Raw genomic sequence first — 118,859 nt, 5'->3', positions numbered from 1 at the left:
TGTGTGTGTGTGTGTGTGTGTGTGTGTGTGTGTGTGTATGTGTGTATGTGTGTGTGTGTACTGTAGAGGGCTGGCTGCAGCCGGGTCGCTCAGGCAACAGTAGCTCCGAAGTGTAGTTCCTCTTCTCCCTCATCAGGAGATTCCATCTCCTCGTATTCAGGAATGCTCAATCGCTTGGCATCCCCCTCCAGCAGCTCCTGTTGTTCCTTCAGCCTCTGAGCCAGCAGCTGCTCTGGGTGCTGCAGCAGCTGCTGCTGCAACTCCTGCTGTTGCAACTCCTGCTGCTTCTGCTGAGAACTCGCCTCCAGCCCGCTGCTGCCAAAAGAAAATCCGTCCTTCACGAGCTCTGCATGGCTAAAGGGATTGGCTGCCATCGAATAAGGATTCGAAAAGTTCTGCTGCCCCTGCTGTTGCGTTCGCTGCGCCTCAAGCATGGACAGAGGAGACATACTCCCTGCTGGAGAGGATGGATTGTCATGTTGCAGATCGGAGGGCATGCATGCAACGCCGACCTGCTGCGGCTTTGATGCATCCGGTTCCAACTGCTGCAGAGATGGCTGCTGTAGTTGTTGCTGCTTCCACCCCTCAGGAGACTGACACGTAGCTGCATCTTCTGCGCTGCTCAAAGGGGAGGGGCCCCCAACAGCTGCTGCAACATACACCAGAAAACCCTGGAGGAAAGCCCGGTGTATACACTCTGGAGTTGCAGTACTTGCAACGCCATCGGCAGCAGCAGCAGCAGAAGCAGCAACGACAGTAGCAGCAGCAGAAGCAGCAACGTCAGCAGCAGAAGCAGAAGCAGCAACGTCAGTAGCAGCAGAAGCAGAAGCAGCAACGTCAGTAGCAGCAGAAGCAGAAGCAGCAACGTCAGTAGCAGCAGAAGCAGAAGCAGCAACGTCAGTAGCAGCAGAAGCAACGTCAGTAGCAGAAGCAGCAACGTCAGCAGCAGCAGCAGAAGCAGCAACGTCAGTAGCAGAAGCAGCAGAAGCAGCAACGTCAGTAGCAGAAGCAGAAGCAGAAACGTCAGTAGCAGCAACAGAAGCAGCAACGTCAGCTGCAGCAGCAGAAGCAGCAACGTCAGTAGCAGAAGCAGAAGCAGCAACGTCATTAGCAGAAGCAGAAGCAGGCATGAACTGCACCTGTTACAGGAGTGACTTGCGAAGACAAGGAGTCCGCTGTATCTCCGTTTGTTTGTGCTGAACGCAGAACAACCAGCCGACATATGTAGACAAAGAGCCAGCTGCAGCAGCGCCAGCTGCACGAAACAAAGCAACTCTGCAGCGCAAGCAGCAGCATGATGTGGGGAAGAAGGAACTCACGGGTTTGGTTATGTGGCGGCTCAGTGGAGGCGAAAGAAATAGAATCTTCCAACAGCATGGTTCTTAGCTGAAAACACAGGGTTCAAATGCAGCAGCAGCAGCAAGTCTGACAGGAGCCTCCTCTAAGTCAATGAGGCAAAGGCTGATAATCCGCATCCGTTGCCTCCCAAAAGAGCAGTCAAAAACAACAGTAAACAAAGCCATTACTTACAGCCTCTGAGCCTCCTTCTTCGATAGTCTGCAGGATATCTGCCTCGAGGAGATCCTGTACCTTCAAGTAGGAGGATCCAGGCACTTGACGGCAGTAGAACTCGGATAGCACAGATTCAGCCTGCATCCGCCAGTGCAGAAAAGCAAGCAGCTAGCTGCCTCGCTTGCAAGATGAACGTTACCTCAGCCAACGTACTATGCCCATAAGTAAAGGCAGTTCGAGAGCAAGCGAGCCACGTATTTATTACGTTCAAACAACATACTATGCCCATAAATAAAGGCAGTTCGAGAGCAAGCGAGCCGCGTATTTATTACGTTCAAACAACATACTGTGCCCATAAAATATAGACAGTTCGAGAGCAAGCGAGCCGCGTATTTATTACGTTCAAACAACATACTATGCCCATAAAATATAGACAGTTCGAGAGCAAGCGAGCCGCGTATTTATTACGTTCAAACAGCATACTATGCCCATAAACATAGGCAGTTCGAGAGCAAGAGAGCCGCGTATTTACTATGTTCAAACAACATACTATGCCCATAAATATAGACAGTTCGAGAGCAAGCGAGCCACGTATTTATTACGTTCAAACAACACACTATGCCCATAAATAAAGGCAGTTCGAGAGCAAGCGAGCCACGTATTTATTACGTTCAAACAACATACTATGCCCATAAATATAGACAGTTCGAGAGCAAGCGAGCCGCCTGTCTGTCGAATGCAAGATCCAAGAGCCTAGAAAACTCTGCCCTTTTATAGTGCCGCATCAAGACCACACCTACAATTCCATGTGTAGCTACAAGTACTGCTACAGCTCATGCTGTATAGTCGGAGAGGTGTGGAAACAGCCGTTATGCCTTGCGCCATTAGCGATAATAGAATTTTCCCCCTTACACCAAGCGCTATGGCTGACTAGCTAGCTAGCTAACCAACTCTGTGGCGTGTGACGCCCCTTACTTGCTTAGCTAATTCCAACTTTGGGAATGCTTCAGGCCGTTCGAAAGGAAAAGCTGGCAGCTGCACTGCCGTCTGCATGCACAATGACACGTCGCAAAATCGCAAGCCTCATGGTTCCGGACGGGAGAGGAGAGGAGGAGGGAGAGGGGCTGGAGGAGACACGGAGGAAAGCCTCTTTCGCCAAAGCAAGCGCAGGATAAGCACAAGATCTTTTCCCCGCAAACAAAGCACAGCACGCTCAGCAAACTGTGCTACTTTCCCAAAGGCAAGAATTACTCGTTTCTGCTCGACGCCTTCTTTGTTTGTCTTGGAGGAAGTCTTTGTGTCGGTATGCGTTGCAGCAGCAGCAGCAGCAGCAGTCGCCTCTGCCGCGTCAGTTCGTGCCTCTCTCCAAGCCTTCACGACGTCTTCGATAGCGGAGGGGCAGTACGTGCGAGCAAAGAGAGCAGCCTCGGGAGCTCTACCCGCCGTCAGTAGCAGCTTCACACAATCACCTAGCTGATGCGTGAGCAGGAAGCACACGAAGGCGATTTGCTGCTGTCGCGCTGCAGCTGCTGCTTCACCGAGCTGGCGAAGATGCTCCACATCGCCGCTGCTGCTGTACATCAACAGCAGGCTAGGATAGTCCTTGCACTCCTGAAGGCAAGGCACAGACAACGATGTATACACTCCTCTCTCGCGGCTGCTGCTGCTGCAGCATGAACTTTGTCATCACACAGTTCTGCAGGGGGAGAAGGAGAGGGGAGAAAGGAAGGGGGAAAGGAAGGGGTAGAAAGGAGGGGGGGAGAAAGGAAGGGAGAAAGGAGGAGGTGGACAGGAGAAAGAAGGAGAAATAAGGAGACAGGAGGGGAGAAAGGAGAAGGAGAGGAGAAAGAAGGAGAAAGGAGGGAGAAAAAAAGGAGGAGAAAGAAGGAGAAGGAGAGGAAGAAAAGGAGGAGAAAGAAGGAGAAAGGAGAGGAAAGAAAAGGAGGAGAAAGAAGGAGAAAGGAGAGGGAAAAACAAGGAGAAAGGAGAGGAAAGAAAAGGAGGAGAAAGAAGGAGAAGAAGAGGAAAAAAAGGAGGAGAAAGAAGGATAAAGGAGAGGAAAAAACGGAGGAGAAAGAAGGAGACAGGAGGAAAGAAACGAGAAGAAGGAGAGGGAAAAAGGAGAAGGAAGGAGAAGGAGAGGAGAAAGAAGGAGACAGGAGGGGAGAAAGGAGGAGAGGGGAAAGAAGAAGAAAGGAGAGGGAAAAAATGGAGGAGAATGAAGGAGAAAGGAGGGAGAAAAAGGAGGAGAAGGGGAAGAAAAAAAGCAGGAGAAAGAAGGAGAAGGAGGGGAGAAAGGAGAAGGAGAAGAAAAAAACGGAGGAGAAAGAAGGAGAAGCAGAGGAAAAAGAGGAGGAAAAAAGGATAGGAAAAAAAGGAGAGGAAAAAAAGGAGAAGGAATGGAGAAGGGGCTTCGACGAAGGTGATGCCGCGCAAGGAAGGACGGTTTTCTTTTATGCTGACGAGTGCAAATACTCTCGGAAGAACTCAAAGGGAAGTGAGATGTGTTTGGTATGGACGTCTGCCTACCCAGAAGGCTGCTGCAGCGAGAGAAAAATATCCTTTCTGCAAGGCTGCATCGCCAACGGCAGCCCATCGCTGTCTCTGCACTGCGGGAGCGCTGGTGCTGCTCCGAATCAACTCAGCACACTGCGAGAGCAGCAGCAGTTTCCACAGGATCGCAAGGGAGAGTTGCATGTGTGGAAAGTTAAAGACCGCATGCAAGTGCACAGCCAGCTGCAGGGTAAAGGCGAGCCTTCCTTCACTTGCAGCACGCGTCAACCGCAAAAAACAGGAGACAGCAGATGGAAGGAGTCACTCACCAGAGAGAGGGCTCCAATAGCAAGCGCTAGCTCGAAGCGGAGTTGTTCATCCCGAGCAACTTCCAAAGCCTCTTCGGCGTAGCTGCAGCAGCAGCAGCAGCAGCAGCAACAAAAACATTTGAAAAACCGAAGCTCGATGCATGCCACCGCGTTGCAGCAGTCAAGCAACAAAAAACACGCACAAGACGACCTTCTAAGGAACGAGTAGCAAAACACACATCCACACACATGCATACATACACACACATACACATATATACATACAGTACACATATACAGTACAAATACATACACACATAGCACACACATACATACATACATACACACATAGCACACACATACATACATACACATGGCAGCAGGGCGTTAGAAGCGGAGGATAGCAATTGATACATACGAGACGATGCGTGCTGCATGGGAAAGCATGAAAGCCTTGTGCGAACTGAGCTGGGGATGAAGAAATTCGTTTCTGTCGATTTCTTTCGTCCACTCCACCACGCGAGAAAGAGAGATCCAACGTAAACGCACGGGGGAGCTGGCAGGGGAGAAAAAGGGGTAGCTACACTTTGCCAGCTACATGGAAAATAGAACAAGACTCTTCTCCCTACCCGTGAGCTTGCAGCGCTCTAGCCGCTTCGTCATATGCTTCAACGGGAAGCTGAGGAAATATTGCCTTGGCACTCTCCAAGTCGCCTCTGGCTACTGCCACCTGATCATGCATGCAAGCCATATCCCTTCTTCCCCACACTTAATCCTAAATTGTAGAGCGCTGTCTACATGCGTATCACGTGGAAATGCAAGTGTGAGACTGTCCTTAGAAACTCGTGCAACGGCGGCAGCAGCAGCTTCTCTGCTGAGGAGACCTCTTCGCTCCATCTTTTTCTCTAGGCACGAAAGAGGCTTCCCTCCTCCCTCCTTTCTCGCCCCCTCCTTGAGAATGCAATTGGAGTTTGCGTTGCTGCGTCTCTTGCGGATGATGCGTTGACTTGCCTGATACTGAATGGAGGCTTGGTTCAGAGAGTAGACGTAGAGGGCGTGGCTTGGGCTGATAAGGAAAATCCTATTTTGCTCGGGAATGACGGCAAGAATTCGCAACTCGCGAGCTTCCAGCGTGTGCAAAGTTTGGATGCGGCACCCGCAGTAACAGCGCAGACGGCAGTTGCGCGTGATATACAAAAAGCAGTCTGAGAGCCAAAGGCCGCTGCTGACGCTTTCGTTCGCCTGAAAAATAAAAAAGGAAGAGCAACGCATGCAAAAGCTTCATTAATTCAGCCCTCATAGCTTGAGAACCGGGAAGAGACGCGTTAAAGGCTAGATTTCCAAGTAGGTAAGCTGTCGCTTACCTACTTGGACATAGATGTATATGTGTAGGTATGTACATACATGTATGTATATATATATATGCATGTATATATATATATATATGTATATATATACATGCCCACACACATATTCGAATCGATATCTACTTCCCTCATGGCCCCTCTCCCCGGTGATGACTTGATCTCCCGCTGCACAGTTCTCGATTTGAACACGCGGATAAGGTGTTACCTGATGAACAAGCTCGAAAGCAATTGGAATGCCGCCTTCCTCCTCAAGGGCTTGTGCGGTGTTTGCTGCCATCACTGCAAACTTGTCATGGCGCAGAATATACAGACGGTCCAACCCTGCAGCAGTCACAAACGCAACCCGACACGGACGGCAGCAATTGCGGCAGTCCAGAGGCAGCGACACAGCGTGAGTAGAAGATGCACATGCACATGCACATGCAGCTGTATCTGCTGCATGTGCATGTGCATGCGCATGTGCCCCGAAGCTGCAACAAAGCACGAAAAGCCTGAATTCTTTGGACTTCTCCCCCCGCGCATAAAAGCAGACCGACAGAAAGATACGACTGACAAGGCGCGTGACACGCGTGTCTGCATCAAAGGGCTCCAAGTGTCAAGACGAAAGTATTCTAAAAAAGACTCATGGAGGAGCTTGAGGTCTTGTTGCAAGGGGCCGTAGAGAGAGCGCATGAGATAGGGAAGCGGAAGAAGCGATTTGATGGCAAGAAGACGGAGGGTGGCTGGAGAGTAGCAGCGCGAAGAAGGAGGACATGCCCCTCTTCTGGTGCACTGTCTTCTGTACCATGTGTCAAGAATTATTCTTTTGCTTGAATTTACAGCTGACCTGCAGAGCTGGCCGTTGCGCTTCCCGCAAGAGAGTCGCGCGCAACTATGGCTACGTGCATCCCGTTAGGTGCCCAATACACGGCAGTAGGAAACACCTCGATCTTCCGTATAAGCCTGAGAAGATAGCAAGCGCATTCTCCCGAGTTCGAATGCATAGGACGGCAATTCAAGTGCTGCAAGCATACCTGACGATCTTCAGTCCGCATGGGGTAGTAAGCGCAGATTGCACACAGACGAGCGCTTAGGCCTCCCTTCCCTCGGAGATACATGTGCCCCACACATACGCCTTTGGCTTCATTCGACATGCAAAAGAGTTCAACAACGCACTGTCAATTTACCTGTAGCTAGTCCAGTCGTAGAAGGAAATTGAGTCGTCACTGCGCAGCCCTAACAGGAAGCCCCCAAACAGCTCCTCAACTGCAAACGGCGGTGTGAAGTTGTATGCCTGAAGCACAAATCTGAAAACGGAGCAAGCGCTCTATATGCCCTGTTGCACTCAGAAGCTGGCATTTCTAATCAGCATTTGCATGCATGGAGGCCAGCGCCTCCCCGCTAAAAAAAAAATATTTTTGCGGATAAACGCCGGTCCCTTCGAGCGACTCGCCTTCCACCCGTGTCTGGCGGGGTGCTTGCGATCATCACAACTGACCTCTTCAAAGTTGCAATAGATCTTGACCCTGTTCCCCTTTTCGAGGACGGCATAATGATTCTCCAACGACCAACAGAAAGCCTCACAAGGCCCAAACGCTTTGCTTCGCAACGCCTGGACACATGCATGCACAGAACAAAACATGAAATGTACACCTCTGGATGATGCAGAAAAATACACGCAAAAAGATGCATGCAGAAAAAGACATGCAGAAAAATACATGCAGAAGCATACATGCAGAAAAATACATGCAGAAAAATACGGAGGAAAAAATACATGCAGAAAAATACATGCAGAAAAATACATGCAGAAACATACATGCAGAAAAATACATGCAGAAACATACATGCAGAAACATACATGCAGAAACATACATGCATGGCCGGCAAGTTTTGAAAACAGATGCATCATACATGTACATACATATAGATGCAGACACCCATAAGGACAAACATGCAGGAAGTTGCACCCGTTGCATACGGATCTAACGACAAGCATCGTGCAGTCGTGCAAATGCATCCTGTCGGAGCATCATGCATGCGAAAAAATGCTTGCAGCAGGCAGCTAAGCTCAGTAATTGGCGACTCTCTGAGGGCTTGAGAAGGGCATATCGAAGAGGCCCCCAAATGCACCGCGGAAAGCCTCTTAATGCAGCAGCAGAAACAACAACACCAAAGCAGCAGCAAGCCTGTATCGAAGCAGCATCAATACACCAAAGTAGCAGCAAGCCTGTATCGAAGCAGCATCGATACAGCAAAGCAGCAGCACGCCTGTATCGAAGCAGCATCGATACAGCAAAGCAGCATCAAGCCTGTATCGAAGCAGCATCAATACACCAAAGCAGCAGCAATACAACAGAGCAGCAGCAAGCCTGTATCAAAGCAGCATCGATACAGCAAAGCAGCATCAAGCCTGTATCGAAGCAGCATCAATACACCAGAGCAGCATCAAGCCTGTATCGAAGCAGCATCAATACACCAAAGCAGCAGCAATACACCAAAGCAGCATCAAGCCTGTATCGAAGCAACATCAATACAGCAAAGCAGCATCAAGCCTGTATCGAAGCAGCATCAATACACCAGAGCAGCATCAAGCCTGTATCGAAGCAGCATCGATACACCAGAGCAGCCTCGAGCCAGTACCTGCGCCGTGTAAATGACGTATTCCCCGTCGCCTATGACTGCGAGAAATCTGCCGTTTGGGTGATGCGAGAGACTTTGTGGAAAGATGTCTGCAGAAAGATTGCACATGGCGCCTCCGGTATGCATGAATCCTTGGGGCAAGGAAGGCATTGATATCGAAAGAGTCGCTTATAGAAAGAAACGATGTTCCCGAAGAGGGAGTGAGCGAGCGAGCGAGCGCTCGCAATTTTGTGTGGGGCTGTGTTGTGTCTCTCTTTGGAAGGAAGCCTTGAGTCTCGGAGTCAGTATGTTGATCGAAATTCGAGGGAAACGCCGTAAAGGGAGAATCCTAACCTGAGTTTCCAATCTCTTTTGCCGGGCACTGCACCTTCTCTCCGTCAGCAAAAGGTTCATCTAAAAGCTTTAAATTGAGCTGCAGCAGCTCAAATCCTCGCGCCACGACTGCCTTGCCCCCGTGCGAGGAGACCACGGCTCCGTCCTTGCCCATCTGCAGCGCATGTGCATGTGCATGTGCATGTGCATGTGCATGTGCATGTGCATATGCACCCCCTGAATATGGATGTTTAGGGCTGCCGTCGCCCGTGCTGTGTGTATATACAGCGAAAGGGGGCTGCTCTGCATGCATACGCGTAGTTCGCGCGGCTACCCGCAACGGCGGCAGCACGGCAAAGTGTATGCGCGCATTTCGCAGTTTAACAGCTCCAAAAGAAGGAGGAGCATCGGAGGAATCGTGGAGAAAAGAACGTTAAAAAGCGCCTTCACGAGGGGCTGGATGAGCGGGCGCGCATGCACGGGGGAGACGTTTTTATTCGAGACAAACAAGGGCAGAAATACAGTGCCCCGACTCTCACTAGGTGTATGTGTACGTGTATGTGTACGTGTATGTGTATGTGTACGTGTACGTGTACGTGTACGTGTATGTGTATGTGTACGTGTATGTGTGTGTGTGTCTCTGTCTGGCATGCATTCGCTGAGTCGCACATACCTTGAGCACCAAGGTGCCTGCATCGCTGCCAACAGCAACAACAAGACCTCCTAGACCACCCTCTGCTGCTCCTCCAGGAGGTCTTGCAGAGAGAGTCCAAATGCGATCAAGAGCAAGATCCATGCCTGCTTCTTCCTTGTACGTCAAGGAATGCCAGACACAGAGCTTCCCGTCTTCTCCACCAGAAAACATCACAGGCAACGCATGCGGCCCCCCGCAAGGGTACAGCACTGCACACACATTTTTGCTGTGTCCCCGCAACACCTACCGCCACAGAACGCATGCACATGCAGCTCCAAAATATCGAAACTGTGCTCCCCAGTGGGGAGACAGAGAGAGATACAGAGGGCAAGGAGAGAGAGGGATACAGAGAGCAAAGAGAGAGAGAGATACAGAGAGTAAAGAGATATACGTATATACATATATATATATATATAAAGAGAGAGAGGGAAGGGGAGAGAGATAAAGAGTAAAGAGAGATACAGAGACAGAGAGTAGAGAAAGAGAGAGATACAGAGAGTAGAGAAACAGAGAGATACACAGAGCAAAGAGAGAGAGAGATACAGAGAGTAAAGAGATATACATATATATAGAGAGAGAGAGAGAGTAAAGAGAGAGAGGGAGGGGGAGAGAGATAAGGAGTAAAGAGAGATACAGAGACAGAGAGTAGAGAAACAGAGAGAAACAGAGGGATACAGAGAGTAAAGAGACAGAGTACTAGTGAGAGAGTGGAGAGAGCGAGAGATGAAGAGTAAAGCAAGAGAAATAAACGACCCCTTGCAGACGAGGAGGTGGGGGTTCCTGGAAACACCCCGCCACGTGCTCTGTCACAGAGAATGCGGGAAGAAGACTCCTAACGAAGGGAAACAAAGAGAGGGCGCCGAGACGCTCAGAGAAAGCAAAACGAATTGCAAAGCACCTGAATACACTGCTTCGTCTGATAGTCCCACACGCGAACTGTTGCATCATCAGCTCCCGAAACTAAGTATGGCCTTTCTCCCCTATCACGCAAAGAAACGCAATAACCGGAAAATCCTTATTTGGCATATTTTCTAGCACGCCTGCCAGCATCTTGGGAGAATTTGAGGCCCTTCCTTCCGTTTCCTCCTTCTCTCCCTCTGCCTGCTCGAGGAGTTGCATTAAAGACACAGCGTGCGAGAGCGCTATCCAGGGTAGAGAGAGACGCAGACGCTGACGCGCGGCTACGGGGTTTGCTGTAGGTACTACAGCACTGAGGCTAGGTGCTCTGGAAAGAAATCGCGCTCACGAGGTTGAGTATGCAATCGCATTCACACCCCGCTCATGGCCTAAGAGGGAGAAATGAGCATTCGTGACCACTGCAGTGCTGCTGCCGCCCCCCCCCGAGGAAGCCTTTCCAGCTCCCACCACTGATCCAATCCCCCACACGCGAATGGATCTATAAACAACACCGCCACACACACACATACACACATACACATTCACAGCCTGCTCCTGCTCCTGTCCTCCTCATCATAATCCTACGCTAGAAGAAAAAACAACACCTGCCTCGCCATCAAACTGTACGCTGCACTCTGCTGCTGCGTGCGAAGTGTGCGCTGACTCCGCTGGTGGCGGAACCCCTCTCTGTCTAACACGGGAGAAGGGGATTTCCATGTCATTTGGGGGATGCAAAGAAGCAGCTCTCAGCTAACCGGTCTAGAGAGCACGAGGCAAAGAGTGTGAGATCTCTTGGACTCCATGCCGTTTGCATGACATAATGCGCATGCCCTTCGAAGGAGCAGAGGCGACTCCAGTTCTCGTCTACATCCCACAGCTTTATCTGAGGAGTCATACATGGTGAGCCTGGAAGCATTCAAGGGTACGACGAAGCAGCATTCCGCCTCCAATCCCTTCCCCCTTCCCTGTCCATCCCTGTCTCATCAGCCCCTTCGCAAGCACAGAGCCTCATTCGCTCTCCACAAGAGAAGACGCTGGTGCATCTTATCCCCCCTTCCTTCCCCCCTGGTGTCGTATCCCCCCCTTCCACGCAGAAGCCTCACTGTCATGTCATCGCTGCTAGACAAAGCAAGACCTTTCGACGGATGGACAGCGAGGTGGCGAATGTAATCCTTGTGCGCATTCGGTAATTCGTGCAGCTTCTCTTGGGTGTTCAGTGAGAAACAGCGGATCGTGCAGTCGTCTCCTGCGCAAGCTACCCAGTCTCGCCGAGGAATAAATGCCGCCGTCCGCAGCGGCAACGGCGAGGCATCCAACTCTGCAAGAAGCTGCAAGGAGGAATAATTGTACACCTTCAAGTGGCCGTCGTAAAGTGCACACACCAGCAAAGGCTCTGAGGGATGCAGATCAACGCCCTTCACACGCTCGGAACGAGCAAAAAAATGACGTGTCAAACGCGATCCCAGTGCCATTCTCCTCGCTGGATACAGAGAGCAGCCTCACACACGGGTGGAGAGCACACAGCCAAATGCTGCTGTTGATGTTGGTCTTGCTGTTGCCGCTGATCTAGATCGTGCTGTTGCCGCAACTCCTAGTCGGGACTGAATGTATACTGCCGGTCCTACGGTGTACTGTGAGACGGCGGAGTGGTGCCGCATCCACTCTTCGGCACCACCAACTCGCTGAGGGGGCGGATGGACGCGTTTATTGGAGTTTGTTCCGCCCACCCCAAAGAGAGAGAGAGAGAGAGAGAGCCTGTTGCGTTGACACACAGGTGGCGTTGCAGCTTTCCGTGTGGCCGCTGAATTACCGCTGCGCTAACTCCTGCGCCAGCCGCAAAGGCATCTCTCAGCTCGTGCTATTTCTGTGGCAGCAACGCGCTGCGGGCTCATTGAGGTGTATAGACAGCCACAGAAATCCGGCAGGTGTGTCTGCTGCAGCGACCGTGTCCTCACTCGCGGGTTGCAGCAGCAATCATAGCAGCAAGAGCAGGAGCAGCGACAACTGCAGTTGCGGCTTTTCACGTGTTATGGGAAAGGAGAACATGAAAAGAAATCAGGTGTCTGTCATCGAATGACTGTTGCTGCGAAGGGACTTGCAGCAGCAGCTGCTGCTGCTGCCGCTCGTCCAAGGACCCTTGTGCCGTGGCGGTTGCTGCTACGCTTATTCAGCGCAGACTGAGATATTCCGCGAAGTTGAGATACACCACAAATCAAAGTACTCGCCAAGACATCCCCTGATGCGGCTGTGGCGACTACTGGGGGAGGCGCGTATGGCAGCAGCAGCAGCTGCTGCTGCTGCTACTGCTGTCCATGGCGTGCCGCTGCAGCAGTAGCAGCAACTCTCTTGCAGCAAGCAGCACCCCTGTCTGTCTGCAGAAGCTCTTTCTTTTGTTAAGGGCTGGAGGATTCGAGCTTGCTTTTAAACACTTCGCCGTTTAGGCCCTTCTGTTATTCTTTCTACCCGCGGAAGCCCGCTGTATAGACAGAGTATCTGGCTGCCGGCAGCCGAGTCGGCAGCAGCAGCAGCGTGAACAGCAGCAAAAACTGAGTTAAAATACCACTTTGAACTGCAGCGTCCGCCTCTTCCTTGTGTCTATGCCTCAACAGTCGTGCTGCAGTAACACACTGTTCGGACCTTGCACTATCGCCTCTAGCAACACCGTAGCACCGTCAGTTTTGCAGCAGCTGCTGCAAAAACCGTCTCTGATTCGAGCCTTCCGGCCCCATAAAACCACTCGCACACGCAGCAACACCCTTCAGCGGCAGCGTCGGATTTCTTTGCAGGATGGCAACACCAGCAGCAGGGACGGGAGCACTCGAAGACTCCCACGTGGAGGGAAGCGGCTCAGCGTTCGGGAGTTTGTTCGACGCATGCCTTAAAGCCTTCCTGCAGGAGCACTCTTCGTTAGGCTGGGGCGGTGACTGTTTTACCGGCAGCGATGAACCCTTTCAGCCACCCCAGGAGCTTCTCTCGCAGCTGCAAGAGGAGACAGGATTCTCCCTTAGCAGCGTCGCAGACATCAGCACCAGCAGCAGCACCCCCACCTCCGGAGAATCACAAGCGGCGGGGGGAAGATGGAGCTTGGACCTGTACCGTTGCTTCCTCCTACTATACAAGGTGTATGGCCACTTGCGCCTCATATCGTTGAACGAATCGGCAGCCGAGATTTCCACGCCCCTCCTAAGGCAAGTGTTTCGTCGCACTCTTCTACTGCATGCTGCGCGCTGTCACTCTCGAGCTTTCCCCGCCAGTCTGATGTCTCAGCGGCTCTACAAGGAGGCCAGTGCTGCCGTCGGCTGCTCGCTTCCACAGAGAACCGTCTTAGCTCTCACTCACGCGTACCCCCGAACAGAGCTTCACTCGCATCATCGAGACAGCGAGACGCCGCAATTCCATGCAGTCAGAGAAGCACCCGGCTCAGATGCCTGATCTGACAGCTCGATGCATGCATTGACGTAAATGAACTTCTTGGCGCGCAGGTTCCTCCTGCTGCCTCACTGCATGGGTATCATGGCGCTAGAACGGCCTGAACAGATACCAGACCGCCTGCCTCGTCTGCGCGAGTCTCAAGTAAGCTCCCTCGTTACTCTTCGGAGCAGAAAAAATTCAAAGACAAAAACTCCAGGATCTCTGACTACCACGCTCTCACAGAGGCTGCTCCTCACGTGGGGTGCGCTTTCGAGTGTAGCACAAGCAGGCTCTGCGATACACTGACAGCTCGCACGTGCCTCTCGTTTTGCCGATCTGTTCGTGCTTCTAAAGTCATAGCGGAAATTCACACGCAGCAGGCCCTGCTCTCTCCGCAATTCGTCCACATATATATGCATATATCTCTGTGCAGTTCGTCTACATATATATATACGTGTTTGTATATATCTCTGCGCAGTTCGTCTACATATATATATATACGTGTTTGTATATATATATATCTCTGCGCGGTTCGTCTATATATATATATATACGTGTTTGTATATATCTCTGCGCAGTTCGTCTACATATATATATATATACGTGTTTGTATATATATATGTATATATCTCTGCGCAGTTCGTCTACATATATAATATATGTACATCTATATGCATAGACAAGTTTTTTTGTGGTGTGTCTTTGGTCGCTGCTACAGATGTACCTGTTGGAATATTTGCAGTCTTTGGAGTCCGCTGAGCTGCTTGGGAAAGATGAGTGTAATCGTCTCGAATGTCTTCTGGATGCAGTTGCCGACCCTAGCAAGCCGCCAGCCTCATCGACTAAGAACTTGGATCCTGCCACGTGCAGGCAGGTATCTGGTGTCTGTGTTGCTGCTGCTGCTCTGCGTGTGAAACCAGGCAAACGAGCGTGTAAAGCTTGCATTCTATGGGCCGTTTCTTGTCTTCGGATGTGCCACTCCTCAGAACAAAGCTGATCGAGGCAGCCCGGGAGGAAAAACAGCTGACCACAGCCATCAAAGTGCGTGCAGAAGAGCAATGACAGAAGCGGTCGACACAGAGCAGAGGCAGCAGCCACTGAGGGAGCGATGGGAGTCTGCGAAAGACTGAAGTGCTCTTGTCGCTTGGGAAAATTGCAGACGGGAGAAGTGCCGAGCCGCCTCTCCCTTTCCAGTAGCACTGCTGCAAACTCTAGCGCTCTGGAGTTTCCGTTTTTGCTGCTCCCCACAGGCGATGCTCTCTCAGAAGGCATCGAGAGAAGCGTCGTGGGATTCTGAAGAGGAGCGACGTCTGTCGCTTTCTCTTTTGCAGTTGTAAGGCGCTGAGGGGTCTGGTGCTGTCTGCTTGCTTCCCTGCCTTGCTGTTCTTTTCGCCTCCCTGCACTGCTGCAGGGGTGGGCTCTTGCAGCTGCAGCACACACGTCGGCGCTGCCTGTGCTGCGCGCGAACACTGTCGCTGCAGGTGTGCCAAGGAGAGCTTCAAGCAGCTGGATTTCATCAAACAGGTGCGATGATGGCTATCTTACAGTTCGACAACTCGGGATAAACAGGATGTGGTGGACTCGCGCTCGAGCGCAAACAGACTTTGCGGCTTTTACCTGGCCAGAGTTTGCAGCCACACGCAGCACCGCCTCAAAAGTCTTGACGCGTCGCATGCTGCTGCTTCAGGAGACGCCTTTGCTGATGATGCGGCTTTCACACGACAGGACGGCTGCTGCCTCGCGCTGCTGTGAGCTCCTTGCAGTGTCGCTCCCAGCTTCAAGCTCCACGACTTGAGGTTGGCACCCCGTGATTTAGGGTGCAAGCCTTCAAGGCTTTTCGGCGCATTCACAGAAGAAACTGTATTTGTTTGCGGTGTCTTTCAGCGGCAGCAGCACCAGCACCTAAAGAAGCAGAGGCCACCCAGACGAGAACAAAACCCTGGATTCAAACTTTTGTAAGCTCTATTTCCCCTCATCGCTGAGCCTACACTTCTCGGCGGCTCAATTTAAGACGCTGCCCCTTAAAGTCTTTTTCTTCCGTACAGGGTATCCCGTCTCGGGGATCCTTTCGCTCCCTACTTTGCTGCTAAACCCCAGGAGCCGTCCACGAGCACTGAAAAGCGAGGCAGGTGCTGCTGTCTCAGCTTTTCAGCCGCTACACCTTTCCCAATACCCCCAGTAGTCTCCCCTTATGCTCTTAGACGCATACTTCTGCGAATGATTCTGCCTCAGCGCAGCCGAGAGGACGTCCGCAACTTCTTGCGCTCCCGTGCATTCCAGCCTGCACACAGTCAGGAGAAACCACCACCTCTCCGCCTCTTTCCCCATTGGCTCCTTTTTTCTGCTTTATCTTGCTTCCTGCTGCATCGCCCCCGCGGCTGTTGCCGCTACGTCTGTCGCTGCTGCTAGAACTCAAGCCGCTTGCCTACTGCTTCTGTACTGGGCGTGTCACCGTGGCCGCATGCATGCAGCTAGCTGCGCGTTTTCAGCCAGAAAACGTAGCAAAACTGTTCGAAGAAGCCGTCGGCTCCCCACAGGATGCGTAGGACTGCGTGTGCCGCTGTTGATTGCGTTGTGCTCCGATGTCTCCTTAGACCTTCCGACAATGAGTCTTGCAGAATGTGCCGATATTGAGATGGAAACGGAAACGTGAGTCTGCCGACTGGATTCTACGCACATTCTGCCATCTGGCCTGGCTGGGTGGCAGAAAGGGGGTGTTTTCCATTCGGATTTCTGTGTAGCGCGTTGGCTCCAGACATACATATATATATATATATATATAGGCGCTAGACAAGGCCTCAGCAAGGCAGCTAACAGGGCAGTTGTGAGGCTTTTTGCTCTTCAGGAAAAAAATAGGGGCTGCCAAACCGAAGGTAGTCGTGGAGTTTCCGACGGGGGAGGCTTGGCAAGCGGTGAGGCTGCCTATATCACGTGACTTACTATAAACAGCTCGCAGATCCTTGTGCATGCGGATGCAAGCGGTAGCTGAGTTGTACTGCGTGTGCGGCCCCTGTGTAAATGACTTCATCGGTGCCCACTACCCTTTTGCTGAAAAGGCTGCTTTTGTTGGCTGTCGCGCAGGCGAAGGAAGAGAAGGAAATGGAGGCTAGGAAATGGGATGACTGGAAGGTCAGCCCCCAGTATCCGGCTACCACTGTGCTGCTCGGACATACTGCTGCTGCTACTGCTGCTGCTGCTAATGCCCTGTTTTTGTGCTGTTGGTACACCCCAGCTGCTGCTGCCTTTGTTACTTCAGGACGAGCATCCTAAGGGATCTGGCAACAAGATGTGCAATAGGGGATAAAGCACAGAAATATTTCTGTGCATTATAGAGCTCTTGTCAGGTCACAAGCACTGTAAGCAGCGTGGTTATATCCAGTGTTGCTGTGTGTACTACCACAGTGCGAATTACCCTCTCCTCAAGAGATTAGACACTACCACAACTCGGTAAACCTTTAGCAACAACTGCTAGTGTCTGGTATCAAGGAGTGAGTTGCTGCGCCCAGACACGCAAGGCATTTCAAATGTTTCACCACTCCGTATTTTTACCCTATAATAAATGGAAAAGCATATGACGTATAGGGCTGCTTGTGCCCCTCAAAAGCACTGGTAAAACTTAGGCTCTTTGCGGATTCTTTCCAGGCCATGGTTAAAGGGCCTACGCAAATGTTAACAGAATCGCTATCAGCTTCTGCAGCGCGTCTGGTGGCTGCAAGTTGAAAGTTTGTAGACTGTGGCACCACAGGCCTCCCACGAGGGGCAGAAATTTGTCTTGTTGATCATAGCCACCTTGGCAAGGCGGAAGTTACGCTGTAGTTACTGCTATACGTACGTAGCAACAGACGCAGCACCACAAGCACTGGGACCAAACATCCTGGGCTGCGCTGCCCATACACGTCGGCATTGGAAAAGCCATCCAGCCTTCTCCGTATTCAGCCAACAAATCATCACCAAGCGCTCTTCTGATGCTGCTACTTGAGCTAGTTTTCACATCTGTAGAGGCCACTGCTGTGCACAAGCGGCAGCAGCCCATGTATGGGAGTGTCACGATGCCGATGAAAGGATTCAAAGTGGGCGTGAGAAAGCTACAGGACGCCCTCACCGCATGCATGAACGTTTATTTCAGCAAATATTCGAACGTCAAGCCGCGGTAGTGAGAAATGCGAAGTTTCAAGAAATACACGCAAGTGAGTAGTATATTCGATGCGGCAATAGACTCTAAGTACCTGAAGATCTCCAGTCGTGGATACAGCGGTGAATGAACAGGACCGAAAATACTTAGAGGCACACAAGGAAAACAGACTACCATGACGCATCATGACATCGCTGCCCGAAAGGGTATTCGCGGGTAGAGGATAAAAAAGGGAGTCACTGGATTCTCTGCGTGGCTCCTCTGGGCAAGGATGGAATCCCCGAATAAAAGCACACAGAACCACAGACAGACTCTTGCTCGTTCACCCTGCTGTTGCATCCAAGTCATCCCTCCACGAATGATAGAGGCACCTGGCAATGTACATCCGAGTAGTGCACACCAGCGATGCTGCTGCAGGTGCTGCCACAGTTGTTCAAGCAGCACCACATATCTGACCCCATTTGCACAGCTCAAAGAGGGGTACCTGCAAATCCGTTCTGCAGCTTTCGAGTAGAATTTGGCCCTCTTGAGCCGGGAGAACGGGACAGATTTCGTAGCAGCCTGCCCTGTACCATCTTGTCGGCGGCTTGCTTTTCCTCCTGCGGGCCTATTAGGTTCCTGAGGAGAGAATTGCTACTCCCCTCGGTGAAGAGAGACTCTTCCAGCTCCCGTGACTGCTGGGATCGTGACCTTCTATTGCTGCTACTGCTGTCACTTTCTAAGGCCAAAGGCTGCAGGCGCCGCTTGCTGCCCCGAGGAGCCTCAATGTCAGCTTCGCGGTCCTCGTTTTGGTTGGCACCAGCACCGCTCTTACTGCTGCTGGAGCTCGAGCTATTGCTGCTAGTGGGGCTTTGACAGAAGCTTTCTCCATGGAGCACGGGAATAGCTGGACTAAGGCTACTAGGCGCCCCCTTTGGAATGCGGAGGGAACCCGCCTTGTAGGCCATAGCCACCTTCAGAGCGAACTCCCAGAGGCCTAATTCGTGAGCGAGGCGAAACAGGTCAGTAAGAGTTAAAAACTTGAGCTGGCCGCATGCTCCAGCCTGAGGCAAAAGCACAGAATACAGAAAACCCCCTTCTCCCGTCAACACCATTGACACGCATTCGAGAACGCAATCGCATACAGGCTAATGCACTTCTGGGAAAGATGAGGCTTCAGATGACTGTAAAACGGATGTGTGCACCTGCGGTGAATGAGGAGAAGACGACCGCGGCTGTATGGTGTATGTACATATATATATATATATATGTGCATAAAATCTTTTTACGTACAACAGTATGGGTGCAGCTAGATTATCGCACTCATAGACGCCAGCATACGTAAAAGAAAGTCGACTTTCGTAGTATCAGCACACTGGGTTACAAATATGAGAGAGCGTCTCAAATTCCTGTCCAAAATTGTGGAGGAATTTCAGATTCAGGGCGAAGGACTAAAATACACCCGAAAACTCACGCCCCTGCTCATATATGTGTGATAAGCCGTATATATCCCTAGAACATTAGCGCACCTCGAGTTTTTCTCGAACGACAATTAGAAGGAGTTTCCTGCCAAGGTCCCCCACAGCAAATCGTTTGCCTTGATGATAACTCCTGTCGAAGTCGCCAGGGTCTATGTCGTCTATATGAGTTTGATCCAGCTGCAAGGCGAGGGCTTCGAGATCATATGTCTGGCCATACAGCTGCTGCACTGTTGCACGGGGGGCACCCCTGACGCATTTAGCCCCTCGAGTCAACTCCGGCACTTGCCTCAGCACTGGGCCTGACGAAGCACGCGCTGCACACTTCTGGCTCTTATCGTTGCCACTTCCTGAGCCGATGGACGCTTGCTGCTCCTGCTTCGAAGACAAATGAGGCAGAGCCTTCCCTGCGGGTGGCATGGCAGGGGAAGAGGGGGCCGAGTAAGTCGCGGATGGCTTCCCACCGGACGGTAACAATACGGGCTCCCCCTCCAATCCCTTGCTCTCTGTGCAGGCCTCCACGAAGCCGCTTGCCTGAGGGGCAGGTGACTCGTTCAATCTGCTTTGACGCTCTGGCCAGCATGGAGCACCAGGCAGCCACTCGTCTTCTCCCCTGCGTTCTGTCGCTGCCCCGTCTGAGCAGTCCCACACCAACGCAAGCACCAGCAATGGCAACGGCGGCAGATCAATAGAAGAGCCTCAGTACTCTCCACAAGCAGCGACTGCTAAAACGATCCAGAGCACATCGACGGATACCATCTAACTGCAGGCGCACGCGCCGCCACCCTAATCGCCCCTTTTAGCTGCAGGTACAGCAGACTGCTCTTCATCGAACTAGTTCCACTACCACCAACCTGCAGTGGAAATCTCCTTCGGGCCCGGCGCACTCCTGAAGCCACCAGCTCTGAGGCTTCGACCCCTATGTTTAGCGGCGTCTTTGCAAGGCCGAGGTAACTTTAGGGCCGGTGCCGGGGAGGACTGCCTCTGCTGTTGTTGATGATACTGATCTGGCGGCTGTATCACCTGCGAAGGCGACGAGAAGGAGTCATCTGTGCCCTGCTGACGGGGATGCTGCTGCGGCATCTGTTGCGAATCATCGCACCCCATCGGGCCCAGCAGATGCTCTCGCATCGTCTGGTAAGGCGGCAGTGTAGGAGACAGCAGCTGCTGCTCCTGCAGATGCAACTGTAGTATACCAAAACGAGAGAGCTCCTCATTCGTTGGCACAGCAGACCACAGTTGCTGCTGTTGCTGCAGCAGCAGCAGTTGCTGCTGCTGCAGCAACAACAGATGCTGCTGCTGCTGCGGTGTTCCATGCGCCATTGCAGCCTGCGCACCCTCAAATGTGCCCGTTCTCTCGGGCATCTGCGGCCTCTCCAAGTGGTTTTGTGGAAGAAGGTGCTGCTGTAGAGGGTGCAGCTGTTCTGGCTCATGTTGCTGCTGCAGCTGATGGTGATGCTGATTTTCCTGCAAGTTTTGCTGGCGGTATTGCTGCAGGCCATGCTCTTCCTGCTCCAACACTTGCTGCTGCACACTTGTATGCAGTCCAGGTGTGCGAGGATGCTGCAATGGATCATTCGTCAGCTTACGTGCGTCTTCATCCACGTGCTGCAGTTCGTTTAATGGAGGCGAATGGTATAATCTCAGCGGCCTCTGCTGCACCAGCGCGGAGTTTTGAAACAGCCAATCTTGGGGCTGCTGCTGCTGCGCCTGCTGCTGCTGCTGCGCCTGGGGGTGTAAGGCCGTGTACCACTGGTCATATGCAAGTCCCGTTGTCGCCCAAGACAGGAGCTGCTGCTGTTGCCCTGCATGCTGCTGCTCCCCCTGCCGTTGCATCAGACGGGGCCCCGGCATGACAGCTGGCAGCAGGGATATATCCTGTTGATTATTGATGCTTTGGTGAACTAGGTTAGATCGAATCCGCTGCTGCATCTCGGTGTTTCGTTCTGACAATTGCGGCCTGCCAGGCTGTTGTAGCTGATTGTGCTCCTGTTGGTGCTGCTCCTGTAACACTGACCGACGAGACAGCAGGGTCGATCCCTCTTCAGAGGAGATGATGCCACTGGCGTTGAAGCCGCAAGTGGTGCCGAGGATGGGGTGCTGCTGGGCGCAAGAGCTCAGTGCATCTGAATCTGTCCCGCCGCTTTCAAGGGAGCCACGGCATCTCAGCAATATCTCGTCGTTGTACCTACCCTGCAGCACACAGACACAGCACCCATGAACCACATTTTCTAAGCAACAAGAATCACGCCCGCTTAAAGGTGATCCGCAAAGGCAAAGGGCGCCAATCCGTGAAGCTTCATAAGGACTTAGGCATGCACGGCAGTCTGAGCGAGGTGGACCTTTGTCTTGCAAGAAAGCACGCGTAGATTTCACATGCGCATGATACAGCCTTTAAAGACATGCCAGCAGAAGCAACACTTACACTTGTCTTCAGGACTGGGTCTACCAACCCTCTCATGCCGAATGGTCCTGGTGCTGCTGTTGCTCCTGGTACCATTTCTGCATCATTCCTAACTCCGCAAATTGTGGTGTCCTGGCCACAAGCGGCCACATACGCCGCAGTATCATTTGAGTCACTGCTGCTAGGTCGACGACGAAGCTGTCCATAAAAGAAATTTTGCACTTGCTGCTGGTTTCCTGGCTGCTGCTGTTGTTGCTGGTGCTGCTGTTGTTGCTGGTGCTGCTGTAGCTGCTGCTGTAGTTTGTGCAGCAACTGCGAGCTGCTGGAGCATCTCCTGATGGGCTGATCCTCCTGCTGCAGTAAGGCGGTAAACGCGTCCTGCTGCTGCTGGGTCTGTCGTTGCGCAAAGTTCCCTGAGTCTTCCCTTCCCGAAGATACCTGAGATTGCAGTTGTGAGAAAGATCCGTCTGAATCTTCTGTTTGCAGCCCCCCGGCCAAAGTGTACGCCAGAACGGGATCGAAAGACCCTCTGATGTCTCCCCTGTCCCCGAGAGGCACCAGCTTGAGGTCTGAGGAAGAACGCCTTCTGAACATTCTCCTGAATCTCACTTGGGCGTTACACGACAACAAATACGTAACGACCCACTTCTGCACTGCGGTGATAGTGCAAAGCACAATAACCGCTGGAAGAAGCACTTGAGCGGAAGCGAATCCTCTTCTTGCTATGGATTCACCAAGGGCCGAAAGTGGTCCTGGGGATGGGTACCCCCGTTGTCTGTAGTGCGCCCTCTGAAGTGTAGAAAGCAGTCAGAATCTTTTCAACAGCCTCAGGCCAGACACTCAGGCAGGCCAAGAGCGGCGCAGCGTCAGCCTTTTACTGTCTGTGGCGCGCCAAGTCTTTCTTCGCCACCACTAGAGAAAAGAGACAGGTTATGTCTTTATTCCCCCTCTGAGGTCACCTGTACAATCAACGCACAGCATCCTGCATTCTTGTCGCGTCAGCATCTAGCCTCTTGGCATATCTGAAAAGGAAGTAGGGAAAAGGAATGTTGTGTTTCCAATGCATGGGTGGCCGGAAACTGCAGGGGAATCGTGTGCGGTCTGGCAGGAGAGTACCTCAGTAGATGCCTCCTGCACTTTGCATGCAAGCCTTCCTGTGTCTCGAAGCCTCCACAGTAAGCGCAGTACCGCGGAGCAAAGTGCGTGTAGAAAGGAATTTCCGGTATACGCCAAATAAACCCAATTACCGTTCGGCCTCCCCCGCACGAAGTGCTGTGAGGCTGGATGTAGAGGCAAGGAGGCAGACTGCATCGGAATGCTGTGCATGAAGGAAGACAGCAATTTAAAGTGGTTTGCATAATGTTTCAAAGGAGAATGGAAAGTAACTTTGAAACCCGTTTAGAAACCCCTCTAGATGCTGCCGATGCTTTCGTTGCCTCAACTTGTCGCTGCACCACTGGTCAGGCCACTTGCTCATTTGCCCTTGCTCCCCGCGGCGGCTTGCTGCGGGTCCACAACCCCTCGTACCCAAGTTTCTAGCTAAAGTGTCAGACAACAGTCCAACAAGGCAAATATCGTGGCATATCAACGGAGCCAACGGCTGAAGATTGCCTCTACGAGTGGCCGGGAGTAGGGCTGGGATACAGGGGGCTTGGGGGGAAAGACCTATGACGGCCAGACATCACAGGCATGGAGCCGTCATCCCAAACATCAAATTCTTGCATCCATGGTCGCATATAGACGAGATATATCATATGGGAAAAGGAAATTGAAGGGGGCCCTTAGGAGGGCCCCCAGCGCTTTGTTTGAGACGCTGCTTTTCACAGTCTATAGCTGACGGAGGGGACTTCAACAGGGGGGCCCTGAAGTCGTAGATGCGGGATATCGCCTATGATACCTGCACCCTTAAAACTGTGTAATCCGTTCCAGGTGGTTTAATTACCTCTTGCTAGTGTTTGACAGCATTTGAGTCAACTAAGGCAGAAGCGAGTGTGAGTCGCAGTGGGTCGAGTGGGTGCCTTTCTTCAGGAGGGCTCCCTGGCTAAAATACCTATCTCTCACGCGAGATGACGAGTGAAACCATCGTCGTTCTTTATTTAGACTTGAATTCTATTGCGATATTTGTAAAAAACGCAAGGCCCATTGCCGAGTACTGCAGGCCCACCTAAGGGTACCTGCACATGAGGAGCACAACCCTCAATAAAAGACATGGGAATTGCTCGCGAGCGGTTTTCCTCTTGCGACCCCCAGAATAGCTAAGGCCTACCTGGCAGTCTTTTGGCGCTGTAATTTGTTTCCGCTTCTGCGGCTGTTGATGCTGCTGCTGCCGGGCTTGCGATGACAAGTCAGCAAACCTCAGGATATGGAGAAGCACGCCAAGCTAGACTCTACTGCAGGGAACTATAGCGCTAAGCGAATCGCTGCCTAAGGCGGTCACAAGGTATAATACTACTAGCGACTCAGTACGATATCAGTATGTCATGAAGCCAAATTGTATCATCCGGACTTATTGCGAGGGCAGGGGTACCTCGTCAAGAAGAAGGTAAATTTGGCAAGCTCAACAGACCGTAGTGTCTGGAATACTGTGTGATTCCTTTGGATGGCGTAGAGCCCCTTTCTACGGTCTCCGTATGAAAGCCTTTAGCCCCAAATCCATATCAAATGTTTATGGCGAAGGGTTTGTTAACTTCAAAGAGCCCTCCTTCTTGTACTCAACACCCCATTAAGTTCCTGCTTGAAAGAAAAAAGTCAGTTAGCCAGCATGTTGCCACTCTCCGAGCACTCTGAGGGTTGGCACCCGGTCGAGCATTCCAACCTAGGGTGTGGGCGCACAGCTTTCCCCCATCCTAGTATTGAGTTGATCCTTCATTGCAACGCATGATAAGAACTGCCAAATCAGCGAGTCAGTTATTTACCGATTTTTCGGTGAAAACGTACTAGTTCTGTAGAAAGTGCATATATGTTGCTCGACCAGATACAAGTAGACTGCGGACGGGTTCGTGGGCGCAAGAAAGATAAATGACCAACCTATCTCTGGCAGCGGCATTCATGGACGTAAAATGACGCTACGTGTCTGGATCTTTGCTCAAAGGTGTACTAGCAGATGTAGGTAGTGAGAGTAACGACTCGTAACACTCTACCTACAGGCCCCGAAGGGGGTGACTTGGCTCCGATTTCAGTACAAGCATAGTGGAAAGTTATTGAATGCCCTTCCATAAAAGCTGCGACCTTTTCCTGGCGGCGCTTTCCAGGGTTCACAGATGAGGGGAAAGGGATAGATAGGGATCTCGCTGATGTACCGTCTTAGCACACCGAGCCTTCACGGCTAGTGGCACACATCATCTAGCGCACAGAACATTGATTCGTTTGGTATTGAACACGCGCTAGTCTGCAATAAAAAAGATGAACGAGCAGCAATCCAAATAATTACTTCATGACCACTTCTTGGTTGAGTCCAGGGGGTAAAAAGTGCAAGGCGCAGCTCTGCCGCCCATGCGGCAATTCCACGCGCTCTGGTGTCAAATGTTGCTGCTGCATTTGTTGTACTAGCAGTCATCTAGGGTTATGCGCATGAAGGTTAGCGCCGAAACAGTGTAGACCAAATTGACGTCTCTCTAGCAAAGGGGAAAGAGGCAGAGTCAGAAGCAAAAGCCGATGGGAACAGAGCAAACGTGTCAAGGAAGTGTAGTTGATTGTGCTACAGTAAAGCGCTTTTAGCAACCTTAACTGAATAATTCTAAGAAGTAGAAAAGAACTAATTGCTTGGTATGTTTTTCGGTACATGTTACTTGCTGCAGCGTGATCCTGATGCTCAAGACCTAATGTTGTGTGCATGAGCTCTAGATACTATATGCACTGGGCTGGGGCATGCGGGTAGTGTCTGGAGCATACATCAACGCGCAGCCCAGCTGACCTTCTCCCCTCGTGTCAAGAGCCCGAGGCGCAGGCAGGGGAAGAAGGGAGCTTATTTGGGACACACAACATGACTTTCTATCGTTCCTATCGATTCTGGCACTAGTGTCTCCTTACGGAGACAGTAGCTGAAGCGCTAAGGCTTGTAGCAGTGCGCGATGCAGCACAGCTACCCCTCACACAACCACTGATTGTGCATGCACTGGGCTGTCAGCTTTCCCAAAAACAGCTTTCTCGGTTCGAGTCATTTAATTACTCAACAAATTGATTTTCCTTGCCAACATTTGGGAGAAAGATCCTTTGCAGATGGAAGTTAGTGGCGCAGTGCCCGCTGGGGGGGCAGAGTCCGGCTTGCAAACTAAGGTAAAGGCAGCGGCTCCACAGCGCGTAAAAAATGGATCGATTAGCCTGTTTGGACATCTAGTTATCTGTGTGCTCTTAGCTAAAGAAACGCGAGTGCTACTTACTGCATATCTGCTAAAGGAAGACCTCCATAGTAGTTTTACGGCTCTCGAACATTTTTGGCTGCCTGGATATTCTGCTTCGGTTCAAGTCTTCATACAACTCCTGACTTATTGGCCTTTGCCAAGATCAGCTCAGGAGCAAGCTTTGAGGGAAATGAAAAAGCCAGAGCCCGCGGATCTATAAAACTTTGGTTGCAAGCCCCAATGTAGACGAACTGCTCCCTTATCAGAGGTTTAAATCAAGCCCAAAAGTTTAAATTGCTCGCAGAGTAAAATAACCAAAAGGCGATTAAGCAGACGACCAGTGAGGCTTTCATAAATGCTGGACTACTCGAAACTTTGGGAGGAATTCAACACGAATTATGCGTCTTCGGCTAAAAAGGAAAAATGCAGTCAGGATTCAGAACCGATCGACGTTGGGGCTATGAAAGCCGGCCTTGCCGTACGTCCCAAGGTGGACGAAACAAAAGCTACACAGAATCCGTGCTCCTAAGCACCCCTGGAGAGCTCCCCAGCAGTGCAGCGAGTTCTACTGCGGGAAATCATGTCATATGATTTGGAGCTGCGAAGGCATGCAAACGACCAATTAACTTGAACAAGTGGACAAGGATCAGCGGAAGTGTGCTACTAGATGAGCAAAGAAGGCGCACTAGGGAAAGAGCAGGCTTCCAACGCAAGTTGCAGCACAGTGAAGAAGTCGCCCCTGTCAATTTTGTGCTCATAGCCGCTCATGTTATAGGCCAAGGATCGTTGGCGCCAGTTGCCACTGGTTGTGAAGTGGACCTTTTATCGGAAGAGAATGCTTAGAAATCCTTTTCTCTCTTTGCAATGAAACTATCAGAGAATCTGTGATCTGCGGGACTTCCAGACATGTGTTTCAATTCTGAGACTTTCTGGCAGTAAGACATATGGGGTAAGAGATGAAATGGGTATATTTGTTAACATGTCGACAACGAAATAGATGCGATCTTACCCCTTCACCTCCAAAAGGTCAGCACTATAGTTCGTAGTCAGACAAGTTCAAATCCTTTCACGAACCAAGAGAATTTGCAAATTGTCTGGTTGACAACTGTTGGGCGGCTGTGGTTTCTGATAAGCTGGGCGTGGAAGTGCGCCCCGCAGCCAGGGGGACGCAACCCAGGCCACCAAAAATCTGTAGGACATTCTCCAACATGATGTGATTCCCACCTTGGTCATAAGGAACAATATATCTGCGCTTTGAGCAAAGCGACATTTAGAAAAGCAGCCTCATTGTACAAGTGGCAGAGCTTACGCTTTTATACCGTAGCATGCCATCCTCAGCATGGTAGTGCGCCATGTTGCCACCATTTCTGTTTCGCCCAGATAGCGGATGCATGGATTTCGAAGGCATAGGATCCAAGCGATTTGAATAAAACTTTAAATTATCACGAGCAGCAGCGGCTGTGCTGCACAGCAGTAAATCATTAGGATGTTGCGAGCGCGCGTCTATGGCTACGCTGATGATGCCCTTCATGTACTGTACTGTAATGTTATGAAGGAGGATGCACCCACTCCAGCAAACACATCTAGGATTATCAATAGTCTGTACACTTTTCCTAAGGTGACTTAAAGCTTATGGCACTTCCGGACGCTTAAAAAATGCCCATATAAATAGTGCTGGCATTTTTTACGCCCCTCCCATCACAGCGTTCACTTTCCTGCACTGGATTCCGCTGCTCGGCGTCGGCAGAGCGATAGAATAACAAGCAATAAGTAAGTGCCATGGAGAGCCTGTAGCCTGTGGAGAGACAGTTGCACCCACTGATGTCACCGGCATTGGCTGTCGATACGAAATGGGGCTCATAATCTGGCAACGCTAATAACGAGTAGTTGGAAGGCGGATGACAACTGTCCTCGGCGCGGCACCTGCCTCATAGGTCCAGATCACAGACTGCGTTTTAGAATGTAAAGCAGGCAAAAAAGCAGCGTTCCGTGTAAACCCAGGAATGGATGCCAGGTAATTGGATGCCAGCCCATAGAAGTTCTCAAAGTCTTTGGAAGTGCGTAAAGATAGAGACCAGGCCCTGATTGCTTTAATCGTTGCCGGATATGCTTTATCTCTGGCAACCCAAACATAGAATTCTAGAAACACAAGCGTCTTGAAGGGTAACGAATCCTTTTATGCCTTTACATACCGCTGATTGCCCCGCACTGGCTGAAGCACAAGCAGAACGTGCTTTTAGTGTGCCTGGAAGGTTTGGCTGAATACGGAGTCGCTGACAATATAAACAGTCATCCAGTCTTCTTGAATGACTCACAACAACCCCAATATACTTAATGCTACAGTTCAGCTGGGGTATTAACAAGCCCAAACGCCACATAGGTATGCTTTTGTTTGCGAGTGCGATTGTGAAGCTCTCTTGTGCGTCTGCCATCCGGGTGAACGGATGGTTGTAAGGAGGCGTTGGTGTACTTCGAATGTGGAGTATATTGTAGATTCCGACGGTTTGTCAAGTAATATGCCTATATGAGGCATCGTAAACTTCTGTTTCGTTGCAATTTTTTCAGAGCTTGAATATTAACGAAGCTGTGCCATCTGTCGCCAACACTGGGTTCTGCTCACAGGCGCTGGTCAACCTGAACTGTGCCCGTTTTCAACAGACCTTCCGCTTGCAGCTAAGTAGCCTTGTTATGTTGTGGCAGCTCATAATACAGTGGAGCATAATTTGGTGCTGATATGGGGGTCTGCTTCTCACGGTGCGCTGGACGATCACCAGGAGGCCAGCCTGTTGGCAAGTCACATTTTAGCACATCTGCGAAGTGTTGCTTGGTAGCTGCTCATTCCTGCGTTTCGTAGGCTGGATAGGCAATTGAGTTTGCTAGTACTAGATCTTTAGTAGAACCAGCTGGGAGGAATAACTGCTGAAAACCGTCTTCTCGTACTGCTCTGTTGATCTGCTCACACGACGGCCTGGCCTCACCTTGCTGAGCCATCGACTCTACACCCTACGGCATACATAAAATAGGCGTTGCTGAACAGACCAAGAAGCGCTTTTCGCAAACGTCTCTAGGCACAAGAAATGCCCCAGCACGCACCCGTGGTCCCATGGGAGCTTCCTTCTGGATCACCCCTGGCACATCTAGTACTGCGTCATGGTGCACGGGCCCTACACACAGGTTTTGATCCGTGCTAATACCATAAAACTTCGATGAAAAGCGCCATTTTAGTTACCATAGCCTTTTCAATCTCCTTGTTGTGTCACCTGACAACAAGCCTGAATCTTCGGCACTGCTCCACCGCGTGAATAGCGGCCTGCATTTCTGGATCATACCATTAGAAAGAATATCCACTTCACATCCAGTGGCAAGTAGCGCAACCGATGTGTGAGCATGTGAGCTTGTACCAGCACAAAGGTGATTCGTTGATGGTGTTCAACTAAGGCTCTGTCCTCTGTGGCCCCCTTTACTGTGCCGCGGCCTGCGTTAGAGGCCTGCTCTTTCCCTAATGCACCTTTGCTCATCAAGTAGCGTACGTCCGTGTCCAATTGTTCAACTTAATTGGTCTTTTGCATGCCTCTTTCAGCTCCAAATCATATGACTTGCCTTTACACATTAGAATTGGCTGCATTGTTGGGGAGCTCTATGATGCTGCTTAGGAGCACGGGTTCCCTAAGGCTGGCCGGCTCTCAGAGCGCCAACATCGATCAGTTCTAAATCCTCATTGCCTTCTTTCTCCTCAGCCAGAGAAGCATAATTTGTGCTGAATTGTTCCTGAAACCTCGAGTAGTCCAGCATTTGTGGAAGCCTCACTGGTCCGCTGTTAATCGTTGGATGGCTGCCAAGCCTGCGACCAACTGATATGAAATTTGGGCTACACCCGACGAAAATATTCGATATAGCAGCGGTTTATGTACATCGTAGCTTTTGCAAACCGAAGTGTTTTACTTCTCAGCATCATGTACTGGTATTTTCCCGTGCTTATGCTTTCTCAAATTTCCCGAAACTTGTTGTTGAGCAGATCTCGGCAAAGACCGATGAGTCAGGACTTGTATGAAGACTCAAATGGTATTAAACAATGCAGGCAAAAGAATGCCTCATATCAATAAAGCCAATACTGAAGGGCGTCCTTTTGCGGAAATGTCGCAAAGAGCACTTGTTTCTCTTTACCTGTGGCTGCAAAGAGAGGTATCTCGCCGCCGGCGCATAAAATCTTTGAGTAGCCGACCACCCTTTCAACCAGCACACCTTTTTGACTGCCATAAACTCATAGACACATTCACACACATTTAAGCGGCTAAATAATGATGCTTTTCTATGAGCTGTGGAGCTGCTACGCTCATGTTAGAATGCAACCCGGGCTCTGCCACCCGATTAGGCGCTGCGCCATCAACTTCCATCTGAAGAGAACATTCCCTCCAGACTGTTGCACAAATAAGTCAGATAATTTAGTTATCAAATGATTTGATGGAAACTAGGGAACTGTTGGAGGGAAAGCTAACATCTCACTGCATCCGCGGTCGGCGGGGAACAGCTGCATCAAACCATGCAGTGCTACGAGGTGCAACATTGTATCTCAGGTATCCATTGGGAGATACTTAGCTTCAGAATTGATACAATTTTAGTAGATAGACATGCAGTGTGTCGCAGATGTATTCCCTCCTTCCCCTGCACGTGCCCTTGAGGCTTCTGACATGAGGGAATGAGGACAGCTAAGGTCCATGTTGCTGCACCCTCTAAGCACTACAAGCAGCCCAACTAATTGTATACAGCACCTAGTGCGCATGCACTCATCATTGCGGCATGTTGTATTGAGCTGACGCTAATCTTCAAGAAAAAACCAAACCAACAGACAAGCCAACGATTCAATGTATTTGCTGATTCCGCATCCAAAAATATTTCTAGTATATTAAAAAGTGTTGAAGCATAGCTTTACCCGCTAGAGTGGGAGTGCACACAAAGGGAGCCATGCGGAGAGAAGTATGGAGGCAAAGGTCGGTGGAGACAAAGTACAAAAACGCCAAGAGCAGCACCGCATGACCAGCATGCGAGCCTTATTTACTCATTGTTTCCTACTGATTTCCCCCTTCCAGTTCAGTTTTACTCTGCATTCTCAAGGGCGCGCAGAGAAGAACAGCCATGCTGCTGGAAAGGACCCCCGCTTCCCTCATCGATTAACTTCAAATAGCGGCCTGATGAAGTAGCGATTTCAGGTGCAGCAATGCCTTCCTCCTCAATATACAATTGGAGTTCAAAGCGCCGACACCCTAACTGTTTGGTCCCTTCCACCACGGCCAGCTCTTCGAGTGACGATGGCCATTATGTTACGCCCCTATGGGTTAATGACGCAAGCCATGTGAACGAATTAACATGCCACAAGAGTAACACGCAGGCAAATTAATTCCCTTGCACCGTATGGATAGGTCACCCCAGACCTACGCCTCCCAGTTGTGGGCTTTTGGGGTCCGTGAAATAGCCCCGCTGCAATCATTGCCAGTGTGGCTTAACTAACGTTCAAGAGAACACCCTTTCCAATATTTTTTGTCACTTAGTTGCTGTGGAAGACGTAGAGACTGCAACTCGCCGCTTTGCTGGTTCGTCCTGGGGTAATGGGCCCTCGCGGTGACTGTACCCCGAGCAAACCACTCGAGGTTGCCTCATCCATCGGGCAAACCCAATGGAAATGAGAAAATAAAGTGGACGCTCACCATGTGGCGTCCTTTTCAGCACCCGGGGGCCCTCTTGGCCCCAGGGGAGACCAAGATTCTCGGTGTCCCCTTCAGTTTTATAGAGCGCGTAACGCCGATTCCAGCAGCGGCAACAGCAGTAGCGATGCTCGTCGCGACGCGGCAAAAGGCAGCAGCACCCACAGCGCTTGTTGGTCATACTGGGGGTACTCAGTTGTGGGCTCCACGTGGTGGCGTTAGGCGTGGATTTACTGTGGCTGCAGGGCCTTTACGGCTGCACGAACACCCACCGGATCCATCCTCCTTCCTCTCCCTGTCGATGGGCAAAGGTCCTCAAAGGCCTCATTTCGCAATGCCTGCCGGCTCCTCACTGTTCGTCGCGCATCATCATGGAAAGCCAGGCAGGGCGCATCTATCTCAAGGGGGCCCCCAGGGGCCCTCTCCAAGATCGCATGCAGGTGCCCTTCGATTCGAAGCCAGAAGCGTCTACCCCAGGGCACTTGTTAAGAGGCCTCCTTGGGAGACCCCAAAGCAGATCTGGCTTCCCGGCAGCAGCGGCTGTAGGAATTTGGCTGTAGCGCCTCACTGGCAGACCTCTCTGAGGCCGCCCTTTCCTTCTGCCTCGCAGCACAGGCAGCGTCTCGTGCAGCAACGGAAGCAGCAAGAGCAGACTGCTTCATCTGCAGAAGGCAGAGGCGGCGGAGGTGCCGGTTGGTCCTTAAGAGCATTTCTGTGTGCAGCTAGCGGCACGGCTGCCGTCTTGTGGCTTGTAGAACGCCAGCGCAGGGTAGAAGCAGAAGCGGCAGCAGCTGCTGCTGCGGCAGCTGCTGCTGCTGCGGAGAGAGGCGGCTTTGCCTGGCTTTGGCCAGAGTGGGCGTCTCTCGGTAGCAGAAGCAGCATCAAAGAAAGTGGTCATGTGAACGGCAGCATCGCGCTGGGATTCCCCAGAGACGATCCTTGGTGGGTGTGGGGCCCACTGGGGACCCCGTTGGTGGAATTTTCTCCCTTGAAGCCTCAACCGGAACCTATGAGTGTGCGGCAGCAGTGGCATCAGCGCCATCAGCTGCAAGACAGTGGGTGCGTACGGCCGAGTGTGGGGAGCAGTTCTGCCGAAGCGTCTAAGCTGCTGTTGTACTCCTGCGGGGGGATCTTTCTTTTGTGGCGTGTTGCTGCGGCAGCCTCAAACAGCAGCAGCCTGTGGGGCAGCCACCTGATGCGGCTGTTGATGAATCATTTTGCGGCCTCCCGTGAGGCCCTGCTGGCTGGCAGACTCCACACGATCTTCACTGCCAGTAAGCAGCGTAAACAGCATTAGCAGCAAACAGCCTGAACACATCTCAGATGAATGGACTTTTTTTTCTTGCTTCTTATCAAGCATGGCAACCCCACAACCTGGTTCCTTGGCCTGTATATATTCCCCTTCCTTTCCCCCCCAATGGTTCCTGCGTACAGCCTTATTAAGGTGTGGTGGTTCGATGCTTGGGCTACTGATATTGTTGCAGAGGCTGCTGCGGCGCAGGTCTGAGTCACGCGGGCTTGGCTCACTTGCTGATGAACTGCCTTCTACTGCAGCTGCTATTGCAGCAGCTAGAGTCTGTATTGAGCGGGCGCGATGTGTGGGGGCTGCTGCTTTTATCATCCTTGCTTGGGGTGTCTACGCACGTCATCTCCAGCCCCCTCCCCGTTCTAGGAGCCTCCAGCCTTGCTTGCTGTCTCCTCTGGGTAGAAGGCGTTTGCCGCAGCAGAGACACCTTCATGACCATCCTTCCATTGCCAGGTCTGCTGCTGTTGCTAGTGCTGCCGTGAGTGGTTTTACTGCTGTCTCTTTTGCGTCAACTGAAGGCGTGTTGTCTCATCCAGACGCAAGGGACGCGGTGATAACGCGACCTTATTGCTTCCTCTCTTCTGAATCTATTCATCTCCCCACTTCCTCCGTGCCTGCCTTCCCTGTTTCTGGGTACGTTTCTCAATATGCCCGCGGTTGCGCATCTGGTGCAGTTTTGTGACAGGTGGTGTCGTTATTATCAGGGCTAATGCTGACGGCGCTGCAGCTATCCCAGCTGAACCTTCTGGTGAATGCCGTCTGCTACTTGATTTCGCGCGTGGGGAGAGGGCGAATATCAATGTTGCTGCGAGGCGTTTCGTGGCCGGGCCACTTGGGAGGTATCGCCGCGGGCTGGCTCTACACGGAATATAAGAGACGAATCGAAGGAGACCCCCGCTGGGGATCCTTTCTCAACCTTTCCTACACCTTCTCCGCGTCCGATTGGTGAGCTGCAACTACGATTGCCTCTCATGTCTGCCCGCGCCTATGGCTAGGACTCTCCTTGATGATTGAGGCTGCCTGAAGGTGCTTTGCTGTGCTGTCGGTCGTTCAGGCAAAACACACGAGCAGGTGCGCAGCAGCCACCTGGTATTCAGATCCCACTCCCTAGCTCCCTTCGATGATCGATTTACCGCGTAGGCATGAGGGTTTGAAAGCTGTGGGCCTAATTGTTGGAAATATGGCCGTGCAGATATCTCGGATTCACTCAAGATCCTGGGACTCCAGACGCGATTGCTGGTGAGGCTGGCAGCAGCACATTAACACAAGAAGGAGGAAAAAGTTTGGCAACAATGGCTGCCCACACGCCGTAGCCCATCAGCCCGTAAACCATATCACATATGCCTCTTGTATAGTGTAACGCTTGGTAGTTTCTGTTTAATTGACGCTGCGGCTGTACTGCAGTTTTGTGAAGAGGACGAGAGGCGTCTTACCCGCATACGGTTGGAGCAGTTGAAGCGGCAGAGACAACAGCGGCGGGCCTTTGGGAGCATGTAGAGGCGTGATGCACTGTGCCACCACAGGGGTACCATAGACTTGTTGTTAGAGGCAAAATAGCTTTACTGCCAGCCGTAGCAACAGGCTAATTTTTATGCTGTTCCTTGAGGGTGCTAATTCGCACTGCCGGTTAAAACCGCGTGCTTTGACCGCCTGCAATTGCAACTTTTTCAGTGCCGGTATCCTCAGCAGGATTGTCATGCTGATCCCTTTCATGGCTTGCCGATTACAATTGCAGCACGCTCAAATAGGCTTTAATGGTGTCGTCTTTTGCCGATATATAGTTTAGAGTTAGAACATTACTTGTGTGTATGGTTTTGTCTCGGGGGCACAAGAAGGCCGCACTGGCCACAAATCTTTAGGCCGAAAAGCGCGACGAAGGCGAGCACCCTGAATGTAGAGCTGCTGCCTTTTAAACCCATCCCCTGATACTTAACTCCTGCCGAATCCTGTAGATCGAACAGCTGAGCTTGTGCAGAAGTGGCGAGTACACTGCCATCATGAGGTCTGAAGAAGAAACGCTCCACCCTCTAGCAGCCTTGAGTCTGCCGAGGCCACGTTTTCTCTTCGAGCTCAGACATATCACTCTACAAATGTGAAACAGTATGCACGTGTCTGGGGTCCACGACATAAGAGAGAAAGAGATTAAATAAAGCCATCACGCTCGGCCATTTAGCCCCAAACGCATGGACCCACAAAGCTGCACAAGGACTTTCGCTGTCTGGTATCTCATGCAGCGAACAGCACCAATGCTCTAGTATTTTGTGAGTGGATAGGCCGAAAAAGGCTACACTGGAATACGGATACGGCAAGACGCAAGCGGTTGTGTGCATAGCCTTTATTGTGGTTATTTCACAACTTAACGGCCTAGATTGTATTGCATGAACTAGCCTTCCCCACTCTTCCTTTTCTGACTCAATGGTTTAGGGGAAAAGGATATTTAGAAGTCGGCCTTGAGCTTCACAGCTCGTAGAAAAGCAGGATTAGTTTGCCGATGAAATGTTTTTGAATGCGCCAAGGAGCTTGTGGCTTCAGAGTGCGTCGCAGGGGTCAGATTATGCTCAATGTGTAGGCAGGTCACTATGGCACCAGGAAGCAGAAGCGAACTTCATTTCCCCATCCGTGATAACACTGCTGTGGCACCAGTGGGAGGGGATGCTCCTGAGCCATGAGAGAAGCGGGGAGTGAGGCCACCAACTTTCTTCTGCACAGGGTTATTTTCTTCAGGCTCCTGCCGACAAAAACCAAACAAGTGAATTCCCACATGATTTGGTTGAAAAATAGGACACTGTTTTAGGAAAACTTGACATTCTACTGCATCCGCGGCCAGTGAGATAGCGGAAACCGTCTGAATCAAGCCATTTCTGATCTGAAACCTTTTCTTTAACGCCTCCTTAGGGAGACACTGAACCTTAGACTGAAAGCAAACTTGGTAGAGGGTGATAGAGTGGTTTTACTCGAGGGCTTCCTCTTCCCCCTGCCCGCGCCTCCCAGAGTTCCGGTATGAGAGCAGACACACATGCCAGGATGCGTGGTAGCACACCTTCTTTGCACTTTAAGCACTCTCAGCTAGCTGCTCACAAAAGTATCTAACGCTGCGGCAGAAACCCTGCTGTCTAAATATGTATCAAGCGAGTGCGAGTCGGCACTAAGGAGAATTCAAGAAAAGACAGGCCATTTTTAGTATTCTCGACTAATTTCAGTCGGGTAGAATTGGTGAGATACAAAGAACGGAAGTGTAGCTGCGCCCTCTGCAGGTACCGTGCTGTGAATGTTCGCATCGCTCCTATAGGACGCCGTGGAGCACTACGGTTTTTTGTGGCCCCAAGCACTATTGCTGCATCAAGAAACAATATAAAGCCACACCTAGCGATTAAATACGCCAATTGTACGTATCGAATTTCTCTGCAACCAGGAGGACCCTCGGAGCATCCAGCACACAGCCCGTCCCATCAGGCCCCACCCGACCAATTCTTGCTGGAGCGTCCCCCGTGGCTCAGCCCCTGCGGAGCTCTCGCCTTCCTTTCGGAGCGACTGAGCACGAAGTCTGTTCGAACTTAACTCACGACCACGTAGAGGGTGGCGGTTTTGTCGGGAGTCTGGCTCTTTTCATTTTCGTGAGCCGGGACAGGCTATCAGTTCGCGGGGCAGGCGGCCTGCTAGAGCAGCACTGGATCTCTTTCTGGGTCGACTCGCACGTACTTTTGTATCGCTTCCCATCTGGACAGTGTGATTCGTTGGTGTTTCTCGCCACTATGCTTTTCGCATAGCGGTTAATGGCCCTTGGGTCACTCTTCTCTACTGCAGAACACTGCCCCGTGGCTGCTGGCAGATCAATTCGGGGATCTGGGAAGCCGTGCTTCCCATCCTGTTAATCGATTTTCGCTCTATATATCGAGCTATTTAGCCTGTTTTTTGGCAGAAAAGGCCTTCGGTGCCTAAAGCCGTAACGGAGGGCACGAGATCCGAGACCCACACGAAGCCACAAAGAGACACGCAAATATAGAGGAAGGAGCGACAAATATAGAGGAAGGAGCGACAAATATAGAGGAAGGAGCGACAATATGTCATCCGAAAAAGCCGCTCTTGTGAGTCCCCCAAAAGGGGGCCCCAAAAGGGGAATCGCTCCGACGTCATTCGCCGATGCCTTGAAGCGGGGCAGCGTCTTCCTGCCGTTTAAGGAGGCCAGCAATTTTGAGCTGTTCCTTCTATGCATTAGTTTCCTGTTTGCGGCCGCCGCAGGCAGCATGTTGCCTTACTTCATGCGGTCGTTTGGGTCCACAATAAACAACCTACATACCACCATGGATGTGAGCGGCACGGTGAAGGAGATGGCTATCGCTGGGGGCGTAACTTTGGTGCTCCAGGCAATTGCATGTATGTGCATGGAGATATGTGCAGATCGTGTAACGGCGCGCATGCGTTGCCGGTACGTGGATTCTGTGCTGTCTCAGTCTATGAGTTGGTACGACACGAACGATGCTGCCTCCTTGTCTGCGCGCCTGGATGTTTGTTTGGCATCCGTGCGGGATGGTATTGGCATGAAGCTCGTGGCAATTCCCTCGAACGTAGTGCTTATTATTGGGTCCATAGTTATCGCCTTCATGAGCTGCTGGTCCATCACTCTGTGCTCGCTAGTCGGTCTCTTGCCAGCGGCCTTCTCTGGAGCAGTTCTTGGATGGGCAATGCGCACAACCTCGACCAAGGTGAACAAAGCGCTGGAGGAGGCGGGATCTGTAGCCACGGAGACCTTCAGCAGTATGAGGACTGTTGTTGCTTTTGGAGGGGAGAATGTAGCTATCGAGAGATACACGCACCACAACAGAGAGGCAGAGAAGGCCGGCATTTGGGGGGGCTTCCTCTCCGGTCTGGGCATAGGAGGCCTCATCTCATCCGTCTTTGCAATGTTTGCGCTTGTTTTCTATCTGAGCGGGGGCAAAGTAGCAAGAGGCATGGAAGACATAATCGCGAGTCTCCCACCAGGTGGCGAAGCCATCTTCCAGCAGCCCCCCTCGATGTGGCCGAGGCCAGAGTTCGAGGGTGGGTCGGCATTTGTGATTTCCGTCTGTCTCCTCATGGCTTCCTTCACACTAGGCAACATAGCAGAGAACATATCGCTGCTCATGAAGGCCGTGAAATCTGCGGAGACGATATACGAAGTCATTGAGGAGCCCTCAGCGATCGACCCAACAGACCCCACAGGAGACAAGGACGTGGCTCTGGACGGCGATATCGTGTTCGATTCCGTCACTTTCTCCTATCCGTCGAGACCAGGGGCCGTCATTTTGAAAAACTTTTCGCTAAGAATCCCAGCAGGGAAGTCCGTCGCGTTTGTTGGCCCCTCCGGCTGTGGCAAATCAACTATCCTGCAACTCACTCAGCGTATCTATGACCCCGTCGAAGGGAAAATTTCAATTGCTGGACGGTGAGGGAACGCACAGCTGCTGCATGCACACATACAGACGAGCAGCCCACCCCCCAACCCCCCAACCTGAGTGGCAACGAAGTAACCCTCGCTTCTCAACAGCTGCATGAGAGGGCTCCTTCCTCTTGAGCTTTTGCTTCCTGCTTCCCTCTAGGGGAAGGCAGCCCACCTTTCCTTCCTTTTTAGATTGAAGACAGAGGGTCCACATTGGTCTGTCCTGTGGAGCTGCAGGGATCTGACGAGCCTGAATACGCGATGGTATCGGTCGCGCCTCGGGGTGGTCATGCAAGAGCCTCGACTCTTCTCTACAACTGTGAGCTATGTCTGAGTAGGGCTGTCAATTCGTTCGCAATTTCTGTTCCCTTCTTTGGTTGCCTTGCTCCCCAATGTTAGAGAAGAGGGCTTTTGTGCGCGCATGCTTTCTTCCTCTATCATTTTCGATGCCGATGGCCTCGTCAGTCAGGGTGTACGAGGTGGCCGTTGTGGCTGCGAGGCTCTCGGAGCCTTCCTCTTGTAGGTCTGATCGATCGCAGCACACCTCGCAGGACGGATTTGTTGTAGGCCGTGTAATGAAGGCGTCAGGTCGTACATGTGTGCATGTGTGGTTTGTGGGGTCCACTCTTAGATTGAAGAGAACATCCGCCTGGGTTGCCCTGAAGCCAAAACCCTAGCAGATCTCGAAGTCGTGGCTCAACAAGCTCATGTCTCCGCGTTCGTAGATCAGCTGCCCTTGCGGTATCAAACAATGTGCGGAACTGGCGGTGCTCAGTTATCGGGAGGGCAGAAACAGCGCGTGGCCTTGGCTCGGGCCTTGTTGCGGCAGCCCGCGGTCCTTATCTTAGACGAGGCTACTTCTGCTCTGGATAACAAGTCCGAAAAGGCAGTTCAAAAGGCGCTGGATGGTGTTATAAGCACGTCCAGCGCCACCACTCTAATCGTCGCCCACAGGCTGACCACAATTCAGAAGGTGGACGAGATCATTGTTTTGGATAACCGAGGCGATGGTGCAGAAGTTGTGCAGAGGGGGACTCACGACGAGCTTCTCAAGGATACGCAGGGACTATACTATAATCTCTTCCAATCGCAAGACGGAAGTAAGGGCCTTCAGGAGCAGGCACCTGTAAAGCACCCTTCTATGAGTCATTCAGCTGAGGGCGCAACCACCGCGGTAGGATTCCCTTCCTGTGAACATCAAGAAACGGAAGATGATGACTTGCTGTTACCCGCGACGCCCGTGGATGGCGGTGTCTCTGCTCTCGAGCTCATGGAGTCAAGTGTGGGGCTCAATGCCACCAGTTTTTTGGCACGACTGACGGATAAGGGCTTGACTCCACCCCCCAAAGGCAGAGCGCGTCTTCGCCGCGCCGTGCGTATGCTGGCTCCCGAATGGTTCATGTTTACGGTGATGATTATCTCCTCTGCGCTCTCTGGAGCCAGCTTCCCTTTGATGGGTCTTCTCCTGGGCAACTTTCTCACGGTGCTGTTCAAGCCAGATCCCGCGGAATTGAGGGACGAGACGGACTTCTGGGCGCTTATCATACTCATTTATTTTATCGTGCGGTTCCCCATCGAGGCTCTGAAACAGTATTGCAAAGAGTACCTTGGAGCCCGTCTCTCTTACCGACTACGAGAGCGGGCCTTCACCAACATTGTGCACCAAGACATCGCCTTCTTTGACGACACAAAAAACAATACGGGGATACTGTGCTCCATTCTTTCGGCTGATGTGGCTTCTGTGACCACCGCCGCAACTGGAAACTTTGTGAGTGCTTTCCACGGATTCTTCTCCTTTGCCGTTGGTATTGCGATCGGGTTCTGGTACTCCTGGCGCCTTGCTCTAGTCCTCCTCGCGACCTTCATTTTATCTGCTGGTGCTGTGGCCGTTGACTACGCGCTCAACAGGCCAGCGCTCAATGCAGCGGGAGGCAGCTCAAAGAAGAAGAAAGAGGACTCTGCCTCGGCTATCTTTGCTGAGGCCGTTTCTGGCATCCGCGTGGTGATGTCATTCGGGCTTGAGGGGCACTTCTCCCATTTGTACGAGCAAGCAGCAACAAGCGAGCTGGGCAAGAAGGCCTGCACCGCATTCGGCTTTGGCATATCCTGGGGGATTTCCCAGAGTATGCAGTTTTTCGTTTTTTCTTTGGCTCTATGGTACGGAACCAAGCTCGCCAATGAAGGGGAAATCAGCACATCTGCCGTCCTGAACACTGTTTTCCCCATCGTTTTTGCCGCCACTGGGCTGGGCGTCGCCTCCACGTATAGTGCAGATGCCAAAAACGCACAGAAGGCTCTGGTGGATGTCTTCCGTGTCATCGACAGACCGTCACGGATCGACGTGCGGGATGCCCTAGACGGCTCCGGGGATATGCTGGAGAACTTCACCGGATCTGTGGAGTACAAGGATGTCTCCTTCTGCTACCCCAATAGGCCGGAGCAGCCCGTATACAAAAATCTTACATTCTCGATTCAGCCGGGAGAAAGCGTTGCTCTTGTTGGAGCTTCTGGATGCGGCAAATCAACGGCTGTGCAGCTGCTACTGCGTTACTACGATTTGGACGACAGCACTAGAGTGCAGGCAGACAGAGCGAAAACTAAGGAGGCACACCGTGTGGGGCGTATCCTAGTCGACTCCACGAACTTGAAAGACGCCAACCTTATTCGCCTGCGGTCTCTCATTGGCCTTGTCAGCCAAGAGCCAGTTCTCTTCAACCTCAGCATTGGAGATTGCATTCGTTACTCAAAACCCAACGCCACGCAGGTGGGCTATTGCTTCCACTGTGTTTCCGTTTTCGGCTTGTCTGTAGGAATGAAGGTTGGGGTGTGCGGTGGGAGTGACTTCGTGTATTGCAGCTTGTCATGGACTTACGAGCTCTGAATTGTGAGGTTCCAAGCGGTTCTAAATATTTGTGCAGTATGTTTTTGCATCTCCCGTGCTCGGCAATTGAGTGACAGTTTCCAGTTTTTCACATGAAGTTTTGGGGGTGGTGACCCCCTGGAGGTTCTCCCGGTTCTGTTCCTTCTGTTTTCAAGTTAGAGATCATGAGAAGGGATGAAGCGGCGGGTCGATTTTACTCATGGATGCGCGCTTGAAAGTGCCTCTTGATGATCTCAGTTCGTCGTTTCTTTACTTTATAGCGGCCTTCTGGTGCTTGTGTATGCATGCACATACATGCGTGTGCTTGTTCCACTGGTTCTATTTACAGGAAGAGGTGGAGGAGGCAGCTCGTATGGCGAATACCCATGGATTCATCTCCGCACTGCCTCAAGGCTACAACACAAATGTTGGAACTGCGGGAGCGCAGCTCTCTGGAGGCCAGAGACAGCGTATCGCCATTGCTAGGGCTCTCCTCAGGAATCCTAAAATCTTGATTCTGGATGAGGCGACATCGGCCTTGGATGCAGAGAGCGAGAAGCAGGTACAGGCCACATTGGATAAACTTGTTGCTGAGGATGCAAAGAGAAGCACCATCATAATAGCTCACAGGCTTTCAACTGTCCGGACAGCGGACAAGATTATGGTCCTTCAAAACGAAAACGCGGAGGGGAGCCAAGTTGTAGAGATGGGCAACCATGAGCAGCTCATGAATATTCCCAATGGTATCTACCGGGGCCTCGTGCTGAGCGCAACGGAAGAGGGATGAGCCTAGCAGGTACACTCCGTAACCAGCGTGATCACTTCATGTCTTAATTTTTAATTATGTCTGGTTCCGCGCATAAGTCGCATGCTATATGGACCCAGAAATGGCGCTACTGCAAAAATGGACGGGGGCCTTGAGTGCATCGTTCCCATGGCCGTGCTACAGCGACACCGCCAGCCACCAACATCAACTTCGTCGACGGACACCACTCCACGACGAGCGGTCCACTGTATGAACATCTACTCAGCGGTCGAGGGCGTGTTAGACGCCGCAGCATCAATTTTCAGTTTCTCTTTAGGGCCAGGATTATCTGTAAAATGGCTCTCTTGGGGCCACCGCCTTGAGGTCTGGGAGATATGTAAACGATCAGGCGGCGATCAGACATGTTTCGGGGTTATGGCATCAGCTACCTGGTTGAAGGGAGGCTTGGCGGTCTTCTACTATGTGCTGCCTTCGCGAGTCCCTTCTGATGTAAGCTTCCCAGCATAGCGGCGGTAAATCTGAGAAACCACGCGGGATCTTGATGCTAGTACAGCTTAGGTTGGGGCAGACTGTTTGTCCTATGCGGATGAATTCTTCGCATCCCAGTATATCTCCTGGTTCAACGTTAGCAGACTTCACGACTGCTGCCCTCCTGTTCTCGCATACGCTTTTAAGCTGAAATTTCTCTTTTGAGAGCCACTTGCCCAACATAGACCCATTCGCTTTACGAGTTTCCCGTCTCAAGCTGCGGTTGCAGAAGCAACGGGTGGAATTTCCATTGCGTACTCTCCGGGAGTAGCCCGAGTCGCTTAGCGCACATTAGTGGACACATTGGGGTACTTTCTTGGTTGGCAGGAAAGACAGGAATTTGCGAGTGCACGGATGAGCAAAAACAGAATCCTTCCATAGACGCAACACCAGACGCATACTTTAGGCTGCTACAGAGTGCGCGTCGTTGAGAATGCTGGACCAGAACAGCACCACCCCTCCTCCCTTGGTGTATCTGCGGGGTTTCAGGGCATCTCGCTTGACCACATCACGCATACTATTGTCCCTAGCGTTCCTTGCAGCTTTCCTCTGGTTCTATGGAACTAGCCTCTGCGGCAAAACGGTTCACGATTCCACAACTAGCGTCGAGTGCCCGCTACTACCCTCCGCCCCCAACCAGCAGCCGTGACTAAGCCTTTTTCCCCCTCGACCCCTTCTCCCGTGTGCCTCGCCCCTCCCCTCCCGCTCCCCCCCACCACGGACCGTGGCGAGTACGCATGCAGTAAGCGCATGACGGAAGTGGTTTGGGGCTGTTAACACTGTCGGTTGGCCCTGCACTACCCCGTAAAAGGTCTACTATTCTTTCTAGAAGGAAAAGTGTCTGCTGCGCACTTGCGTGTGCAAAAAGTGTTAGTGATAAAGGCCCCAGGGTGAGGCCCTTCCTCTGAGCTGTCACCACGCGGCTACGGCCTGTCTCCTTCTACTGAGCACTATTTGAGGGAGTGGCCAAGACGCGTGCGAAATGAGGGAGCTTCGTTGAAGCGGCATAGGGGCTACCCTAGGGATTCTGGAAGGCCAACTTATGTTCTAAATATATAACTCGAGGCTCCAATCAGCCCGAGCGCAAAATACGAAAAGGAGGTGGTAGCACCTTGCATGCATGCAGCTCTTATCAAGTGCTGCTGCAGTGAACGTTCAGCTGCGGTGTGTGTGGCGGTCTCAGGAGGAAATTTGTCAGGGGCGCCGGAGAGAGAGGCACACATTGGTCTTCATACTTCTGAAGGGCATAAAGGGACGTTGAGGTCTGTGTCTACAAACACACGCCTCTACACTCACGTTGCACAACCGGCTTTGTTTCTGCTGCACTTCAAAAGGTTCCTGGGACAGGTAAATCATATACGAGCACCACACCGCTCGAGAACGGCGAGCAGGGCCCTTCGAACAATAAGAGGCTTGCCTCAAAGGAACAGTTTGTGTGCCTCGTCAAGAGTCAGTGCCCCTCCACGCCATGCTGGGAGGCTCCTCCTGCGCTGAAGAGACACCACTGGCTCCAGCAGGCAGCTGCTGCTGAGTTCTGCGCGACCCCAAACTCGCATTGCCTTGTGCCTCACTGTTGCTGTTACACAAGGCTGCTGCTGCTGTGTCAGTTTTGCGCTGAGACTGCGCTGGCCACGGGGATGAGGAGGCCCCAGACAAGAGACTCTTGAGAGTCTCAGCAGCAGCATATTGCTGCTGCCGTAAATCTTGCAGATGGCGATGTTTGTGGTACTGGTGGTGGTTGTGGTGATGTTGCTGCTGCTGCTTGGTAGTTTCTCGAGTTACACGCTGTTGCGGGTCCTCGGAGCTGCCGCGTTCGCTAAGGGCCGCATCCCGTTCCTCTGCCACTGCGGCTGCAATTGCAGTCGGTAAGGCCGTCTCTTCGCTGATGCCCATAAGCTGTGCATCGCCCTCAGACGCGTGTGCCTGCATCTGCTCTTGTTGTTCTCTCTGAAGCTGCTGCAGCTGCTCGAAGAGCTGCTGCTGAAGTTGAGCCGTGTCGCCGAATCCATGGGCCTGGCGGATAGCTGCGGTTGCCGCTGCTAGGTCGGCGAGCCTCTGCTGTTGTTGTTGCCGTGCTGCTTCAGCTGCTGTGCGGCTATGATTACTGCCGGCATCTCTACCGCAAGGCCCCTCCTCTCCTGAAGCTCGCGTTAAAGGGATTCTTTTGCAGCCGTTGCCATCTCGAGAGGCCCCTTCCTCTGTCCACCGAAGAGGAGCGTGAGGAAGGGGCTTCCGTGAGCCGCAGGGGGCTTTCGGGGGAGGGGGGCCCCTTGCCGCCTTTTCTAGAAGACTTTCTGGTTCCTCCCCCTCATCATAGCCTCGATTCTGCCACAGAACCACGCCACCCTCTGGATCTTCTGATGCAGCAGCAGCAGCAGCTGCTGCTGCTGGTGCTGCTGTCTCTGTTTTTGCTGCGACAGCACCAGCGCGGCTCTGCACCCAGGATCCTCCCGAGACTTCCTCTGGACTTGGCTCCGCCCGCTCCCCTTCATCCCGTCTCTCGTACTGCCTCACCGTGCCAGCACCAGCCGCAGCCACTGCGTTGCGTGTTGGCGTTGCAGCTGTGGAGGAGGGCGAGTTGACGGGGCTGACACGACCCGCTGCAGCCGATGGAGATCCCGTCGTGGTGCTACTTCCACGCCATCGTCTGAGAGCCTGCTGCTTCTGCTTGGAGACAATGGTCGTGGCAGCTGCTGCCTTGACGCCTCCCGCAGGGGGCGAGTCCAGGTGGGGGTTCGGCGGCTGCTTGGTGTGCTGCAATTCGGCAGCTGCCGAGTGAAAGAAGGCAAGCGAAGTGTTGGACACGTCGAGGGCCTGCGCAAAGAGCGAAGTGGGATCTCTGGACTCCCGGATAGCCGCCCTGAAAGCCTCATCCAAGTCTTCCTCTGCGGCAGCTTCCGAGGTGTCTGCAGACTCGGATTCCGCCGCTGCTGCTGCTGCTGCTCCTGCTGAGGCAGCAACGCGTCTGTCGAGCTGCTTCTGCGTCGCAGCAGCGGCAGCGGGCTTGCGCGCCAGCAGGACGTCTTCTTGAGGGCCCAGGCTACATCGGAGTGCAGCTACGGCTACAGCGAAGTCTGCCGCAGTGACAGCTGAACAGGGAGTCGCTCCGGCAGTCGTTCCTGCATCTCCGTTCTTTGCGTCGTCTACCGCGCTGCTGCTGCTGCTGCTTCGGTGTTTCTGGCGCAGCAGCAGCCCTTGCTTCTCGTGCCTCATGAGGGCTGTGGAGCTCTCGGCTTTGACGGCAGAAGCAGCAACAGCTGTGCCTGCATCAGCAGTCCATCTCTGCTGATGCGCAAGGGGCCCCCCGGCAGTTACGAGGCTGCCCCCCCCTCTATGGAGCTCAAACTGGGTCCGCGGGATCGCAGGGACGGTTGAAGCTGCAGTGCTGGCTGCGGCGGTAGCTATTCGCTGCTGCTGCTGCTTCTTGTCCTCGTAGGCCTTGGGCTGTCTCCTGAGGATCTGCTGCAGCAGCTCGCTGCGTGGGAGGTGCGCAGTCGATCCACTCTCGGCACTGTGAAGAAGAAGGCGCAGCTGCGCTTCCTTGTTCGAGTCGATTCCTGCTTCCCCAGCTGCCAAGGCAGCCTCGGTGGCTCCCGCTAGGAGCCTCTCCGCATGGGCTGCTGGGTGTGCCTCCTTGCTGTCATCGCCACGCATCCTGGCTTTCCGCTCGAACCCTAGCCGCACATTAATCGCCAGAGCCTTGGCCGTGTGATACCCGTAAGTCGCAACTTTGAAGCGCTTCTTGATCTGACGTCTCTCCTCGTAGAAAGATCCGATCCAACTCTTCTGCGTCCTGTCAAAATACACCCCCTTCATCGGCCTCATCTCCTCGCTCAGCTCCTCCGGAAGAGACTCCAGACGGGAAGGGCCTCCCCCTCCAGGACCAGGCAGAGACGTAACCACTCTTGAAGTAGACATCGACGTAGGGGCCCCTACGAAGCTCCCATGCCCGGTTGCCATGCAGCCACCTGGACCCGTTGGAGACGTCCCTCCCGACGGGGGCCCCTGAGGGCCCCCTCCCCCCCCCTCTAGACAGCCTGGGCCGTCATAGCCAGAGCCACCACGGCATCCCTCTTCCAGAGCAGAGCACTGCTGCTGCTGCTGTAAGCGTCTGCTGGATGCCAGGAGCTCTTCGAGACCACCAGAAGTTCCCGCGCACAAACGGAGGCTTTCCGCAGAGCCCAACCCCCCATCTGAGTCGCTGACAGACGGCGCTCCTCCTCCCGGTGCAAGATGATGCGATGAAAGGGTCCTCTCCCCCATCGCGTCAGCATTCGCAGTCACCAGAGTCTCCGCCACAGAAGATGCACCTGCAGCGAGGGAAGCCACGGCAGACGCCGCTGAAGCCGCCCCCACGGAGCACTTCCTGGGGAGGCCCTCATGCTCCTCTGGAAAGAAAGACACCCGCGAGCGATGGGGTCCAGGGAGACGCCGTGATCTTCCTGTCCTCTCCGTCTGCGAGCACCTCAGGAGAGTTGCGGGGGCGTTGCTGCAGGCGCCAGAGCCGCCGATGGCAGCAGCAGCAGCTGCTGCCGCTGGAGCTACGAGAGCCGCTGCGTTGTTGTGGACGGCCGCGTGGAGCTGCTGCTGCTGTTGCTGCGGTTGCTGCTGGTGCTGCTGGTGCTCTCGCCGCTGCTTGGCGCCGAGACAGGCCAGTCCGCCGAGAGCTGCATGCGATCCTCCCCCTCCCCCCCCTTCCGTCCGCTTCTTCGCCGCACAGTAAGCAGCAGCAGCAGCGGCAGCAGCGGCAGCAGCGGCCCCCGCTGCTGCTGAAGAGGCCCCCCCAGCATAGTACCCCTTGGCCCTTTGCTGCTGTTGGCGGGCCCCTCTGCTGCGGCATGCAGCAGCCGAATCTGTGCTGCCCTCCGACCCTAATGCATCGTCTTCAGCAGCAGCGGCAGCGGCAGCAACAGCAGCAGCCGCTGCCGCTTCTTCAGCCGCTGCTGCTCGAAGGGCCCTGCTCTGCTGCAACGCGCGCGCCCTTCGACTGCACCGCCGCAAGCCCCAATGCGAACCCCACTCAGCAGAACCGTCCGGGGCCGCATGCAGGGGGCCCTCCTGCGAAGCGCATGCGGGGGGCCCCGGGGCAGCACGGGGAGCTGCTGCTGCTCCCAGACACGCTGCCGCCATCGCACTGTCGCATGCAAGGGCCCCCTTATGGCAGTAGCGGGGAGACACGTCTGAGTCCTCTAAGAGGGCACCAGCGGGGTCCACACAAAAGTCTGTTGGGGCAGCAAGAATTCCGTGTGCAGTTCCCCCGCGCATTCCACTCGGCTGTTTTCCTTGGGGGGGGGCCCTTTGGCTCCAGCTCTCATGCCGCAAAAGACTCGGAAGAAGACCACTCTGACCGGAGGGAGCTCCGTGGTCGGCTGTCTCCGCTGACTCGGCGCCTTCTTCCTCTTCCACAGCCAAGGCGGCTCCCCGAGGCTGTGCACTGGCGGCGCCGGTACTGAGGGCCCCCAAAATCGGCCCTCTGCCTTCCACGCCATCTGCTGCAAGAAACTTCGCCTCCTGCTGCGGGTGCTCCAGAGACGTCGCCCCCCCGCTGGGATCGAAAGCGGCTCGAGGGGGCGCTGCAGGATCTGCGGCTGTTGCCGCCGCTTCTGGCGCGTCTGCGTGACCATCCTCCTGCGTCAGCAGCGAGAACACGTGGCTGCACTTCGACTTGGCCTCCTGAAGATCCTTGCTATCGCCGCCGCTCAGGCCCCCCCTAAAACTCGTCGTGCCCCTAAGAGCCTCGTACTTCGCGAGCCGCTCTCTCAACTGCTGCACCTCCTGCTGCTGCTGCTCCAGCGCCAGAAACTCGTTGTGAGCCTGCTGCAGCTCCAGCAGCAGCCGCGCTTCCTGCTCCTTGCTTTCCTCCTGCTGCTGGTGCCGCAGCAGCGTCAACTTCTCCGTTGTCGCGACGGCGATCGCGGCCGCCTGTGCAGCCTCGGCCGAACCGCTCAGCAACAGCGAGGAAAAGATACAAATGTAAGGCGAAAGTGCAGGAGGCAGCTGATCCAGCTCTGGACAGCGGAATTTCGCCGCAGCATACTGCCAGGCACTCACCTGCTCCCGATTGCTGCTGGCGTTGCAAGGGGGGACAGTAGAGACTGAAGGCGCAACCGATGCTGAAACTTCAGTGTCAGGTCTTAGTGTTGGTCGCTCTTCTCGAGATGCATCTTCTTTCGAAGCGTTGGCTGGTGGAGTGTCTTCAGCACAAGCAGTGTGCTGCTGCTCTTGTTGCTGCTGCTCTTGTTGCTGCTGCTCTTGTTGCTGCTGCTCTTGTTGCTGCTGCTGCTCTTGTTGCTGCTGCTCTTGCTGCTGCTGCTCTTGCTGCTGCTGCTGATCTGCTAGGTCTGTGACTGCAGCTGCAAGTAAATCCGTCCTGCAGTCCCTGAGCCTCTTCGTTGGCTGCTGCTGCTGGAGAAGAGACTCATCTGGAGTGGTGCAGACACAGGAACCCACTTGCTCCACCGCAGCCTCGCTAGAACGCTTGCGTTCACATGTGCCTTCTGGAGAGCCTTGCTGCTTTTTTGCTGCTGCTGCTGCTGCTGCTCCTGCTCCTGGTGCTGTTGCTATAGCAGCCGCATCGTCGGAGGCGTCTAGCTGCATTCGCAAGGATCCTGAACCCTCTCCTGCTTCTATTGAGTCAAGGGCAGGCAGTACATGCTGCTGTTGGTGCTGACGTTGCTTGGAGCTGCTTTTCTTCTGCCGTTGCAGCGCATTGCAAGAGCTCCCTAAGATGACCTGTAGGTGATGAGAGTAATTTGTGTCTGCCGCTCGTGCAACTTTCTCTGCTTCTGCGGCATCTTGTGGCACTGCTTCCGCTGCTGCTGCGGCTGCTGAGTCTCGCAGATAACGCAGCAAATCGATGAAGTACGACTGCAGTTGCAGGAGCAGCACGGCAACCGGTAGGGTGCTGCTTTCGCATTGCCGTTGCAGCGAGTATCTGGTATTGCTGCAGCTGGTGCTCCCAGAAGAGGTTGAAGGGGCAGTGCTGCAGCAGCAGCTGCTGCAGCAGCTGTTGCTCGGCGAGACAGGGGACTGCGTAGTGGCACCCGAGTCGACCTCGTCTAAAGCAACAGCACAGGAAGGCGCAGCTCCTAGCCCTGCAGCAAGTGCTGCTGCAGCTGCAGCGTGCAAGCCAGCGACAGCCCAAGAGCAGCAAGGCCGAGTCGCTGCTGCTGGCGCGCCTCCTTCTTGCCGCAACAATTGACTTGTGGGGAGACAGGGATTCGCCACAGCGGCAACGGCAGCGACACCAGGAGGCGGGGGAGGGACGTGCAGCTCAGCTGCTGCTGCAGAGCTGCTTGGCTGAGCTTCCGAAGACAAGACGATTGCAGCCTGCTCGTCTGCAGCACCGGCCTCATTATCGGCAGCACCCGCCGCTGCAGGGGTTGTTTGGAGAGGCCTCGAAGAGTCTGCCGGAGGCACAAACCAGTCGCATTGAGCCCGCTTGTTCCCAGGGGGGTTGACGACGTGTTGAAGTTTTCGCTTTCTCGAGTCTTGCTGCACAGCAGACTGCTGTGGGTGCAGCTGCTGTGGGAGGGATCCGCGCTGCTGGCTTCCGAGCGCCAGGTGGCCTCCTCCGTCGGGAGAGGCAGGCCCTTTGAGCTGCTGCAGAGCAGGATGTGCATTGCCTGGAGTTGTGCTCGTCGAGCCTTCCAGTGGCGGGCAGTTGCAGCAGCAGCAGCTCCTGGTGCTGCTGCTGCACCTCTGGCAAGGTACACCTGCTTGTTGGTCTGTTGAGCCTTGTTTCGCGTCAGAATCGACAAAAACTGGGAATGCTGCTGTCGCTACAGACGACTCTCGAGGGCTCTCCGCCGGAGAACCCTTGCGGGAGGCAGTTTCCCCATCAACATTGAGTCCTGACAACTCGGCATGACTCGGCATCACTGCGGCGGCAGCAGCAGCAATCTCTTCTTCAGCGGCTGTTTCTGGCCAGTCCACCAGCGCACTGCGGCGGCTGTTGCTGCTGCTACTGCTGTGAGTGCTCGAGTTTCTGGGGGGGTCCTCGCGTTCGCAGAGCAGCATGTCGTTTTCCAGTTGCTGGCATCACTTGCTTTTGGCCCCGTAACACGGCGCAGGTGCTAACACCACTGCCACCACACCAGCAGCAGCAGTTACAATGCCAACAGCGTCAGTAGCGGCTCCGATGAGCAGTGCTTGCTGCTCGTGGTGCACAAAATGCTCTCGGAGGTCTGGCGAACGCAGCCAGATGCCGCGTGAGGGGTGTTGCTCGGCTTCGCCGCCTTGCAAAGACCCCGAAGCTTCGCTCCTGCCGTGCGTGCTGGCGTCTTGCTGGTACCACAATCGGCCTCTATCTACGACTTAGAAACGTGAATAAAGCTTGTAACCTGTTGAAGCCTATGCAGTCTTCTTCTGACGAAGGCTGTGCCGCACTGGTGCTGCGGAGGGCACGAGCCCTACCGGTAGCGACGGCCTCAACAGCAAGGGTCGGCAGTTGTCTGGTGCTCTTCGTCTTCCACTTCCACAGCAACAACCCCCTGCTGCCTCAAGATGAAGGCTCTTGCTCCACGAAGGGAAAGGAGAGAGAAGTCCTCCTCCATCACGTGGAGTGTTGAAGCAGCTGCAGCGCTGCCATCACTTTCTGCGATGCCTGCGCGGCAGCAGCAAGTGAAGAAGCCCTACAGTTTGCCCGCCCAGAGCCGCAGCAGCAACCCTAGAGGTTTAGTTGCTAAAGGCAGGACGTTGCTACACGAGAACCAATCGGAGGGAGCGGCCACAGCTTATCTTCAAGGTGCACATCCACCTTAGGCGGCAGCGGCGCTGGTCGGGGGCAGCACGGCTGTCTCGGGCTTTACGTAGGCACGCGTGCTTTTACAACCCTTGTTTTGGGAAACTAACAGCTGCTGCTTTTGCGTCAGTTGTAGAAAAAGAGACAGATCAGGGAATGTGCATTCACCTTGGCAAGGAGCGGCAACTGCTGCCGCTGATGCCGCAGCACGGCTGTCTCGGGCTGGCGCAGGGGGGGGTCTAGTCGGGAGGCCGGAGTGCAGGCAGCGGCTGCAACAACAGCTGTTGCTGCAGCTGTAATCTGCAGCATCAATATTAGCAGGCTCTGCATTGTGGCCTCTTTAGTGCCAGGAATCGGCTGGTTTCTCGTTTCTGATGCAGTTGTGACACTTGCCTTAGCAGCACGAGCCTGAGGCCTTCTGCTGCTGCTACTGCTGTTGCTGCTGTGCCCCTTTCATTTTGTTAGTTTCCGGTGTAGCAGTGCACGCAGTAGGAAAGGAACTAAAGTTGGATGCATGGCTACTTAGCTGCACGGACACCTGAAGCCCGCAACAGGACACTGCGTTGCCTATGCACTGCAGAACTGATGCAGCAGGCAGGAGTGCCGTGCACTTCCTTCTACAGTTCCAAGCTCTGCCGTAGGGTATTAATAGACAGAACCTGCTCATTAAGCTTAACACGAGAACAAAGGGCCTAGGATGTTGTTTTGTGGATTCTCAATGCGAGTTACAGCAACGAGGCACCCACGACTTTCCCCTGTACCTGTGAAACCTCCAAGGCGCTCAACGCACTGGTCGGAAATTAGCCCTAAACAGCTGATCTTTGTTTATTTTTGTGGTTTACTTCGCCCTATTTTCCTTGATTATAAGTGTGAAAAACACTGTAATAGTTTCAAACCCTCAGCACCACTTGCTTATGCCACGGTTGGTGCTGCCGTCGTTGCTTCCGTCGCTGCATTGAGACCCGTTACAAATCGCATCCACGCATAACTCCCCTCCTTCTCGAGCAACGCGAAGGCAACCTCGCTTTATTGAACCGTATCCCAGTTCTATCTACACGACGAAGTGCCACCACCTGGTTGTTAAGGCGGTGCCTTTCGTCATGAGGCTCGTAGCACACTTCAAAGAAGCCATACCACTGGCTCTGACAAACTCACTCCCAACAAAACAAATTGCCCAGCTAGGCCCCCATTCCTTGCCCTTATGCGGAGGTTCGGCCGAATACAACGGGAAGCGTACATACCGAGGGGCCAAGAAATAGGGGCCCTGCGACCTTCACTGTATTTCCACACACTCGCTCCTATTCGGAGAGAGTCATAACCACTCATATGTGAAGAAGAGGCGCAGCTCTGCTCAGACTCATCCTACTTGTTCGCGTGATAGGGTGTCCGTACACTTCAGTGCCCGCGACGAGAGGGCTCGTTGACCAGTCGGTGTAATGAGTGAATCAAAGCATTTTTGCCAACCAAACACTTGCTCGAAGAAGGCTGAAGCCACAAAGAGGCGCATGAAGGTGTAAATACTCCACATCTAAAGGCGGAAAAGCTAAAGGAGCCCAACACATGGGCATCACCACGGGCATAGCAATCCTCTGGCAAGCTGCCAACAGGCAATACCTGAACAGCATCCGAGGGTCCTACGCAGAATAAAAGCAAGAATAAGACACCCACTACCCTACACACTCCACCTGCAACCCAGCGAGTTGTAATACTGAAGGATCCACGCAGCAGCAGCCGAAGAGTGTCCATCAGCACACTGAGCTATAAAAGCACACCCATAAGGGTTCTTGCAGCCACTGCTGCCACAGGATCTCGAAATGTCAGGAAGACTGCCACTTTCTCTCATTCTCTTCCTTGTTATCGCGCCCGGAGCCCCCCTTCTCTTGCTTACACTTAGGTACAGCCATTCAAGCTAAAAGTTTACCGTAGGAACAAAAGCATTCAGTTACAGCACAAACAGCGCCAACGATAACAGTAATGAGACCCCTACAGTGGTGGGTTGTATAGGTGATGCAGCAGCAGACGTTTGCGCCGCACCCTGTGGATGGCAAGCTACACTTAGCCAGTTTCGACTTCACTGGCTACATTTAACCAAGAATTAGTGAAGATTTAACTAGCCAGTTCAAATGTTCGCATATCTTGCTTACTGCAAGATGCTTTTAGCTTAATACAAGGAAACGAATGTGTGTGTACGCTGCATGTTACGTAGAAAAGTAGCTATGATGCACGTTGTGCTTACAGGGTGTAGCAGCCCGCGCTCCCAGCTGTCCCTTTCCCCTCATCTTACAGGTTTCAGGGCACGAGCAAGGGGAGGACCAAGCGCTTTTTTATGGCAATTAGTAACTTCCTACTAAGTTTGCATCGCTTCAGGAATTAAGCGCCTCGCAACGGAGACATTCAGTGGGGCGTTGCACATCCCCCTCCAGTAGCTACAAGCTAGTTGCAGCCACACTGACCCTTGATGCACTTGTAGCAGCAGACCATGAGATGTCCACATCATTTCCTTTGAAACGTTGCCACTAGCCTTATGGTCCGTAAATCGCTGTTCATCTCCACATGTGGACAGTGTCTCTCCTTGGGAATTTGCATAAGCTTTCATTTCCGATGGCGTTAAGATGAGCAGTGTACGCAGGCAGCCGATAGGGCCCTTCCTTTTTTGAATTCACACATCGACAGACCCCAGAACATTACAAGCAGCCGGAAAGAACACAGAGAATAGCAGCCAAAAGCTGCTACACAGACTCACAATTACGCATCGTTGTGAAGCATCTATCCGCTTTAGCCGACAAAACAGCTTCATTCACTCCCATACATATACATCAACGTGCCAGAGCATAGATGTGTGCATGCATGCTTGCATTTTAGTTCCGTTCTCCTGTAGTGATACATGTGGAAAAAGGGATTTTTCTCAGATGGGTGACCTTCATGCGTGCAAGACAAGAGGGAAGCGAAGCACCACGTGTGTGCAATCTCGTGATAATAGAAAACCATGTTAGGAATAGCGCAGTGCTCCTCCAACCCCCCGCGTAAAAGGGCTCTATGAGGAGTTTCTGCAGGCATGCTACCTGAAGGGGGCGATATGAACCCCATCGCAAAAGGATAGAAGCTCCCCCTAACCAGCAAAAATTCGGAGGCAAGCAACAGCAATGAGAAAGCGCATCCAAATCCATCACACAAGGATGAATAACTCACTTCAGGGCAGAGCGGAGTGTCGCTAATTCTTGACTTTGATGAGAGAGGATATCCAAGCAATAAGATGATGCTCATGAACTGAGAGTGGGACAACTTGCACGGGACCAAATGCGAGGATTGAGTTCAGTGTGGAGAGCTCTTTAAAGGAATGTAGGGAGCCAGAAAGCAGCATATCAAGTAAAGGCGCCTTAATCGGACCGAAACTGTTCCTGCAAGGCGTCACTTTAAGACATAGGGGAAAGAAGCCGCTTAACGGTTTCCTGTGGTGCCGCAGGGACTTCCAAACCTGTGGAGGGGCAAAGGGCTGCGAAAGCTATGTACGGGCAGCTTTGCACAGGCGTGTAAAGGCATCAGTAAGCCCGCTAGCGCGCAATTTCTGCACAATGAGTCTCCACGGCCTACAGGCACGACGTTGGAAGCCCGAGCCTCCCCAGCGAAGGGGGAGAGAGGGGAGGGGAAAGCGTTTTCCCACTCGCCTTACAGAAGGCCTCTTGTTATGCTACTGAAGCAAGAGGGTCAAGCACCTCAGCTGTCTCTACACGCGAACGGTGAAGCCTTAAGACTGTGTGCCGCAGGAGCAGTCTGGGCACCTCGCTGCCTCGGTGCGCATGGTCCCTCTTTGTTGGTAGGTCGAGGGAACGAGGGCAATTAAGGGATCGTCTTAAATCGGCGAGCTCTGTGGAAAAAAAGGCCGTTCATAACATGAAATGAGTCTTGTAGGCACGAGCCGCGGATACCCGCCTGCACGGGACTCTGGGGAGGGGGGCCCTGGTGTTGGGAAAATTCGGCAGGCGTTCGTCTTTTTTGGAGATTGACTATCAGCTTCTGCAATAAACCTAATGTATAAATATGGGGGAGCGGTGTTGCAGCAGAGAAGGACCTCAGAATGGCCAAAGACACTGTCTGGGAGGACTCGCTTCTGGGCAAGAGAGAAGACAAGGCCGTGGAGGGGCACCCAACAAGCGTTGCCGTCGACAACCCATATGCCTTCATTGACGAGGAAATCCGGCGGAATAGGGGACGGCCAGAGGCCCCTGTGGATGCCACCGAAAATCTTGAGCTTCAGCTGGAGGCCCTGCAGGAAGTACTCAGACAGAAGATAGACGTAAGGGGGGCCACACACACAGCACAACGAGCTAAGGCATCTGTGCTTGCAGCTGGTGCAGCACACTCTAGGGAACTCCCCCTTTTGCCCCATATTTCCCTCCGTCAGCCTATTCGTTGCTCTCTGACCCGTCTATGTTGTTGCTCTAGATGTGCCGAGTATCGCTTTCTCCTGCTGTCGTCGCTTGCAGCCCCGCTGTACGACTGTGCGTTGTTGCTGCCAGGGTGCTTATGCATTCAGTATGTGCGCCTCGTGTGTCGCTTTTGCGCTTAGCATTCCCTGGAAGCCGCGGAGGCAAGCGCGTCCCTGCTTAGCAAAGCCGTTCCTGAGGCCCTCACCTCAATTGAAGATTTGGCTACAGACACGCGAGCTTGTCAGGAGGCGGCAGAGCAGCTCCTCTCTAGCTTAGAGGCTCGAGGAGCATCGCAGCAGGTAAGCAACTGATACCCTGCCTTCTGCCCTCCTCTCCGTCCCTGCATAGCTGTAGCTTACTTCGGGATGTCACACTCTCGCTCTGGCGCTCCGTCACTACAAAACGATGGGACAGGGGAGATGCCACTGTTGCTGCTGTCTCTTAAGGTGCGGCCGATGCTCTCAGGAAAGCCTTAGCGCTGTATACGTCCTCCACGCCATCAAGAAACATTTTGAAGACTGCAGCAGGATCGTCGCAGAGCTGCACCGGTGGCATTTCAGGTCAGATACCCTTCTCGACTGCCTCTCTCTCCAGGCTCCCTTGCCCTCCCAATACACCAGCTAGCGAAGCTCACGTAGTCCAATCTTAGCTGAGCAAGTGCCAGCTAGCTAGCAAGCTGTGCTGGCTAGATGGTCCTATTCCTCAGGTAAGGTGTCCAGCGCGCTCCCTATGCAGCATGCTGTGAGAGATCTCGCAAACAGTGTGTCTTCTCAAGCGGGAGCCTGCATGCTAGCTGACTTGCAAGCTGCCTGGCCTCGCTGCAAGACCACGCAGACAGCTCACCGGATTCGCTGACAGGCTCGGACTTTATTAGTCGGACAGCTTGTTTGGGAACCTGTGACTTTTTCCAAATCGGATGAATATGACTTTGTTCGAAATTGCGTCTTGTCTCTCTCCCGGACTGCCGCTGTCTTCCTCACATTCTCTCTCTCTTGTTGCGTCTCTTGTGCTGCTTTAGAGTGCAGGAGGCAGAGCTGTTGTTGCAATCTTTGCGTCCAAACGGCCTGAGGGAGGCCTCGCAGCAGCGGGCCGTGCTGGAGGCTGCCGCAGTGTCTGCGTCGTTGCGCCGCGCGGCTTCTCTTCTCGCCTCTCTTCCCGAGTTTGAAGCTCGACTACAGGCTGCGCACAAGCTCGAGCAGCGTGTGCTGACGCTATCAACGCTGCTGTGAGCTCGCCAGACGTCAGACTTCTGTCATCCCTCCCTAGCTGCAACTCGCGCGCGAGCGAAGCGGCAGCAGGAAGTCATTCCTTTGCAGATCTGCCGAAGTCCGGGGGTCCCTGTAACGCATCTTTCATCTTCTCCCGCTTCTTCACATAGCAGATTCCTGCATACTCAAAAGCATCCACACTAGATCGTAGTATGCGGGGTATGTGGGTGACAGAGTTCCTGGAGGGCGCATCTGTTTGCGGCTTGTTGTGAAAAGCCCTCCGCCTTTGGTGCTGCTGCCCTCGATGTTTGTCTGTCTTACATCAGCTTGAAGGACTCCGTGGAGGAGAAAAGCACTGAGGGTTTTGCTTGCGCTGTCGCCGCCTTTGAGCGGCTAGGGGCCCAGGAGATCCTCTTGAAGGAGCTTCCCGCCTCCCTGAAGGCCCTCTTAGAGAAGGAATGGCGCTCTTTGTGGGGGCAGACACCTGCAGGACTGGCTGAGGATACCGAGGCACAAGATGGAACCACCCTACCGCACGAACAGGCAGGCCTTCTTAAGGGTGTGGAGGCCTTTGACGGACCGGGGGCCTCTAGGGGGGCCCCCAGGAATGAACCTCTCCAGCCCAGTGCACGCTTCGTCGCCGAACCCGAGGCTCTGATGGCTTATGCAGAGCGCTGGTCTTCGGCTGTGGAACAGGTCAGCCTCTGTAAACTCCTAGGGGTAGCGGGGTTGGGAGGGGCGGCTGTGACGGAGGTAGGACACAAAGAGGTACTAATAGGAGCAGCGCTAGCCAGGAAGGAGCCGCCGATGTGTCATAAGGGTCTAGGGCCCAGCTTCTAGCTACTCTTGTCGAGGCACTACATAATCAAGTGCGCGCGCTCTCTATCTACAGTAAGCGTGCTGGGGTCAGCCTGCGGGCGCATGCATGTGTGTGTGAGTGTGTGTGTGTGACTTCGACGTTTCCTTTACATGAGCTATCCCTGTGCGATTCCGCTGTGTGGGTATCTGGCACTGCACCTTTCTTGCTACTAAGGATTCAGCCGCATCAGCTATTGCTGCTGCATTTTCCGCGCAGACTGCGGGGTTCATTAGGGCGGCTGCCGCCTCTGTGGGAACAGCAAGGAGGCAGCAGGCCTCGTGGAAGGGGGAGAGCGACGCCGCGCTCAGTGCGAAGCCAGCGGCCCCAGGCGCCCACAAGAGTGCCTCTGCCTTCAACAGTCGCATCCTTCGGGAGCCTCTGTCGTCTTATGGGGATCTCAGCCATATCCACACAGGTACGCTGCCCAAATAACCCCGGGTAAGAACCAAGGGTCAGAGAGACGTCACGAGGAAAGGAGAGTTTCCGTTCAGAGGGAGAGAATAGTGGGATTCCAGTCAGTTTCGGCGCGACTGGGCGGTGTAGGGGCCCTTGCTCTTTCCTAGGGGTGCACGCGGCGCCAAGGATCCAAGTTTTGGAGTACGACTGCACGGCTGATGGTTTGCTGGAGAGGGGCCCTCCCTTGGTGGGCTGCCGGGTGGTCTTTTGGGGCTCTACGTACGGTGGCTTTTACCAGATACTTCTTTTGTACGCATTCTTCCTGCTAGGCTTTCGATTCTGCTTTTGCCGCAGAAGGGGACGGGCCCTGGAATCCCAAGCACCGAGGCCTATGGTTGTCTCTTCTTCTCGCCTCAATGGGCGCTGGCGCTGATGTGCCCCTGGAGGCACTCGAGCGCCTTCTGCTGCGGCATGAACAACCGCAGCAGCGTCTGCAGCAGCATCTGCTGCCTGAAACAGCAGGGCAGGATGGCTTGGAGGTGCGTTCTCGTGTTCCCGAGTGGTGTGCAGCTCCTACCTTACCTTCAATCCCCCACCGCTGCGTTCAGCCTCGCTCTGCTGTTTGCTACCGGGCCCTCTCTCCACTGCAGGCACTCCCGCCTCACCTAACACCCCCGCCATTGCATGCGCTGCTGTGGCAACTAGCCAAGGCCGTGTTTTTTGTCGTGTACGTTATTGGCGCAGCTGGCTGAGCAGCTTATGGAAGCCTACGAAGTGACAGCGACACTTATCAGTGCAACCCCGGCCTTCGCAGAGACAGAAGCAACGGAGCCTCATCTTTGGGAGAGCGTGAGCTGTTTACTGCCTTGCAGCACTGCTTTAATTCGATCAACTCTTTACCTTCCCTACTTGTCTTATTGTGGTTCCCTAGAAGGCGTTTCTCCTTTATTTGTCAGCTTCCTTGCGGTGAACTTCTCCACTATTTCCTTCATGTTCTCTTTTTCCCCCCTCTCTGCCCTTCCGACCCTGCCCTCTCGTCTTGCTTTGATCGAAGTATGTCTCCTTTCTCTTCCGCGCCTGCCCCTCTTGTGGTGGCTTGGCCACTGCTGGTTCTCCGCATGCTAGCGAACAGTGCAACTGCAGCAGCAGCGGAGACGGCAACGCTCTCTCCTGCTAAAGCTGTCTGTCGGTTTCAGCGTGCTCGTGCCTGCTTCTGTCTTCCGTATTTCCTTTTCTGTGCAATTTGTTCGAACGTCTTGTTGCCTGTGGTGGCATGTTCGCAGTTTTGCAGCTCGGTTGAATTCCTTCCCCCTTCCCTCCTCTCGATCTATGGGGCTGGTATCTCGCGCCGTCTGTCACCTGCCGCAGAATCCCACCCCCATGCAACAGCAAAGCGTCTAGCCCCCGCTCAGGCACGTATCCCACACATCCCTCTGTCTTCGCACTGAGAGTCAATCCAGCTGTCCCCGCTGCTGCAAGGGCCGGCGCTGCCTGTATCTCGACCGTAGCCAAAAACCCAGCGCCGTAGTCCATCTCTCTGCACAGATGCACTGCTACCCCGCGCTGCCTTGAGTGAGGGTATCTTTTTAGCAAACCAGTGCGTTTGCTGCTACCAACGCTCCTGCTTCCCTTCAGGCAGTAGTGCAGATGGAAGAGGAGATTCAAGCAGCTGTGAGCCGCCTCTTGGAGTCCCTCGTCCCTGTATGCGGGGGAGGCGGCAGAGCAGCCGGAGCGCCCTTTATTGTTGCAGCAGCAGATGCTGCACTTGTAGAGACACTCAATGCCCTTAGCCCCCGCATCAACACTTTCCACCACACCGTTGCGCTCAAGGTGAGCCACACTCGCACCAAAATCTCACGGGCACTCCCAAACGCGGCTCCTAAGTGTTAAGGAGGGACATTGGGGTACCTTAGTGGTGTTTTAAAAAGTAAAGGCGCTTAAATAGTCCCCTAAGAGCTCCGGGCTTTCGGCGTGTCACTACGAGGCCATACGGTGAATCTTCCGGTCAAAGAAGGACCCATATCACACATCCAAATGTGCACGTACTCTCTTTCTTTCTCTTGCTCTTTTACGCTCTCTCTCTCTAGAGGAAAAGGAGACGAGTGTCTTTGAAGTGAGGAGGTAATGGCTTGCATATAGGAAGCGAAGGAAGTCTTTGTGCCTTTTTTTCAGTCTGAACAGCAGCTGCAACAGCAGCAGCGGGGTCGACTTCTAGGCTCCCCTTTGGATTCCATTCCTTGGGATTCGGCCCTCTTTTCAGCCTGCCTCCAGCTGCACTGCCTCATGACCTCATTTGTCGATAAACTTCATGAGGTGTGTGGGCCTCCCCAATCCTTCTGCTACTGCATCGCCTGCACCCCTGTTTCTGCTGTTACCGAAGTGTTGGCGCCGCTGCTTATGACCTGGTGCTGCTTCAGGTTGGCACATTTTTGAAAGACCATCTGTCGCCTATGTCTAGAAGACCTACCAGACTGAGTCTCTGCATAAAGGCTCTAATGGAACGGTGCGTGACAGGCTCCCCCTCTCTGCCTGAGAGTCCATTTTCTTCCCCGATTATATGTGGAGCTTAATGAAGAGGCAGTGAGGCTGCACCTGAGATGCCCGCCTTCCAGCGTCGTTGGTGGCGAACCCTCTGGCGGGTACAGTTGGAGATGGACAGCGTACACTGGTTTGCGCCCTGCTTGCCCTCTGTGTCCACAGGCCTGGCTTCTTCCTGGAGGCTCCTTCTGCCGCCGCTGTGCTTGCAGCACAGGGAAACCTTTCTGGCTCGCGGGGAGAACCCAGTCCCGAGGAGTTGCTGCCGACGTCTTATGGTACCCACGCAGCCCTCACTGCAGCATCGCAAGAGCTGGTTGTGAGCTGTTGCTGCACACCCATTGAGTTGTTCCTGCAGACTTGCTACAGTGACGCCCTTGCTGCAGGAGCGGCATCAGCTCCAGCAGGAGGTGGTGCTGCTAGCGGCGGGAGCAGCGACGCTGTGGGCAGCAGTGATGCCAGTGCCTGCTTCCAAGGCGACGAGAAGACGACGGGGGTAGGGGCAGCGAGCCCCTCCACAGCCGTCACTGCTGTTGGGGAGTACATGCTGACACTCCTGCCACTGCTTGAAGACTCATCGCCTCCCTCTGATGTAAGAATAGCACAGAGAAAGGAAGAGGAGCACGGGGTACTGAGGGGTGTACAGGGACAGAGAGACAATTCAAAGGACTAGGACTGGGATCGAATGAAGATAGTTGGAAGAGACAAACCGAGAGGCAACGCCTCATTATCCCTGTGTCTTCTCACGCAACTTCTTGCGCCTGTTGAGGCGATATGGTCTCCTCTGGTTTTTGTCCATGTGTGCGCATGCTCTTCTTTTGTTGTGCGTGTAAAAACCGAGGTCTAGCAAAGTAGCTGCGTGCCAAGGAGAGAAGCAGCTTGCTGCTGTAGGCGCGGCTTTCGTCCTTTGTAAGGTTTGTTGTGTTGCTGCAGCAAGGTTCCTCCTGGGTGACTTTACTGCTGCAGTCCTTTGCCGGTTGTTACGGACGGCTATTGCTGAGCTGTCTCCAACAGGCTTCGGAGTCTCCTGCAGAGCAGAAGCCTGACGATGAAGCTTCAGGGGCTCCTGGTCCGAGGGGCAAACCAGTGGGTGGGGCCCATGTGGGTGCGTTGACTGGCGCGTGGCTGCAGATAGTCATAAATGACTTGGGGTGCCTGCAGCGCCTAGCAGAGACACTCGGGGTGCAAGAGGACGCGGTAGATCAGGGAACTACTCCGGGTACCCTGGGCTTTGCCTACATGCGCAGGAAGCTCGAAGCGGTGCTGCAGCAGCTGCAAGGGTCATGGGAAACGTCAGGGTCCAACCAGACTTACGGGGCAGACACTGAGGGGGGCAGGTCCGTCACTGGAGCAGCTGGTGTAGCTATAGAAGTCGTAAACACAGCGCAGCAGGTCTTTCTAGGAGGGCGGACAGCATCGGAACAAAATTCAGGCACTGCGCGCAGCCCTGTGGCGTGCTAACTACAGCTTGATTTCATTTGAGAGGCAATATTTCCCAAGTCGTTATTCAATTATTCAGGGGACTGGAGGCGGTGAAGATAGATCTAGTTGCGAGCTAGCGCTAGGATATGTAAGCGCACCATACGTGACAGACAGCCCTCTGACGCGCACATCTGGTTTTGTGCTCATTTGAAACAAGAGTACTCCCCAAAATCCAGTTATACACTTGTGGAAGGTATAGATATTATCGGGTAGACTTTGCTTCTGATCGCCCAGTAGACTATGGATTGTGCTTCGCTTGGTACTCTATAGCATCTGCCTGCAATCTCTTCTTATATGTAGAGTGGCAAGATGGGCTCGTGGTAGCTTCACCGCGCACCAAGTCTACTCAAAGGCTACTGAAGAAGGAACAGTGGAAGAGCAGGAGGGGTTGCCTTGGATTGAGCGCCCGTCCGCGGCTCGCTGAGGAATCCTTGGCAAGTAGCGGGAAAAGTAGAGCCTTTTTGCATCAGCTAAAAGGATAATGCCGTATCAGTCCCCTTCGATTGCGCCGTATAAATGTGCAGTGCCTAGAGGGCGGGAGTACCAACTAGGCACCTCGCCTCTTGCGTTGCATGACTACACCTAGGTAGCCATCGACTAAGGTTATAGCCCTAAAATAAACCTGTGCTTTTATTCTCTGTTAGAAGGACACAGCACAAATGGGCGCTACCCTTAAGGGCGTCTAGCAATCATTCTGGCATCAATCCATCCGACACTCACTCGCTTTCCCTGTGCGTGAAGACCCTGTACCTCGCCCACCCCGCCTAGGCACTTTCTGTATCTAGTATGATGACACGACGAGGATAAAAGGAGGGCAAGTGGAATAAAGGGACTCTTTAAGCTGAAGCGACGAGTCCCTACCCCTCGGCCTTCTCTGAAGGGATAGGGGAGGCCCATTTGAATACATGCTTCTTCTTCCTTGTAAATAATGCTTATAATAGTCTTTTAAAGGATACAGCAGGAAAATCGGCCAAATCCGAGGCTAGACTGCGGGAAGAAGTTCGTAGGTGTCTCCATTTTTCTAGGGGGCGAGTGACCCTATGAACTTGTGGCCATGATTTGTTGCTCCTTATTGTTGCAAATCTCACTCAAGCAAAGGAATTACGCGGGCTCAGTGCTTTGGTCACTTTAGTCTTGCCTTCCCCTGCTTTCTCGTTCGGTCGTCGAACCAGTGGACCGTACAGCGGCGCCCGCCCTTGGCACACAAGGCAGCCGTGCTGCTGCATCACAAAACCGATTTTCTGAGAAGGAAAGAATCGATATTAGACATTTCCTGCTTTATTTCCGGATGTTTTCTTGCACTTTACGCTTTGCTCCTTCGGCGGTCGCTCCTTTATGCGCACAGCTACACAACGAGCCGCTCTTAATCCTACCTTCCCGCTTACAGGTCTCTCTCTCGATTTATCTCTTTCCTTTCTTCTCTGGCTGAAGAACGAGCACTGCATCTTTGACCCAATCAAATTCTGGATGGAACTTCAGCTATAGCTTGCGCAGAGCTGCCTAGGAGAAACGATGGCAGGACCTAATGTTGTATGGAGAGGACTCAAAAGCCTCCTCGGCCTTTGCATCGCCTCCTGCTGGATCCAGAGGCTCATGGCTTTAGGAGAAGACCCTATAATAGATGGTAGGGAAAGCGTCTGCTCCTGCCTGTCCCACTGGTCGTAGCTCCTCTGCTAGAGCACAACACCAGGGCATTTGAGGGCCCCTGAGGAGAATTCAAGAGCCTTGGAGCGTGAATAGGTCCTCTCGTGGTTTAGAGGCTATGGCAAACAATGGAATGTATGATGAGGGGTGGCGTAGAGAGGTGCTATGAAGCAATGATGGTCCCGCACGAAAGTTTTAGGTTTCGGGCATTACGGAAGTATCAACTTATTCAGCCTTTCGTAGCCTTCAGTGTTCTCTGCCGCCGAGCTATACACATGCAACTAAGTCTTAAGTGGATTATGTTGATGCCATGTGTGTCTTCCGGCTGGTTGGATTTTGCCTCAGGACCCGAAAACGACTTTGGCTTCACAGAAGCCTCGATGCAAGACGTTGCCATGGGTTCACAAGGGATTCAGCTGGAGTTCAGCAACCCTGTTATCCTACCCGGAGGCTCTTCCTTGAAGATATCCGGCATGGACGCACCAGCGGCCTTTATTGTCAGGGTGGGGGATTGCATGACCTTTAAATTGGACGTGTCTCAGCTCCTGCTTCGCTTGCACAAACAGGACGACCCGTACCCCGAAACACAGTTTGTCTACGTCTTAAAACGCCAGGTAGCATCCCATACCAACACTGTTAATCCCATTTTACGCTCTCCCCCACCATTTTGGTGAAAGCAATTTGGTTGAACCGGCTGTGGCAGAGGAAGAAACCGGGATGCCCATGGAAAATCTCCGAGTTTGCTGTATTGACTAGCTTCCCTATTCGTGTTACCCCAAGCAGCCTAGGATATATCGCAGGAACATTAAGAGTAGTGTCAACAGTAACACCCGCAATATGCTTACCAGCAGCAAGCACGTAAGCGGCGGCTTCACCATCGATTAAGGCTATAGCTATGTAGCCCTCTGTGCTTTTGGTGTTTCAGGAAAATGAGAAGCTGGATGGAACAGAGTTTATTGAAAAAGGCCTTGGTGCTGAAGCCTACGAGTCGCATATTTGGTTTCGCCTCAGTAGTGATCCCACTTCCGATTGGCGCTACTTCAAGTCTGTCTACCAGCCCCCCGTCTACTACGACAGGATGGACAGCACCAGTCTGGACCCGAATAATCTAGACCAAGCAAGCAGGGACGTCTACAGGTGCATGTACAGCACCATCACACTAGAGCGACATCCTATTTACTACACGCTCTTCTCCAATGTGGTATTCGATGCTACCTCAATCAAAAAACGGACTTTTCAAGACATCAAAGTCTGGTCCACGGGATTACCCGAATTTCGTACGCGTTAGGCATCACAGTAACATCGTAGTGTTTGTCGCGTTTAGTTCATGAGTTCTTTCAAAACCTTAGTCGCTGAACTGTGCAGATCTGGTAGATGGTGTACACACTATTTCCTATTGCAGCCCGTCCTGTACAAGTTTTGAGAGAATAAATATGGCCTAGAGAAGCCATTTCCTACATGAAACCGGTTGGTGCATTTGGCTGCCTTTATTTGTGGGTCTGCGACTACTGTGGGGTATATCAGGCATAACCGACTTGAAGACAGAGTAGAAATGGAGTGTGCAGTGACCCTTGAAGGCACTGTATCTCCGCTTCTCAAGACGGCGGTGGAAGACTGGTCAGTGCCAGTCTTTTGATATTGCATTTTCTTCAAGCATTGACCTATCGGCAGACACAGGATTTGTGGCCAAGGCAGCGGACACAAGAGACATGAAACGATTGGAATCCGTAGTGATGCCTGCTTTCATGACACTTCCGAGCCATATAATGCCGCAGTCCTAACTCCGCCGTTTTTTACATACACATAGCATGGCAAATTAGCAGCGAAGAAAAGCCCTCATGCTGGCTCCGCTGGCTGCAGCTTTGCTTGGATTAGGGTATCCTCTGGGATAGGCAGACTGTGACTGTGGGCCCAAATTAGTCCGATTCGAAGCACTCTTCCAGTCTTGAGGCTTGTTAGAATGGTGCCTCTCGCCAGACAGACCAAGCCCTCTGCGTAGGAGGCTCGGCCTGTACGATCGTGAAGGCCCTCACTCAGCGCTCGTGTGTTCCCTTTCGTGGGATACCGCTGCAGAGGCTGCTGTGGCAGTGCAGTACCCGCGGAAACTTAAGAGATAGGACTGAGACACTTCAGCCCAGAGTTGGATTAGCTGAGGTGGCCTCTATTTTACATTCACGGCTGCCAGACTCCTCTTCTGAAGAAACAGCTCTCTTGTTTTTGTACTACGTACTAAACATATGAAAATATCCCAAATAGCATATTTGTACTTCAAGGCTTTTTCGGTACGTGCGCTTTTTAAGTCCTGTCTGCCGATACTAGATTCAACGTACTTTCGCTGGGTCGGGTGTCAATCGTACAGCACCGGACTTGCATGCTACCGTTTCGCCTACGTGTAATTATTGTTTCCTTGTAACGAAAAAGAGCAGCGGTTTTGCATAGGGACCCTGATACATATCCGGTGAGGATTGAGCTAAGCTACCTTTTTGCAGATGCAAGAAAGGTGTCACTTGCAGCGGTGTCGGCTGACCCTCCAAGTTCATCGGTTGAGAGTTGCGACACGGCTGGGCACTGTGCAACATGACACATAGTCTGCATTCTGTGAGTGACACTAGTAATGAGCACTTGCAGGAACTCATTCCACTCTGCCGCGCATGAACGCTGGATGGCCATGGAAACCGATTCTACAGACTGGAAGAGGGCCTCCAAATACCTCCGGCCACCAGACACCTGTAAAGTCAGGCAGCACAAACTCCGGCAGAGAACTTTAAAAACTGCACGCGGTTCTACAGAGGAGAAATACGGCCACGAATCCGAAAACCACAAACCCTCTGCAAGGACTTCATGCTCATGATTGTTCATGGAACTAGAAGTTGTGCACTGTTATAGTTTGTGCCAGTTCCGAGTCCTTATGGAGAAAATTCATACTCTCTCAAGCAGCTAAACAGGTTATTCAGCGTTTCGACCCACCTTGGAGTTCATTTGAGAGTGCATGAGGGGCTCGAAGGCACCCGAGTCGGAGAGACGCGCTACTACGCAGAGCCAGGGCTCTGCTCTGCCTTCCATCCCGGCTGTCTGCACCCACTGCTGGATTTTTTGCCATGCTCGCACCATAGGTCGCAACGAACGGGGGACTTTGCTGCGTACCAATCTGCAGCAACGGTAGCTCCCCATGGCCTCAACACCACAGAAGGGAGGGGGTACTGTACTGCACCAGTCGGAGTCCGAATGACAAGGGAATACGCGCAAGCGTCGAGACACACATCTTTCTGTCCCGGCAAGACTGGGACATGACAGCCTCTGTGAGGAAGGCCCCGAACGGGAGGCGGGCGCTGAGGGGACCCCTAAGGAATTGGTCTGGAGATTTCCTTCAGCACTGGTGGCAGATCCAGTGTCCAAGAGGCCTCCCGACAAGAAAAGAGGCAGCAAAGAATTGGAGTGCGTGCCGGAAAGAGGCGCCAGCTCCCCTTGAGTAGTGCTGCTGGTCGTAGGTGCCGAGGGGAACGTAGCTCTCTGTACTTCCCCCCTGTCTTGAGCGTTCTGCTGTCTCTTATTTGCCCAAGTTTCCTCAGAAGCCTCTGCGTGCTGCGGAAAGGCGGCCCCCTCTGGTTGTGTCTGCTCAGTGGCGGGGGAAGACACAGGACCGTCCGACGCTCCATCCCCTACCTTACTACCTACAACTTGAGGGGAGGCCAATGCCACTGGACTACGTACCCGAGTCTCTAGTCTGCAGACAAACTGTGCTCCCGATAAAACAGATGCGGCAGCTGTGCATCTGTCGCCTTCCTGAACTGCTCGAGGAAGTGATGCTGGAGTTGTCGGGGTAGATGAACAATCGTTGTCCCCTACATCCCCCACATTTACACCGTCTGCGCAATCTTCACGAAACAGGCTTGGCAAGAAAGGTCTAAACAAGTGTACGCGGTGAATGGGATCCAGCAGATAGTAGAGGCAGACGAAGCGGGGTATCTGAGCAAGCCACAGAAAACCGCAAATTGGTTACCGCACGAAGAGCTGCAAGGCTTCCCCTCCTAAGCCCCTCCACCCCTACCCCACACAGGATAAGCAATGGCTCCTCAGTACCAGCTTTGAGAAGCAATGCAGAGAAAGGCCTTCCAATCGCACTTTTAAGTTCTACAGAATTCTAAGTGCTTCCATATGCTGCGTATCCTTCCTGCGACTGCCCCCCATTGCATCCTGTCAGGCCGGCTGGCAGCGCCTCGCCAGTAGTTGCTTACCGCTAGGAAGGCCCCCACATCGCAATTGACGACACGGTGTTCCAGAGTATCTGCAAAGTCTCCTTCAGTGGAATTGCTCGTAGCGAAGCGGCTGTCGTGATGTTGAATGCTCTTACTGCTGGGGTGGGAGGAGGAAAGGCTGCTGCTCTCGGATGACTCCTTGCCACTTTGTTGTTGGTGCCCCGTGCGGCAGCTGTTAAGCGTCCTTTGATAGCTCTCCGGGCATCCAGATGTAGGCAAATCTCCATGCGAAGCTGTTCTGAGATGTATGGTCTTTTCTGTGGCCACAATGGCCGTTATAAACTCAATAAGACTGAGCAGGTCCCGTAGCCGCTGGGGATCCCTCAAATATTTGTGCGCCAGTTGCCAGGTTTCCTCCAGCCGGCAGAGGTGGGAAACCAGCACGTGATTATTCCCTAGGTGCGGGTCCACGCGTTCTGGAGACTGTCTTAGCTCGTTTATATGCCTGAACTCGCCGCAGGAAACAAAAAACTGCTAGCTGCATCTTCTTTGCTCTCGCCGCTGCGCTGCTCCGTTCTTTTGCACTCTGCCATCTTCGCGCTGAAGGCCGAACAGCGCTTCAGTAATGCAGATCATAATGGTACTCCTAGAAACTAGTGAGGGAAAGGAACAAGAAAAATGTCAAGGAGAAAATTACCCTCTAAAGTCGTTAAAGCTTGTAACGCATTCTGCAGCCATGTGCTCCACGGCGGAATATACATGGCCGGGATCTGACTCTGCAAGTTGGGCATGCCACGCACGCAAAATCGTTGGTTTTATCAGGCTTGGCCATTGTCAATTTTAACTCAACTTCTATCTAACAAGGAAGAGACAAACGATGAATCTCCTTCATGGGGGCTAAGGCGGGATGCTAAGTAGACAGATGTCTGGAACGTGGGCCCACCGCTTGTTTTGATGATGTTCTCCGATGCCTCAAGCACACTTAGATCAAGTCCAGTGTGACCCTTTCTCCTGTAGTTAGCGACTGAGTTGAGTCTGAAGACCTTTTTGACGTACTGCCTCCTGCAACTCTGCCACTGCTGCCACACGTGTAGATGGGCCGTTTGGTTGGCATTGCCCTGGGAGACAAGGGAGGCCACAGCTCCATCCAAGTACAGCAGCTGATTTTCTAAATAGATAACATCCATCACGTAGCGTCGGGCTTTTCGCTCTATCTGGATCAGTTCAAGGATATACTCCTCCTCGAATGAGGCCCATTTACTATCCAGTTCGACCAGTACGGGCACCAGTTCAGAGCGCCAAAAAGGACTTTCGAACAAATCCACGTGCTGCATTGTGTTAAGCTGCACCAGATATAACGTTCAACAAAATGAAAGCACTGGCGTGTGCGCTCTAGACCCCAAATGCGACGAACAAAGGCTTATTCTTCTAGCACCTGTTTGGAAACCCAGGGGCCTTACACTCCTGTCAACTGGGTATCTAAACAAAAGAGGCACAGGTATACTTGATACTGTTAATTACGCTTTAAACGGCACTTTAAATCGTTCGAGAGCCTCATTGGCTTCTCACCACATCTAAAGTCCTTCCCCATGCCTCTCTAAAGCTGGCGCCCCTTTCCAAAACCGTGGCATGGAAGTCATAGCGCTCGCCGTTAACGTAGATAGTAGAGTACCTGAGCCACACGTACACCTTATCATGTGACTCCTTGTGAGGGGGTGACCTTGCATGCTTAGCGTCTTTCGTCCCTAACTGACTTACAGAAGACCTGTGGTCTAGGACTTGAGTGGATTATTGATGCCTGTGCGGGACGTTCTGCAGAGAGCTCTTGAGGAAATGCTAACATGCATCGCAGAGATAAGAGAGCAGCTTACCCTTCCTGGGAAGCCTCTAGTACATCCACGCGGTAGTGCCGTCTATAATCAGGAAACAAGGCCTTGTAGTTCTTTGTAAACTGGTTCCTATACGCGCGGCTCTGTGGTCGGATCCCCAGAAGGTCAGAGGCCCGTGCCTTCAAAGCCACACGGATACCACAAAGACAAAGGAATGAGGTATACAAGTGTACAGAGATATCTGTCTCCGTTTCGTCCAGTGAGGGCACAGCTGCGGAGCGGCCTTTTCGAGAAGCAATATCCATACGAAGTACGATGCTGGGTTACACAGGGGATTCTTCTCAAAGAAGAATTCATGCCTTTGGCTAAGCGTCTTAACTTACTAGCGCTTGAAGGAAGGCTTTGCAAGCGGCGAAGCCCTCAGTAACCTTTACAATAGGCTTCCAGCCACTTTCCGTCGGATGCACTTGCAGCTTTTTAAACGTGTCAAAAAGTTGACGCATGGCCTCTAACGTTCTTGCAGTGATCTCAGTAGCCTCTAGCACTGGGGCGATAAAGGCACCAAGTGATAGTGGGCCTGTGTTTGCCCACTCATGAGGCACACCGTCCTCCTCCAGCAAGCCCTCCCTATCCTCCCCGTCACACTCCATGACGCCAGCCTCAGGGACTCTGCAGCTTTGTACAGAGTCTCCTTGGATGACGAGAGTTTATTTTCTTGTGGATCGGCTTCGCAGGGAAAAGGAAACAGCAATAACCCACACCAGACAGCTGTGCCCCTAGCGATCCAAGGGTGATTAGAGCTCGAGGAGACCCCCTAGATGAGACCATAAGAGCCCTGATTTAGATTTTCTCCGCGGCTCTACAACAGCGGCAGCCCTTTAGCTGTGTTGCGTCAACCCGGTCTGTTTAGCGGTCTCTTTGATGGGAGTCAAGGCAACTGGGCCTTGCTATTGATGCTGCAGCTCTTCCTGCTGCGATTTCAGGTCTAATTTCCCAATCAAAGTTTGAAATAAAAGAGAATCATCGTTTGAATAATCACAAACATTTCAGGTAACGGGCAGCAGAATGCTTTAGGTCTGGTCCACAATCCGCTCGCGGCCCCGCGGCCGACTGCCCGCCGCGCCTGAGGGCGTCCCCGTTTTGGATGTTCAAGAAGAAAGAAAGATACCAAGTGAGTTTTACTTACACAATAATCCGCATAAGCTCAGGGCAAATACGGATTTTGAGAACTTGGATGGAGACCACACTAGTCGGAGCCTCGCAGTACGTAAATACATCCGAGTCTCGTAGCGATCGGCCCAGCGGGGAGGTAACGGTAGTGCCCTATTTTCCTAGTGGCTAGAGGGGGCTGGCTCTGGGTAATTACTGCATACTGTTTTGCAGTTGGCTAACCCAACAGGCCTCTGGCAGCTAGCCCAGACCTCGAAACTGCCCAACACTCACAGCCACTGTAGCCCCTAAAAATGAAGTGCTCTCGCCTCCATGCTGCCCAGTTGAAGGCTCTCACCTAGACACAGCGTCGACTCCTGATGCCTGAATCTGTGACATTTGAGGCTAAATACAGCTTCATCGCTCCTCAGGGATTCTAGCATGGCTGGCAAAGGGAGAAAAAACAGGGGAGAATGTATGTTTAGCCCCTTCACGGCGAAGCATTGCCTGAATGCACATCCGAAGTCCGTATAAGACGAAAAACAACCGATTGCACAGGATCGTAGAATAAGCTTCCATTACTTGCCCTTTATTTCTCTTGAAAATGGCGTGGTTCAGGGTCTTTCCAGCCATGGGCGGTTGTTCAGCTGTGTAGTGCTCCATTAAGGGTCTGCATAGCGCCGTACGATTAGCCCTGCTCCAGATGTAGGTGGACGAAAGCTAGTCACTAGCCCTCAAGGGCTTTCTCTAATATTGCCATCACCCCATAAGGTTTTGGCAGAAGACGGCGAAAATCAGCTAGGGTGCGCTTTGTTGCAACGCTTTTGCACTCCCAGCTCTCACCCCAGTTACACAGAGCAACTTGGTAGACACACGCCCAGTCCATCTGGCTGTATTAGGGAGATTCTACTAAGCAGCAATAAGCAGTTAGGAACAGCCAAATCAAATAGTCAAATTTACACTAGATCTCTATTACAAATGACTAGTGTAAAAGAAAATGCATGCGCATAGCCAGGCCCGCTACATCCTAGCCACTTTGCTCCCTGCTAAGCGAAACCGAGGACCTTATAGCGCCCAATGAGGGACAGCTGTGCTTCTTAAGTGTAGAATGTAGAACCATACAACTATAAACGCACGAATTTCTCTTTTAGAGAGACAGCAACCTATCCCCGCAGAAAGCACCATACTCAACAGACATTCCCATACTGGGCTTCAAAAATAGGCTCCAAGTGGCTGTGTGTCCTGCAAAGACACATGCAGTTGCAGGTTGCTCCCTAACCCATGCTTTTATAACATTAGTAATATATAGGTCCGCTTGGCAGGCCGTTAGTCTCCGATTTCGTATGCAGCAAAATAACTACAGTCTGGATCAAAGCTTAAAGGCTGTCCTTCCACTACTGAAGCCCCGGAAAATCCTCTGCAGATTAAGAGTCATAGGGCCTTTGCCCCAGCTGTTGAGGCGAAGTGTCAATGCGGCCGAGAACTGAATTAGAGAGGGCGCCTCACACATATAGCAGAACACACCCTCTTTGTTCGTATGCCAAAGTCATATGATATTCTGGGGATAAGCGAGGGAAGGCTCGTTTGCGCCGTAGAGTCTAAAATAGGCAACTTAGGAAAAAGGACAGCAATTTTTGATTGAGCTGCTTCACTCTTTTGTCCATTTAGGAGAGCCCAACGCGGCGCTTAGTACCAAATCTGGAGAGCTCACCCAAGCCTGCGGCTCTGCATATGCCACACAGGGCAGTTAGATGACTACCGCCACCCAGGAGTGGATCCACTCTGAGACGAAGTAGGAAGGAGTCAGGATGCACGAATTCTGAAGAACTCCTTAAAGCGCGCTAATGGGCAATCTGCTTTCCCTTTACCTGCTGCCAATGCTTCAAATTGCCAAAGAGCTTTTCATGCAAGACCATAAACGACGACGGAGGAGGCACACGCTGCACTTCGCACTCGAAACAGATGGGCCAGTCTGCACGTCCGCCGCCTTCTTCCCTTTTCTTTCGTGTTCAGCCTTTCGAGCACTTGTCATCTACTGCTGGACCCTTGAGAGGCTGACGCATAGGGGGGCTAGAGAGGCCGGCAGGCGGTCTGCCGGCCTCTCTAGCCCTCAGAGGGACACTAAATCAGAGAGCAGGGGAAAACGAAAACTTGTAATGGGAGCGGCAGGCATATTAAGTTGCCCTCTGTACACGCATGTCAACGGAATTTCACTGAGCAGCGTCGCCTTAAGTTGGAGAGTTTAAGTGATTTGAGGCAGAAGCTCCTCTCTAATTCATTGCCAGCAGGTCCTATTCCACGAACATTTTTTGGTGTCCTGCTAAATAATTGCATTGTCAGTGCATTTCCAAGAGAGCTTTATGTGGACTACTGAACAGCCTGCAGATGGGCAGAAGAAGGCGAATGTCATGACCAGCTCATGTTTAGCAGTTTCCGCGGGCCCGCTCTCTGGTTTCTTCGCCTTTGTGGGTCCATAGAAAAGCATTCTTCTCCAGAATCAATATAGAGACAGGATGCTGCTTCGCTACACATTGCTGTTCTTCCAATTGCCTCGTCGGCGTATTTCCCAAGAAGATTTTAGGCCTGTTAAGCAGCTTGCAAATGGACACAATGGTAACGGGGCGTCTTCCCTTAGTGAACGTGAAGGTAGCTGCGAATGTATCATATGTGCTACTCCTACTATCGTAGCCAATAGATATCCGTTTTAAGGTTCTCCAGCCTAATGGGCAGCCAGGAGAATGACCCTTGGCCGACTCAGTACAAACTCAATGCAGAAGCATAGAGAGAAGGACAGCTCAATACTCACGACAACTTTTTGCTGTGCAAAAATTACTAGAAGAGCAGGAGCGCAGGTAGAGGCAGCATCCTGTCTCTGCATCAACTCCTCAGAAGAATGCCTTGAAGGGGCTTGCTAAGGCGAAGAGACACAGAGTGGCCCCGAGGAGACTTGAATGTAGATCTCAGAGCTAAATATGCAAATATATGAGTCTGCTGGATTTATGGGCACCCGAGACGTAAACACTGCATGAACAAAAGGCAAGCCCCCAGAGCACGAGTTCATCTCTCTGTGGGTCTTGCTCTGCGCAGAAACCGGTATACTGGTGCAGAAATAGAAGCTTTTATTGTGTCGAGATAACAAAGAAAGTATACCCTATACACTGCGATGCAGACTAGACTAAAATTTCTTTCTCCAAGGGAGTTGCCTTGTGGAACCACAGGCCTCTAATGCCCCTGGCCTCCCTAAATGCTCCAAAGGCACGATGACGAAAGCTTGCCACCGCAGGCAGTGCCCTAAAAAGTGCAAACACACGCAGATAGAGACCTCACTTATTCTGTGTGATGCGTAAGAAGGTCAAGCAAATGTGATTTAGGCCTGTGTGCCCCCGCAATGTGCAAGGCTGTGGCAGGTTACTAAAGAGAACTCCCCAAGGAGAAGCCCCCGTAAGTTCGACCCTCGCATAGGCCATAAATATGATTGAACTAGTTTTGAAAGTTATCTATGGCAATGAATCTCTCCGGCGAGTGAAGCACTTTGGTGGACATGTTTGTGGGGGCCCCCCTGGGGCCCTAGTAGGGCACACGTTTCTGGGCATGGGTGGGGCCCCAGTGGGATCCAGAAAGCTGTTGAGGCTGCGCTTCCTACTGCCAGGTTCGGCAGCGTAATTTGTTTTACTCTAACTGCCGCCCGTTGCAGGAACATGGCAGCCAAATTAGGAAAGCAGAAGAAGGTAGAGGGAGAAGCCCACAGGGCAGGAGCTGTTGCTGCAGCCCCTCGGAAGAAGGCTAATGATGCCAAGCCACACCACGGTGCAATGCACCTTGCCACCACCGCACTTGGCAATGAGTCTTCTGCCTTAGAAGGCCTCCAGAAGCAGAAGACCAAGCTGAAGCTCAAGAGGCCCCGCGAACCCGATGATGCGACGGAGCAGCGAAAGGAGCGGGAGGGAGAGTCGAGGGGACCAGCGACGAAGAAGAAGGTATTACTTCGGATTCAGAAGGACCATCGAAGCACGCAGGATCCTGCAAACGATCCTTCCACGGATAAAACGGAGGCCAGTGCGGAGGTGGGTGGAAGGCCCCCCCTTCACAACAACATCAGTAGCAGTGCGGCAAAGCGCCGGCGAGAAGAGGAGAGTAAAAGCCCTTCAGGAGGTCTACAAGCCCCCGAATCCGCGAATGCAGTAACTGCAGAAGCAGCTGCCGCAGCAGCAGCTGCCGCTGCTCGGTGGGGCAAGGGAAGGCAGTGGGTTGTCCTTCTGAGTTTCTCTCCGTTAGTGCTGCTACGCCGACGCAGCAGCAGCAAGAAGCAAGAGAAGCATCAGGGGCCGGTCTCCTGTCTCTTTACGGCGGATGAGCACACGGGTTTCGTAGAGGATATGGGCGCCTCGACAGGGCTTTCAGTGGATAAAAGCCGCAACAGCCACAATAAAAAGGCCCTAAATCCCGTAATGCCACTCATTCGGCGGGTGCAAGGACACCTCGCCTCTATCTCCAGCTCTGTCGCTTCTGCCTATGGAGCTGAATGCAGCGAGGAGAGATCTGCCAAAGAAGGTCCTGTGGGGTCTCGCATGCGGGAGTGCGTTGCAGCGGAGGCCGCTAGAGTTGCTGCCGCTGCTTCGGATCCTAACTGGATTGCTTCTGCATGCATGAGACCTGACGTCGTTCATCAGTGTCTGCTGAGTTTCTTGGATTCACCCCTAATAAAGCTACTGCGCCTCCAACAGCCGCCACCTCAGCAGCAGCCCCTGGAGCTGCTGGTGCACACGCTGGACGGCAAACTGCTGAGGATTAACTCGGCCTTTAGGGTACCGAGAACCTTTAAGGTGTTTAAGAAGGTCATGGAGATGGCTCTCGCCTCCCCAACTGGGCGTCTTGAGGCAAAAACAGGAGACCAGCAGGAGCAGCAGAATTCGCAGCCGCTCATCGAGGTGCTGCAACCGCCGTTTTCGAGGCACTTCCCAGAGGGCAGCTGGTAGGTCGCTGCATGCGTGTAACTCTCTGTCAGCACATAGGCCGCGAAGGCCTTCGCACAGCCCTTGTAACTTCAGGTGGATTTTGCGACTGTGCGTGCGTGTTGGGGTGTACATGTGTCTACAGCTGGGTCGCTCTGTCCGAGTCACATCATGCTCCTCCCGTGTCTTTGCGCCGTTTCCTCAACGAGCTTCCGGAGGTCCTGAAGACCGGAGCAGCAGACTGCGCCACCAATAGCAACAAGCTTGCATCACCAGCCAGCCGAAGGAAGCAGCACCAGGGGCAACAAGGCGTGCCTCCTGTCGTCTTTGTTATCTCAGCCTCGCCTGCTGTAGACTCCGCGCTGGTCCCTCTGTGGGCCTCTTCCAATGGAGATGACGCGGACTGCAGCAATGCAGGTTCCGAAAGTAACACACAAGAGGACCAGCGGCCACAGCAGCAGGTACTGCCCATATCCCCACATTCGTATCCGACTCCCGCAGCATTGCGCTGTGATAGATTGCTGCATGAGTTGGGCCGTGCTGCCTTCAGAAATGCCAACGCCGCACCTCTGAGGCGGTCTTCACATACCTGAAGTGATCGCAGTGCAGCGTTTTTGGGGTCTCTGGGAAGTAACCATTGCATTTCGGGCTGCATAAGTGTGATCCTATAATCCTTGGCTTGCACCTACAGCCAGTCTTGCTACTAGTTACATACCCGCCGGCTTCGTAAATTATTAACGCTTATGCCATAAGTACACCTGGACCACACCGGGATCAACACTCCAGCGGGTGCACATCTGGCTGCCCAAAAATACCTCCGGAAGTCTGGACTGTACATACACCGAACGCACAAACATGGGCAAGCCATACATACAAGCACGCGAGTGCGAGTTGCAGTAGGTATACTTTAGGTTCGAATAGGAAACTACAACTGACCTTCCTGAAGTGCTCCTGCTATACCCCCAGAGGATCGATGCACCAGAGATAACGCCCCATGTATATGGATATTCTATATGTTGCGTTTGGATCTCTAGCAACACATGGTGAGCTCAGTCAGCCTGGCCATACCAAAAAAGAAATAAGAGGCCTTCCTCCAGGCCACCGTCTACCTACCGCCTCCCAAGTAACTGCACGCCACCTCTTGGCGTCGAAAGAAGCTGCTGGGTATGGATTTTCTCTTCACGTCTACCAAACCTTGTCTAGTGCACCGCCCCGGCGTGTTTCGGTGCCCCTCACACACTAGCGCTGCAGCCAGTTAATGAAGCGCAGTTGCACCTTTTGCATCACCCCTCCGCCGGTGTCTTGCAGCACGGCCTCCCCCAGGGACCATCCTTGTCTTCACACTGAAAAGAAATCTCTTCTTTCGCCCCCATCCCGCCCGTCCCCTCGTTCAAACCGGCACACCTGCAAGCTCTGCCATCTGCAAGGGATGGATATGACTGGAGCGACTGGCAGCCTTCTCGACGCCACCTAGTGCACATCTACTAAGGCGCACTCTGAACTGCGCTTCAAGAGGCATATACAGCAACTGTGGAGGGCAGAAAGTATTGGATGACGTGTCTCCGTTAAAAATTTGTCCGCAGCAACACCTGCTTGCTAATGCAGTGGTGGGTCTCTGTACAGTGTTCGCATCACTGTCTTCTGTCTGCCTACGCCTCGCGCGCTGCCCTTTGCCCGTTTGTCCACCTCAGGCTCATTCTCTACTCAACATCATTGGGCCCCTTGCTCCCAGCGAGCTCTCTGCCCCAACAAGAGCCGCGCTCAGCCTCTGTATCTTGGTGTGCGTGCGTTGCAGCTGGCTGGGGTGGGGGGGTGTGGAGCTCCCACCTCTACCTCCTGCGCCCTGCTTCATCACCCTTTTATAGCCCTTTGTACGAAGCAGGGGCCGGTGGAAGAGCACTCATCGCCCTGACTACAGGCTTAGAACGGCCAGCGAGCCGTTCTCAGGGAGCGGCTAGATACGTACATGCATATGGCGTGTAAAACCCCAGCAGCCACCAGACACAACCAGCAATGCTCTATTATACGCTATGCTGACCAAGCGACGATGGGGGCACATTGCAGTTAATCGGGGTGCAGCGGCCTGCGAAGTGCGAGTGCACTGGGCAGACCACAGGAAGTACGCATGAAGACCCGAGGTTGCCTGGTTCCGGCGGTAGATAAATGCGGAGGAACGCAGAGGAAGAGATGCAAGTGACGCTAGAACAAAAGGAGAGACGCAAACGCGAGAGACGCCATAAACAAGAGAGGGCCGCGTGGGCGAGGGGGGAGGGGTGAGGGGATGGGGGGCAAATCAAGGGGCTCGAAGACGATGTCTTAATCATCATCTTCGGCCTCAAACTCCGCCTCGTCCTGGCCCAAATAGAGGTCTTCCCCCCCTCCATACAGAACGACCCTTGCTGAGGAGCAGCCCTTTTCTCGCAACTTGGTGGATAAGTCAACTATTACCACTGTCATGTTATCACAGCCATGACCTGCAGCGCAACAAAGCGTTGAAGGGACATGTGGACGAGCACCGGTGCCAAGAAGCAAACACGCTGGAGTGAAATCATGGGGTACACAGAGCTACGCCACTGTCAGCTTGGCACTGCTGCATGCCGATCGCAAGCAGATACCATGCACATGTACGTTATCCACAGAAGGCATAGCGAACATGCCAAAGTAATTACCTTCCACAACATGGGTAGGCGCATCGATGTGTAAGCCGAGAAATGTACAAATGCATAGATATATACATATGTACATGTAAACATAAATTTGGGCATCATAAATGTACATGCATTGCTGTTCTCACCTTCAGACTTAATTGGATCATGGGAAAGGCAGTCATCACAGAGCGCCTCGCAGGCATCGCGCAGCGCCTCCGGGGAAGGCTTCTTGGATTCAGCAAGACGTGCCCGCACAAAATCCACGGCCTCCTAAAGGCGCACACGCAGAAAGACGACTCGGAAAAAAAGCATGCGGAGAATGGAAGCCCTTACACGAGAGGGGTCCCCCGATCCCAGCGCTGCGGGGAGAACTGACGACGGCAAACATCCCTCTTTGCAATTACATCAACGAAACGCCAGCATTCCCCCCTCCCCGCCAAAAAGAAAGACACCGAGCAAGATCGCAGCACCGTGCAGCGACCCTCCCCGAACGTGCGGCTGCTTGAAAGATACGCTAAATGCGCTTCTGCGGACCTGGTTGGTTTTACAGTCCCATATGCCGTCGCATGCGATAATGACGAACTCGTCGTCCTTGCAGATTGGAGTAATTCTAAGATACGGCACACAAGAAGCCCGAGAAACGCAAATACCATCCCCCCGTCCGCTGTCTGTGCTTTTAACAATCACCCCGCAACCCCTCCCGCGGTGTTCATGTTGGAGGCACATGCGCTCCTTAGGAGCATCAAATCTGCCACTGTGCGAGAGCACAACCTTTCAAGATGCCTCGGGAGAGGGGGGGCAAGACTGCTCGAAAAGGGAGACGGTTCTGTCTTAAATACATCCTTGCGCCCACAGCGCGACAGATAAACAATAATACAAATTAGTCTGTTCTCCAGTCCAGTCCTCCATCCCCTCCTCTTCGCAGCTTCGCACGTACCGAACATCAGGAAAAGCCGTGATGCGCTGCTTCTCGGGCGGAATATCCGCATCCGCCTTGTAATAAAGGTCACCCAGAGACCTCGATAGATTGAGATTGCCGTCTACGCGGCCGTTTGTCACGGACCCCCCGGCGGCAGCGATCCTTGCCCGTTCCCCAGGATTCATCGGCTTGTGGTCATGCGACAAAGGAAAGGCCTGCATGCATAATAATCTGCGCACTTCAGCAGGTGTATCGACACCTGTTAGCCACCCCACGCAGTGCGGCCTTTCTGACTCTGCATAATTCAACCGCATCGCGCGAGTCGCACGCCGCGCATGCCCAGCAACAAAGAGGGGCCCTACGATGTACATACGGCGGCGGGCGACTGACACACGACGGTGCGTGCCGAACTGTCGAGCCCTACCACGCCACCTCGGCTGATGATGCCTCTGGAATCTCCGGCGTTAGCGACGATAAGAACAGGAGTGGGTCCTTTGACGACGAGGACGACAACGGACGTGGCACCCGATCCTTCCGGGGAAGAAGGATGAGGATGCTCGTTCCTTTGAGCATCAGCTGCACAACTCAACTCGGCGTCCTCCGCATCCTTCTCGCTGCCTTCAGAGGCACTCTTCTCTCCCTCGAATTGCTCTTCAGCATGACTTGCCTCGTCCCCACAAGGCCCCGTCTCTGCAGGAGGGGAAGGGCCTGCCTCCGTCTTGACAGCCGATTTGCCGCCCTTGGAAGCCGCGCCAACAGCAACTGCGCTGTCGCTTTGCCGCTGCTTCTCCTGCGTGCTGCTTCTGCTTGTTGTGCTGCTGCTGCAAGTGTCCTCTTCGTCCGACTCGCTGTGGTCCGAGCTGCTGCTGCTGCCACCGCCTTCTGCAGCCTTCTCCGCATGCTGCTTCTGCAGCTTCTCCAGGTCCACATCCGTGGCAGCATTGGCAGTGCTGTCTAGCCGCCCTAAGGCATGGCTCTTGCCGCTGTCTGCAGCCTGCTTCTTTTCGCAGTCGCTGTCCTCCTCCTTCGTGCCTGCATCAGCGGCATTAACGACGCGAACCAACCAAAAAATCACACCTACACCCACGGTACACAACTAACACATCCCAAGGTCGATGAGACAAACAAGCGCTCATCATGCAAAATGATGCATGATGGCGTGCACTGGTGCAGAACAGGGCCAGTGCACCACAACGCGAAAAACCCTCACTCACTCAATACGCGCACACAGATACAACAGGCACACGACAAAGACAGCCAAACAACAGACCCCCAAAGTGGCCTGGCCTGCCTAGGAACCACTACTTGATAGAGACGAAGAATGCTGTTGGCATCTCCTTGACTTGTTGGGGACGCCCCCACGCAAGAAACCATAGGCTTAAAACAGGCATCTATACGACGAGCTTTGCTAAGCCACCCTGTGCTGTCGCTGTCTCAACGCCACCCTCGAATTGTGCAGGTACAACAACCGACCCTCTCCACTGGCGTCATCGTTGCTGCTGCTGGGCGACGATTCATGAGTCTCTGTCTCCTGCCCCTGACTGTCCGGACTGTGAGGCCCCTCCGAGCCTTCGGCCCCTTCCTCATTCCCAACCAACAGCTGCAATTGAATCCACAAACAGAGAACGGAACCGCGTCACCCCTCCCTACCGTACTCCTCACTCTGTCTACCCACAGATATAAGGGGCTAAAACCACTTAGCAACCCGCTACAACTGCCTCCCCCAGCCCCCATGCAAAAATTCCAACGCCAGGAGCGAGGCACCGCGTCGCACACGTATACAGCCACCAGACCTGACGTAACAGAACCCTCATGGCGCTGGTGGTACCTGTATGTATCGTTGCCCATTCATATCGATAACGCGCGCATCGCCGCCGTTCTTCAGAAACCACTCTAAATACGTCTCGGTGCCATGTTGCTCGCGCTGGCCCTGTACCGAAGACGCATGCAGCATATATATATGACCCCTATTTCACGTATACCGTGCGCTCGCTGCGTTCTCGAAAGCTTCGCTGCGTGCTGCTAATGAACGGACGGGCCGAACAGACATTGCAGGTCTACATATAATCCGATCCCCCAACAGCACGGGGGGAGCACCACAGGCAGTAGAACAAGCACAAGTTGCCCAAAAGGGGTTGCTCTGCAGAGTCCCTACATCTTGGAAGATCTTTAAAAGGGCGTGTCTGCTCTCCGGTGTTTGTATCCTCTCGTCAACGGCGAGAAATGCGTCTTCGATTGCCTGGCAGAGCACTGCATTTTCTTTGGTCACGAGCTCTTTGTCGCAGGACTGTCCTGCTCTGCAGCTTCCACGAGGCATCGAGAGACCCTTGGCCTCCATCTCCGAACGAACACTCAGGAGGCGCTCTGAGAAGATCTAAAAAAGGCGCACACAGAGGAGAAGGCAAGCACAGACAGCGCGAGACGTGAAAGGGTGGGGGCCCCTTGCAAACAAGTCGGCAAGTGCGCGCGTGATGAGATGCAAGCAGAAAGGCTGCGGATCAAATGCACGATAAGCGGACCACCGACAAACCCAACTACCCGTCAGGCGCTTGTAAACACCTGCCCGCAGTGTAGTAAGCCGCAAGCAACGAAAGCTTGACAACGCCATGCAGACAACGGAAATCCATACACCAAAGCCACCAGAAGCCACATGCAAGCGCGCGCACGATGGGATGCAATAATGACACGCAGAGAGGGAGGCAAGTGCCAGAAAGGCATGACAGGCGGTAACGAAAGCATCCAGCGTACCGTGAGGAGGTTCGCTGCAGTCCACTGACTGACGGCATTGCTGCCGTGGCCATCGAATACACCATATATGCCAATATCTTCAATATCCATGGCTTGAAGCTCCGCAAAGGCCTTGACACATTCTGCGGACGGGGGAGCATGCGCGCTCTCCACCAGAGCCTTGAGCGACGGGATCGCCACGTGAGCATCCTCCATTGTCTGCCGCCATCCCTGCATTGCCGATGCTCCGTACTCCGATGTCATCTCCTCTTTCGAACCCCCAAATTCGGAGTGTTTCTCCGTCTTGGGAGAAGCTAGAAACGCCCCCATTGTCGCAGGCTAGCAAATCGACCTACGTAACGGCAGAGATCACAGCAACACGCATGCAGCAAAAAAGCGGTTGTACCACTGTCTCCTCTCTACGGATTCAGGCCCCCCAAGCTTGCATGGCGCATAGTTCAAAATGGCAATATCGTGAACAGAGGAGCCGCCGAACGCCGTCAACACGACAACAATACGCCCCAAACGCGCACATATATACACACAAACACACGGGCGCGCGCGCGCTCAAGCTGATGTGCAAACATAGATATACGCTCAAACACGCGCACAAACACAAGAAGGCATGCAGGCACGCGTATGTGCATGCGGGGGCCCATAGATGGGCACACACAACTGCACAGGTCTACATACACATATACGCAGGCATGTGCGCACAAGTACGAGCACCACGAACCACCAACGGGACGTCTCAGGGGCCCTCTTTGACACCAAGTCATGAGCACTCGGAACGCCAAAAAGCGGGCGCGGGATCCCTAGCAACTGCATGCATGCAGCGCGTGTACGGAGTGAATGCTGGACAGGTGCCCATTGCTGCTTCCGGCAGTCCCTACGGCGCCAGTCTCCCCTTCTGGCGCGTCTCGAAACACGGAAAGGCGCACAAACCCATGGGGGGCCCCCTAGAGGGCGAAAACTAAACACGAGCTGCAACGAGAAGGGCCCCAACAGAGCCCCGGCCGAGCCTGGCAGGGCGCAAGCAATTCTATGGATGAAAGGCACGTTGCACCATGTGGTGTAGAACACGCAGGCTGCGAAATGCACGTGCCGCTTAAATGGAGATATGGCACCCTCCTAAAGCAGCAGAGGGCCCAGGCAGAGCTGAGGCGTACCTGCGGCTAAGAGGCGCAGACAGCTGGGAGGGTGGCAGCAGGGGCGCGGGGGGGTGTTTCAGCAATGCGAGTTCATTCGCTTGGAGAGATGAAATAATTACAAGTCAGAAACAAGGCAAATAACCGGTCCTTTATAGCACCTGGACACAGCACAGAGCATACAAGCGCTTGCAACGCCTGAACAGTGCTGCTGTGGTGTACTGAAACTGAGAAGCCCCCTCAGCTACAGCCACGTCAGCCTGCGGGGAGGACCCTAGCCCTTCTCACGAAAGCCGCTGTTTATATCGTACTTCCACTTATTGTATTCATCTTAGAACCTGAATTATATAGTAGGGGATTCCAAGAAAGTGCTGCTGAGCGCTCCATCTGGTGCTCGTACACAGCACGGCACCGGGCGACCATCCGCAGCGCCTCAGGCTGCTCCAGCCCTCACGTAGGTTCGTCCTAATTCAGTCCGTTTTCTATTGTATTTAGTTCAGCCTTCCGCTTCATGCCTCCCAGTAGTCGTCTCCACTGGCGGGGTGCGCCGCAGTAGGTACAAAAAACCGCATTTTTTGAAGCTTACGATGCACCGAGTTTTGCTTGGATGGCCTGGGTTGGCGCCTGGAGGAAGACTCTGCGAGGCGGCCTTGATCACAAATGACGAGTCTGGGTGCGATAACGGAGTTTTAACTCTAGGGGAAGCTTACTTTCGTACTGGCAGCAGTTTTGTAGCAATAAAGAAGAACCGCGTAACACATATGTTCCATTCCTGTACTTTCCGGCTTTGGTAGCAAGGCAGTCACCAAATATGCAAACTAGATAGCAAAAGCGTTTACTCTGGTACGATTCCCATTGCTTTTGTGCTACAGTGCAGTGACAACGCCAGAGGGCTCAAGGAGATGAGCACGCATACTTTGGATTCAAACACTGGAACGTGAAGGGGAAGTTTTTGTGGATGTTCGTGCTGGCAATACCCAATAGCACATGTTGGGGGCAATAAGGGTATCTCACTACTCCGGTCTTTTGTCCGAAATCAATAATAACGACTGCTCTAATGAGCTTACAGTATATTTGGTGATACAGATTTAACGCTCCATCTGTTTCGGCAGGTAGTTACTCAGCTCCAGACTCAATACAAACTTGGTAGAATGTTATTGAGCGCTTTTAGATGGGCATCCTACTTCCCCTGCCCAATTCTGTCAACGTTCCTGACATGAGCACAGAGTAACAGCTAGAGTGCGAGTTTCTGCACCCTCTACGCACTGCGAGAAACCAGAGCTAGCCGCACATAGCATCTAGCGTACATGCACACGATATTGTGTCTTCTTTCGCCGGTGTAACAGCGCTCTTTTATTAGATAAATTATGCAGTCAAAAAAAACAGTGGATTTGAAGTAATATTGGTTTCAGTGCAACTAGTACATTTAGAAGTGTAGCTTACCTTATTGCATTAGGGGAAGCACCCAAGAAACAACAGAAGACCAATTTCGTCTTACTGCATATCAAGCATGCCACTTCATTGGCATGAATAAGCAGTATCGGCTTTAGTACTGCAGGGCTTGAAAGCAGCCTACTAGTGCAACAACAGCGGGCTCGTCCAATTGAAACGCATGCGTCTGAGCTCATTAAGAGCATGCCAAGCAAGCGAGGAAGACGAAGCATACAATAAAAGTGCTCAGATGCACCTACTTGGCGCAATAACTCGTTAGTGAGTTTATGCGCTACTACCAAAGCGATACAAGGCAGCGGGGAGACAACGACGATACTGAAAAAAGCAAATACGTGCAGGAGCAACCTTAACTGTCATGCTAAATAATTTACCATAGAATTATTGTAGCAACCACCGGTGCTAATCACCTGTCCGGCAGCTTCCCAAGGGAACGCGTACTTGAAAAGAACGCGATAAGAGACCTCGCTAAGGACATCGGTTTAAAGACGCTTTAACTGTATTCCGCGGAAGCCGCCTTTCCGAGTTTAGCTCTTTGGAAGTCCGGATGGGTGTAGCCGACTCCTGTCAGCTTTCCTAGGTGGTAACTTTTCGTCAATGCACGCATTTCACTGCGTGTGAACCTGTGTCACGACACTACCTTCTCTGTTTGTTGCTGTGGTCTCTGTAATATCCTCCCTATCCCGCGGAGCCTCTTCTTCATTGCCCTTCACTCTCCGCTCGCGGTTTAAGTTCCAGATTGCCATCGCACTTTGGACTCCACAGCGAAATCAGACTGGTGACTGGACATGCACGCAAAGATGCATCAAAACAATTCTACACCCACGAAGAAGTACGCAATCCAGGCTACATGATGTGAAGTGATTGGCCAGCCCCAGTGCGCTTTTGAGCTAAAAAGTGTGAAGAGAAGGCCTTTCTCTCAACCGCCCGGTGCGGACTCCTAAGGAGCCGCCTGCCACAACTTGTGATAGTCGCGTGTACATCTTCCAATGGATAGCTCTTCACCAGTCCGGTCTCTTCAGCCTCGTCTTGGAACACTCGAATCAAGGGCCCTTCTTCGCGTTTTGCCCATTCATCAGAAATATGAATACAACAAAGATACTTCCCCAACAGCTTTGAGAGGGTATCCGAAACGGCAAGTCAGACCGCGCAAGGGCCTTCCCCTGCGTCACTTCCCACACAACACTTCGTTCACTAAGACGTCGCGCCAGAGGAGATCGAAAGATGTATTGCCTCCCCAAGACGGATCTGAACCCTTTTCTGAAGCTACTGCGCTTCTAAGCGTTGGATATTGATTTTCTTTCACCTTACTATCTAAACAGGGAACTCCGAGTCACATACCCTAGTGGCGTGTGCATTCTGGAGCCCTAAACCCTAGTCCTGGATATATCTATGCAGTTAAAAACCTTCATCCCTAAAGGCTTGTTTGTGTCTTGCGATATCGGTAGCTTGACTATGTACAAGCCCCGTGTTATCACTGGTGTTGAAGCGTCCATGGTGCTGCAACACCGCAGCTACAATTGCTGCACCGTCTCAGGAACTGTGTTGGCCTAGCAGCCTCAAGCTTCGCGTATACCTCGAGAACGGCCGCGGGAATGCTGGAATTGTGAAGTACGGGGGATATAAAGGCGCTTCCTCTTTCAAGTGAACAACGCCCAATATGGGGGCATGTGGGCATGTGCAAATGCACGTGCGAAAGAAATGGCATCACTGTTCTCTCTTGCCAATTGCATCTCAAATTAAAGTCAAACCTGGGACACTAGTAATAATAATATTTCTTAGTTTTTAGCTTCCTGCAGCTTCTCGTAGACCTTCTTGTGCTTCTCTAGCAGCTGAGACCAACATAGCAACCGGCAGCAAAAGAGCAAGATAATAAGGCAGTGCTGAATTTACATGGATTGACTGAGGAGCATACGATAGATGCTGCGGCTCCCTCTGCACACTCCTCGGGACACGCATATGCACCTATACGTGCATACCAACAGGCGTGGAGGCGGGAATGTGCATATATGTGATATTTATACGCTGTCAAGTTCCCAACTAACAGCAAAGACGTGTGGAGAGCGTCCGCGAAAAAAACGAAAAAATACCTTGCTGAGATTCTTTCTCTGGCTCTTTGACAGCTCCGTTCCGTCTTTCAGAGTCAGCGGCAGTCCCTCATCATCATACGATCCATACTGCTCCCCATGAAGCGTTCTGAAGTACTCGGAGGGGGGTATCGACCCCTCGCGCTCTTTCTTCGCTTGGGCCTCAGCCTTGGGAGTCACACCACACAAAAGCAGCACGGCGTGCGAATGCTCCACATCTTAGTGCGCATGCGCATGTAAATCAAGGTATGCAGCTGTAGGCGTGCAAGAAAACGCACGCTTTATGCGCGCACACATATGTGCGTATACATATGCATATATATATATATATATGTATGTATATGTGCATATATATATTCATATAACAAGCGCAGCGAAATACTCGAAGAAGGCACAAGTATGGAGAGACGTAGATACGGAAGTGCGGCCTAGCGATTAAAATTTTAAGCCTTTTGTTTTTAGGTCAGTAAGCTGCGTGGATTTAGCGATGGGCAAAAGGAACAGGAGGGGGCAAGATGAGGACACACACTGCCGGCAGCGGCGACTGCTGCTTCTTACGAGTCTTCTCTGCTCCTCTTGCTTCGCAGCTTCTCGCTTTTGTTCCTCTTCCTTCTTTAGGCGCAACTCCTTCGCCACTTCCTCCCTGAGCAGAGATCACGGGGTGAGACATACGAAAGCGCAAAGGAACGCCGCACGCAGTTGGCGACCGAAGGCCACACTTGGCAGTCCCAAGAGCACCCTGCCGGGGGCGTATCGTGAAGAAACACACACGAAAGCGAGTTGACCTGCACAGCCTACAAGCCTCTAGCTCCAAGAGGAGGAAGAATGTGTACTGCTGCCTGTGCAAACAGCTCACTTGGTTGAGACTCTGAATGTGAAAGTGCCATCGGGTCTGTCTTGCAAGACGATACCGATTTCCGGCAAGGCCTTGTCTCTCAGCTTGTCGCAAAGCCCCAAAAGTTCCCTAAACACTGCAGCGTGGTCTGGTAGGGAGGCCTCGCCGCTATTGCCCTCGCTCACATCCTTCTTCGGACTCGAGCCTCGCAAGCCAGACGTAGAGGCACAGCGGACCTGCGGAAACAATCAGAGACGCACGAGAGGGCCTAAGGATCTAAGAGGCACAGATGGATTTGTATGCAAATTTATAAATACGAAGACATGCGCATTACCTAAAGAAAGAGAGAGAGGCACACAAGGCTGTGGGGGCAAGAGTCCAAGAGGGCAGAGGCACTTGGAAGACCACCTGTATTTGCACTCAGAAGCAGCCCCCATAGAGAGGAGCCCTGGATGCCAAATACCCAATAAACAAAGCAGTTGCATCTTCAAGCTACCCGTTCATGGTTGGATTACGCTCCCGACTATGCATGTCGCCTGGTGCCAACAGGCTCCCTACAAGCTCTCACCTTCTCCCTGAACTCCCCAACGCATTGCATGAGGGCCTCCACTGCTGCGTTCGACTCGCTCTGCGCCTCATAGTCGAGTCCTTCATCCGATCCAGTAACAATGCCAAAGACCTGCACAGAAATTAGTGTATAAAGATCTACGACGCAAAGCTGAGGGGGAGAGAGAATGCAGCCTGGACAACACTTGAGGGGTTTTGTTTCGCCGCAGCCTCCTCCATGTGACACACACATGCAGCTGGAGCCAGGCAGGTAACCCGGCAGCAACGGCATACCCAGATAGACTCCCACACATAAAATCGCTTCCCGCCAACTTTACAAGCACACTGCAGTCAACAACAGTGAGGAAATTATGCAGAGTGGGCAGCAGAAAGACCAGATAGACAAGCATCCACCAGCAGAAGAGCAGCAGGTGCGCGAGAATGACGGGTTTGCGCAATGAGGGCCCCATCTCCCGCAGGAACCGAGGGTTTGTGAATACGGGGGAACGGGGAACTAAAAGACAGCTCGCTTACTCTGAGGATATACATGACATAAGTTGCCACCTCCCTTATGAGAGGCGCCTTGACCCCCGCACTTCCATTCAAATAGCTGTTCGTTACCGACACCAAATGCTGCAGAGCCACGAGGGCCTCTGGGGTGTCGAAGTTATCCAGGAATGCCGCTCGCACCTGAACACCACATGCATCACAATTCAGCTATCGAATTCTCAATCTTGGAACGCGTGCGTCGTGCAGAAGCTCCTCACTAGAGCTCTATGTGGACTACCATGAGGAGAAACCTGGATGCAGAGGCACACCCAAAGCCCCCAACAGTGGGCAGCTTGTCTGGCCCCCAGTCCTCAAAATCCGGAAGGAAGCTCATAGACGACACAGCTGACCTTCTCCTTTGTTTCTCTGAGCATCGTATTGAGCGCGAAGTCTTCCTCAGTCCACCGTTGCGCAAAGTCGCTGGCAGGCAAGTTGACCCTCAGCTTCGCCTTGCAGAGAGAGAAGAAGTTCAGGAAACTCCTGTCAACATCTATCGCCTGCTGCAGGGTCTCCCCGTCTGGGCTGTAATTCATTGGACTGTCCCACCTAGCGACAGCAACAAAAACGACCGCAAGACGTGGAAGCCGCATATAAATCACAAAAGGCATTTGTCAGCGACTGGTCTGCGTTAGAGGGATAAAAGGAGCCCTCGGGCATCACAAGTTGCATGCAAAAGCACCACATATCGTCGCTTTTCACCCATACTCGGCGTGAGGGTGAAGCGGTCCTTTAGCTCATGTTATGAAGTCTTTCACGGCAAGCTGCACACGAAAACCTGGCGGCTGCCTGCGCCCTGCGAGCCAGCTAGCCGGGGCGGCTAGCTCAGCGGTCATGGTTATTTGCACACCTGTTCATGAGACACAGAAAGCGGATGTGCCTGGGCTTGAATTGCTCGAGGCACTCCTTAATCGTCACGAAGTTCTTGAGAGACTTCGACATTTTTGCTCCATAGATGTGGAGGTGCCCCGAGTGCAAAAAGTAATTTACCCTGCAGAGGCGGCATCAGCGGAAACAGGATCTAGATAACAACAGGTGCTAACCTGCACTGAAGGCGCTCTGTGCATGCAGCCACACGCATGCACATCCCCATACATCGCACGCAAGAAACAGGGCAGCGCATCCCAATTCAATCCAAGGAGCACCATGAAAAGCGAGTATTTCTAGCCCGCAAGCTGGCTAGCACCCATTCAAGCCACCACAACGCCGCCTGCCACACGCCTTTCGGACTAGCTAGCCATGCAGCGAGCAGCTGGTCAGAGAGCGCGTTTGCAGTGCCCATCGGGAGTCTCTTCTCACCATTGGGGCTTGTCCTTGGCGGCTTCTGTCTGCGCTAATTCATTGTCGTGGTGGGGGAAACGCAGGTCGATGCCGCCACTGTGGACGTCCAACGGGAAGGGCAGCAACGAGGATGCCATCGCGGAGCACTCGATGTGCCACCCTACATGACAGCAGCCATATAAAAGACAGTGCCCTTCTCAAAAGCCCCCGAACGCACATGCAGACAGCCGTTTCCCTCTCTGCGGCCACCTTTCCGAACGAGGCGGCGTGAGAGACGCGAGAGGCAAGACGAGCACCCGCAACGCCACAAAGAAACCTTCCTTCCCCCCCTCTCCTCCCCCGATCTATCTCCCCGCCTGCCGAATACGCTTGTAGAGTACGAAGAGGCCGCTCTGCAGCTCAATGGCGTGGCGCAACCGCAAAGCAAAAAGCGACACACGGAGCCGCCGAAGCCTCCGCCATCGATTTCTCTGCCTCTCTAGCCGTTTGCCCGTTCGCCATTTTCTTCTGCAAGTCTTCCCGCTATTTTTGCGCGCACCTGGACGTCCGGCTCCCCACTTGGATTCCCACGAAGGCTCATCAGGTTTGGCCTTCTTCCACAAAGCGAAGTCGCAGGGATGCCGCTTTTCAGAGGAGACTACTCCCAGAGCGCCTTCTCCTTCTAAGACTCTGAGGGCCACACCCACAAACCAAGACCTGCCCTGTTAGCAAAAGCAAAAGCGGCCAAAAACGCGGCTAAAAACATCACCCCCAACGCAAGTCTCAACGCAAATACATACACACACACACATACATACACATACATACATTCACATACATACATACACACATACATACATGCACAAATGCGCTCGCAACCTAGGAGATACCACAGTGGTACACGCAACACACCCAACCCGACAAAACTCGAAACGTACCGAGACTGGTCTGCCACAGATCCAGGCTCCATGCGGCCATACGTATGTTTTGCGCTCTTGCTGAATCGCTGGGTGTCAAAATAAACGCTGCCTTGGCTCTCATACGCAAAGCCATTCGCCTCAATCTCCTCTATCAGACGCAGCACCTCCGGGACGTATTCAGAAACGCGCGTTACCACTGTAGGCAGTCTGAGCAGCCAAAGACACACACATACAGAAAAGCAGACATCGATCAGCAAAACTCACCATTAGCGGCACGAACGCCTTGGCGACGATGCATTCAAAATCCGCAAATATACGAGAGGCACAAGCAGAATAAAGAGAGAGACCCCACGGGGAGTCTAGACACCCAAAGCAGCGAAAAAAAGCAGTAGGTACGCATGAAGACGGCCAAATATAGCAGCCCCCCAATGTAGACACAAAAAACAAGCCAGGCTCCGCATAAAACTCGACATAATAGCAAAAGAGGGAGTGGCAAACACACTGCAGGCTTCATAGCATAGGCTTGAGGGATTTTTCGCTTCCTCTTCCTGTCCTTCTGCCTCGCTAAGGGGAACGTCTGCATATCAAGCTGCTTACAAGACATTAAGATCCTGCATGTCTTTAAAGAACTCTTTCTCCCAGTGCCGTGCCAATTCGAGAAAATTCACGCCCTGAATGACCTCATTATCAGCCTCCTCAACACCATCATACAAGGCCTGCCGCAGGTAGCGCCGTCTGCCCCTCCTCCCTTCTTCAAAATTAGGATCTGCAACTGTTAAGGCCAAAAACTCCAGATAAAGGACGCGACAAACCCACCTGTTCCTGACTCCTGGCGATGATTTTATCGTCAATGTCGGTGATATTCATCACGAGGCAAACGTCATAGCCAAAGTAGTCGCTGAGGATCCGTCGAATAATGTCGAATGAAAGGTATGTCCGCGCATGGCCCATGTGTGCTGCATCGTACACTGTGGGGCCACAAGCGTACCAAGACACCCGATTTCCCACCTGCAAGCGCCGCAAATCCATACTTTTACTGCTGCAGTCCACGGCTGCAGCGAGACTGAGGGGCCCTCGGTGGCTACAGAATGCGGCCGCGAGCGACACGCGGAAGTGGGAGACAAGCAGAGTCATGTATCGTGGGTGGGAAGAGGAGGCGCAGCTGCGCAAACGGCGTTTACAGATAGGGTCTACCGGACGAAGTGCATTAATTGTGCAGCACAAGGGACAAGCTGCGTCTTAGGGATTTATGGACCTGCGGGATGAACTCCGTCTTGCCACCCGTCATTGAGTTGTTAACGTGCAGGCCCGTAAGAAGCTTTCCATCTTTTGCAGGAGGCTTCCAGTCAGCCCCCACGGTGTATCGGCAATGGCTGCCGTCCATGTTGCTGCCGTTGCCGCAGGCGCTTATATGCGACATCCTGGAACATATAGCGGGCGCCGAAGAGCTGCTGCAGCCGTTGTTGTTGCTGGTAAGGGGGATCCTGCTGGGGCTGCGCGAGACGGTCAAGAAAGAAGGCGCAGTTCTTCGAATACAAGACACTCTGAAACAGCCGACACAAAGCACATGGGGCCTCTTTAAGAACACGAGCAAAAGCACTCAGTGGATCCCCTGACGGAGCTCCTACTGCCACGGCAGTGGCGCGTCAGTGCCGCGGGGAAGAGCGCCGCTAGACAAATTGAATGGCGAGACACTGCCCTATACGAAGGAGAGTACAACTGTAGCATGTGGGCAGAACAACCGGACGCTAGTCCATTGGCTGCCGCAGCGGTACGTGTACATGTAAGGGGAAGAAAATCACACACCTGGATGTGGGATAAACGAGTTGTTTGGCCGCTGTCGCCGCTGCCATATAGTCGCCGGCAGTGAGGCAGCACAGGGAGCCCGCCAGCGTTAGGGCAGCCGACAAGCGTGAAGGCAGGTGCCTAGTGCCGAAAGGGCCCTTTTTGGAGTGGCTTGAGAGACGGAATGGAGTCGACCAAAGAAGAATAGGTAAAAGGCTGAGCAAACACGAGCCACGGAGGTCTCCAGCCAGCATAGCTTGTGGGGTGCTGCTGCTGCTGCCGCCGCCGCTGTTGCTGCTGCTGTGGAAACACCGCGGATATTATTGCGCCTACGTGCTATGGGCTTTTAATAGTGACGAAATGTTTAGGGAAGGCGAGGTGGCATGGGCCAACAAGGCGCAGAAACAGCAGCTGCATTCGCGACTTACGTGCTGGGGGCCGGCAGTCACAGCCACTCTACATACGAGGCGTAACCCACTGCTGGGACCTTCCGCTCATTGCCCTTCTTCACGTCTTTATTCCTTCTTCGAATCTCGAGATATTACCGCTGGCTGTACCCTACAAATAAGCCCGTGCTCGGGGCTTGCTGTAGGTCTCAAACAAGCCACAGGGAGGGCGGGCAGTGAGGGTCACACACCCACCAGGCACAGCCGTACAAAAAGTTCGAGGACTGGAAACCTCAACTCTGCCCTGGACTTATACGTGAGAACAGGAGAGACAAGTCTGGGGGCTCTCAAATGTCTAGGACGCGGGAACTTTTTATCTTTCCTAGCACAGTTCTGACATGTTGATTGATGCCCTGTGTTATAGTTTCTTCGTGAGACATTTCCTGCAAAGACCCCAGTATAATGATTAATATAAAGCCTTCGAGCGCTGTTCAAAAAGAGCTCCCTCTCATTGTCCTTCGCGTCCCCAAATCCGACACGATTTCGGCACGACGAGGGAGGGACAAAGAGAGACTACCAGCTAGGGCACACGGACGCTACTGTACCCTCTGTAGGCGCTCTCAACATTTATTCGCACCCAAGTGCACACATCCCCCTATAACGCACAGGCAGATAGCAGTGATCCTCATCGTACCGCCCTAATCAACTCTCCTCGGCAGAAAAAAATGTCGATTCGAAAAACCAGACCAAATATGCGACAACTCTGTGCAAATTCTTATCGGTGATATTCGACTGGCTGAAAGTGTCCTCCTAGAATAGCGCTTAGTTCACTACATATGAGGTCCATGTGTAAAATGGGCGGGTTTCTTAAGGAATCCGTGGGCAGAACACGCCGGCAGCCGCTTAGTGGAGGCGAATCTTTGGGACCTTCGGCAGCGTTAGAATAGAGAATCGCGCACATTTAGGTAAATGGCGCTCCACGTTCTTTACATATTTGCAGGCGCTGCTCGGCACAACATACATACCTACTGACATCCTGCTGGTTCGTCGTACACGCGTGCAGAGGGCCTTAGCTGCAGCTTGTTTCCGCGCCATCGCTGCAGCGTGCCGCCTCGATAGTCTCATCCAAAAGCTGCCAAGGGGCTGAGGAGGGTGGGGAGGGGCGGCTAGCGGGCGGATACTTAACATCGGGCATGCCAGGATACTGCTCCTCAGTATTAGGGGCATCTGAGAAATTCTGCACAGCTCACTGTTGTCTAGGAACGCACCTACAGTAACGGGTATTACAGGCTCCACAGACGAAGGGTAACCCAAGGTTGGGCTAATGCGGACCATATAAGGACTTCCGCATGAATCAGGCTTTTGCATAGGGAAGGCAGCGTATACCCTGAGGGTTTCGGCTTTGCGTTGCATAGGATAGTGCTCTTTTAGACTCTAGACATTATGTTCCTGACGCCTTCAACGTGGAACAAACGGAAAAAGATAGTTCATCAGTCCGCTCAACAGATACAACAGCGGATTCATTCCGGCCAGCTGCCAGCTAGTCAGCTACGTAGCTTGCCAACCAGCTTGCCAAGCAGCTCGGAAGGCCGTTGCAGGGCCAGCTAGCTCTTGCTAGCTTAAACTGCACCATACCTTTCGGCATTTCACCGCTGACCAGACAGCCAGCTGAGTAGATGGTCAGCCTGTGTCATTAAGGTGAAGCTTGCCAGCTAGCTTCACCTTAACGTAGTAACCCACTTTCTGTTGGCCTTCAAACGTAGACATGCCTCAGTACACGGAGCCCAACAAGCAATAAACCAGGGGTACAGAGATGTCTTGCAGGTTGGGGTTGATGGTTAGGAACGGCAGCATCCCTCGGCCCCTTCCGGAGGGAGTCAGATCGCAGCGGCTCACCTTCAATCCGTTACCGACAATGGATTTTGAAGCTCTTGTGAAGGCTGCCACGCTCTGCGAATTGTGCGGCTGGCTGTTGCAGCAGAATAGTTTGTATACCAGCTATGCCTCAAGTGCAAAGCCTTGCAGCAGCTCGTTTGACCCTATGAAACGGATCCATCTGTTGTCGCTGCTGCTGCTGACGCACTTCTTGTTACGGCTGCTTCTTTCAAAGTGCAGTTGTTGTTTAGGACCTTCCAGCTACGGCAAAAAAGTCGTCTAGCATCTTGTTGACTGCAGCACCAGCAGGCGTGCTGTTGCCTTGCTGCAACAGCGAGTCTGCTAGTCTGTCGACCCAGTCGGTCCCCCTTTTGTTGCTGCTGCTGGTGGGAGTGGCACTGTTGTTGCTGGTGCTGCTGCCGTTAGTGTTGTTGCCTTGTACGAAGGCCCCCACTGCCGCAGCAGCCCGGGTGGCCACTTCGGTGGCTTGTGCTGGCGTAATGTTGCCAATGTTACCCAGGAGCGGCAGTATCTGCTGCTGCTGAGGAACGGCTTCCTGCTGCTGCGGAGTCTGTTGCATGACTTGCTGTTGCAGTGAGCCATACTGCTGTAACGCTACGTTCTGCTGCTGCTGCTGCTGAAGCGCCGCCAGCTGTTGCTGCAGAGCGAGCTGCTGCTCAACAGACAGGTGATACTGCGGCGGGTACTGCAGGTGGTCGGTTGTAAGCAGCTGATGCTGCAACGCTTGCTGCTGTGGTAGGGTCTGCGGTAGCATGTGCTGCTGATAGGCAACCGGCGGTGGCAGCTGCTGCTGCAGCTGGTCAGACTGTTGGAGGAAGTCGTGCTGCTGCTGGGGGACGGATAGTTGGTGGATTCCCGTGGAGCTGTCTACTCCATGTATCCTGTGCTGTTGTTGCATTTGTTGGTTGTTCAGGTGGTGCTGTTGCACTTGCTGCTGCTGTAGCTGCTGGTGTTGTAGTTGCTGCTGCTGCAGGTGCGCCTGTTGCATTTGTGGCTGTTGAAGTTGCAGCTGTTGCATTTGCGGCTGTTGAAGTTGCAGCTGTTGCATTTGCGGCTGTTGCATTTGCGGGTGTTGCATTTGCGGGTGTTGCATTTGCGGCTGTTGCATTTGCGGCTGTTGCATTTGCGGCTGCTGCATTTGGTGCTGCTGCTGCATTTGGTGCTGCTGCTGCATTTGCTGGTGCTGCAGCATTTGCTGCTGTTGTAGTTGCTGCTGGAGCAACTGTTGACTGACCAGTTGCTGCTGCAGGAGCTGCTGCTGCGCAAGGTCCTGATTTTGCTGCAGCTCCTTCAGAGGGACCTCAGGTGGCATTTCCGCAGCAGATGCGCCAAGCACAATGTCTTGGGTTGTGGAAGCTCCGTGTACGGCAGTAGGTGCTACCATGTCACCAGTACTGAGCTGCATAGGAAAACTTGATTCTAGCGCTGCAGGAGACCCCTGTGCCGCTAGAGGCATCAGCATTGGCGAGAAACCAGCTGCGGAGGCAGGTAGCGAAGCAGCGCCATATGGGGGCAGTGACGTGGGAAAGGCTTGTGGTGTAGGAAGGACTACATGTTGGGTAGCGGCACGCTGTGCGGCCCCTGCTGCAGCCGTTGCTGCTGCTGCTGCTGGCTGCCCCCCCTGCAGTTGTTGCAGTAGCACCTGCGCTTCGGGTGCCCTCTCCCTAAGGAGCTGAGCCACCTTCAGAGTGGCTCCGAGACCTTGTGCGAGCATAGCGCTGTTGTCCTCCATTTCCTTCTTTTGCTTTTTCTGTTTCTTTATGTGTTCCCAAGTGGCGAACCCCTCAATGGGGGCTGTTACCCCCGCTGCTGCCTCTCCATCGCCTGCTGCTTTGGCTGCAGCTGCTGAGGGCTTGTGACGGCGGCATTCACAGATCGCCTTCTGCCCTTTATTTCGCATAGTCATTGTATGTCTGTACACCTGGTACTCCTGCGTCTCCGTCTTGCTCAATCCGCAGTTGTCTTTGCCCTGCAGACATTTACCCAAGGCACCCATGCTAAAAGCCGTTTATCCTGCGCGATTCAAGATACTCCCTAATGCCTGTTGAGCAGCATGAAAAGCCTACAGCAGCACTAATCAGCTGCCAGTCCTTCTGAAGGCTCAACTGCGAGCTCAGCGTCACATCACGACCAGAGGAAAGCTCTTCACTCAGACTCCCACTGCGGCAGTCTCTACTCACTTCATAGGTGGTTGTAGCACAGAGGGCATTTTGCATGGGGACAAAGTGAGCCTTGCAATGCCTTTGGCTTTCTGGAGAGTCGTTTAGAACCGGTGGTTTCTGCTTCCAGTCTCGAGGGGCCGCCCCTTCGGGTACGCAGCAGGTCATTCCCTCGCTGGCGCAACGGACACCTGGCTGCATTTCTGCGGAGAGTTCACATCGAGATACAGGCCACACAAGACTTGTAGTTTAACATCTTGACGGCTTTATCGCATGGCTTATGATGTAATAAGGACCTGTAGCTACGTACTGGGATTTTCAATGTCAATAGATTGAGATTTGATGGCTCCTTCCTGGGCGTATCTTGCTGCCGCCACGATCTGATCCATCGGCAGCGAATTCATAATATTATTTCCCACATCTGCAATGTTTCCCGTTGCTGTTGCAAGATTCATTGCATTGCTAATCATGGCGGGCGTCTGCGTTGCAAGTCCGAACAGCCCGAGGGGCGAAGCAGACTCCGTGCTCTTCATCTGATCTCCACCGGATCCTGGATAGCTGTCTTGGATACCTACCAAAGTGCCCAATTGCTTTGCAACACTCTGCACGCTTTCAAGGGGCTTTAATACTAGGTTTGAAGGGTTTTGTGGCGCTGTGTATGATGTATCCACATTCGCGGTAGTACTTTCTGGGGGGGAAGGAGGGAACGTTGGGAGCACCGACATTCCATCGTTCTCAAGCCTCCCGAGGTGCTGGTGCACCAGATGCTCCTGTAGCAGCGGTGCTGAAATGCTTTGTGGCTGCTGCAACACATATTGCTGCTGAGCATGCCATTCCGCTGCTGCCGAGATAGCATCCAGTTGCTGTGGCAGCTGCTGTGGATGGCCGCCAAGGGGGGCATGCAAGGGTGCGTGCTGCAGAGGGGCTCCCTCGAGGTAGGAAGACAACGCTTCCGATGTGCTTCCAGAGTAAGTCTCTGGAGACTTCAGTTGCTGCAGTGGCTGTTGCTGGACTACCAGCTCTTGGGGGTAATACCCACGCTGCACATGCGGTATGTCCTGTGGCTGTACCTGCTGGACGTATTGCTGCTGCAGCATGTCCTGCGGCTGTTGCATCTGCTGCAACGCTAGCTGGTGCTGCATTTGCTGCAGCAGTAACTGCTGCTCCTCCTGCAGCTGCTTTGCTTGCTGCTGAAGCTGCGCTTCTCTATGCTGAGGGACTGGCTCCAGTCTTAGATCCTGCTGCGCCGGCGGCAGCTCGTGCTGCATTGGTGCCAGTTGTTGCGTTTGCTGTTGCTGTGCGTGCTGCTGACCTTCCTGCATCTGATCCTGCTTGTTTTGTTGTTGGTAGTGCTGCTCTCCTTCGTGCTGCACTTTCTGAGAAGGATGCTCCTGCACCTGGTGCTGCGACTGGTGGTCATGCGGCGGCTGCTGCTGCTGCAGCCCTTGCGGATCCTGCTGCTGATGCTGCTCTTGCTGCTCCTGTGACTGCTTTACCTGCTCTGAGGGCGCCTCTGGGGACACTTGAAGAAGCGCATTGTGCTTCTGCAGATCGTGTCCTTGCTCTTGTGGCGTTTGCTGCAGATCCTGCTGCTCTGTAACCACCTTTTCTACCTGATGCAATGGCTTTTCATTAAGAGCCTCTCCTGTTTCTTCAGGCTCCGTTTCTACAGACGCTGGTGCCACCGGTGTTGCTGCCACTGCCTGCGGCTCCGCATATGGCTCCTCCTGGGCTGGCTGCAACAGCAACTGCTCTAGCATTTGATGCTGTTCAGGCCTTACATATTCCATATCCCGTTTCTGTTGCTGTATATCGAGATGCTGCTCGTCCTTTTGCGCAGAGACACCGGCGGAGAGCCCGGTAAGCATCGGGAGAGGGGCATTCTTTTGTCCGGGGGCCCCGCCATTGATAACATCCGAAAGACGACCTAGGGGAGTCTTGCTGCTGCTGAATAGGGACTGCAGGAAGGGAAGCTGCAGCGGCCCGTCAGAGACAGTCTGTTGCTGCTGCTGCTGTAGGGAAGTCCGAAGCGAGGAGGGACCCCCATGCAGAACACCCAGGAAAGCCTCGGCTGGGCCTGCAACCGCAGAGGCAATACGCTTGCTAGTAAGAGGTTCACAAAAGGCCAGCTTCGGGCGCAAGAATCGAGCAATTTAAGCAGCAGCAGCCATAACAACAAAACAGATGCTTCGCGCTTACCTGCAATTCTTGGTTGCTGCTGCTGCTCTGCTCCTGCAACTAGAACCCCGGCAACAATCAAAGCTGCTAGAGGGCAGCGGCTGCAGCCGACATTGAGTCTTGATGAGCCCCCCATGGTAGGTACGCAACTCAAGCCGTGAGTTGTAGACACAAAGCCCTACAAGCTAAGCCTTTACGACCCTTTACAGCCATACACCACACCCTCGGGCAACCTGATATAAAAAAATGAAGTGTTCTTTACCCAGAAAGAGAAATTAGACGTTCTAGCTTGGCGCCCTTTAAACCTTTAAAATGATAGGAATCCAGCCTTTACCATAAACCCTAAAATCCCGTGCCTCCGAGGCAGGGGAAAGCAGCAGAATCCCGGCTAGATGGATACTCACTTTATTGCTAAATGAAGTTCAGAGGGGAGAGGTGAAGTGTAACAAAGCCTTCAGACCTAAATCGCGAAGGAAAAACCTTAAAATCTGCAATGGATAGAGGACAGGTGACCCTGTATATTGGGATAGATGCTTTGGCGCTCAGGTAGCAGAAGACAAGGCTCCCTGTTTACAATTGCATTGATCTGTAGACAATTAAGTAGTGCACATTTCATGAAATTTTGCCTCAGTTCAAGGTTAGGTGCATAGATTAGATACAAAACTGCGAAACAGACACGACGGCCGGCCACGCTGTTGACAAACAGGCATTCAAGGGATAGCGCTATTCAGGCTTTAACGCAGATCCTACAAGATACGGGATTCACCTGGCCTCCCATGACTTTTTTGCTTTTTTGTAAAAGGCTTCACACATTACACTGCCTGAAGAGGCAAGTTACGGCAGAGACTCACTGAGCCACTGGGCTAACGGGACAACTCGGACAAGCTAAACGCAGCCTAAAGAGCTGTCATGCATTGCCGGTGCGAGCTTTTGGACTGACAGAGTAGGGGGCGGCACCCCTTACCGATGAATTTCTTTGATATTGTAACTCAGGGAGGAGGCAGTGACCTCAGATGGATCTATTGATCTGAACCTGTTCCCCACATGCTCTAACATGCCAGTTATTCAACTTCCTAGCAGCCTCCAAACATTCGCATGAACTAGCGCCTGTCGAAATTTCCACCTACAGCTGATGTCCAAAGAACGGCTCGGAATGGTTGGAGTGCTGCAACACGCCCACCTCTCATACAGTAAACGGCCCCTTTCTGGTTGTGCTTCGGACCTGAAAAATCTTGGGAATGTTCTCCCGGATACTCTCTGTAGAGTCTGTAGTGGTTACTTCAACGATGCTCCATGAATGCCGTTTCATTTAATAGCATGGCTACCCCTACTGGCAGGGCCTACCCCTTTGCTTGCATATAAGGTGAGAAGCGTTGTATCTGACACAGATAGACTCTGTGCATGGACTCCACACAACCTTCCCCAGTATACTCCGGAGCGCCATATGAGCGGCCTATTGTGTCTTGCTCAGGCGTCTCTTCCGCTGGATCTCCCTCTCAGCTCATAGATCTCTTGACAAGGTGCTGGGTACTGCCACAGGACCCAATAGGTTCTGCTATGCCTCACAGGAATTTACGTCATTATTTAAATTATGTATAAGAAACAGTCCGGGGTTACCAGTCCTCGCACTCTCCGGCGTCATCAGCCCTGTGAGCGGATAGTCTCAAATCGAGTTGAAACAAAATGGCAACCTACCATATAGCAGGCGCGTTTACAGACAACTTCAAGGCTAAAATCCTATTTGGCCGTTCTCTGGGGAATGTTAATAGGGGACTATTGGTGTGCCAGCCCAGAACTGGGGGATATATATATGACCTAAAGCAGCCATTGACTCCTCTCCTTGAAACGAAAGGGCCATTTGTCTTCAAATCGGGAAACAATATAGCCAACCCTTTTTGTTTAAAAAGGGGAACATGTTCATGCCATTTGAAGTAGACAAGTGCACGGAACTTGCCTTGAACATGCCTCAAGCACTGCTCACTCAAGCCGCTTTCCCCATTTTTGGGTTCAAGGCGAAGGCCAAGAGGCAAGAGCCGTGACAGCTGAGGTAAGAAGAATGAGACAAAGCGGGAGAGCCATGGGTACATCGCCTTCTGTGCTTTGTTTTCTGAGGTCCACATTCTTGGCCATCCGTGATACAAGGGAACTAAACTGGGCACCACTGCAACAAACAGCAGAATCGATGCAGAAAAAGGCTGCCCATACTCGTTTTCCAATTCTTCTGCGAATCAGAAATCAAATAATCAAAGAGACAAAAGAACAAACAAGAGAGTCGTGTGGCGCGCGACGAAGGAGGCATGAGCCGTACCGACCGTTGAAGCGAAGGGTATACAAGCTCACTCACGTGAACGGCAGTTCGCCCTCCTGAGGCGGCGGGTTAGAGTAGCAGACCATGAAGTTCACCAAAGGGCATCTGCTGGACATCCCACAGCCGATATGAGTGGTGCCAGGCCACAACAGGATGGCGCATGCTTGGGTAGTGGCCGTATTCCAAGACGAGCTACTCTTCTCGTACTCAGACGGAGGGGTGCTGCAAAAACGTCGGGAGAAGCAGCAAAAGAAGCAAGAGCAACATGAAATGCGCATTAGCTTCTATCCCTCGGTGGCTGCTGGAAGCGTCAGAGCAGAAAACTACGAAAGAGAGACAGGGGCAGTGATAGGGAGAGGGCATCAGGAAAAAATGCGAGAAGGAGGGCGTGCTCTGATGTGCGCGAGGAAAAGGGTGACCTAATTCATGGAGAGAGGAAAGCAACTATGAAAGGCGATGCCTAGCTCGCACCCTCCCCATTGCGTCAGGCACGAGTTCACCACCTGCTGCAGAGGCTCAATGCACTCGGTTGGCGGAGTTGCAAATCTTAAGACGAGAGCTCCCTCCTGAAGAAAAAGCAGCCTAGACCGACGCACACGCACTGTGGGACATTCATACCAGTAACGCTGGAATGAGGTCCTCTCACGAACTAGATCGCTATGCACACCTTTTCTGTTGCACATGCCTAAATTGTGCTCCTATTGTATGACCAAAATCGGCTTCTCTCCAATCGTAGGGCCGGCTGCATGTATGAGCTAAAGGCTGAATGTAAAACGACGGTTGTTGCAGCACTAGCATATAGCCCAAGCGAGGATACAACGGTGGCAACGTACGCTTATCCCGTCTGCAGTACGGCCTTGCTCGCATCCTTCCTGGACGAGTTCCTTGACTTTGGCCCTTGCATTAGCTGCCAGCTGCTTATCTATGTGGATTTCTGGGAGAGGCTCGTCCAGTTGCTCACTTCTAATCCTGTTGATGGCTGCGTAACAGTCTGCGAAGATGGAGGCATAGACCACACGAATGCAGGTACTGATGTGGGTTCCGTAACAAAGAAATGTTCCTGTCTGCCCCCGTCGTTATTCCCTATCCTTCCTCCCTGATAACTCGTGCCCCTCTCTGCCTGAACCAGCGACGAGAGAGTCTCGTAACTAGTAAAATTAGGGGCCGGCTGAGCAGCAGCCAGAAGGAAGCCGTTTATCTTTAAAGCTTGTATTTCTCGTCTTCTGGTTAAGAGTATACGGAGGAGACTCTTGTTGCTCCACTGTCACACATTAGACCTATCAAAGCACCCACGATACCCCTTATCCCACCCCCCCTGCTGGAATATCTCCGCTTGTTTGCTCGTGGACACGACTCAAGTCAGAGGGGCACTAAGCATACCTTTATACACGCCCTGAACACTGCCGGATTGCTTCGACCACGTGGTAATAATGTCTGGTGTACGAGGAGCGTGGTAATTTGGACTTGAGAAGGGGTCAATGGTCCTAGCGGTTGCATAACCAAAGACGAACTGAGGCAGCCGTAGTGCGACTTTTACAAGTAGGGTGAGCTGCACCAGTAGCACCAGAAATTGCTGCTGCTGCATTGTAGGTACAGGGGAGAGAGTATATGCATGCCTCAGGGCCAGTACAGCCTGAATCGACTGTTTGCGTGATGCACAGAGGAAAAATAGAGCACAAGGAAACGCGGTCCCGATCGACCACACGACCGGGACGCTTCGAAGCCTCAGTGAGAAGTCCAAGGGTATCAAGAGTAATCTCGATCCAACCAAAAAAGGGAAGCAAATATAATAGCAAGAAGCATACAATGCAGCGCCACCAAAGTTAAATCGGTGTCGACGAACCAAAAAGCAGCGCCGGGCGATTTTAGATCACATGGACCGGGCAAGGAGTTCATTGCCAAGAAGTTGCAGGGTGTGAGCCATTAAAAGCTGCGCCTACGTCAGATATAGCATAACGCCATCATAATCTAGCAGTTAAGACACATCGCAAGAAGCACTGCATTTACATTGCAGCACAGGATGCAGGCGGCCAGAGGGCCCTCCCCGCAGGCCAGCACTCGGAGGGCAACAAAGCAGCATCAGCATCTACAGCGCTCTCAAGCTACTGATAAGATCGGCTTAACTGTAGAGATACTATGCACAATTCCCTATAATGTGTGCATTCAAAGCCCCAAACCCAAGCATCTACGTCTTTGGAGGCAGGGTCACCATCGGTGCGCCGGTACTGGTCAACACCACAAGCGCACTCCGTCGCTCCGAGCTGCATCAAGCACCTTCCAAATGTAGCCTCGTTTAAAGCCTAGCACCTAGCATTAATACGCAGAATTTGACTTCTCAGCTTATCCAACAGGGCAGTGGCGTCGACGCGGAAGTGCAGCTCTCACGGGCATCAGACGAAGTATGTGACTTGTTGACATAGACTTTCTTGTGGAGCCCCGCGGGCCTAAACGGTACACCCTATTACACTCTGTGTATGCTACCCAGCGCATTGTTTATTAGGCAGCTGTCGCCTTGTTGGGGCCGTCGGCAGCTTTGGTACTTTGAACAACCTACGCCCTAAGCCCTAAAACCTCAGAGGCTGCCAAGAAAATCCTTGACACAACAATTCAGGCCCAATAAGCGGCGATACACATCGAACTCGTTGTGTCTCGCGGGGCCCTCGCGATGGTGGCCCCCCACAATGGGAAGGAAGGAAGCCGTAAAAGTATGTTTTTACGGTAGCCACCCGAACAACTTAGAGTCCTGTTTCTTTTGTTGATGCTGCTGTTGGGCATGTTGGGGGAAGTGCTGCAGCGGCTTCCCATCAGCCTCATTTTCCTCTTCTGTATCTAGGGGGATGGTGTCTCTCACTGCCTCTCGAATACTCTTAGCAAAGGAGAAGGAAGGGAAGGTCGCGGCGGGGGCCTCGATGGCGTCCCCTGTTTTGGGGTTCCTGGCTGTGCGAGGGCCTCTTCTGCGGGTACTGAATGTGCCCAGGCGAGAGACAAACACCTTCTTGCCCTTAGCGAGGTTCTCATTGATATACTCAGTCAGGAGACCCACAACGCGCTCTACCTGGGTCCGGGGTAGACCTGTCTCTGCACAAATTCGCTGCAGCAGCTCCTTCTTCGTAACAGTGATGGAGTCTCCAGACTGCAGCACAAGACATCCTGCCAGCAAGGGCCACGGATATGGCGCAACAAGTATGGGGGTGAAGGCCGCGAGGCTAGGGTGGTCAATAAGTAGTGTGGGGAGAACGCAAAAAGGCAAAGCATTACAGAAGCAAGACTGGCGATAGCTTGGGATTATGGGGTCAACAATAGAAGCAGCACTGCACACGCACAAGCAACGACGTCAAGGTGCCTAACCGCAGGTGGGGGGTGTTGCACAAGACAGCACTATAGGAACACGGCTACCTCACCTCCTCCTCTGCTACCTCTGGCGGATTCGCCGCTGCTGCTGCTGCCGGTGGGGAAACCGCATGAAGGGCTACGGGGGCCCCTGCAGCAGCTGCTCCAGAGAGGACTGAGGACTGGGTGGCACCCTGAGGCAACAACGGGGTAGAAGTGAGGGGGGATGTTAAAAGGGAGGGACGGAGGCCTCCCAAAGCGAAAGCTTCTACTGCTGGCTGCAGCAGCACCACCAGCGTTGCTGCTGCAGCAGCGAAAATAGGAACGCGTTGCTTGGAATGCATAGCTGAGGATTGGGTAGTGTGCACCAACGGCAGCACAAGCAGTAGCAGCAGAGGCAGGAAGACGTGGGAAAACTTGCAGCAAAGCAAAACTGCCAACAAAAGAAAGAGAACAAAGGAGGCAAGTAGATATTCAAAAGCCCAAGGGCCCCCCAGTACCAAGACAGCCACAGGGGGTTGGCGGCGGCGGCACCGGCGAGCAGCAGCAGCAGCACAAATGCCAGCAACACAGGCCTCAATAATCCATAAGAGTGAAGAGTTGCTGAATTTTAACTACAGCGAGTACGAAGACAAGGGTTCCAACAAGTTCTTTCACGCCCTTGCTGCGTCTAGCACTGGTTACGCTGGCAGCAGCAGGGACTCGTGCTGTTGGTAGGGGGCCCTTAGCGGGTTCTCTATCGTCCCGCGGAGGGGAGCTCCGGAAGCGCAGATACAGTCTCACTAAAAGTGCAAATCATTCAGAAGAGACTCATTTAACGAGTGCAGGTGATCTTGTCGAGCTGCAGCAGCAGCAGCAGCCACACTTGCGGCCGTGAGTTCGAGATCGCAACACGACCAACACAACGGGACGCCCGCAGTCGTATCCGTCGTCAAACGCGCATGCATAAATACAGCGGAGAAGTGCAGCTGCGAGGTCTTCGAACGTCTTCTTGGGGGATTGGAGGCCAGGCCTTCATTCCCTGCTCCGCGGCTGAAAACGCACATTAGCGCAACAGCAGCAACACCGTGGAAATACTGGCTCCAGCGGCAAGAACGACAGCAGCAAAACCGCTTCCACTGTTGACTGGGATCATAGAAGAAGCAGGAGCAGCAGCAGGGGGGCAGCAGCAGCTGCTTCTCATGCTTCTGCACCCCCTGCACGATGCTGAATCCAAGTTGGCTCGCCTCAGTGGTGTGGCCAGACTTGCACGTTTCTGCGACTATATCTGTTTTGGCAGTTTCATCCTTCTCTTCGGCGCTTGTCACTGGGACTGAGCAGGGTCCTCTGTACATCTGGCAACTGAGTAACAGTCAAAGGCAGCTCTGCAGCACCAGACGCAGCAGCTCTACGAGCAGCGAGGGTGACACCAGCAGCAGAGATAGCCCCCAGGATGACGATCTGGTGACGTCTGCTGCAGCAGCAGGGCTTGCTGCTGCTGCGGGGGGACAAGCAACAGGCAGCTCAGCCTCGGCTACAGCAGCTGCCTCAGTCGCACTCGGCGGTGGAGGCTGCGGATTGCCCCCACCCTCCCCTGTCTTGCTACCACACCTGGTGCTTCTCCCTGAGTGGGGTGCAGCAGCCGCAGTAACAGCAGTGTGTTTCGTCTCAGCCCCGCTTGCAGCACTGCAGTCCACAACCGACGAGCTGCTGGTGTCGCTGCACAAAGATTACAGGATTCGCCTTTGGTGCCTCTCAGAGGGGCGTTGTCTCCTAGCCAGGTGACCCCAATGCTGCAGCTTGGCTGTATATATGATTGGCCTTCTGTTCTAGCCAGTCACTTTCCTCAATATAGTTCTGCATTTACCCGTTCCCCCGGTCGCTGTCTCCCCTCCGACTCTGAGGCTCGTTGCTTGCTTCAGCCCAGAGTGCCCTTTGACGCCGGCTATGGCAACTCCAGCTGCAAAGAAAGCTCTGCACACCTTCACGAGGCCCCTCTGTTGTGTGAAATTCGCTGTAGACGACTGCCTTTCGAAGCGTCTCACGTTGAGACACTCGCAGACCCTCGATTCGTTCTTTCCACTGGTGAGCCCCAGCGTGTGTGCTTGTGTGTGGTGTCTCGCCGCCGTGTTTCCTCCGTTAGGTGAGGCAATTGTTTCCTGCCATTTTCCGTTCTCCCGTCCACTATCTACTGGGGGCAGTGGTGGTGGCTCAGACTTGCTTGCCCTGCGTCGCCATGTAGCGGGCTCAGGCAACACGGCTTTCAGGTGTGTAGTTTGGGGCTGAAGTATTTTAGGTTTGAGAAGTGGAGTTTTTTCGAGTTGCGCTCTGCTGCCGCAGGCGGTGGAAAAGCCTTCGTGTTGGATACCTGGTCTGCATTTGCTTCCGTCTGTGAGCTGCCCCTGCCAGGGGCCCCTCCGAGATTCCTTTCCAGCACGGATGGCTCGTCGTTGGAAGGCGAGGCTTACGAGGAGGCCTTGCCGGGGGGATCCGCGGGCGCGCGATGCTGTGGAATGTGTGGAAACTTCGTGGGGTCCTCCTTTAGACATCCTGCTGCTGAAGGGTACTATTGCGTCGCTGCACAGAGCCCCCCCTCGTGCGATGCAGGGGACTGGCTACGGAGACTCGGCGCAGCCTACGAAGGCCTCTTGGGGGCGAACTTAGGGGGCGTGGGGGGCGACTTGGCCGTCAATGCGCATCTCCGCAGGACCGCCTCGTCGAATCGGAGCAGCGTTGCAAAAGAAATGCCTACGATCCACGTGGCGCCCCCAACAACCCCACGCGGGAGGAGTGCGCAACAACACCAGCAACGGCAGCAGCAGACACCGCCTCGCGCGGAGGCTGTAGGCGTCAACGTGTCTACCACGTCTTCTTCATCTTCTATTTCGCACTCTGTGCTTCTGCAGCCCGCCGCATCACCGGCCACATCAGGAGTGGCAAACACACAACCTCCCGCTGCACCTGCTGTGCCTGTCCCTTTGTTGGGCTCTGTGTGCTGCGCCGTTCTTGCCCCTTGCGGCTGCCTCCGGCTCTGGGATATTCAGTAAGTTGCGTGGCTGCTAGTCGCGGCGACTGTCGCTCCCTAGTCGCCTGGCGTCTCTCCTGTTGCTTGAGGGGTGCTGCTCTGGCGATGCCGTCGTGCCTGGTGCCTGCTGCTTTTTGTCGCAGCACACCCCGCGAGCCAGGCTGCATCGCTCTCTCTCTGCCCTGTCCTGCAGCATCCGTTTCTATGCACTAACGCCTTTGCCCACCCGCTGTCTTTAGGGCTCTTCTCTGCTTGCTGCATGTGCTGCTATGCTGTGCTGCCTCAGGGAACCCCTCCGTGACTGGCGCAGGGCCCACCCCGTCGCGGGGGCCCCTGCCGTGCCGCTTTTAGGGGGCCCTGCCTTAAGGTCCCCCGAGGAGATGCTAGCCGTTGCAGCAGCGGCAACAAAAAGCCCCTTGCTCGAGCAGCTGTTGCAGCATAACAGTGTCAGCAGCAGTAGCAGCAACACGACCAACCCCGGCACGTCCAACGCCCCTCTGGTAGTGCCAGCGCTCTTTGAAACCATGAATACCCTTGACGGAGAAGATCTTCTCTGCTTCAACAGCCATGGCAGGCATCAGAATCCTCTGGCTGTCTCGGCCTCTTACCTGGTGCTGCGCACGAGCAGGAGGCTTCTTCTGTGGCAGCGTCGGAGTGGCGGAAGCTACGATCGCCACGCCGAGCTCTTTTGTCTTTCAGATGCGTTGCCTTGGAGTTCCCCAGGGATGCAGCAGCAGGCATTGCTGCAGCAGCAGGCGCTGCTGTTGCAGCAGGAGCAGTGCGGGGGCCCCCTCCAGTTGTATCCGGTAAGGACGTGCTCCAGCCAAGTTTGCTGCTGGCGCTGCGGGCAGTCGTGTTTGTCGGGTGGGCCTTTTGCCGAACGGCCGAACGGGGTCTGAAGAAAGTGTGTGTTTCTTAGAGATAGATGGGCAAGCGGATGATGTCTTTGCTGCTGCGGAGGCTGGCTTTTGCTGCAGGGGGAAGTGTGGTGGGGCATGCAGCTGCTCCCTCCGAACTCGAGTGAAATGTGGGCTTCGATAGCGGAAGAGGCCATGAGGAGCAGAGGCACCGAACAGGAAAGGGAAGAGGCGCAAGGAGACACGCAGCGGAAGAACGAACGGGAGATGCAACCGGTCCAGAGTCAGCTGCTGCTTACGCAGCCTGTGCTCTGGTCGTGGGGTCACCGAGTTTGTTCCTCGGCTGCCCTTGCCGCAGCAGAGTCTCTCCTCCTTACATACACTTCACGTGGCCGTATTTTTCTGTTCCCCCTAACTCTGCCTGACGCACAGAGGCACCACCAGATCCCCAAGCAGCATCATGGCCTCCACAGCGCGCGGCATGGGGGGATCGCCTTGGGATCGCTTCCCCTCCAGTTGCTGGCAACAGATGCCGCAGCAGCGACTCCCAGGCCTGTCTTCTTCCCGTTGCTGCCTAATCCAGCAGCAGCAGCAGCAGCATCCGGAGGCTCAGATGTGTGCTGCGCAGCAGGCCTTGGAGTGCTAGGCGTAACCGCTAGCCGGCCTGACCGCCTCACATTCGGCTGGTGGCTGCGGAGACGCCCCCCTGCGGAATCCCCGTCGGCAGTAGGGCACTGCTGGAACGAGGTGGGCGTCACTTTCTCCTTCAGCCTCAGCGACGTCTGGCGTATTCCGACAGCGCTTCGTGGAGTGCTGCAGCCCGCTACCAGCAAGGGTAACAGCTGCTGCGTCGGCGACAGCACTGCCACTCGGCGGCGGCAAGCCCCTCCCTTTTTCTCCTTTAACCCCTCGGCTGCCGTATGGGCTGGGAAGACGGCAGACATGAGCCACGCAAAGCTGCGGCTGATGTCGGAGCCTGCGGCCCTTTGGGGCTTTGTACGTGGGCATCAGCAATTGCTGCGATGGCCTTTTGCTGCCGGCAGCAGCAGTGGCAGCCGCAGCAACACCAGCACCCACTGCGTGAGCTGCTGCTTAGCGGAAAGTCAAGGAGGAGTCTACTTTATTTCCTCGTTCTCTGACGGTTCTGTCACTGCAGCGCACCTAAACGGGACAGACACCTCTCGACGCAGCAAGCCACAGCAGCCACAGCAGCACCCGCAGGAGGAGGAAGAAAGAGGCGCAGCTATTGGCAGGGGGTGCTTTAGCATTGGAGGGGGGACGCCTCTTCCTTGGCCTCCTCCTGAGCGCCCCCACCCCGCGATTTTTCTGTTGCCGACTCCAGCGGGGTGTATAGACAGCCGAATTTCTGCAGCAAGTGCGGTAGGAAGAGGGGCTCCTGGCTGCAGCGGGAAGAAGACAGTCGTAACGGCGCTGTGCAGTATCAGCAGTCTGCTCGTTGGCGGTCTTACAAACAGCGGGGACCTTCTTCTCTGGTGTCTGCCGACTTTCGCCCTTGCAGGATTTCTGCCACAGGTTCTGCCGTGTGCAGCCGCGGCTGCTCACAGGGTCCTCTCTGCTGCAGGGGGCAGCAGCAGAGCTTCTTACGACAGCTGGTGCTTCGCCGCAGCTTCCCTTTGCGGCACACTTGCCCTCATCGACTGTAGCAAACTGTTGACGCCTGCTGCAACAGCAGCCGCTCCCCCCCCCCCAGCAGCAGCAACAGGACTGTGCGCAGCTTCCCTCAACGGGGCCCGTACAGCAGCGGCTGCTGCCGCAGCAGCTGCTGCTGAAGCGGGGCAAGAACTTGTAGGATTTGTGGAGAGCCCGGTGTCCATACATCACAGAGCGGCGGCAGTGGGGGGCCCCCTGCCGCTGATCCTGCAACATGTGCCGCGACCAACAAACCCCAAGGGAGTTTTCCTGCTACAGAGACACCCAAAATGCAGCACCCGTGATGTCAAAAAGTTTGCAGCAGACCTCTTGTCCGATTTTTGCTGCTGCATCACCAGTAGCTGTCTATTCTTGTGGCGGATTCAGTCCGGCTTGCTGCTATCTGTGCTCCCACTAACGCAGCTGCCGGGCCTGCTGCAACAGGGGCTTCCGGGGGCCCCAGGGGGCCCTCCCAAGCATTTTCGCTTCTTCATCCAGAATCAAAACCTGTTCGCCTCTTCGCCGCACATGGAGTTAACCCGGTGGGGAGTGGCTCTGGGGCACTTGCAGCTACCCACGACCTCGTGCTGTTGCTGCTGCTGCTGCGAGAAAGAAACCTTGCAACAACAGCAGCAGCAGCTGGAGCAGCAACGGAGAGAAGAAGAGGAGGCCTCCTTCCGAAACCTCGGGTCGCACGTGTTTACACCCAAGCTAAGGGGAGACACAACAACTCCAACTGCTTTTCCGCTGCAGCACAGCAGCGAATGCAGTAGAACGAGGAGCACCAGCTGCAGCCGCGGTCCTGCTGGAGCGCCTTCGCTGCAGTGCAAAGTGTCTTCTTCGGTGAAGCAGGGGATGCCTTCCGGCGCTGCTCATGACCAATCTCCTAGGCTGTGGCAGCGGGTAGGAGGCCGGGGAGTACCACAAGCAGCAGCAGCACCATCAGATCGACCTGCAGAAGCGGACCCTCCCTGCGCTTCCTGCAGCTGTGGGGCAGCTCAGCACATCATCTACGCCAACTGTGGGGTTCTCATGCTCCCCTTAGAGTACTTGAACAGCACCAGGAACGGCAGCAGGGGCGGTCTGCCTCTCCAAGCAATGCTGCTGTCGGGTGTCTTTGCGCCTTTCGGTATCTCTGCAGCGACAGATGCAGCACTGCTGCAGCTCTTTCCTTTTTTGCGTCCTCCGCCGCTTCCGTTATACCCTGCAGTGCTCGGAGTGGAGATGGCTCTTGCAATTCCTCTTCCCTCTCTTGTGCTGAAGGCGATGGCCGCCGACTTGCTGCAGCAGCAGCAGCAAGCAGCAGTCGCAGCAGCTGCTGCTGCAACACAGGCTGCACGGCAGATCTTCCTGCAGCACGAGAAGTGCCTCCGTCCTGCGGTCCTCGACACCGAAGCAGTGTTGACAGCAGCAGCCGCGGCTGCTGCAGAAGCAGCAGTAGGGGCAACAGAAGGCCTTTTGCATTGCCACGGCGGATTTTTCGGAACCGCCAGTGAGGCGCTACCTGCTGCTGCTGCTGCAGCACTTGCTGCAAAAGCTGACGCGGGAGCCTCAGCGGTCCTGGAGGGAGCAGTGCGGTGTGCAGGAGATGCAGCACGTAGCCACCTGCTGCGACGGAGACGGCTTCCCTTCTTAAGGGGCAAGTGCCGCCGTATCAGCACCAGCAGCGTCAACGACCTCACGGAGACAGCTCTGCGGCTGCCCTCCCTCCGCAGCCTCAATTCCGCTGCCACCAAAGCATTGTCTTCCTTCCAACAAACCCCTCCCGTTGCCACGGCAACAGTTCCGGGAAGGACCGAAGGCTTGCATGAAGCTCTGGATCTTGCAGTGTCTTCTCTTGCCGCAACGGCTCGCTCTTCAGAGTGCCCGGCGGCTTGGGGTCTCTTGGGGACGTCTGGGCGCAAAAGTGCCTCCGTAGGAGCAGCAGCAACTGCTGCTGCAGACGCAGCTCTAAGCAAACGCGTGGCAGCTATATTTCGAAACCGGTGTCAGCAGCAGGTGCAGCCACAGCAGCGGATATGGATGCTGGAGCTGTCGGGATACAAGCTGCAGCAGGGCTCCGAAGCTTGGAGCTCTGAAGCTGACTCAACGCGCTCACCAGCACCAGCAGATGCAGCAGGAAGAGGGGTGGGGAGAGACACTGAGTTGCTCTCGGCTGCGGCACAGGACGACTTGGCAGCTGCAACGGCAGCAGGGGAAGCAGCAGTCGGTCTGTGTCGTGCGGTCCCTGTAGACACGGTGGTGTGGACGGTAACTCCTGCAGCAGCTGCGGCGACAGCAACGCTCCAGCAGCTGCAGCTGCATTCTGCTACAGCAGGAAGCGGTCCGCTGCTGCTGCAGCATTCTCCTGTGTTGGTTGCATCCCCCTTTTTGAAGGCTATGTGCCTTTCTTCCTTCTCCTTGCTGCTACGGTGTTGCTGGCTGCCAGTGCTCGGCCTGGAGGAAGAGGAGACAGAGGCCCTTGTTGCTGCCTTCGAGAATTCCCTTCTGCATGCCTTGAGGAGCCAGGAGGAGGACGTTGCCGCCGCAGCAGCTCAGCAGCAGCAAGGGGAGTGGGTTCTTCCTCCCATCAGCTTGATCGCTCTTGCGTATTGCTGCCTCCCGCAGGCAAACCAGGGGCAGCCCAATCCTGGTGCAATGCAGCTGCTGCAGCGTGCCGTCTGCTGCAGCAGCAACAGCAGCCTGCTGCTTCACATAGAAGCGGCGATGAGACTGCTCTGCTGTGCTGCGGCGTGGGGGATCGGGCCTGCTGCTGCTGCGGCAGCTGCCGCTGCAGCGGCTGCAGGAGAGCCTCACAAGGTGAGTGACGAGGCCAGAGTCGGGGGAGGAGGGCCTATAGCGGGTGCAGGAATGAGACAAGGGGGCGAAAGAGCAGTAGCGAAGCAGCGTTGGTCAGCAGTTTTCAGGAGACGCAGTTGTTGATATTTAATACGGGATTTGATGAGGAGGAGAGACCCCGAAAGGCAGCAGCCGGGATCGCGAAGGCTTCTTGTTGTCTCTGGCTGTCCTTCTGCCGTGTGCGTCTATTTTTCGCGGGTTGCCTCCAGACACGTGTATGTTCTTCTGTTACAGCACTCCACGTCGGTGGACGCCGCCCTTGTGCTGCTCGCAAATGCACTGTACCTGCGCCCAGACTTCTGCAGGAGTAAGTGGCTTCTCTTGGGGGATGGGGGGACAGGGAAGTCTTTAGGGGTGTCTCTGACGCTCCGCTTCGCCCGATCGACTTGTCGGAGGCCGCAAAACGTTCCACAAAAGGCCCCTTTTAGGTTTCAAGGAGAATTGGGGGGAGTGACACACTGCAGTGACACACGGCAGTGACACGCTGCAGTGATACACTGCAGTGATACACTGTGAAGCGTCACATTTTTGAAGCCGACACCAAGGCAGAAAGGCGGCGAGTGTGAGGACCGCTGAGGGCCACGTTTCCCCACGTTTTCTGTGCGCCTTGCCGGTGCGTCCCTGCTGCAGTTGGAAGCATTGATGTAGCCGCCGTGGTGACTCAGCACCTGGTGAGGATCGTCCTCCTTGAGTCTATGCCTTCCTCCGTTGAAACGAGGCCAACAGGAGCTGCAGACGCCTCCAGTGCTGCTGCTGCCGCTGGTAGGCCACAAGCTTTGGGTCGGCTCTCTCTTGCCGTGAAGCTGCTGACGAGGGGTCTCGGCATGCTGTGGAAGCCGCAGCATCTCAAGAGCAGAGGTGAGTCGTAATGTCTATGGCATCGGCCGCTGCTACCGCGCACTCTAGGAACAGTGCGTACCCGTTTTACGCCTTCTTCTTAGGCCTCGCTGCATCCCTTTCCCTTGTCGGAAAAGCAGTTCTCTGCCTGCCTCGCTTGTGTAGACTTAGCACAGCTCCTTCAGCCCTTCCCGTTGCCGCCATCTCCCCGTGCCGTCGGGCGTCTGCATTTGTGTCTCTGTCTGCCCGCTGCTGCTCTGTCTTCTACACATACGTGTGCTACCTCCATGCGGTAATAGCTTCTTAGAACTCGCGTGCCTGACGGCGCCCTTGGGTAGATACAGCAGGCTTCACGGCTCTCTGTGGCTGTTTGCTTTGTCGCCAGGAATCAATGCTCTGCTCGATGCGCATGTACGCCGAACGCAAGCGCAGCTTCTTGCCAAAGATGACAACAAACCCGTGAGGCTGCCCTCCCCCGGAACCTCTAGGCTCCACAAACCCTTATGGGATGTTCTTACGTCTGCGTCTAGGCTTATTGCGTGCCGCATGTATAGCAAGGCTTTTCAATGAATACTTGATAAATGCATAACGCACTCCATTTACGGGTCCCCGCCAACGATATCCGAAACTCGCGGCCAGCCCGTACGGTGTACCTGACAACTGCTGCCTGCCTTTTCCTTTGATGCAAAACGTCCTCCTTTTGCCTCATGTGTGCATGTGATCGTCCTCACGGGAGAGGAGAAGGAACACTATACGGGTCTTTGTTCCTCTCATTCTTTTACCCATACTTCAATTGTGTTTCGTGTCTCTCTGAGATATACAGTATGAAAAGCGCAATCTTAAACGCAAATTACATGCAGCGATAGCTGCACCCTTTCTTAGCGGCGTCGGAAGGCTAAGCATTTTGAATCGTGCCCTTTTCGTAGGCCATGGGATTGCTTCTTTGCGCCGCTGATACGTCTTCGTGTGCGCTCCTGTGCTTTCACGTTCTTCATGCTTCTTCTGCCGCAGGGAGCCGTACAGTACTATCAGTTGCTGCTGGCCGTCTTCCCTATGTCTCAAAGACCTGCAGAAACGCCAGACGCAGCAGCATTTACTGCTTCCGTTACTGCTCTGCTTCGTCGGCTTGTGCGCATTGACCTCCCTGGAGCAACAAGGGCCCTCTCCAAGGCGGCACGGTGCGGCTGATTTTCATGTTGTTGCCTCTGCTGGTGTCGCTTTCACAATACTAGATGCTGTCGCCAGTGGTCCTAACTTCTGCGACTTTCTCTCGAGATGCCGCTTGCTGCGCCGTCTTCTAAGCAAACGCCTCTTGCGCATGGCGTTTGCTAGCTGACACCGCTGCTGTGCAGCTGCTTCGGGTGCCCCTAATGCTCTCTGTCTCGGCCCTCCGTTGTTTTCTTTTCTTGCACCGCCTCTTACAGCCATCGGAATTTTCACCTAAGTGACGGTGCGGTGAATGAACGGGGCAATATACAAGTGAATTGAAGCGTGTCTTTTCTGCCTCTCACCGGAACTTTTCCCCTATGTGTGTACACCGATGGACGCACTTGCTCTGTGTGCAAGACCCTCTGCACTTCTGTGCGTCCGCCTCCACTTTTTTGGCAGGTTGGAGGAGACAGGCGGTCAGCAGGCTGCCCCAGCTTTGCTCTTCCTTGTGGACTGCTTCACGCGGTGAGCAGCGGGAGGCAGCACGTAGCTAGAGCTGGAGGGGGAGAGACAGTGTCGAGACGCGCGACTCGAAGACGTACAATAGATAACCGCCAAAGGAAAGAGGGGGACAAGGCCAGATGACCAGGCAGAAGTTGCAGGGATGCCTGAAGACAGCGGAATCTTTCACTGTTTTATTCAGGTTTTTTTCATCCAGCTGAAGTGTTTGCTGCCCTCCTGATGTTTCTGGAGGTAGTGTCTCTTGTCCTATTCTCAGGTATCCTTCTTCGGGCGCGCATTCACTGTGTCTGTTGGTAGACGTCCTGCTGCGCTTTCTAGATCCCTGCACGGGGTCTCTACGCCGTCGCTGCCTTCGCGCGGCCACATGTCTTCTCTTCGCCCTTGTCTCCTCCTTCCCCATATGTTCCTTCAACCAGACCACTCAAAGGCGCGTCTTACGATTCAAATCTTTCATTCAAGTTTTTCAATAACTCGCGCTGCTCGAGTCGCTTCCTGGTTTCTGCAATGCAACATTATATGGGAGGCTTCAAGGGAACGCATTTGGGGCCTCATGCGTAGATGTGTAAGCTGCGTGTGTAGGCGTTGGCGCAGGTTGGCTGTGGGGACGGAGGAGGGGGTTGTTGTGGCATATGACCTTCGAACAGCCACCAAAATGCGCATCTTCGAGGGGCACCAAGGCAGGCCAAAACACCAGTCCCTACATCCAAATGTCGCCTGGCGCTTTACGCCGTTACCCAGCTGTTTTTATGCTTTTGCCCTAAGTGCTTTATGGTCGAGGGGGTCTTGGCCTTCGTGGACTGTTCGCCTGTCGCAAATTCGCCTTGTGTGTCTCCTTTTCTGCTGCTCCTGCCTGTTTGCTACTCTGTCGGCTCGCAGTCTCTCAGCATCGTTATCCATATGTATATGCGTGTGTACGATTTGATGTGTGCTGCTCTCCGCTGTTTGGCGTGCTTGCTGTAATCCGTGCCTTATCTTCTCTGGACTCGTGCCCTTGCCCTCTTTTTCTTCTGCGTATTTGAATTTTAGGGCCTGTGTCAGCCTTAGGATTCAGCGAGGATGGCCACTGGATTGCCTCTTACTCCGCTGCTGAGTCAGCAGTCAGACTCTGGCATGTACGCGCTCATTGTTGTTGTTCGCACCCTTTTAAAGATTTCTGCTCCTCGCGTTGACACCGGTACTATCACTGCGGCCGCCATAGTCCATCCGCCTGCTTAGCTGTTGATGTCGGTGCGGTAGCTGCGGCTCCGCGTGTGCATTATTAGTACCTGTTGCTGCATGTCTGTGAGTGCTCCTGTCGCTGCTGTTGTTGCGATTGCAGCTGAGCGGTTCGAGCTTCTTAGGCGGCATCTGGGGAACCAGCAGCAAATCAAGCGGCTTAACGGAACTGCCGCGACTTCCGCACAACATCCTCTGGCAATCTCCCTTGCATGTAGGCCTCAAACCGTATCTTGCAACACCCATTCCTTTTGCCACTAGGAAGTGACGGGGGGCGTGGTGAACAAAGTGCCGTTGTGGGTGATAGCGCCTTCGTGCCTGGTTTAGGGGTTTACGTTTTGGTTGCTCGATATTTGGGTTTTTATGCACAGATGATGTCGACGGTCTCCTTGTATCACCAGCAGAAAACCGCTTGGGTCCTAACCAGAGAAAATGGGGTGTCCTACATCATTAACACCACTTAGTGTGCTGCTGCTCTGCACGCGCTGCAGCAATAGGAGCAGCATAGAGGCTGCAGTGCTACAGGTCTACGTATAGACCTGAGAAAGGGAATACATAAGGCGCTAACTGACCTCAGCGAATTTTTCTCGAGCCTTTGAGAGGAATACCAAGAGGAGATTCCCTCTCAACTCCAAATAGCTACTGTTCCGCAGTACATCCCAGCTTGATGACAGTCGCAGCTACTGTTACAGTTGCAGGCTGAAAACTTCAGTGGCCCTATGCGCTTGGAAACGAAGCTCCTACATAGGGGCCTGACTTTAGTTTGATTATTTCAGTTAAATGTCTGTTTCACCGGGTGTTCTTACATTGAGTGGCCACGCACTGGAGGAGCGGCAGAGAGCGTTTGCATTGACGTGTGCTAATCCGCACATAAGAACGCATAAGTGGAAGAAGACCTACGGGATTTGAGCTTTGGGAGGGTCAGTTGGGTTTTTGTGTGTGATGCAACCCCTGTATCATTGAGTAACGCGCCTGCATTTAGACGAAGTGCAAGGCATGGGTGATTAGGGAAGGGCTGTACAAGGGTCGCGTGTTGCTTGTTTGGGGGATGCAATGCAACAACGAGACATGTTCACGTGGTCGAGACTGACGGAATTTCTACGAAGGAAGCCCTCAACCAGGGACCCTCTGAATGCTAATGACTCCTACAGTCGTTTTTCATTTGCTGTAGACAACACAAACATTGGGCGACCATTCATGTGCATGCAATTACGACGTTTTAGCGAGTGCGCCATTCAACAGCTGCATCAACTGCACAAATACCCTTCCAAAACGAGAACAACTTGTCGCTTGTCAGATGGTTTAGTACGCTGCACGCCCACTGAGATGATATGCAAAAAGCCGGTGTTTTTGCACGTTGGCTTGGCTGGTTCTCTTGAAGCGTGTATATATAAAGAGGCTCGTGACAGAGCATTTGGCCCATATCCAATGTGATTTATGTCTTGTAGGACCCGTTCTCCACGGCAACCTAGTTTTGCCTAGAGGAGAAATATGCCCGCCAACCAATCCCTTTGGCCCGCTGTTCTCAGACACGTACTCAACATACATTTTCCTTGAGCGCTTAAATGAATTTATCTTAGTTCCAACGCAACGCCCTCATCAGGAGGCCCCTTGTGGGGCTTCCGAGCAGCTGCACCGAACGGAGGGGGCTGGGAGGTGACCCTGGGCCGTGAGTGCCAATTTCCTCAAAGCAAGCACAGACACCCAAAGGCTAACTTC

General features: G+C 53.4%; 13 protein-coding genes across 13 annotated transcripts; 6 read left to right on the top strand and 7 right to left on the bottom strand.

Annotated features, from left to right (window-relative positions):
• Positions 1-1,497: 1,497 nt before the first annotated feature.
• On the bottom strand, positions 1,498-11,674 carry LOC34618123 (coatomer subunit beta'-1). The gene is made up of 18 exons (XM_026335895.1): positions 11,306-11,674; positions 10,958-11,085; positions 10,552-10,701; positions 10,204-10,285; positions 9,285-9,548; positions 8,633-8,786; positions 8,300-8,388; positions 7,158-7,271; positions 6,847-6,953; positions 6,546-6,622; positions 5,886-6,001; positions 5,325-5,555; positions 4,943-5,043; positions 4,335-4,416; positions 4,042-4,248; positions 2,719-3,123; positions 2,488-2,559; positions 1,498-1,650 (listed from the first exon to the last, which is right to left on the bottom strand). The coding sequence occupies exons 1-18, from the start codon at positions 11,672-11,674 to the stop codon at positions 1,498-1,500; spliced, it is 2,901 nt and encodes a 966-aa protein (XP_026191680.1).
• Positions 11,675-12,989: 1,315 nt separating this feature from the next.
• Positions 12,990-16,917, top strand: LOC34618122 (immunoglobulin-binding protein 1). Its single transcript, XM_026335894.1, has 12 exons — positions 12,990-13,390; positions 13,685-13,775; positions 14,332-14,483; positions 14,600-14,654; positions 14,864-14,946; positions 15,095-15,137; positions 15,301-15,353; positions 15,851-15,903; positions 16,208-16,262; positions 16,459-16,525; positions 16,695-16,742; positions 16,870-16,917. Exons 1-12 carry the CDS (start codon positions 12,990-12,992, stop codon positions 16,915-16,917), a joined length of 1,149 nt encoding a protein of 382 aa, XP_026191679.1.
• Positions 16,918-18,178: 1,261 nt separating this feature from the next.
• Positions 18,179-22,200, bottom strand: LOC34618121. Its single transcript, XM_026335893.1, has 7 exons — positions 22,045-22,200; positions 21,853-21,957; positions 21,545-21,804; positions 20,687-20,844; positions 19,254-19,822; positions 18,318-18,788; positions 18,179-18,196 (listed from the first exon to the last, which is right to left on the bottom strand). Exons 1-7 carry the CDS (start codon positions 22,198-22,200, stop codon positions 18,179-18,181), a joined length of 1,737 nt encoding a protein of 578 aa, XP_026191678.1.
• A 9,449-nt stretch (positions 22,201-31,649) lies between these two features.
• On the top strand, positions 31,650-34,737 carry LOC34618120. The gene is made up of 5 exons (XM_026335892.1): positions 31,650-32,925; positions 33,398-33,584; positions 33,626-33,790; positions 34,144-34,260; positions 34,533-34,737. The coding sequence occupies exons 1-5, from the start codon at positions 31,650-31,652 to the stop codon at positions 34,735-34,737; spliced, it is 1,950 nt and encodes a 649-aa protein (XP_026191677.1).
• A 1,987-nt stretch (positions 34,738-36,724) lies between these two features.
• On the top strand, positions 36,725-42,014 carry LOC34618119 (ABC transporter B family member 13). The gene is made up of 5 exons (XM_022731462.2): positions 36,725-36,804; positions 36,904-38,373; positions 38,605-38,686; positions 38,999-41,131; positions 41,577-42,014. Exons 1-5 carry the CDS (start codon positions 36,725-36,727, stop codon positions 42,012-42,014), a joined length of 4,203 nt encoding a protein of 1,400 aa, XP_022593250.2.
• Positions 42,015-42,250: 236 nt separating this feature from the next.
• Positions 42,251-50,540, bottom strand: LOC113146970. Its single transcript, XM_026335891.1, is given in 8 exon segments — positions 42,251-42,321; positions 42,422-42,738; positions 44,284-44,588; positions 44,634-47,970; positions 48,025-48,810; positions 48,812-48,846; positions 49,062-49,961; positions 50,241-50,540. Coding segments are annotated over 8 exon segments (6,051 nt in total).
• A 4,799-nt stretch (positions 50,541-55,339) lies between these two features.
• On the top strand, positions 55,340-62,653 carry LOC34620759. Its single transcript, XM_026335890.1, has 10 exons — positions 55,340-55,558; positions 55,832-55,990; positions 56,157-56,251; positions 57,226-57,595; positions 57,975-58,025; positions 58,484-58,693; positions 58,899-59,003; positions 59,111-59,570; positions 59,794-59,984; positions 62,348-62,653. The coding sequence occupies exons 1-10, from the start codon at positions 55,340-55,342 to the stop codon at positions 62,651-62,653; spliced, it is 2,166 nt and encodes a 721-aa protein (XP_026191675.1).
• A 3,637-nt stretch (positions 62,654-66,290) lies between these two features.
• LOC34620757 lies at positions 66,291-70,490 on the bottom strand. Its single transcript, XM_026335889.1, is given in 8 exon segments — positions 66,291-66,692; positions 66,783-67,781; positions 68,051-68,597; positions 68,709-68,787; positions 68,955-69,354; positions 69,581-69,683; positions 69,883-70,019; positions 70,224-70,490. Coding segments are annotated over 8 exon segments (2,934 nt in total).
• Positions 70,491-74,687: 4,197 nt separating this feature from the next.
• LOC34620756 lies at positions 74,688-76,534 on the top strand. The gene is made up of 2 exons (XM_026335887.1): positions 74,688-75,954; positions 76,023-76,534. The coding sequence occupies exons 1-2, from the start codon at positions 74,688-74,690 to the stop codon at positions 76,532-76,534; spliced, it is 1,779 nt and encodes a 592-aa protein (XP_026191672.1).
• Positions 76,535-78,257: 1,723 nt separating this feature from the next.
• On the bottom strand, positions 78,258-82,565 carry LOC34620755 (probable protein phosphatase 2C F42G9.1). The gene is made up of 9 exons (XM_026335886.1): positions 82,088-82,565; positions 81,664-81,872; positions 81,337-81,438; positions 80,420-80,604; positions 79,933-80,275; positions 79,527-79,723; positions 79,124-79,199; positions 78,736-78,859; positions 78,258-78,415 (listed from the first exon to the last, which is right to left on the bottom strand). The coding sequence occupies exons 1-9, from the start codon at positions 82,563-82,565 to the stop codon at positions 78,258-78,260; spliced, it is 1,872 nt and encodes a 623-aa protein (XP_026191671.1).
• A 4,045-nt stretch (positions 82,566-86,610) lies between these two features.
• LOC34620754 (cysteine--tRNA ligase, cytoplasmic) lies at positions 86,611-92,446 on the bottom strand. The gene is made up of 14 exons (XM_026335885.1): positions 92,282-92,446; positions 91,843-92,034; positions 91,624-91,697; positions 91,045-91,233; positions 90,666-90,796; positions 90,146-90,287; positions 89,697-89,837; positions 89,200-89,395; positions 88,835-88,990; positions 88,323-88,433; positions 87,776-87,990; positions 87,478-87,562; positions 86,923-87,087; positions 86,611-86,664 (listed from the first exon to the last, which is right to left on the bottom strand). Exons 1-14 carry the CDS (start codon positions 92,444-92,446, stop codon positions 86,611-86,613), a joined length of 2,016 nt encoding a protein of 671 aa, XP_026191670.1.
• A 2,873-nt stretch (positions 92,447-95,319) lies between these two features.
• On the bottom strand, positions 95,320-99,158 carry LOC113146969 (AF4/FMR2 family member 4-like). Its single transcript, XM_026335884.1, has 9 exons — positions 99,110-99,158; positions 98,923-99,018; positions 98,749-98,865; positions 98,473-98,547; positions 98,139-98,273; positions 97,563-97,940; positions 97,274-97,455; positions 96,259-97,062; positions 95,320-95,820 (listed from the first exon to the last, which is right to left on the bottom strand). Exons 1-9 carry the CDS (start codon positions 99,156-99,158, stop codon positions 95,320-95,322), a joined length of 2,337 nt encoding a protein of 778 aa, XP_026191669.1.
• An 8,633-nt stretch (positions 99,159-107,791) lies between these two features.
• On the top strand, positions 107,792-115,932 carry LOC113146968 (ice-structuring glycoprotein-like). The gene is made up of 12 exons (XM_026335883.1): positions 107,792-108,090; positions 108,359-108,429; positions 109,669-110,624; positions 110,774-110,843; positions 111,078-111,177; positions 111,727-111,874; positions 111,936-113,378; positions 113,652-113,724; positions 114,048-114,239; positions 114,359-114,447; positions 115,266-115,432; positions 115,863-115,932. The coding sequence occupies exons 1-12, from the start codon at positions 107,792-107,794 to the stop codon at positions 115,930-115,932; spliced, it is 3,678 nt and encodes a 1,225-aa protein (XP_026191668.1).
• The last annotated feature ends 2,927 nt before the right edge of the window (positions 115,933-118,859 follow it).

This window comes from Cyclospora cayetanensis, unplaced genomic scaffold (assembly GCF_002999335.1).
Source record: "Cyclospora cayetanensis isolate NF1_C8 unplaced genomic scaffold, CcayRef3 CcayRef3_contig_84, whole genome shotgun sequence".
NCBI classification, from domain to species: Eukaryota; Apicomplexa; class Conoidasida; order Eucoccidiorida; family Eimeriidae; genus Cyclospora; species Cyclospora cayetanensis.
The sequence above is the reverse complement of the archived record's forward strand: the minus strand, read 5'-3'. Positions and strand labels throughout refer to the sequence as shown.

Bases quoted from the DNA above. Each gene is read 5' to 3' on its own strand.
- LOC34618123 (XM_026335895.1), bottom strand. From the start codon at position 11,674: ATGGCACTGGGATCGCGTTTGACACGTCATTTTTTTGCTCGTTCCGAG. The intron at 4,249-4,334 runs GTGAGTGACTCC...TTTACCCTGCAG, and splicing joins CTATTGGAGCCCTCTCTCTG to CTGGCTGTGCACTTGCATGC. The intron at 1,651-2,487 runs GTAAGGGGCGTC...TGGCGGATGCAG, and splicing joins AGTTGGAATTAGCTAAGCAA to GCTGAATCTGTGCTATCCGA.
- LOC34618122 (XM_026335894.1), top strand. From the start codon at position 12,990: ATGGCAACACCAGCAGCAGGGACGGGAGCACTCGAAGACTCCCACGTG. The intron at 13,776-14,331 runs GTAAGCTCCCTC...TCGCTGCTACAG, and splicing joins CTCGTCTGCGCGAGTCTCAA to ATGTACCTGTTGGAATATTT. The intron at 15,904-16,207 runs GTCAGGAGAAAC...ATGTCTCCTTAG, and splicing joins TGCATTCCAGCCTGCACACA to ACCTTCCGACAATGAGTCTT.
- LOC34618121 (XM_026335893.1), bottom strand. From the start codon at position 22,200: ATGTTCAGAAGGCGTTCTTCCTCAGACCTCAAGCTGGTGCCTCTCGGG. The intron at 21,958-22,044 runs GTATCTTCGGGA...TTACTGCAGCAG, and splicing joins TCTCACAACTGCAATCTCAG to GAGGATCAGCCCATCAGGAG. The intron at 21,805-21,852 runs CAGCAGCCAGGA...TTTTATGGACAG, and splicing joins AGCAGCACCAGCAACAACAG to CTTCGTCGTCGACCTAGCAG.
- LOC34618120 (XM_026335892.1), top strand. From the start codon at position 31,650: ATGTGGCGTCCTTTTCAGCACCCGGGGGCCCTCTTGGCCCCAGGGGAG. The intron at 32,926-33,397 runs AGCGTAAACAGC...ACCATCCTTCCA, and splicing joins GATCTTCACTGCCAGTAAGC to TTGCCAGGTCTGCTGCTGTT. The intron at 33,585-33,625 runs GTACGTTTCTCA...CATCTGGTGCAG, and splicing joins CCTGCCTTCCCTGTTTCTGG to TTTTGTGACAGGTGGTGTCG.
- LOC34618119 (XM_022731462.2), top strand. From the start codon at position 36,725: ATGGCCCTTGGGTCACTCTTCTCTACTGCAGAACACTGCCCCGTGGCT. The intron at 38,374-38,604 runs GTGAGGGAACGC...GTGGAGCTGCAG, and splicing joins AAAATTTCAATTGCTGGACG to GGATCTGACGAGCCTGAATA. The intron at 41,132-41,576 runs GTGGGCTATTGC...TTCTATTTACAG, and splicing joins CAAAACCCAACGCCACGCAG to GAAGAGGTGGAGGAGGCAGC.
- LOC34620759 (XM_026335890.1), top strand. From the start codon at position 55,340: ATGGCCAAAGACACTGTCTGGGAGGACTCGCTTCTGGGCAAGAGAGAA. The intron at 55,991-56,156 runs GTAAGCAACTGA...CGATGCTCTCAG, and splicing joins CTCGAGGAGCATCGCAGCAG to GAAAGCCTTAGCGCTGTATA. The intron at 58,026-58,483 runs CAGCAGGCCTCG...TCTTCCTGCTAG, and splicing joins CTGTGGGAACAGCAAGGAGG to GCTTTCGATTCTGCTTTTGC.
- LOC34620756 (XM_026335887.1), top strand. From the start codon at position 74,688: ATGGCAGCCAAATTAGGAAAGCAGAAGAAGGTAGAGGGAGAAGCCCAC. The intron at 75,955-76,022 runs GCAGCTGGTAGG...GCCTTCGCACAG, and splicing joins TTCGAGGCACTTCCCAGAGG to CCCTTGTAACTTCAGGTGGA.
- LOC34620755 (XM_026335886.1), bottom strand. From the start codon at position 82,565: ATGGGGGCGTTTCTAGCTTCTCCCAAGACGGAGAAACACTCCGAATTT. The intron at 81,873-82,087 runs GCTTACTACACT...AGATCTTCTCAG, and splicing joins TCAAGCTTTCGTTGCTTGCG to AGCGCCTCCTGAGTGTTCGT. The intron at 78,860-79,123 runs GTCCGCAGAAGC...GTGCGCCTTTAG, and splicing joins GGGACTGTAAAACCAACCAG to GAGGCCGTGGATTTTGTGCG.
- LOC34620754 (XM_026335885.1), bottom strand. From the start codon at position 92,446: ATGTCGCATATAAGCGCCTGCGGCAACGGCAGCAACATGGACGGCAGC. The intron at 91,234-91,623 runs GTAAGCAGCTTG...TTGGCTGCTCAG, and splicing joins ATGCAGGATCTTAATGTCTT to ACTGCCTACAGTGGTAACGC. The intron at 86,665-86,922 runs GTATTTTTTCGT...TGTTGGTCTCAG, and splicing joins AGAGAAAGAATCTCAGCAAG to CTGCTAGAGAAGCACAAGAA.
- LOC113146969 (XM_026335884.1), bottom strand. From the start codon at position 99,158: ATGGCGGGGCCCCCGGACAAAAGAATGCCCCTCTCCCGATGCTTACCG. The intron at 98,548-98,748 runs GTAAAGCAGTCA...CAGCACGCACAG, and splicing joins CAGAGGCGCCCTCAGAGCAG to CAACAGCAAACGCAACAACT. The intron at 97,941-98,138 runs GCCATCCACAGC...CTTCCCCCCCAG, and splicing joins CTTGCATGCCCCCCTTGGCG to AAAGTACTACCGCGAATGTG.
- LOC113146968 (XM_026335883.1), top strand. From the start codon at position 107,792: ATGCCTACGATCCACGTGGCGCCCCCAACAACCCCACGCGGGAGGAGT. The intron at 110,844-111,077 runs GTTTTCCTGCTA...TTCTTCATCCAG, and splicing joins GACCAACAAACCCCAAGGGA to AATCAAAACCTGTTCGCCTC. The intron at 113,379-113,651 runs GTGAGTGACGAG...CTTCTGTTACAG, and splicing joins CTGCAGGAGAGCCTCACAAG to CACTCCACGTCGGTGGACGC.